Below are 142,419 nucleotides of genomic sequence, written 5' to 3'. Positions count from 1 at the left end.
AAATTTTGACAGCAGGAACCATTTTGTGTATCTTCAAAAATCTAAAAATCACTCCTTTGATTTGAGGCAGATTCAGGCCATAAACTAGAGGGTTATTGATCGGGGGAATGATCAGATACTCTAAAGATAAAACTGTGATGATTGGATTCATTTTATCAGCCTCAAGTCGAGTCAGTGACAGCTCACAGACGAGAGAGAACGAATAGGTTACAAATGTCACCATGTGGGGCAGGCAGGTTTGTAAGGCCTTTCCTCTGAATTCAGACGAGCTTCTCCTGCACACAAGCAGAATCCGTAGATAGGTGTACAGGATAAAGAAAAGAGGCATGAGGGTGTTTGTGATCATAACAAACGGACCGACTATGTTGTTCAGAGTTGTGTCCACACAGGAGAGCTGAACCACAGGCCAGTTAGAACAGAAAATCCTTTGCAGTTTATTTCCACACAAAGGCAATCGAACAGTAAGATAAAGACAGAAGCCAAGAGCAACTGCAGGGTAGAGCACGGCAAAAATCAAAAGATGCCTCACCATCCTAAACGTCATTTTGCTGTGATAGTGTAAAGGCTGGCAAATAGCAACAAATCTATCGTAGGCCATGATGCCGAGGATAGTCAGTTCGTATGATGCATAGCTGTAGATAACATATATCTGAATGAAACAAGATGCACGTGAGATCAAATGAGTGTCAGACAAAATGTCCATCAGGAACCTCGGGAAGAAGCCGGCTGAGCCGTACAGAGAGTTTAAAGACAGAAAGGAGATAAACATGTACATGGGTTGATGCAGAGTCTTCTCCAGGCAGACTGTCAGAATAATGAGAACATTTGCAGAGATTATAGTTATGTAGATGAACAGACACAGACAGAAGAACAGATATCTGAGGGGCCCAGAATCTCCAAATAGTGTGAACTGAAAGTATAAAGGATTCAGGCTGTTGTTGCTCTTCATGTCTGCACAGCAGCAGAGCTGGAAGAAGAGAAGTTAGAGTGATGGAGGGAGAGGAAAAGACAGATCAAAAGAGGACAAAAAGGAAAGTTACTAGGTATTAAATTTAATACCCGAGAAAGATTTCCTATTGAAGACTTATTTCAGCAAGACACATAACATAAGCCTGCATGCATTTACATTGCATAAATTGCACATTTCAACATTTTTCAGCATAACTAACAAATTTCAGGCACTTCAAAGAATACACATGGTTGAAAAAATGTCAGTGTCACATGCAAAATGCACAAGCAAACTAACATTTCGAACAAATGTTCAGTTCAATGAAAGAAGAAGATATATATCCAGGTTATCAAGGCTCACACATGACAGAGATTCAAAATGTCCTTTTTCAAAAGTGAAAACTTTACCATTATTCACTGACAGCAGTACAATTACAATCAACCATTGTGAAAAACCTTTGACAGTTTAAGGAATTTTTGTACTTTTATGTTCTATAATGGCTGTAAAAATATTCACATTTATCAGGCAACAAAATATATTGTATGTACTGTTTATATAAGTCCTGTTGTTTCGCCTATCCAGCTAATGAAGACATTTGGAAAACAATCTTTGTAACATTGCATGTAAGTTCAGATTTTGAAAAATACACAGCATCCTCCCCTTGACTGAGGCAGCTGCTGAACCTTTATCCTGTTCTGCTGTCACACTGAGAGCAGCCACGTGTGCAAACAGGGTCCAAAGGGAGGTTAAGTGTGTCACAGACTGACTACATGTGTGTGAGTGTTGTGTTGCCTCGGTACACCTTAGTGTTATGAGCATTTTGAGTTTTCCAGTATTTTGCGTTGCGCACCTTTCAGACCACAAGAGTGCAGGACACACTAAAATGAGATGTGGGTATCAAGTGGAAGTAAAGCAATATGCTTCATTATCCTCCCAAAATATAAAGCTGTAGGCTACATAAAGCTGTCTTTCAAGAAAGGTTTTACTTTATTTACTATGGTAGAAAAGGTCGTAGTCATCTGGACACTGTTTTCAGAATCAAGACGTTTTGGATTCAAGTAGTTCTCAATTGTGAAAATGGTCTGAGAACTCCAGAGAACACTCCTGGACGAATGAGGGACTACACCATTTTATTTACTATGATAATTGTGTTATTGCTACATGTTCATTTTTACAGTAACATTAGATAATCAAAAATCTATCAACTCGTATGTTGTATCATGACTAGCAGAAATAAGAAACGATGTGGAGACAGTATTTAAACCAAATGCAAAACAATTATTAACACAAACAGGCACTTAAAGTTGTCTAACTATCAACCAAACTGCAGCAGCGACTCTCAACAAACTCTGCAGGCAGCAGGAAAAGTATCCCCAGGCTAACAGGCCAACAAACAACTAGTCTACTGTGACTGTGGTACATGAACCAATTAGGTGAGCCGAAGCACTCAAGCGGTCTCTTCGGTATTCTTTGGTATATGGGCTGCAGTTTGGCATGTGCAGGAAATGTGGAGGGAAGTGAGTATGACGAGTTCCTTGGGCCACGGTTCATCTTTAATGACATCAGAAAGTCCACTATAAAAGGCATCGAAGAGAGAGGGAGCATTCCACTTACTTTTGGTGGCAACAGTTCTGACTTCGATGAAGTAATCAGCCACCCTTCTCCCTCATTGACTCAGGTTGAATGGGCCACCAGCTGCTTCTCTTCCTGGAGTCATGTGGTCGACACCTTCTTGAGTTCATAGTTGAGCAGGCCGGGGATTGTCTTTCCCATTTGGAGGTGGCCCATTCCCTGGCTCTGTCAATGAGCTGGGAGATGATGTAGGCCATGTGGGACCGCCCAGATGGTAAGGAGGAGTACTTTTGCTTGAAGATGAGGAAACGCCAACTTTCCACTGGATTCCCAGAATAGTGTTCGGGAGGGTAGAGCTGGGGCTTGGAAACAGGAGTGGGGAGAGCAGGAGTGCTGGGCGGAGGTGCCAAAGCTGTAGCTTGACCAGGACTTGAGAGCTGCTGGATCTGTCCACAGATGGATTCCAGAACCCACTCATGGCAGATGGAGATCTACTGGAAGCCCCGTCAATGGAGGTAAGCTGCTGCTCTTGGCGGTGGATGGCACTGGCCTGTGCCGCCTGTTCTTGACACACAGAATTTGAGTCAGCTATGTTCATTCCTGCCAGTTTGTACTGTAATGGCTCAGTAAATAATCAGGTGTGAACTTGGCTCAGAGACAAGCAGGTTTGGTAAATGTTCAGCTGTACTCGTGGTCAAAAACATGAAAAAGACAAAACCAGGCAGGCAGATCAAAATGGGCAAACTTATCCAAAAAGGGGCAGAAGTCCGATGATCAGGCAGGAGATCATGCAGGTAAAGTTAGGCAGGCAGAACATGGATGAAAATATGGGACGGTATATGTACTGCATGACTAATAAGGGAAAGTGGGAACAGGGGTGCAGGTAGGCGGGGTTGCCAGATGATGGGGAATGGCGGGAAAGGGAGTTACTGCAGGGCAGAATGGAGTAGCTGGATCTGAAATCACAGGAGAGTTAGTATGTGGCAGGGAAAACAGAGCAGATAAGAGAATGTGTGACTAGGAGTTGGCTAAAGTTGTGACAGTGAGGTGGTTGAGGTGGAGAGTGGGCATACAGAGTATAAAACTGTGAGCAGGGATCGTGGAGAGCAGGAGACCTCAGTGGACATCTAGGTGGCTCATGGCAGGCTGGCCAGAGGTTAGCGATCCCGAGGCCAGCTGACTGAGAGGTAGGCCGAAGGCTAATGATCCCAAAGCTTGCTGACTGAGAGGCAGGCCAGAGGCTAGCAATCCAAAGGTTAGCTGACTGAGAGGCAGGCCAGATCCCGAGGCTAGCTGACTGAGAGGCAGGCTGAATGCTAATGATGCCGAGGCTAGCTGACTGGGAGGAAGGACGGATGCAGGCTGGAGGCTAGCTGACTGGGATGCAGAGGATGCTGGAGTGATGGGCTCAGGTGAAACAGCATTTAGATCTGTGCTTGGACACCTTTCTCCAGGTGGAAGTTTTAATTATTAATTTATAAGGGTAACTGGTTCACAAGAGAATGTGTGACTCGGAGTTGGAGGTGGGCATACAGAGCACAGAACTGAGAGCAGGGACCGTTGCAGGGATCTGGCTGATCTGGCAGAGTGTCAGCAGGGATGGGCTGACTGGAGATCTGGAAGATCTGGCTCTGTGGTGCTGGGAAGTGGAGGCTGTGTGGAGCGGAGAAAGCCAACGGCATCAGAATTCTTCTGGGGTCTCCACCCCTTGAAAATGGCGAGGTGAGACCCAAGCAAAAATTGCAGCTGGACATCAGGGTGGCTCCTAAACTGGTCCATTGAAGGCTCATAGAGTGCAGGAAATACAGGATCAGGGCTGGCAGATGAGAGGTTAGCTGGCTCAGGGCATTATGTTGTGAAAAAATGTAATCCCAGCTGCAAATTAGTAGTATATAAACATAATTACTTGGAGACAGGAGGCTCTTCTCATTTATCTATTGTGTGCCACCTCGTCTCCTCTCTCCTCTGTCCTCTTGCCTGTGACCTGGAAATTTATCTCAGCACGTCAACTTGAAGGATTACTAAAATGCATCTCGAGGAGAGAGAAGGGAGGAGAGAGGAGGCTTGCTGGAGGAACTATGAGCGAGGATGCACAGGTGTATCCATTGCAGAAGTCTTTTCAGTGTTCCTTTTGTATTCATTAGTTTTAATTACTTAAGATGATCAAATACACAATCAAACTTTTTGCCCTTCATGGTTTGTGTAGCGCCTTGTAAGGTGCTGTTCCAACTGCATTCCTTAATGACATTTCACCATGATATCACTCATTCTTTCATCGTTGAATGTAGGCTACACCCAATTCAACTGCTTTAATTGTGACATGATGTTTACAAGTGCAAACAGCTGCTAACGTCAACTTATTATATCAACAAGAACATTCTCTTGCATTGAGCACTAATTTGCTGTTCACATAATCAATTTCCCATTATGTAATCTGCAAGTGTCATTCCAAATGTATAGTCCTGTGATGACAAATGTTACAACTAGCGCTGTATGCTACATTTGAGATCAGTTTTACTTTGTCATGTCTTACAGGGACTGATGATGAAACACTCACCCTTATTAGGCTGAGGGCTGAAAATGATTGCCCACAGCCAAAAAAAAGCCTGGAAGTGAGATTCTGAGTTTCTAATCTGTAACTGTTGTTGCTTTCAACATATGCTATGCTATATGCTATGCAAGGGAAAGGAAGAGAAAAAAGGAGAAAAAAATACTTTGTTTAGGTAGATAGATAAAAAAAGTTTGTGTCCGTCCATTCTTGTCACATTATGCCACGTTGTGAATTGAAGTAGTAAATTGAAAAGTAAATATATAAGTTGTTATGAACACTGTTATGATCATCTGACAGAGATCATAAAAGTCAACGGTAGGCTATAACAAAACAGTGGACAGATGATCTAACCCTAACCCTCTTCCTTGCCTCATCCGCTCGCATCTCAGGTGGGAAGGACTAAGATGCGAGGAGGCGAGGGAAGGAATGGAGGATGTACACAATGAGAAATCAGAAGAGGGGCCGGTTGATCCCAAGACACCTGCTTACTGGCTTCATCCTCTTTGTCCCCGGTGGGACGTAAGGCTGCAGTGAGCTTCCTCCATTGTTCCCTTTCCATTGCAACATGTCTCCCCCCTAGTAAAGTTCATCTTTTCATCTTGGCTAGCTCAACTGTCACAGTTCTGCTGGTCAGTTCTGTTGAAATACATCTTAGTTTTAAAAACTTTATTCCAGTATTACAGAACAACATACAAATGACTCAACAGTGACAGTACACAGTGATTAAGACTAAAAAAGCTACTTCGAACCAGACTCAAATATCTCAACAACTATTGAATGGATTGCAATGAATTTTTGTACAGACATTAATGGTCCCCAAAGAACATATAGTACTGACTTTAGTCTTCTGACTTTTCCCTTCTACCAGCAGGTTGACATTTTTGGCTTTTAGTGAGATGTCTCAACAACTTTTGGATGGATTGCCCTGAAATTTAGTAGCCTACATACATTTATGTCAGGATTAATTGTAATAACTCTGATGATCCTCTGACTTTTCACCTAGCGCCATCATCAGGTCAGAAATTTAATTTGTCCACTACAATAAAATGGTGAACATGATAAATATTGTACCTGGTAAACATATTAGCATGCTGATGTTGCATGACATGGTGACAGAGCATTGCTGTGCTGAAATACAGCCTCAAAGGGCAGGTAGCATGGCTGTACACTCTTAGTCTTGTTTTTTGATTATCATTACAGCTTAATGTTATTAGAATTACAAAGGGCAACTGATTCACAACAAAATTTAAAACAGAATAAGCGCAGAGTAACATACAAAGCTAAAAACAGAAAATACAACAAAGACACATCTAAGATCCAAATTCCCACCATACACACCTATGGAGCTGTCAGTTGAACCATACATTAACTTGTACAGTATCAGACGGTGTAGTCCCTCATTCGTCCAGGAGTGTTCTATCTTAGAAAATGTTTCAGTCGTAGTCATCTGGACACTGTTTTCAGAATCAAGACGTTTCGGCTCCTATCCGGAAGTCATTCTCAATTGTGAAAAATGGACCGGGAACTCAGAACTTTAAGCTACTCTGTGTTACTTAAGCCCTGCCCTCAGGAAGGAGTCTACCTGAGTGTTGATTACTCTACCTAGTTTCACCTGAAACTGACCTAATTGTTTCCATGATGGCCCAGTAATCAGGCCTATTGTTTTCTGGCTGCACCTCCTTCATCACTGTTAAGTACCTGATTAGCATATGATTGGCGTGACCAATGTGCTAATACACTGTGGTAAACTTTGGGCAGATTGAATCTCAGACCACCATTTCTGTTCAGAGAGGGGTTTTCTTTTTTCTTAAAAAATGGGTTCTTTGACTCCTCTTTCAAACCAACTCTTCTCTCTACTTAGAATCTTCACCTCACTGTCTTCAAATGTGTGGTTTGTAGCTTTTAGATGCAAATGCACGGCGCTCTGCAATCCTGAGTTAGTGTGTCATCTGTGCTGATAAAGTCTTTTGTGAAGTGGCTGTTTGTCTCACCTATGTACCGTTCTTTGCAGTTTTCCTGACTGCATTGAATTGAGTAAACTACATTGCTCTGTTTTTGTGTGGGCATCTTGTCCTTAGGATGAATGAGTTTCTGTCTTAAAGTGTTGCCTGGTTTAAAGAAAACAGGAACATCGTGCTGTTTAAAGATCCTTTGTAGTTTTTTCAGACAGTCCAGATGAATAAGGAATGGTGACACCGTTCCTTCTTGGTTCTGTTTCCCTTTTGTCCTGTTTTTTGGCTCTTTTAACTTTGTTGATAGCCCAAGTAGGATAACCACAGGCTGAGAGTACATTCTGGACATGCCTTTCCTCTTACCCTCTGAGCCGGTGGGCACTTCTTAGGCTCTATGTTGTACTGTCCCAACCCAACCGGCAACAGCATATGGCCTCCCACCCTGAATCTCCTTCTGCTTGAGGTTTCTGTCTCTTAAAAGGAAGTTTTGTTGTGAAGTGTCAAGCAGGGTAGCAAGGTAAAACAAGGGATTGGACCCAAAAGCAGACAATGGAGGCAGAGCAGGTGCAGGTCAACTAATTTAATGAACAAAATGAATATAACAAAAGGCTTACAGGTGTCAGGCAGGGCCAGGTCTAACCAGATACCCAGTCCACAGAAGGCAAACAAATCCGACACAGTGCAGTCCAAAATCCAAAATCCAGGAGAGGTTCAAGAGAAACAGAACAAATCCAAAAACCAGTGAGGGAACATAGGAAGGCCGGATCGCTTGACACAAAGACAAACTGCCAAAAGAAAAAACAAGGAAAGCACACAGACTATATACTCAGGTGAACAAGACACAGGTGAAACTAATCAGGGTGGGGCAGATAATCAAACCGGGAGGGAAAACCACACAAAGGCAGGAAGTAAAACTACAAGATACATGACGAGAGGAGAGTATTACAAAATAAAACAGGAAATGACTAAACTTAAGACCCAAAACCATGACAGTTTTTTCTTGCCACTGTCGCCAAGTGCTTGCTCATGGTGGGAATTGTCTCTGTAAATAATATTATAAAGAGTATGGTCTAGACCTGCTCTATAGGAGTGCAATGAGATAACTTCTGTTGTGAATTGGCACTATGTAAATAAATTCAACTATCTGTAACAGGAAAAATATTGTACAGTAATTGCTGAAATGACCGAACGTGGGCATACACTTTGGCCTTGAGTGTTACTGACCAGAGTTTTTATTGTATGAATTAAGGTGATTTAGACCTTTCAGCCTAGGCTGTTCGGCCTCCCAATGAGTCTACCAGATTTCAGCCTGAACTGTCCAACATTAGGAAATACATATAATCTGGCACCTTGATAATAGAGCAATATAGCACAAATGTACATATAGGATCATAATGTCATGCAGTACCAATGGAGTGGAGTCAGCGAGCGGAAATACGGACAGCACCACTCTGCCATTCAACCCACATTGTGGTTGGACGGTGTATTATCCTAAAATCCTGTCAACAGGATTCAAGTGCTCTGCTGCTACCTAGCGTCTACAGTTATCAAGTGCAGCCCACACTTTTCACTGACACAACATCACTGCAGTAACGTGGCAGGAAGTGCATCAATTGAAATGAGTGACATCTGAACATACAAGATAATGTAATAATTATTTAAAAGCAATAACTGTAGTTTTTTTTTTTTGTTTGTTTTGGTTCAGATGGCACAGACTCATAATCACCATCTGTTCAATAAGGGAACCAGGTCATTGTAAATAAGAAACCTTTTACTGGTATGAATTCCATACATCTCTAAATGAAAACACATCTGTGATCTGTGCAACACAGACATGTCCTCTTATATTCACCGCTGTTAAAACTTAAAAAATTGACCCATAACAGTAGAGCATTTTATAATGTTCACATTTTAAACATTTAAACTGTTCATTGTCAATTTATGAACATTATAAACTTAATCAATAAACCCAGAGACATCAGTATATGATATTAATATGAATGGCATTACTCGTGATAAGCTTCTGTTGTGCTGAAAGAGCCAATCTCAGTTTATGGACCATATCAATTTTTACAATGTCAGAAAACATTTTAGTTAATAATGTAGGTTTAGTTTACATATGAATTACACATTGTGCCTTTAAAAACAAAATGAAAAGGGAAACTTGATGACTTATTGGAAGAATGTGTTGGATTTATAAATAATGACATAGTTGAAATTGAAAATATTCTTTACTTTTCATTTGTCATAGAAAGAATAATTCAAAATACATTTAAAATATCATACATTCATAAATTACAAAATAAATGTCTGTACATTTATTTTTAGGTTTAATACATCAGATCATTTTGGCTGGACAGAACAACCTCCTGAGGTGTTTATAAATGTGTTTCATTTTCAGTCCATATATGACTGGATTAAAGAGTGGATGATACATTACTATTTGTAAAGACATTATTAAACGTACAGTTTTTGGAAAATCAGATTCCAGCTGAACTGTAATGACATCATATGCACACAAACAGGAGAAGTTGATTAAAACTATCAGATGGGGTAAACAAGTCTGTGCAGCTTTTTTCCTGACTTCTCTACAACTCCGATAAGATATTACAAGTATCCTTGTGTACGTAAAAAGTATGAAAAGCACAGGGAGAAGTGCAACATTTAGCAAAATTACCATATCATGTATAATTTGTGCTCTTGAGACCACACATTGAAGTTTATAAACTGTATTATTGCAAAAAAATCCTTTTAAAATAAAGCTACAGAGTTTTTTATTCACACTCAATCCAGCTGGCACTGCAACCTGAGAGGCAGGCAGAATCCAAGCAAAAACCAAGAAAATAGTGACAGTTGTTTTGTTCATGATAGTTGGATATTGCAGAGGTTTACATATAGACACATACCTGTCATAGGCCATGGCTGCCAACAGTAAGAATTCTGAACCACCTAAAGAGTAAAATATATGAAATTGAAAGAGACAGGCTGAATAAGATATGATCTGCTTTTCAGATAAGAAATCAATTAAAAGCTTTGGGTAGATAGCAGTGCTCAAAAGAACAGAGTTTAGTAACAAAGCAGCAATGAAAATGTACATAGGCTCATGAAGGCTTTGATGAATCCAAATAAGGTACACAATAGTAGAATTACTGCAGATTATTAGAATATAAACTGTGAACATAATCACAAAATAAACATATCTGTATTTGTCAACTTCCACATGTCCACCAAGAGTTACATATGTTACATTCAATTCATCATCCATTAAGGTTGTCAAAAAACTATGTCACTGAAGAAACATGTAACCTGTACAAGAGAGTCTTTTCCATTTACAGTTACCTGACCTTAACGTTTGAGTCGGAATGTTTTTTATCAGATTGCTTCACCCTCCATGGATCTCATTAAAACTCTTCACCAAGAACTACTAACTTGTAAACAACTTCATCAAACTCTAGAGACCTGAACTTGTAGGCAGTGTTGCTCAGTGGTTGGGAAAACCCTCTATGTTTCAGGAGACCCAAAGGCCAGGGCTGAAAAATGTAAAATTGGCCGAACGTTTGGCAGAGGAAATGTTTATGTTTTGGAAGTGTGCACAGAAATGACATGATACCATAGAGCAAGTGACACATTATTTTCTACGGTTATGTTTGGTACTAATTTCTGCTTTGACGTTCAAGCCCATTTGAAACTACTGTGTTACTGTGAAGTTTGAGTGCCTGTTAAGGCTCCTGGTTGTCAACAACCTGTTGATTCACTCTTCCCAAAAATGTGCTGCAGGAAGTATATCCTCTGTTGAGCTTTCTTGGTGATGTCTTGTGTGATGATGGTGCCCAGGAAGCGGAAGGTCTCCACAGTGTCGACTGGGGAGTGACACATGGTCATGGGGGCAGGTGGGGCTGGGTTCTTCCTCATATCCACAGCCATCTCCACTGTCTTTACTGTGTTGAGATCTAAGTTGTTCTATCTGCACCAGGTGACCAGATGGTTGATCTCCCACCTGTAGGCTGAGTCAGCCCCACCAGAGATGAGGCCAATAAGGAGCTTGACGGACTGATGACTGGAGGTGCAGCTGTTATTATAGAGGGAGAAGAGTAGTCGGGAAAGGACGCAGCCTTGAGGGGAATGAGTGCTTATGGTTCGGGAGTCAGAGATGTGTTTCCCCAGTTTCACGTGATGTCTCCCATCAGACAGGAAGTCAGTCTTTCACCTGCAGGTGGAGTCAGCTGGGACCAATGAGGATTGCGGCCGCTTCTGGAAAACAACCTTTAGCTTTGGTAAAAAGCTAGCTGATGAAACTGAAGGAAGATGGTGTTTTTACTGTGAGTATGTGCAAATGAAGGATGCAAACTCACAGGGGGAATAAAAGGGTTTACAGTTTATCAAAGAAAATTCCAGATCAGGAGAACAGTGCTGTAGAAATCACTGGTACATCATTACACCATCCATTGTTAATGTCTCCACCTTTTGATTTGCCTGAGAGTTCTGTGTTGCAATCCGCTCTGAAGAGTTGGAAGCCTGCCAGCCACAGAGTCCAGTACAGATCCACACAGCCATGTGTTCATGAAGCCTGGAAGACCTCAGGCGAATGACCCAGGGGCAGGACAGAAAAGGGGACCCTGCGGAGGCTGGCGGCGAATGGCAGAAACCTTCTGGAGGCCAGCGGCATTGCTGGAGATTAAGGCAGGAGGCTGGCGACATGGCAGCAGGACTGGAGGCCGACGACAGAGAGACTGGCAGAGGAGCCGGTGGGACCAGTGATGCCAGGGAACCAGGATGCCGCTCAGGTGGATCAGGAGATGGCTGCAGCTCAGGACAGGAGGTTGCGGCTCAACTGGAGCAGGGGATGGCTTCTGCGATCCAGCAGTGGCCGGAGTGTGCTGCAGCAGTCACATGATTCCCTGAGCTGCAGCACACTCCGGCCACTGCTGGATCGCAGAAGCCATCCCCTGCTCCAGTTGAGCCGCAACCTCCTGTCCTGAGCTGCAGCGAGTTCAGGGGGCTGTTGTGGCCAAACAGGGGGTTCAGGGGGTTGTTGCGGTGCAGGAACAGGTGTTGGCCAGGCTGCCGACTTGGGACCAGGCAGGACCAATGATGGCTCTGAGGAACTGGGCAGCTGAGCCTCTCGAGCGTTGGGCAGCGGGACCTCCATGGCGCTGAGTCAGCGTGCCAAGTGACCGGACGCCAGATGCAATGGCACCGTTTGTCCGGGAGCACCCAACGCCCTACAGGCGACAGCGTCTGCGACACTTGTCCTCAAAAGTTTTCTCTTGGCTCAAAAGCTGCCAGCCATATCAAAATGCTTGTTTCCACTGTGAGCGACACGAGGCTTTGCCGACAAAACTGTTGATATATAATATGGTGCCAATATAAACACAGTGAATCCTTTGAAATTACCTACATTTCTGCGTAATTCATCTATAAAATGTGGTCCGATCTTCAATAAGGTTTAAATAGTTACTAAAACCAAGGGTTCGCGATTTTTCCCCAACCTGACTTGAAAGTTCAAACAAATAATGCAACAAACATACACCAAAACATGCAAATAAAATTTTGCAGAAGTTCAATCAGGAAGACTGACTGTCTCGATGTTGTCATGATCACCCTTATTTACATTCTCTCTCACCCTCTTTTCCGACTTCCAACTCATCAGGTGACTCTTATTAGATAACCAAGATCTACACACCATAAATTCCAAAAATGAGTGTAGAACTTGTAATAATGAGTAAGAATGAAGTTGGTCAAAAGATGTCACACATCATCTGGTGATAATTTATGCTTGCTTTATGAACAGTTAAAAAAAGACCCAGCCAATTTTGGCCAAGAACACCATAATCAGCAGTACAGGATGATAGGAGCTAATTTAATAGGAAAACAACCTTGTAAACTACTGCTTACTGTTTCAAGGTTGTAAGTCCAATCGCCAAAATGAACATATCATCAGAACCAAAAAAGTCTGCTGAACGCGTTGATGTAGATTTTATGTTTGGGGTGTGGTGAAAACTACAGCTAGTTAGAAATGTAAGGAGAGAAGGCAAAAGGAGAAATTTTATGTTGTCGTGGGGAGTCTAAGGGGAGCTTGCTGTCACTCCTGTCAACTGGAAGCTCACTGTGCCAAAGGTGTAAAGGACCATTGGATTCCAAAAGTATATGTGAGGAACAAGGACAAATTTTCCTATGTCTAGATTATAAAATGATTTATGTAAAGTGAAAATTGCGGGAGATAGAGATATAACTTTTTTTAGAGGAGTTTGCAGCTGCTCTCCACTCTGGTGTAGACCAAAACTCGACACGGAAGCAGAAACATGCAGAATAAGCGCGCTAGTTTACTTTCATGGGTTGAGTATGGACATAACACACTTACCAGGTCTGCTACTAGCCTATCCCCTTTCCACTCTCATGGTTACATCCCCCGCCCCTTTCCTGAGCAATAGTGAGAGCCTGGCATCCCCTCTGTCCAGGACTTCATTCGCCACTGTCATCGCACTTGGGCCGCACTCCTTCCCACCTCTGACTGCTACCGTAAGAGCGCCAACCAGTGCCATTGCTGTGCTGTGCTACATTCCAGGACAGAGCGTTTTGCTGTCTATGCGGAATCTATCGGGAGCTCCCTGGTTCATGGACCCATTCCCCATTGCCAAGGCTATCAAACCAGCTTCAGTCCGCCTCCGACTGCCTCAGTCTATGTGGATCCACCTTGCCTTTCATGTCTCTCGGGTCAAGCCTGTCAGGGAAAGCACTTGCTGCAAGAGGGGAGAAAATACAGGCAGGCCAGGCAGAGTAGATACACAGGAGGGGTCGTCACACGCCTTAGCTTTCCAGCCTTTTGTACTAACTGCCTGACCTAGCCTGCATGACCCCCTGCCTGACCCTTGGACTTCTGCTTCTTTACCTGACCCCTTTTCGGGTAGGTTTGCCTGTTTTGATCTGCGTGTTTGGTTTTTCATTGAAATTATCCTCACTACGCCTGTAAAAGTTTCCTCCAAAATCACCGGCTCCCCTCTCCCATCAATTGAGGTTCAGGTAAGCCCTGAACCATCCCTTAGTTATGCTGCTATAGGCTTAGACTGCTGGGAGACATCCCATTTTCCAGGGCTGGATTTAGCCTGTCTGACCTGGGGTGCAGTAAAAGAATGTCAGGGGGTCATTCTGTTACAGTCAACACACACTATCGTTCCAGCACATCTTTATCATTGATGGCTCTAAATTTTCGACAAGCTAATGAATAACAGTCCCACAACAGTCACATTTCTGAGGATCTCTAAAAAGTTCAGCAGATTTAAACACATTTTTAGCCAAAAATACTGAGGACACGACCTTGGTATCTTAGTGGAAACTATGGCCCTGGTTGTGTTTGTATGGATGTGTGTGTGTGTGTGTGTGTGTAAGAGAGAGTAATATTGAAACAATTATTTGAGAGCAACAAATTCAGAATTAAACTTGTGACTTAACAGAATCAAAATGCCAAATTAGAAAATTTAATAACTTCATTCATTACATTGTTGAAGCTGATGTTACTCTTTAATGTAAGAATTTGTTTTTTATGACTGACACAGTATTATTACATCATTATTATCAGCGTTGATACATTAGTTCTTTTTGGCTGGGCAGAACAACCTCTTGAGGTGTTTATAAATTTCTTTCATTTTTAGCCCATACATGATTGGATTAAAGAGAGGATGATACAAAATTATTTGTAAAGTCATTATTAAATGCACGATCTTTGGAAAATCAGATTCCAGTCCAACTATAATGACATCATATGCACACAAACAGGAAAAGTTTATCAAAACTATCAGGTGGGGTAAACAGGTCTGTGCAGCTTTTCTCCTGACTTCTCTACTACTTCGATAGGATATTATGAATATCCTGGTGTATGTAAAAAGTATAAAAAGCACAGGGAGAAGTGCCACATTAAGCAGTATGATCATATCTCGTATAAGACGTGCCCTCGAGATCAAACATTGAAGTTTGTAAACTGTATTATTGCAAAAAACTCCTTTTAAAATAAAGCTACAGAGTTTTTCTGTGGCACTCAATGCAGTTGGCACTGCAAGCTGACAAGCAGGCACAAGCCAAGCTAAAACCAAGAAAATATTGACAGTTGTTTTGTTCATGATAGTTGCATATTGCAGAGGTTTACATATAGACACATACCTGTCATAAGCCATGACTGCCAACAGTAAGAATTCTGAACCACCTAAAGAGTAAAATATATGAAATTGAAAGAGACAGGCTGAATAAGAAATGATCTGCTTTTCGGATAAAAAGTCAATTAAAAGCTTTGGGTAGATAGCAGTGCTGAAAAGAACAGAGTTCAGTAACAAAGCAGCAATAAAAATGTACATAGGCTCATGAAGATTGTGGTGAATCCAGATAATATACACAATAGTAGAATTACTGCATAATATTAGAATATATACGGTAAACATAATCACAAAATAAACATATCTGTATTTGTCAACTTCCACATGCCCACCAAATGTTAAATATGTTACATTTAATTCATCATCCATTAAGGCTGGCAAAAAACTATGCGAATAAAAGAGGCAGATTGTATAAATGGCAAATGTGAGTAAAACTGTGAAAAGAACTGCCACTGAATAAACATGTAACCTGCACTAGAGAGTCTTTTTCATTTACAGTTACCTGACCTTAAAACACACTTAGTGTGTTCATCTCCAGAATTCACAAAGTGAACTGTTTGTCTGAGTCTATGTTTTTTATCAGATTGCTTCACCCTCCATGGATCTCATTAAAGTCTGTAGCCTACTAAGAACTAGTAACAAGGAAATAACTTCATCAAACTCTAGAGGCCTGAACATGTAGCCAGGGTTGCTCAGCAGTTGGGGAAAGTCTGTGTGTCAGGAGACCCAAAGGCCAGGGTTGGACAATGTAATCGCAAAGCCTTTCACTAATTGGTCAAATGTTTGGAGGAGAAAATGTTTATGCATTTCAGAAGATCCACAGCCAGGAAAGAGGCACATTTTTGGTACCGACTGACAAAGTTGATTCTATAACTATAATGGTGCAGTATCTGTGTGGGTGAGCACTAATGATAGTTCATGATATCACTCCAATTCCAACAGGCAGCTTTGAGCACACTCCGTAGGTGTAAACCAACTGGGGGGCCAAGGTTGTTACCATTTTGTAGTGTTCTCCTCTCCTGGTGTGTTTTGTGGTTTTACTTCCTGTCTTTATTTGCTTTCACTCCAGTTTAGGTTGTTGGCCCTGCCTTGATTAATTGCACCTGTGTCTCGTTGTCTCCCCTATCTAAGTGTATTTAGTCCGGGGTTTTTCCTTTGTTCATTGTCAGTTCTTATTTCATGGACACAACCCATTGCAGGTGTAGTTTCATAAAGCCCTTTGAAGGCACAACATGTAAATTGAAGCTGTTTGTATTTTTAGTGGAACTTGTGACCAAAATGAGTCACGTTGAGAGATTATTGTACAATATTTCTGACAGTCTAGGGCATTAGAGGCTTGGAGGATGGCCTGAAGTGCTTGGGTTATGGCTGAAAAGACCAACTCATTCTCATTCACAGATCATCAAATACTGAGGCATGCATAGGCTACTATTTACACAACCCTGGAGATTTTTGTATCTTTACGATTCTTGGTTTTTTTATGGCAGCATGGCATTCAGTCAGAATTTGTATTATTAGCCAAAGCAAGCATACAAAGAATGTGTCTTGGCATTTTCTCCCAGAAAACACAACACATAAAAGAATAATAATATACAAAAGTAAGGTAATCATAATTAAATAAACAAAGTAATATTAAAATTAAATTGACATTTTAGAATCTATTTACAGAATAGTAATAGTTTTGAAATGGGATATAAAACTTGAACTGAAATATTGACTTTAGAAAGTGTGACATGTGCATGAATAATTAAATTTTGTAACAGTGGAGGCTGAATACAATGCACAGTATAAAGTCCAGTTTGATGATATGTGAACGAGACAAGTGCAGGGATTAATTGAGGTAAAGTCCAGTTTGATAACCCCTTCTTAAGAAAGGTGATTTCATAATTAAATATCCGCAGCCACATATTCTTGGAAATATAAAATTAAATGAGCAACTTCACATTTTACAATCACAGGCTATAAAATGAGAGATAGTGGCGTCTGGATTCAGGTTAAGGCCGACCGGCAGAAATTTGAAATGGAATGAAGCCCACTGACGGCAGACAGCCCAAAACAGGAGTCGAACGCGCCAAGTCCACCCACAACATATGTGGGCGTAGCAGCATCCATAGCAACCACAATAGCAGTGATCTGAGACCTGAGAGAATCTTCGTAATAACTAACAAAACTAAAGATATAATAAAGCATAAACTCTGTCAACTCAAAACTATACAGAGAATATATTACCCACTAGAGACCATTTCTACAAATGTTTTGGTCCTACAGTGTGTTTCAACCTTTTTGGAGCTCTGTAATGTAATATAATATCTTTGTCTACTTGTCAAAAGCACGTCCAACCCTTAGGATAAGTTCAAAAAGATATATATAGATCCTACTCTTTGAACTTAAAATAAAATCGTTTGCACAAAACATCCTTAAGTCTTCTCCTTAAGGATGTTCACTTACAGTAAGTATTTAAGATTTGCGTCTTATCTTGGTCTTATATCCCTTAAAGTTAGTTAAACCATTGCACTAAAGACCTTAGCAACCAAAGTAAGGAAAAAAATTCTCTGACCTCTGACTCTATCTTAACCGCAACATGGCCGAGTTTATGGCGATACATGAAGAAAATGAACGCATCCTTAGAAGAGTGTTCTGCGTCCGGGAGAACCCAATGGACATGCTTAACGATGAGCAATTGATTTTACATTATAGATTTGACCGGCAGTCAATTCATGATTTGTCCGACTGTCTAGAGTTGGATCACTCTACTTTCCACAGCGGTGCTCTTCCAGCACCTTTGCCATTAATGATTGCTCTACAGTTTTATGCTACGGGTTCTTTCCAGTCAGTAATAGGTGAGGTATTTCATGGCCACAGGTCAACGGTGTGCCGCGCCATTCACAGACTTTCAAACGCCCTTATCCGTCTGCTGAACACCGTGGTGAAGTTCCCATCAAAACAAGAGGCGTATCAGATAGCGGCACACTTCTTTAATGTTGCCGGCTTCCCAAAAATGTGGGGGGTGATAGATGGGACCCACATCAGGATCAATGTCCAGTTAGTTTGCATTCATGAAAATAAAATAACCAACATTGTAGCACAATGGCCTGGCAGTACCCATGACGCTCGGATACTGGATGAGAGCATCTTCGCAAGGGAGTTTGAGGAAACAGTCTCCATTAAAAATTGTAGAATTTTACTGCTGTAAAATCTCTTTCGATGCAATAAGTGCCTCAACATTTTACCTCAACTAAGGAAACCTTTTCAAGGATTCTGTGCAACACCCTTAAGTTCCTCAGCTAAGGACAAATTAAGCCTTAAGTGTAATACTTGACACTATTATACCAAATTCTACTAATTATACTAATTTGAAACCAAATAGGAGATCATAATACACAATTAGACAAGATCATAGTCTAATTAAATCAAATACAATACCATATCAGATCCAAAATATGCTACAGTTAGACACTATTCTACCCTTACTACCAAATTATGCTATATTAAACACCACAGTTATTGCTGCCAACATTGATCTATGATAGCTTAATTAGACAACTCAGGCTGTAATTAGCTGAATTTAATTCCATATTATAATCGGACATAGCCTTTATAATAGACAAAACACAGAGTTCAGAAGACAATACATTTATTTTGGCCTTTATTTAACAAAGTTTCACTTACTTACAGGGTCATTTGTTGTTCATTAGAAGAAAGAAGTGGAAGATGCTCTGTGCATTAGTGTTTTAGAAACAAGCCTTTACATGTTCAGAGAAATCACATCTCTGCTTTATTATGACACAAAACAATGTCGGTACAACAGTTATCAGTGTTAATCCATCAGACCATTTTGCAGAACAATCTCTTGAGGTGTTTATAAATTTCTTTCATTTTTAGGCCATACATAATTGGATTAAAGAGAGGATGATACATTACTATTTGTAACGTCATAATTAAACGTACAGTTTGGGGGAAATCAGTTTCCAGTCGTAGTAGCAGTACATCATATGCAGTTAAACAGGAAAAGTTGATTAAAACTATCAGGTGGGGTAAACAGGTCTGTGCAGCTTTTATCCTGACTTCTCTACAACTTCGATAGGATATTATGAATATCCTGGTGTATGTGAAAAGTATGAAGAGCACAGGGAAAAGTGCAAGATTTACTAAAGAAATCAAGCCATATATATTTAGCACTCCTGAACTCACACAGTGAAGTTTGTAAACTGTGCTGTTGCAAATTATTCCTTTTAAAGTAAAGTTACAGAGTTTTTTATTAGCATTCAGTACAATTGGCACTGCAAGCTGACAAGCAGGCACAAGCCAAGCCAAAACCAAGAAAAGATTGACAGTTGTTTTTCTCATGATAGTTGGATATTGCAGAGGTTTACATATTGACACATACCTGTCATAAGCCATGGCTGCCAACAGTAAGAATTCTGAACCAACTAGAGAGTAAAATATAAACCACTGAAAGAGACAGGCTGAATATGATATGATCTGTTTTTCAGATAAAAAGTCAATCAGAAGCTTTGGGTAGATAGCAGTGCTGTAAAGAACAGAGTTGATTAACAGAGCTGCAATGAAAATGTACATAGGCTCATGGAGGGATTTGTGAATCATTATGATGAACACAATAGTAGAATTACTGCAAATAATTAGAATATATGCTGTAAACATGATCACAAAATAAACATATCTGTATTTTTCCACTTCCACATACCCACCAAGAGTGATAAATGTTACATTCAATGTATTATCCATTAAAGTTGTCTAAAACAAAATGTTATGAATAAAACAGGTACGCTACTTGAAGTCTCATGTAACCTGCATCAGATTGTCTTATTCAGTTGTACCTTGAAATGCATTTGTGTTGTCTGGCAAACACAGAAGTGGCAAAGTGATCTGTTTGTTTTTATCAGGCAGCTTCACCCTCCATGGATCTCACTGAACTCTCCAAAGAGAGAGCTACTAACATTAACAACTTCATTAAACTGTAGAGGCTGAACTCAGAGACTTTGTTGGCTGGGGTGTGCTGGGGTGCTGGGGTGTGTGTGGATTAGTGATAGAGAGAGACGCACGGTCTTGTTCCTGAACCTTAGTTATAATAACTTCATTATTGGGACATTTCAACAAACACAATACATCAATGTAACCATTTTATTCATACACTGCAATGAAAACACCATTTGACCAACTGGCTCTCTTGCATGACATAGGCTAAACTGGTGCTGCTGTATGGAGCAGACCAGCTTAGTATTTTACAAAGTGTTTTTTTATTTTATTTTTTTATTTGATGAACGTGGGCACTGATGAGCGAAAATGAACTAAAGGGTTTTATTTCTATAAAAAAAGCAAAATGACGGTGGGGGCAGTGGGCAAGTTATGTAATCTACCTAAACTAAATTATAACTCATTCGAACGCCTTGTTCTTAGTCTTTCACACTTGTAAGGAAATGGTGTTCCAACAACCTGGAAGAATCTTGTTTAGTTTGGCAAGATAGTCTTAAGACATATAAGAAGGCCCTCTGTAATGCCAGAGCAGCTTACTACTCATCATTAATAGAGGACAATAAAAACAACCCCAGGTTTCTTTTCAGCACTGTAGCCAGTCTGACAGAGAATCATAGCTCTATTGAGCCATGTATTCCTATAGCTCTCAGTAGTAACCATCAGAATCAGAATCAGAAATACTTCATTGATCCCCGAGGAGAAACTCTTTTGCTACAGCTGCTCACTGTCACGTCAGTGCACACAGGAATAGAAGTACTAAGCAAAAAAAATTCAATAATACACTATAATACAGGTCAGAAAATAAATTAAGTACCATGTGGGTATAAGTATGAATAAAATAAGTGTGAAGTACAAAGTGGGTTTACCGGTTTATGATATAATATGGTATAAAGTAATAGTGCATAAACTGCCAAGTTAAGTGTAGCTTATTTACAATGAGACGGAGGGTATTGCACAGCAGTAATAAAGGTTTGAATAAATATCAATATCAATAAATAACGACTTCATGAGCTTCTTTAATAATAAAATTTTAACTATCAGAAAAAATTCATCAAGTCCTGCCTTCCACCGGTACCGACTTATCTTCAAACACAGGAACCTTAGAAACAACTGTAGAACCTGACATATATTTTGACTGCTTTGCTCCCATCGACCTTCTTCAGCTAACTTCGACAATTAATTAATCTAAGCCATCAACCTGTCTCTTCCAACTAGGTTGCTTAAAGATGTTTTACCCTTAGTTAGAACCTATTTACTGGATATGATCAATCTGTCTTTATTAACAGGCTATGTACCACAGTCTTTTAAAGTAGCTGTAATTAAACAGCTTCTTAAAAAGCCAGAATGCAGGGTCGCTCCCAGGATGCAGGGTTACTTGTGGTTCCTAGAGTCTCCAAAAGTAGACCGGGAGCCAGAGCCTTCAGTTATCAAGCTCCTCTCCTGTGGAATCAGGTCCCAGTTTAGGTTCGGGAGGCAGACACCATCTCCACATGTAACGGTAGGCTTAATACTTTCCTCTTTGATAAAGCTTATAGTTAGGGCTGGCTTGGGTGATCCCTGAACCATCCCTTAGTTATGCTGCTATAGGCCTAGACTGCCAGGAGACTTCCCATGATGCACCTCTTTCCTCTCTCCTCCTCTCTATATGCATTTTTATCCCATTACTGCATGTTACTAACTCGACATCTTTTCTCTCTCTTTCTCGTTTCTCTCCTCTCTCCTTCTGTCGCTTTCAGCAGGTATTTCTGCCTCCGGAGCTGCAGAGTCTGGATCTGTGGTTGTGGGCCACCTGCTGCCCCCGTGTTCCTGCTCGACAATTGCTACTACAATTGTTATTGGCTCTGTTACTATTATTGTCATAATTATTTCTATAGCTGTCATTCCTATTATTATTAATTTATTAATATTAATGTTACCACTACCATTACATTATTACTATTTTCCAAACTCTAGGTGGTATTTGCATTGTGCCACCTCCCCCCAAAAAACCTCTCTCTCTCCTAAAAGCTGTCTCTCTGTCTCAAAACCTAACACGGCAGCAGGGGAAGGCCACCCACCATTGTGTCTGGTTCTGCTCGAGGTTTCTGCCTCTTAAAGGAAGTTTTTCCTTGCCACTGTCGCCAAGCGCTTGCTCATGGTGGGATTTGTTGGGTCTCTGTAAATAATATTATAAAGAGTACGTTCTAGACCTGCTCTATAGGAAAAGTGCAATGAGATAACTTCTGTTATGAATTGGCGCTATATAAAAAAAATTAAGTGAATTGAATTAATATAATACTGTAACACTGGTAACACAGACTTCCTAGTGTGTGTGTTTGTTTTGTGACGCCTCAAAAAGGAACAGAGGTCATAAGTTCATCAGAATATAGCCATACCCATAAACCCCATAGAAATGCATGGAAACTCATGATCATGCAGCAACATTTCTAATCATTTTTCCTTAAAAATGCATTTTAAAATTGTTTTCATAATTAATTCTTACTTTAGTCCATCTGGTCATTAAGTGTATAGATTTCTTTTAACATGTGACCATAGGAACCTGAATTTCAGAGTCTACTAAATACAGTACAATACAGAAATGGCTGTATTTTAAAAACTACAAGGAGTTATATAAAATGCTTGGTACCATTGGATTCAAAACAACTACAATTTCAATAATATCCAGTGTAAATCTGATATTTAGCATGTCAAATGAAGGAACTTATTTGAGATTTTTTGCATTTTTAAAAGACAATCAAAGACATGAGAAATATGTGAAATCAAACATTTTTATTTTTGTCATGTGTAACTGCATGTCTTGACAGTTTCCACAGCAAATTTTGTGTTTCCACTTCTAACAGAAGAAATTCTGAGGGCCTTTTCCTTAACATACTAAATATAGTTGTTAGTCATTAATGGGTTAACATGTATATTTTATGGCCATTATAAACTTTAACAATACACTCAGAGACCCAGTCACTCAGAGTTAATTAAAAACAAACTGGAAATACATAATTAAACTTGTGATTACCTGTTACACTAAAAATGTACCTTTAGGTTTTTGAAAAACTGCAGCAAAGTGTTTAGTACTTATCATTAAATCGCTGAAGTGGAAGATGCTCTGTGCATTAGTGTTTTAGAAACAAGCCTTTACATGTTCAGAGAAATCACATCTCTGCTTTATTATAACACAAAACAATGATCAACAACAGTTATCAGTGTTAATCCATCAGACCATTTTGCAGAACAATCTCTTGAGGTGTTTATAAATTTCTTTCATTTTTAGGCCATACATAATTGGATTAAAGAGAGGATGATACATTACTATTTGTAACGTCATAATTAAACGTACAGTTTGGGGGAAATCAGTTTCCAGTCGTAGTAGCAGTACATCATATGCAGTTAAACAGGAAAAGTTGATTAAAACTATCAGGTGGGGTAAACAGGTCTGTGCAGCTTTTCTCCTGACTTCTCTACAACTTCGATAGGATATTATGAATATCCTGGTGTATGTGAAAAGTATGAAGAGCACAGGGAGAAGTGCAAGATTTACAAAAACAATCAAGCCATATATATTTAGCACTCCTGAACTCACACAGTGAAGTTTGTAAACTGTGCTGTTGCAAATTATTCCTTTTAAAGTAAAGTTACAGAGTTTTTTATTAGCATTCAGTACAATTGGCACTGCAAGCTGACAATCAGGCACAAGCCAAGCCAAAACCAAGAAAAGATTGACAGTTGTTTTTCTCATGATAGTTGGATATTGCAGAGGTTTACATATTGACACATACCTGTCATAGGCCATGGCTGCCAACAGTAAGAATTCTGAACCAGCTAGAGAGTAATATATAAACCACTGAAAGAGACAGGCTGAATATGATATGATCTGTTTTTCAGATAAAAAGTCAATCAGAAGCTTTGGGTAGATAGCAGTGCTGAAAAGAACAGAGTTGATTAACAGAGCTGCAATGAAAATGTACATAGGCTCATGGAGGGATTTGTGAATCATTATGATGAACACAATAGTAGAATTACTGCAAATAATTAGAATATATGCTGTAAACATGATCACAAAATAAACATATCTGTATTTTTCCACTTCCACATACCCACCAAGAGTTATAAATGTTACATTCAATGTATTATCCATTAAAATTGTCTAAAACAAAATGTTAATGAATAAAACAGGTACGCTACTTGAAGTCTCATAACCTGCATCAGATTGTCTTATTCAGTCATCGGTACCTGTTTTTGTCAGGCAGCTTCACCCTCCATGGATCTCACTGAACTCTCCAAAGAGAGAGCTACTAACATTAACAACTTCATTAAACTGTAGAGGCTGAACTCAGAGACTTTGTTTGCTGGGGTGTGTCTCTGGCATATTTTTCTGTGCCCATTAAAAAAAAACACAAATAAAAAAACTGTATCGGCTTGTGCATTAGTAGTTTTTTTTGGAACACCTGTAGTGTTTGTGGTGAATTTTTCATCACCAAATGTGTTTTTCGGGGTTACCTCAACCCTGACCTTTTTTAATGACATAATTCAATTACCAGTGTAATCTCAACAGTGGCTTTTTGCAATTCATATTTGGAGTAGGCACACAAAAGTCAGCCAGGGCTTCTCAAGAAGAGTCAGGTGTGCTCCACTCTCTTTGCTTGGACTCAATCACAACCACAGATGCAGCTGCAGGCATACAATATCCCAGAAAGCAAGTGGCATCTGGCCCAGTTGTTGACCACATCTCCCAGTTTCTTCTAACTCACATACAGTGTGGAATGACAGTGATAACTTCACTGACTCAACATCGTGACCACTAGAACTCAGCCACAATAAAACCAAGTGAAAGCCACATCTCAGGAATGCCCATGTGGCCCATCTGGGCAAGATTGTCTCTTTGAAATCTCTTATTGCCCTTTCAATAGTGAAAGGAGCAAAGATTTGTTTTTTCTTGGGACAGATGGAAATAGCCACTAGAGCTGCTTGAAAATATTGGCTGACAAAGATTTGCCCCAAGATCGATCTACCACATGAGACAGGTTATGTGTGATTTGAAGACTTGCTTTTACTGCTCAAAATGTTTTTATTATCTGTCAGTTTTTTTATGCCCATGGGCTCCTACTGTTTGGTGAAAGCCCTCAAGGTATTTAGTACAAGTCAAGTGCAGTTTATTTGTACAGCGCTCTGTCTCAATGGGTTGTCTCAGTGTATTTTTTTCTTTGTTTATTTATCTTTCCACCAACACTCTTTAGCAACACTAATTAACACGTTGTATCTTGTTTGTTTAATCTGTGTAGTAACAGTAATGTAAAAATGGCAAGTTGTGGTTTAACAAGGAGTGACATTCTTTAAAGTTTCTTGTGGAGTTTTGACCTCTAGTAGTGCTATGGAGCATTTTTTCCATGAGTGGGTCACAGAACACCTTTAACTACGTCTTGGCAAACAGCAGCCAGGTGCAGCGTTCAGAAAAAAAAACATACAGTACTTAGTCCATTTCTCTAGCAGTGAGGATTGTAATACAGTGGCAATTCTGATTAACAGAGCACTGAGGTAAAAGGTCCAGTAAACAACACCTGTGGGTTCAGGCCTCTAGAGTTTGATGAAGTTTTTCAGATAATAGTAGCACTTGTTGGAGAACGAGATCCATGGAGGGTGATGCAGGCTAATAAAAAACAATTCACAGACTCAAGCAGTTCACTTTCTGAATTTTTGATATCAATAACAAAGACCATGCCAATGTGTGCTATAAAAGGTAGTTCATTTGGATTTGGTTGAGTTGAGGGATGAAAAGGGTCGAGGGGAGGGATGAAGGGGGTCGATTGCATGGGGATGAACAGGGGTCCACTCTTGATCCAGGGGTTTTAGCCAACTATAGACCTATATCTAAACTTCCCTTTCTCTCTAAGATCCTTGAGAAAGCAGTCACCAGTCAGTTGTGTGACTTTCTAAATAACAATAGTTTATTTGAGGATTTTCAGACAGGATTTAGAGTGCATCATAGCACAGAGACAGCAATAGTGAAAATTAGAAATTACCTTTTAATTGCATCAGACAACGGACTTGTCTCTGTACTTGTCTTGTTAGATCTTAGTGCTGCATTTGACACCATTGACCATCACATCCTATTACAGAGACTGGAACATTTAATTGGCATTACAGGAACCGCACTAAGCTGGTTTAAATCCTATATCAGATCGATCTCAGTTTGTACATGTTAACGGTGAGTCCTCCGTGCACGCCAAAGTTAGTTCCACAAGGTTCTATATGCTTCCTCTAGGCAATATTATTAGGAAACACTCCTTAAACTTTCATTGTTATGCGGATGATGCCCAGTTTTATCTATTGATCAAGCCAGATGAAACTAACCAGTTAGCTAAACTTCAAGCATGCCTTAAGGACAGAAAAACCTGGATGACCTGCAATTTTCTGATGTTAAACTCTGAAGTTATTGTACTTGGCCCCAAACAGCTCTGAGACACATTATCTAAAGATATAGTTGCTCTAGATGGCATTGCCCTGGCCTCCAGCACCACCATAAGGAACCTCGTAGTTATCTTTGATCAGGATTTATCCTTTAATGCCCACATGAAACAAACTTCAAGGACTGCCTTCTTTCACCTACGTAACATTGCAAAAATCAGGCACATCCTGTCTCAAAATTATGTCGAAAAACTAGTGCATACATTTGTTACTTCTAGGTTGGACTATTGCAATTCCTTATTATCAGGCTGCCCGAATAAGTCCCATAAGAGTCTCCAGTTGATCTAGAATGCTGCAGCATGTGTACTGAGAAGATCTAGGAAAAGAGATCGTATTTGTCCAATATTAGCTTCTCTGGACTGGCTCCCTGTAAAATCCAGAATAGAATTTAAAATCCTTCTCCTCACCCACAAAGCTCTTAATGGTCTGGCACCATCATATCTTAAAGATCTCATAATACCTTATTATCCGACTAGAACACTGCGCTCCCAGGATGCAGGGTTTCTTGTGGTTCCTAGAGTCTCCAAAAGTAGAATGGGAGCCAGAGCCTTCAGTTATCAAGCTCCTCTCCTGTGGAATCAGATCCCAGTTTGGGTTCGGGAGGCAGATACCATCTCCACATTTAAGAGTAGGCTTAAGACTTTCCTCTTTGATGAAGCTTATAGTTAGGGCTGGCTTGGGTGAGTCCTGAACCATCCCTTAGTTATGCTGCTAGGCCCCAGACTGCCGGGAGACTTCCCATGATGCACCTCTTTCCTCTCTACTTCTCTCCCTCTCCATCTATATGCATTTTTATCCCATTACTGCATGTTACTAACTTGACATCTTCTCTCTCCCGTAGTTTTGTGCTTTCTCGTTTCTCTCCTCTCTCCTTCTGTCGCTTTCAGCAGGTATTTCTGCCTCTGGAGCTGCAGAGTCTGGATCTTTGGTTGTGGGCCACCTGCTGCGCCCGTGTTACAAATTCCCCCCCCGCAAACCTCTGCCTCTCTCTCTCGCAACACGGCAGTGGTGGATGGCCACCCACCATTGAGTATGGTTCTGTCCAAGGTTTCTGCCTGTTAAAAGAAAGTTTTTTCTTGCCGCTGTCGCCAAGTGCTTGCTCATGGTGGGTTTTGTTGGGTCTCTGTAAATAATATTATAAAGAGTACGGTCTAGACCTGCTCTATAGGAAAAGTGCAATGAGAACTTCTGTTATGAATTGGCGCTATATAAATAAAATGAATTGAATTAATATAACACCGTGTAACCCCGGTAACACCGACTACCTTGGCAACCTGGTTGTGAGTGTATGTGTGTGTGTGTTTATTAGTGGTTGTGACGCCTCAAAAAGGAACAGAGGTCATAAGTTAATCAGAATACAGCCATACCCATAAACCCCATAGAAATGCAGGGAAACTCATGAAAAATTTATTTTTAAATTGATTAAATTAATTGCTGTAAAATTTATTTAACAGCCTACAAATAAAACAAAATACAATTTTTTTTCTCTCTTAAACCAGTCATCAATAGGTTATTCTGCAAAATGGTCTGATGTATTAACACTGATAACTATTAAACAGTCATTGTTTTGTGTCAAAATAATGCAGAGATGTGATTTCTCTGATTTTTGTAACACATTTAATGTGAGTATTTGTTTCCATAATACTAATGCACAGTAAAGAGCTTCAGCTTCAGCAGCGTAATGACTAATGACTAAGAAATTGGCTGTGGTTTTTCAAAAATGCTGAACTCCAGCAACACTAAATAAAGAACTTTATTGTGAGACCAACACTTCTGCTTGTAGCCTTTATCAGGGTTGTATTTGGCCAACACAACAGAAATGTTTTATTCTATTGTCACTCTGAATTTTCAAGTTTGTTTTTGTTTAACTCCAAGAAACAGAACTGTTACCAGTAATGTTTTCATATTGGCATCATTGTTTCTGGGTGTATTGTTGTTAAAGTTCATAATGGTCATAAAGTGAATATCTCAACATTTTAAACCAACAGCCTTGAAAGCAAGAGCATGTGCTCCAGACTGTAACTTGGTACGCTGAGAGGCAAAATGGATTAAAATTGTATTGGAAAAAAAGTAACTAACCATATTGTTGTCGCAGGAAAATAATAAGCATTGTAATGCTAATAATTTTAATTACCCCCACATATTGGGTACAATCTCTTGTGATTTAAAGAGGATGAGCTTACTTCACATCTCCCTCGTGGGTTCAAAGTACATCATTAAAATGTCTTATACCAAATTTCTATATTTATTTTATTTTGTCCACATTTAAAAAAAAAAAGAAAAAAGTCTTGTTTCTTCCTTCATCTGGAACAATACTTTTCCGGGGATTAGTTCTAAAGTACTTAAGCTTCCCTGAAGAACCAGTGGAGGTCTTCACCTAACCAATTTTAAATTCTATTTCCTGTCGTGTGGATGTCAGGCAAGGGAGCAGGGAACACAAGGAATAGGACCCGAATGCAGACTTAGAGGCAGAGCAGATGCAGTTCATTAGTTTATTACGGGGAAAGGCTTACAAGTATAGTCAGGCAGGCAGAGGACCAAACTGGGAGGGCAATCCAAGAAACAAATCCAAGAGACTCAGGAGAAGCACAGGAAACAAGGCTGGGACACCTGACGTGTAGACCACATACCACTGCTGATGCAAATGATCATGACAACAAACTGACACTGTACAGTAAAAAACCTAGACTAAATACACTTAGGTAGGGGAGACAACGAGACACAGATGCAATTAATCAAGATCGGGGTCAACAATATAAACTGGAGGGAAAGCAAACAAAGACAGGAAGTAAAACCACAAGACACACAAGGAGTGGAGAACACTACAAAATAAAACAGGAAACAGTACAAAACCCCAAAAATATGACACTTCCTCTCAGCACAGATAATAATATTAGTATTAATAATAATATTAAAAATAATAATCGGGTGTGCTTGATTGTATGTATAGATTGCTGAATTTATGTTTGCATGTATGTCTGTTTGTGGGGTGAGAGGAAAAGATGAGAGGGGAAGGGTTGTAGTATCTCCGCGGCCTCCCTATACTGAGGGTCTGCCACCACTGAAAAAGTGGCTGACCTCGACAGTTGGGGATGACTAAGAAACTGGTGGAACACCATCCAGCTAGCTTACAGCTAACGTCTATACAGTCTGTAATTTGGCTGTTTGGGTTGAATGAACACACATCGTCCAATGGCCAAATTCAGGTCTCTTTCCCACTTCTGTCTGGACTTATCTGTATTTCCCAGTAGTCCTACCAGCAAGTTTTTATATACCTTGGAGATACTGTTCATTAGCTTATTGTTGTTGTTCAGTATAGTTGTTTTGGGTTCTCGGAAATTCTTGCAGGAATAAGACGTCTGCCGATCGAAAATCCCTGAGGACAGCTGTCCGCTGGTACTTCTCAGTGACTTCAACATCCAGACAGAAGTTAACATCTGACTTATTATCTTTACTATCTTTTTTCACTATCTCACATGTAGACTTTGATAGATGACATACTCTCCTCATTTCCACCTATCCTATATCCACCTCTCCATCTCCTATTCTAACTTCCTTTTTTCTCACAATGAGGCACTAACCCTGGTTACCACCCAACCACCTCTTGACCCTGTCCCCTAAATAAATGTAATGTCTTGCAGAGAGCCTGCTGTTGACTGAACCATGTAGTAGGCTTAAAAAAAAATTTCCTGCACAGGTGTGAACATGAAATCGAACCACATATTTGTTATGGTAAACTGCAGAGCCATACACACATACTGACTATTATTATGATGAAAGATAATGATGATTATTACTGTTACTTGAATTATTAATTTCATTAATATGGATATTTTAGGTATCAGTGTTGAAACCAATTTTTAGTTTATGATTGGTTATAGTGATTTCTCATTTAATTTTGTTCTGATCATAACCTTCACTACTACATCCCTTCCCCTCATCTTTTTTCTCTTTTCTCTCAATCCACAAACAGACAAACATGCAAACATACACTCAACAATCTATACATACAGTCAAGCACACTTACCACACCCTATAATCTATGTCCATTTATTGTTATTATTATAAATAATATTATATCAGTGCTGAGAGGAAATAAAACTTTAAATTGAGTAGGTTAAGACCACCACAGGTACTTCAGGGAACTAATCCTTGGAAACGTCTTGTTCCAGATGAAGGGAGAAATAAGACTTTTTTTAATATGAGAAGTACAAAATAAAAGCAAAATAGACATTTTAATGATGTTAGTTCAACCCATGAGGGAGACGAGACATAAGCTCATCCTCTTTAATTCACTAGCATTAAAATCATTATTATTATTAAACAACATATTTATTGATTTTAATAAAATTTGTACCAAATTACAGTCTGGAGCACATGCTCTTGCTTTCAAGGCTGTTGGTTTAAAATGTTGAGATATTCACTTTATGACCATTATGAACTTTAACAACAATACACCCAGAAACAATGATGATAATATCAAAAACGTTACTGGTAACAGAGTAATGTTTCTTGCAGTTAATCAAAACAAACTGGAAAACTCACATGTGACACCAGAATAAAACATTTCTTTTGTGTTTGCAAAGTCACCCTGATAAAGGCTACAAGCAGAAAGCGTCTCACAGTAAAGTTCTTTATTTAGTGTTGCTGGAGTTCAGCATTTTTGAAAAACCACATCCAATTTCTTAGTCATTAGTCATTACGCTGCTGAAGCTGATGTTGCTCTTTACTGTGCATTAGTGTTATGGAAACAAATCCTTCCAAAAATCACAGAAATCACATATCTGCATGATTATTACAGAAGAAATGACTGCTCATCAGTAATCTTTGTCGATATATTAGTTCAGTTTGTCTTGACAAAACAACCTCTTGATTTGTTTAGAAATCTCTTTCATTTTTAGTCCATATATGACTGGATTCAAGAGAGGATGATACAAAACCACTTGTAAAGTCATTACAAAACGTGCAGTTTTTGGAAAATCAGATTCCAGTTTAACTATAATGACATCATATGTGACCAAACAAGAAAAGTTTACCAAAATCAACAGGTGAGGAAAACAGGTCTGTGCGGCTTTTATCCTGACTTCTCTACAACTTTGGTAGGTTATTATAAATATCCGTGTGTACGTAAACAGTATGAAAAGCGCAGGGAAAAGTGTGACATTTAACAAAACAATCACACCATACACAGATAGTGCTCTTGAACTCACACAGTGAAGTTTGTAAATTGAATTGTTGCAAAAAATTCCTTTCAAAGTAAAATTACAGAGTTTAGAATTAGCACTAGAGGCTACTGGTACTGCAATCTGACAAGCAGGCAGAAGCCAGGCAAAAATTAGGAGAATATTGACAGTGGTTTTTCTCATGATAGTTGCATATTGCAGAGGTTTACATATAGACACATACCTGTCATAGGCCATGGCTGCCAACAGTAAGAATTCTGAACCATTTAGAGTGTAATACAGAAAACATTGAAAGAGACAGGCTGAATAAGATATGATCTGTTTGTCTGATAAAAAGTCAATCAGAAGCTTTGGGTAGATAGTAGTGCTGTAAAGAACAGAGTTCAGTAACAAAGCTGCAATGAAAATGTACATAGGCTCATGGAGGTTTCGGTGAATCCAAATAAGGCATATGATGGTTAAATTGCTGCAGAGTATTAGAATATATACTATGAACATAATCACAAAATAAAGAAATCTGTATCTGTGCACCTCCACATGCCCACCAAGGGTTATAAATGTTGCATTTAATTCATCATCCATTCAGATTATTAAAAAATAAATGTTAGTGTATGAAACAGACTAATTATGTAACAGGCGTTCATCAATAAAATGGAAAAGAAAAAGTCACACCTTGACCATTACATACAACCTGTTTTGGATTGTTTGATTTATAATTGCCTGCTCTCGGTGTGTGTTGACCTCCAGAATTCAGAAAGTGAACTGTTCGGCTCTGTGGATTGTTTTTATCAGATTTCTTCACCCTCTATGGATCTCATTAAACTCTCCACCAAGAACTAACATGTAAACAACCTCATCAACAATGGGGGTATTTGATGTTTCTGGGGACCCAAAGCAGGATAGGCGCCTTTTGACATGCCAGGGATTATATATATGATATTATATATGATATTTCATGACCCCAAATGATCTGTTGCCATGGATACTGGTATATTTTTCTGTGCACCTTTCATGAACTGGACACCAACTTTGTGGACATTGTTCACTCAGGCCAGAGGATGAATCCTACTGACTTTGGTGATCTTCTGACTGTTCGTCTAGCGCCACCATGAGGTTTACAATAATAATTATTTATTGAAATATCTCAACAACTGTTGATGCTATGAAATTTGGTTCTGTCAATCATGTTCCACAGAGGATGAATCTCAAAAATTTGGATCCTCTAGACTTTCATCTAGCACTTGCCTGATATCAGACGGAATTGTCAACTTGTTCCATCTTCATCCATTTCCATCTTGAGTCTGACATTGTCTCCACTCTAACTGAAGTCCTTGGGGGCAGGGGGATTAGATTTGCCATCAGCCTCAGCTGTACTTTGAGTTAAGTGCTAATTTTGCTAAAATAAGAGTGTGAACATGGTAAACATTATACCTGTCGGGAGGCCGAACTGGGGACCCAAAAGCAGAACACACAGGCAGAGCAGATAAGGGCTCGAACAGTTTTATTGTTGTTTTAGTCAAGGAGATTGGCGTTGTTCGTTCTGGTTCTGTGGACTTGGCGGGACCGGGATGGAGACTGAGTGGCAGCACTTAGAGCGGAGGCGATGGGACTGGTTCTGGGCTGGCTGGTGAGGCAGCAGGTTGGGCTGAGCTGGCGATAGGTCCGGGGAGTCGGGGAACAGGAGCAGCGTGACCGCTGGCGTGGAGTAGAAGTTGCGGGGATCCGGGGACAGACTGGAGCGGAGATTACCGTTGAGGCGAAGATCTGTGACAGAGATTGATAAAGTTACCATCAAGGTAAGTATTAAGCACATAAACAGTTCCTTACTTGCGGAGGCAGTTTCGCGTGGTGCATACATGAGTATGAAGACGATCTGGTGCTGGAAGTGTGGATGAGCCGAGTAGATAAACTGTTGTAATGGATGATGATGGAGAACAGGTGTGCCGGTAATCAACCGCAGCCGGGAGATCGTGGAGCCAGCCTGAACACAGACACACACTTACATAGACAACAACAGACAGGGGACAGCCAAGAAACACAAGGGAGGGCAGATACAAAAGAGTACAAAAGGATCAGGGGGCAGAGTGGCTAACTATGACAATACCTGTTAAACATCAGCATGTTAGCATTGTTATTGTGAGCATGTTAGCATTTAGCTCGAAGCACCACTGTGCCTAAGCACAGCCTCACAGAGCTGCTAACATTGTTGTAGACTCTCACATAGGGAATTCATTTTGTTCTACCATGGGTCAGATAGGAAGAGAAATGGAGTAGGAGTTATCCTGAAAGAGGAGTTTGTGAGGAATGTTCTAGAGTAAAGAGAGTATCAGACAGGTTGATGAGTCTGAAGCTGGAAATTGAAGGGGTGATGTTCAATGTTGTGAGTGGTTATGCACCACAGGTAGGATGTGAATTAGAAGAGAAGGAGAAATTCTAGAGTGAGTTAGATGAAGTGATGCAGAGCATCCCCAGAGATGAGAGAGTGGTGATTGGTGCAGATTTCAATGGGCATGTAGGTGAAGGAAACAGAGGTGATGAGAATGTGATGGGCAGGTTTGGTCTTCTGGACAGGAACGCAGAAGGACAGATGGTGGTAGACTTTGCAAAGAGGATGGAAATGGCTGTAGTGAACACTTTCTTCCAGAAGAGGCAGGAACATAGGGTGACATATAAGAGCGGAGGTAGAAGCACTCAGGTGGACTGCATCTTGTGTAGACGTTGTAATCTGAAAGAGACCAGTGACTGTAAAGTAGTGGTAGGGGAGAGTGTAGCCAGACAACACAGGATGGTAGTGTGTAAAATGACTCTGGTGGTGAGGAAGATGAAGAGGACAAAGGCAGAGCAGAGGACGAAGTGGTGGAAGTTGAAAAAGGAAGAATGTCGTGTAGTTTTTTTAGGGAGGAGCTGAGACAGACTCTGGGTGGTCAGGAAGTGCTCCCAGATGACTGGACCACTACAGCTAATGTGATCAGGGAGACAGGTAGGAGGGTACTCAGTGTCTCATCTGGAAAGAGGAAAGTGGACAAGGAGACTTGGTGGTGGAACAAGGAAGTTCAGGAGTGTATACAGAGAAAGAGGTTAGCTAAGAAGAAGTGGGACACTGAGAGGACTGAAAAGAGTAGACAGGAGTACAGGGAGATGCAGCGTAAGGTGAAGGTAGAGGTGGCAAAGGCCAAACAAAGAGCATATGAGGACTTGTATGCTAGGCTGGACACTAAAGAGGGAGAGGTGGATTTGTACAGGTTGGCCAGACAAAGAGATAGAGATGGGAAGGATGTGCAGCAGGTTAGGGTGATTAAAGATAAGGATGGAAATGTATTGCCAGGAGTGTGATGGGAAGATGGATGGAGTACTTTGAAGAGTTGATGAATAAGGAAAATGAAAGGGAACAAAGAGTAGAAGAGGTGACTGGTGTGGAGCAGGAAGTAGCAAAGATTAGCAAGAGTGAAGTGAGGAGGACGTTGAAGAGGATGAAGAGTGGAAAGGCAGTTGGTCCTGATGACATACCTGTGGAGGTATGGAAGTGTCTAGGAGAGGTGGCAGTAGAGTTTCTGACTAGTTTGTTTAACAAGATCTTGGAGAGTGAGATGATGCCCGAGGAATGGAGGAGAAGTGTACTGGTGCCAATTTTTAAGAACAAGGGAGATGTGCAGAGCTGTGGCAACTACAGAGGAATAAAGCTGATGAGCCATACAATGAAGTTGTGGGAAAGAGTAGTGGAAGCTAGGCTAAGGGCAGAGGTGAGCATTTGTGAGCAGCAATATGGTTTCATGCCTAGAAAGAGTACAACAGATGCAGTATTTGCTTTGAGGATGCTGATGGAGAAGTACAGAGAAGGTCATAGGGAGTTGCATTGTGTCTTCGTAGATTTAGAGAAAACGTATGACAGGGTGCCGAGAAAGGAGCTGTGGTATTGTATGAGGAAATCTGGAGTGGCAGAGAAGTATGTTAGAGTGGTGCAGGAAATGTATGAGAGCTGTAAGACCGTGGTGAGGTGTGCTGTAGGTGCGACAGAGGAGTTCAAGGTGGAGGTGGGTCTGCATCAAGGATCGGCTCTGAGCCCCTTCTTGTTTGCTCTGGTGATGGACAGGCTGACAGATGAGGTTAGACAGGAATCTCCATGGACTATGATGTTTGCGGATGACATTGTGATTTGTAGTGAGAGCAGAGAGCAGGTGGAGGAAAATCTAGAGAGATAGAGGTCTGCTCTGGAAAACAGAGGAATGAAGCTTAGCCGCAGTAAGACAGACTACATGTGTGTCAATGAGAGGGACCCAGGTGGGACGGTGAGGTTACACGGAGCAGAGGTGAAGAAGGTGCAGGACTTTAAGTACTTAGGGTCAACGGTTCAGAGCAATGGAGACTGTGGAAAAGAGGTGAAGAGGCGAGTGCAAGCAGGTTGGAACGGGTGGAGAAAAGTGTCAGGTGCGTTGTGTGATAAAAGAGTATCAGCAAGAATGAAAGGAAAGGTGTTGAGACCAGCGATGTTGTACAGCTTAGGGACAGTGGCATTGAAGAAAAGACAAGAGGCAGAGGTGGAGGTAGCAGAGCTTAAGATGTTGAGGTTCTCTTTGGGAGTGACGAGGATGGACAGGATCAGGAATGAGTACATCAGAGGGACAGCTCATGTTAGATGTTTTGGAGATAAAGTCAGAGAGGCCAGATTGAGGTGGTTTGGACATGTTCAGAGGAGAGACTGTGAATATATTGGTAGAAGGATGCTGAGGTTGGAGTTGCCAGGCAGGAGGTCTAGAGGAAGCCCAAAGAGGAGATTTATGGATGTAGTGAGAGAGGACATGAAGTTAATTGGTGTGAGTGAAGAGGATGCAGAGGACAGGGTTAGATGGAGGCACATGATTCACTGTGGCGACCCCTGAAAGGGAACAGCCGAAAGGAAAAGAAGAAGAATGACAAATTTATATGATATTTCATGACCCTAAATGATCTGTTGCCATGGAGGCCAGAATTTATTCCGGTAGATTTTTCAGTGCACCTTTCATGAACAGAGCTTGAGTGTTCTTAGCCCAGTCCAGTTTATTGTCCTTGTGTACTCCCAGGTACTTGTAATCCTGTACAATGTCAACACTGACCCCTTCGATGGAAACCGGGGTCACTGGTGCCTTGGCCCTCCGTAGATCCACAACCAGCTCCTTAGACTTTGTCGCATTGAGCTACAGATGGTTCTGCCCACACCATGAGACAAAGTTACCTACCACAGCCCTGTAGTCAGACTCATCACCACCGCTGATACATCCCACCACAGCAGAGTCATCAGAAAAGATCTGAAGGTGGCAGGACTCTGTGTGGTAGATGAAGTCTGTGGTGTAGATGGTTAAGAGGAAGGGAGAGAGGACAGTCCTGTGAGGGACCGCAGTGTTGCTGACCACGCTGTCCGACACACAGTGCTGCAGTCGCACATGCTGTGGTAGTCCACAATCCAGGAGACCTGGGTGGCATCCACCTGCATAAGTACGACGAAGAGATGGAGCAGTGGTAACAGGCAGCATGCACGTTGGCAAATGCGCACTACTTTTTCAGAATGTTAGCATTGTTTTTATTATGTAAGAGGGTTATTATTATTATTATTTAAAGCGCTTTGAGTAGTCAGAATAACTAGAAAGGCGCTATATAAGTACAGTCCATTTACCATTTACCATTTATTTTGAGCATGTTAGCATTTAGCTCGAAGCACCACTGTGCCTAAGCACAGCCTCACAGAGCTGCTAACATGGTTGTAGACTCTCACATAGGGAATTCATTTTGTCTTAACGGCATTCAATGACTGTTTTTCAACGTGTAGTAAATTTAAATATAGTCACTGACATACTGCTAAAACATGTTAAGATAAGTGTTTAAGAAATTAAAATTGAGTAGGTTAAGACCACCACAGGTACTTCAGGGAACTAATCCTTGAAAACGTCTTGTTCCAGATGAAGGGAGAAATAAGACTTTTTTTAATATGAGAAGGACAAAATAAAAGCAAAATAGACATTTTAATGATGTTAGTTCAACCCATGAGGGAGACGAGACATAAGCTCAACCTCTTTAAAACACTAGCATTAAAATCATTATTATTATTAAACAACATTTATTGATTTTAATAAAATTTGTACCAAATTACAGTCTGGAGCACATGCTCTTGCTTTCAAGGCTGTTGGTTTAAAATGTTGAGATATTCACTTTATGACCATTATGAACTTTAACAACAATACACCCAGAAACAATGATAATAATATCAAAAACATTACTGGTAACAGAGTAATGTTTCTTGCAGTTAATCAAAACAAACTGGAAAACTCACATGTGACACCAGAATAAAACATTTCTTTTGTGTTTGCAAAGTCACCCTGATAAAGGCTACAAGCAGAAAGCGTCTCACAGTAAAGTTCTTTATTTAGTGTTGTTGGAGTTCAGTATTTTTGAAAGACCACAACCAATTTCTTAGTCATTAGTCATTACACTGCTGAAGCTGATGTTGCTCTTTACTGTGCATTAGTGTTATGGAAACAAATCCTTCCAAGAATCACAGAAATCACATATCTGCATGATTATTACAGAAGAAATGACTGCTCATCAGTAATCTTTGTCGATATATTAGTTCAGTTTGTCTTGACAAAACAACCTCTTGATTTGTTTAGAAATCTCTTTCATTTTTAGTCCATATATGACTGGATTCAAGAGAGGATGATACAAAACCACTTGTAAAGTCATTACAAAATGTGCAGTTTTGGAAAATCAGATTCCAGTTTAACTATAATGACATCATATGTAAACAGACAAGAAAATATTACCAAAACCAACAGGTGAGGAAAACAGGTCTCTGCGGCTTTTATCCTGACTTCTCTACAACTTTGGTAGGTTATTATAAATATCCGTGTGTGCGTAAAAGTATGAAAAGCGCAGGGAAAAATGTAACATTTAACAAAACAATCACACCATACACAGATAGTGCTTTTGAAGTCGCACAGTGAAGTTTGTAAATTGAATTGTTGCAAAGATTCCTTTCAAAGTAAAATTACAGAGTTTGATATTAATACCAACGGCTACTGGTACTGCAATCTGACAAGCAGGCAGAAGCCAGGCAAAAATTAGGAGAATATTGACAGTGGTTTTTCTCATGATAGTTGCATATTGCAGAGGTTTACATATAGACACATACCTGTCATAGGCCATGGCTGCCAACAGTAAGACTTCTGAACCATTTAGAGTGTAATACAGAAAACATTGAAAGACACAGGCTGAATAAGATATGATCTGTTTGTCTGATAAAAAGTCAATCAGAAGCTTTGGGTAGATAGTAGTGCTGTAAAGAACAGAGTTCAGTAACAAAGCTGCAATGAAAATGTACATAGGCTCATGGAGGTTTCGGTGAATCCAAATAAGGCATATGATGGTTAAATTGCTGCAGAGTATTAGAATATATACTATGAACATAATCACAAAATAAAGAAATCTGTATCTGTGCACCTCCACATGCCCACCAAGGGTTATAAATGTTGCATTTAATTCATCATCCATTCAGATTATTAAAAATAAATGTTAGTGTATGAAACAGACTAATTATGTAACAGGCGTTCATCAATAATATGGAAAAGAAAAAGTCGCACCTTGACCATTACATACAACCTGTTTTGGATTGTTTGATTTATAATTGCCTGCTCTCGGTGTGTGTTGACATCCAGAATTCAGAAAGTGAACTGTTCGGCTCTGTGGATCGTTTTTATCAGATTTCTTCACCCTCTATGGATCTCATTAAACTCTCCACCAAGAACTAACATGTAAACAACTTCATCAACAATGGGGATATTTGATGTTTCTGGGGACCCAAAGCAGGTTAGGTGCCCTTTGACATTCCAGGAATTATATAATAATAATAATAAAACTTTATTTATAGAGCACTTATCAAAACAAAGTACAAAGTGCTTCACAACAAGAAAAATAAAATAACAGTGAATGACGAAATATAAAGAAATAAAACACATGAAATACAGAAAAGCAATAAAATAAACAGTAAAATAAACAGCCAGTTCACGTAAAATCAGGATATGCTTTCAGATAAAAATGTGTTTTGAGACGAGATTTAAACGAAGACACTGACTCAGACAATCTAATTTCTTCGGGCAAGTTGTTCCAGAGCCTCGGGGCCCTGATAGCAAAAGCTCTGTCCCCTTAGTTTTCATCCTGGACTCAGGAACAGACAGGAGACCCTGCCCGAAGATCTCAAACTACGTGAAGGTTCATAAGGGATTACAAGGTCTAAAATATAATCTGGGGCCAGGCCATGAAGAGCCTTAAAAGTAATCAACAAGATCTTAAAATCAATCCTAAAACCAACAGGAGCCAGTGTAAAGAGGCTAAAACAGGTGTTATGTGGTCATACTTCTTGGTCCTGGTTAACAGCCTAGCAGCTGAGTTTTGTACAGTCTGCAGTCGTGTCAGAGCTTTTGATTAAGACAAGTGAACAGGCTGTTACAATAATCAAGGCGTGAGGAGATAAAAGCATGCACAACAGTTTCTGCATCACTAAGATTTAAAATAGATCGTATTTTTGCAATGTTTCTGAGGTGATAGAAGCATGATTGGACAAGCTTAGTGATATGTTGCTCAAAACATAAATTGCTATCAAACAGGACACCAAGATTTCGTGCAACAGGCTTGATATGTTGTGACAGGTTACCAGTGGATGGCAGTATTTGTTTAGTGATGTGTTGGGGCCCAATAACAAGGATTTCAGTTTTATTTGAGTTGAGCTGAAGAAAATGTATCGACATCCAATTTTTTATGTCAGACAGGCAGTCCTGCAGAGAACTCAGCGTACTAAGGTCAGTGGGCTTGACAGGGAGGTACAACTGTGTGTCATCCGCATAACAATGAAAAGAAATACCATGTCTGCGGATTACATCACCCAAGGGAAGCATGTATAAGGAGAACAATATTGGTCCCAGAATTTAACCTTGAGGCACACCATACTTGATATGGGAAAAGGATGACTTGAAGTTATTAATGCTAACACAGAATTTCCTATTGGACAGGTAAGATGCGAACCAGTCTAGTGCAGTTCCAGATATGCCCACCCAGTGCCTCAGTCTGTCTAAAAGAATGCCATGATCAATTGTATCAAAGGCAGCACTTATGTCCAACAGCACAAGAATTGAACACATGCCTGCGTCTGCATTCATTAAAAGGTCATTAGTGACTTTGAGAAGGGCTGTCTCAGTGCTGTGTCTTTATTTAGTGTTGTTGGAGTTCAGTATTTTGAAAGACCACAACCAATTTCTTAGTCATTAGTCATTACACTGCTGAAGCTGATGTTGCTCTTTACTGTGCATTAGTGTTATGGAAACAAATCCTTCCAAGAATCACAGAAATCACATATCTGCATGATTATTACAGAAGAAATGACTGCTCATCAGTAATCTTTGTCGATATATTAGTTCAGTTTGTCTTGACAAAACAACCTCTTGATTTGTTTAGAAATCTCTTTCATTTTTAGTCCATATATGACTGGATTCAAGAGAGGATGATACAAAACCACTTGTAAAGTCATTACAAAATGTGCAGTTTTTGGAAAATCAGATTCCAGTTTAACTATAATGACATCATATGTAAACAGACAAGAAAATATTACCAAAACCAACAGGTGAGGAAAACAGGTCTCTGCGGCTTTTATCCTGACTTCTCTACAACTTTGGTAGGTTATTATAAATATCCGTGTAATGCGTAAAAAGTATGAAAAGCGCAGGGAAAAATGTAACATTTAACAAAACAATCACACCATACACAGATAGTGCTTTTGAAGTCGCACAGTGAAGTTTGTAAATTGAATTGTTGCAAAAGATTCCTTTCAAAGTAAAATTACAGAGTTTGATATTAATACCAACGGCTACTGGTACTGCAATCTGACAAGCAGGCAGAAGCCAGGCAAAAATTAGGAGAATATTGACAGTGGTTTTTCTCATGATAGTTGCATATTGCAGAGGTTTACATATAGACACATACCTGTCATAGGCCATGGCTGCCAACAGTAAGACTTCTGAACCATTTAGAGTGTAATACAGAAAACATTGAAAGACACAGGCTGAATAAGATATGATCTGTTTGTCTGATAAAAAGTCAATCAGAAGCTTTGGGTAGATAGTAGTGCTGTAAAGAACAGAGTTCAGTAACAAAGCTGCAATGAAAATGTACATAGGCTCATGGAGGTTTCGGTGAATCCAAATAAGGCATATGATGGTTAAATTGCTGCAGAGTATTAGAATATATACTATGAACATAATCACAAAATAAAGAAATCTGTATCTGTGCACCTCCACATGCCCACCAAGGGTTATAAATGTTGCATTTAATTCATCATCCATTCAGATTATTAAAAAATAAATGTTAGTGTATGAAACAGACTAATTATGTAACAGGCGTTCATCAATAATATGGAAAAGAAAAAGTCGCACCTTGACCATTACATACAACCTGTTTTGGATTGTTTGATTTATAATTGCCTGCTCTCGGTGTGTGTTGACATCCAGAATTCAGAAAGTGAACTGTTCGGCTCTGTGGATCGTTTTTATCAGATTTCTTCACCCTCTATGGATCTCATTAAACTCTCCACCAAGAACTAACATGTAAACAACTTCATCAACAATGGGGATATTTGATGTTTCTGGGGACCCAAAGCAGGTTAGGTGCCCTTTGACATTCCAGGAATTATATAATAATAATAATAAAACTTTATTTATAGAGCACTTATCAAAACAAAGTACAAAGTGCTTCACAACAAGAAAAATAAAATAACAGTGAATGACGAAATATAAAGAAATAAAACACATGAAATACAGAAAAGCAATAAAATAAACAGTAAAATAAACAGCCAGTTCACGTAAAATCAGGATATGCTTTCAGATAAAAATGTGTTTTGAGACGAGATTTAAACGAAGACACTGACTCAGACAATCTAATTTCTTCGGGCAAGTTGTTCCAGAGCCTCGGGGCCCTGATAGCAAAAGCTCTGTCCCCCTTAGTTTTCATCCTGGACTCAGGAACAGACAGGAGACCCCTGCCCGAAGATCTCAAACTACGTGAAGGTTCATAAGGGATTACAAGGTCTAAAATATAATCTGGGGCCAGGCCATGAAGAGCCTTAAAAGTAATCAACAAGATCTTAAAATCAATCCTAAAACCAACAGGAGCCAGTGTAAAGAGGCTAAAACAGGTGTTATGTGGTCATACTTCTTGGTCCTGGTTAACAGCCTAGCAGCTGAGTTTTGTACAGTCTGCAGTCGTGTCAGAGCTTTTGATTAAGACAAGTGAACAGGCTGTTACAATAATCAAGGCGTGAGGAGATAAAAGCATGCACAACAGTTTCTGCATCACTAAGATTTAAAATAGATCGTATTTTTGCAATGTTTCTGAGGTGATAGAAGCATGATTGGACAAGCTTAGTGATATGTTGCTCAAAACATAAATTGCTATCAAACAGGACACCAAGATTTCGTGCAACAGGCTTGATATGTTGTGACAGGTTACCAGTGGATGGCAGTATTTGTTTAGTGATGTGTTGGGGCCCAATAACAAGGATTTCAGTTTTATTTGAGTTGAGCTGAAGAAAATGTATCGACATCCAATTTTTTATGTCAGACAGGCAGTCCTGCAGAGAACTCAGCGTACTAAGGTCAGTGGGCTTGACAGGGAGGTACAACTGTGTGTCATCCGCATAACAATGAAAAGAAATACCATGTCTGCGGATTACATCACCCAAGGGAAGCATGTATAAGGAGAACAATATTGGTCCCAGAATTTAACCTTGAGGCACACCATACTTGATATGGGAAAAGGATGACTTGAAGTTATTAATGCTAACACAGAATTTCCTATTGGACAGGTAAGATGCGAACCAGTCTAGTGCAGTTCCAGATATGCCCACCCAGTGCCTCAGTCTGTCTAAAAGAATGCCATGATCAATTGTATCAAAGGCAGCACTTATGTCCAACAGCACAAGAATTGAACACATGCCTGCGTCTGCATTCATTAAAAGGTCATTAGTGACTTTGAGAAGGGCTGTCTCAGTGCTGTGGTGTTGACGAAAAGCCAGATTGGAACTTTTCAAAGGTATTATTAGTTTTCCACAGCAGCAAGGAGCTGCTTAGATACAAGTTTTTCGAGAATCTTCGAAATAAAAGGCAATTTGGATATTGGGCGGTAGTTATCCAGGAGGGTGGGATCAAGCCCAGGTTTTTTTAAGACTGGCTGGACACAAGCTGTTTTAAAGAAATCAGGGACGCAGCCAGTAGACAGCGAGCTGTTAAAAATAATTTGTAAAAGGGGCGCAATACAATCCATAACTTCCAATAGAAACCTAGTTGGGATTTTGTCCAGAGGGCTGGAGGATACTCTCATAAGAGACATGATGTCTGCGAGTTCGGGCAGAGTAACAGCAGAAAAATTGCTCAAAGAATCCCTGAGCGGGTGATCCACATCTAAAAAGGCAGGATTGGGGTGATATCAGATCTTATTAACTCCACCTTACCAGCAAAGTGCAAAAGAAACTTTTCACAATCAGCATCACACTCAGCAGGGGCACAAGGAGAGGCAGGGTTAACTAACTGATCCACAGTCTTAAACAGGAATCTGGGGTTGTGCTGATGGGCAGAGATAAGTGCAGAGAAATGGCATGTTCTTGCATCCTTCACCATCCTATTATAAAGGCGTAATAACTCTTTCATGGCCACAAAGTGGACCTGGAGACGTGATTTCTTCCATCTGCGTTCTGCTCTTCTGCAATTCTTTTTACAGCTTCGAATACTGTCATTTAACCATGGCTGTTTTCTAGTCTTTGAGTTTTGTCTATTTTTAAGAGGAGCTATGAGATCTAAGGTTGAAGAACACTGGTAGTTAAAATAATCAACCAAATCGTTGGTGTTGGAGGAATCGGGAAACACACTGCCCGGAGGATTGAACCGTGTACAGAATTTTAAGGCACTATGCTCATTAAGGACGCGTGTGTACTTAGAGCGGGATAAGACAGAACTGGCAGCCTCTAATTCACAATTGAAAACAATGCATAGGTGATCAGATACAAACATGTCCCTGGTTTCCACAGATGGGGTTTTCAGGCCCAAAGTAAAGACTAGGTCTAAGGTGTGGCCACGGGAATGAGTTTGGCCAGACACATGTTGTTGTAAGTTGAAAGAGTTAGTGATATTTAAAAAATCAGCAGCAAGGGCATTAGAGGAGTCATCAACGTGAATATTAAAGTCACCACAAAGAACAATTCTATCATAATTTAACACAAGACTGGATAAAAACTCAGGGAGTTCCAACAAGAAGGAGCCAGCTGGTTTAGGGGGGCGATATATAATAGCAAATATGACTGGGAGGGGGCCACCAAGTTTAAACATGAGCACTTCAAAGGAGGAAAAATCATTGCAAGCTATGAGGTCACACTTAAAATGCTTCCTATAGACAGTAACAAGGCCCCCACCTCGACCACAGACCCTAGGGCAACTAAAGCAGTCATAATCAGGAGGGCACAATTCAGCCAGCTGACTGTGATCACCAGGATGTAGCCAGGATTCAATTAAAAACATAAAGTCTAACTCAGTGGAAGAGATAAAGTCATTTAAAATAAACGTTTTGTTAGAGAGGGATCTTACATTCAGGAGAGCCATCTTAAAAAGTCTGTGCTGGTTCAGATTTGATGTTGAGACTGGAGGTCGGGTTCTGGCCCGGATCTTTATTAAGTTATTATTGTCGCTGTGTCGGTTGTGTCTGTTTCGCACTAAGGACCTGTCCGAAATTACCACAGGAATGTTAAAGGTGGCACTAGAGGCAGCCGGGCTCCAGATAGCAGCACTATGATCAGTCCACAAGGGGGCGGTAGTGACAGCAGAGAGTACGTGGCTGTTTATTGTGGGCAGAGTAGAGGAAGAAGAAGAGCGAGGGGAAACAGGTGATGTAAATAGTCAACTACGTGAGGAGGACAGCACAGCGTGCTGCAGGTTAGCCGCTAGCATGCGACTACCTGACTTGTTTGGGTGGAGACCATCTCGTGCAAACAAGGAAGAACGATCCCAGAATAAGTTAAAGTTGTGAATAAAACCAACGTCATGGGTGCTGCAGACAGACTGGAGCCAGGTATGAAGGCTGAGGATCCTGCTAAAGCGGCCAATTCCCGACCCAGTGTAGGAATTGGACCCGAAATGAAAGCATGCTTTCGGTGCTGTTGAGCAGGTCAAAGAGGTGGATGAAGACTGCTTTCGTCAGCTCCGATTGCTGACGGGCGGTGTCATTTGTGCCGACATGGACTATGATTTTCGTGATAGTCATCGGGAGTGCAGCCAGAAGTCCGGGGAGCTTTTCGAGGATGTCGGGGGTCGTTGCTCCGGGAAAGCAGCGTGTGAGCGCATTAGCGAAGCGGATATTCCTCACTATGGAGTCTCCAACGATCAGCGTGGTTGGGGGGATGAGAGGAGGCAGAGTCGATGATCGTGGAGCCCGCCGAGTCCCATCAGCCGTCCCTGGGATAGTTGTGGCCGGGGACTGCTGCGGCGAGGGGGCGGCGTCCTCCTCAGCAGAGGTGTTCGCTGCCGTCTCAGGACGAATGAGACCCCCAGAGCTTCTCCTGATCACGGCCTCTTTCAGTAACTTGCGGCGAGAGGAGGAGGAAGACTTGGCTGCTGGAAGATGGGGGCGTCCCTCCAGTGGAGGAAAGTCCTGCGTGTCCAGGATGTCAAACCTGTTGGCCAGCGGGAGGTCCCGATGTGAAGGTGGAGGAGTTGGGCACTTTGCACCATGTCTGTCCTTACAGGCTACGGTCCAGTGCTCCGGTTGGCGTGGAGTCGAACTCACCGGAGCCTTCTCACCACCCCCGCCGGCGAGTGACCGTGCATCCACTGGGGCTCGGCACGGGGTAGAAATGGCCATGGCTTTGTGCTTCGCACCCATGAGGAGCCACGGGTCATCAGGCTTAGCTGAAGCGGCCTCATGCTCCGGGGCGCCAGTGATGATAGAGCCGAGCCACGGAAGAGTGGGATCATTGTCCAGTGCTGGGGTGGAGCAGTCCGGGGAGTGAGATGGGATGGTCGCATTCCGGCTTGCGCAGCCAGAGGAGCTGAGGACCGCCAGGTGTTTTGCCTGGGCCGAGGCGACGGTGGAGAACTCCAGGATGAGCTTGTCTTTTTCTCTGAGCTCGGCTTCCAGACAGGCGATACTTTTCCTCAGCTTTGAGATGGTAAGGTGACAAGATCCACACTCAGCCATCATTTAGTCCGTGAGAGTGCTTCAGAGCTTGAAGTCCACAGTAAAGTCAATAAAAGTGCTACAAGCTTAAAATCCTTGGTAAAACCGACCGGCTAGCCTAGCCGCCGGGCTAAAAACAAACCTAGCTAAGCTAGCAGCAGTGGAGGCAGTCCGGTAAACCACGTGGAGTTGCAGCCAGCTTAAAATTACTTAAGATCCACACGTCCGATGACTGAAAACTTTTTCCAAGTTAGAACATATAGGTAAAGCGGTGGCCAGGAAAGCAGTGTGGCCTAGAAAACCTGGCTTAAAAACTCGATAAAATATCAATTTATGATGGTTTAAGACGAAGTTTCTAGCGACGCTTCTGCCGGGTACACAAAAACGGCGACACGTTTTTTGATATTATATGATATTTCATGACCCCAAATGATCTGTTGCCATGGAGGCCAGAATTTATACCAGTAGATTTTTTTGTGAACAGGACACAAACTTTGTGGACGTTGTTTACTTCGGCCAGAGGATGAATCCTACTGACTTTTATGATCTTCTGACCGTTCCTCTAGTGCCACCATGAGGTTTACATTATTACACAATCATGCTCACTGGGTGGGTTCATATGGGATTCATTTTGTCTTTTAATTAAAACACAAAGAAATGTGAATCACCACCCATCCAGCAATAACTGCAACTCAAAATTACTATCATTTCAAAATATGACAAAGAGCTACAACGTCAAATGCAAAGAAATGTGATTTATGCGTTTTTATTTTTGGTTTCTTTAAATCTTTGAGTTGTTTAAATTTCCCCATTTTGTTTGTGTTTTTCTGGCTGTGTGAGGGTGTTGTATGGGTGTCACGCAGGGTAACAGGGAACACGAGCAAATAGGACCCAAACGCAGAGCAGATGCAGTTCAGTAATTTAATGAAAAGAAACATGAAAGGCTTACGCAGATGTCAGGCAGTCCTACATGGGTAAACCAATACAAATGACGAGCAGGCAAGCAGTCTAAAACAAAAAACAAGTCCAGTGGTGAGCAGGGAAATCAGGGTGGGTGAAAGGGGTCCGGAGGAGGGATTCAAGGGCCAAGCGGAAGATCTCAGGCGGACGGCCCGGGGGTGGACAGAAGAGCAGAGCAAGGTAGGGCTGATGGGCTGAGTAGGTCCAAGTGATGACCAGAAGTACGGAGCAGGTCATGTGGTCCGCAACAAAGGCGAAATCCCTCCGGAGGCCGGACTAAAGATTGGCGACAAAGACGGAAACCATCTGGAGGTATGACGGGATGCCCATGGTGAAGACCGGAAGGACGCCAGGGGTCTGGCGGAATGCCGGCGGCGAAGACAGAAGCTCCCTGGAGGCCAGCGGGGAAGACATAAGCTCTCTGGAGGCCGGCGGCAAAGATGGAACCCTTCCAGAGGCTGGCGGTGTGGCCGGAGAACAAGATCGGGGTCTGGCGACAGGGCAGCAGGACAGGAAGCTGGTGATGGAGAGACTAGCAGAGGAGCCGGCAGAACCAGTGATGCCAGGGAACCAGGAGGCTGCCACTAAGGTGGATCAGGAGATTGCTGCTGCGATCCAGCAGTGGCAGGATGTGTGCTGCAGCATAGAAGAGTAATGCAGTTCAGGGGATTGCTGCAGCATAGAAAGTTCAGGGAACTGCTGCAGCTCAGCAGGGAAAGAAGGGTGCTGCAGCTCAGGGGGATAATGTGACTGCTCCAGCACAGAGTGTTCAGGAGGTTGCGGACCAACCAGAGCAGGACGTGGCTGCTGCGATCCAGTAGCAGCACACATTTCTTTCTTTTTTGAGTATTTTTGGGGGTTCTTTTTGCCTTCATTGATACTCAACCAGCGACATTGCGGTTCATGGTTTGCGCCCTAAACCCTGGCCACTGGGCCACCCAACATCAGCTTCTTTCTTTAATTCTCTGGCCAACATAATCACAATTGTCAGAGTTGTTCAATTTGATTTGGATGAAAACAAAATGCCACTAACACACAGGTTCTGCCTGAGCACAGACAAGGCGGAAAAGATCACAAACAAGGCGGAAAAGTCCATCTAATACAAACTGAGAGCTGCCACTGAATTTAATGAATTATTTTGTAGATTTTCATTTAAAAGTGAACTCCTACATTACACATATTTCCAGTATGATTTATTTACTGTTCATTTAGGATTGTGAATAATGGTCTGTGCTCTTAATAACATGTAGACAGGCATTAGTCCAATATTTATACAATTTGAACTCCCACTTTGAACTGAAGCACCAGAAACTGTAACACTACCAAAGAAAAAGAAAAGCATTTTCTTGTTCATGGCTGGCATTTCAAATTAATTTAATCAACACACATACGGACAACAACGCTACTAATATAAATGCAGCAAGGTTTGTTTTTTAGTAAAAATGAAAAGTGTAATCACTAAACAGAATAAAAATGTTGTGTTGTATATTTAAATAACTGCCACAAATGTATCAGTATGTTAAAGCTGGTCCTCCTCTTTATTGTGCTTTAGTCATAGAAATGACTCCTTACATTATATACCTTCCAAAAATCTGACATCATCACCTCACATCTCTTCATTCATTATTATTACAATAGAAAGGACAGTAAATGAGTAAATTAGTGTTGACGCATTAGTTCACTTTGATCTGATTGAACAACGTTTTGAGGTGTTTAGAAATTTCTTTCATTTTCAGTCCATACATGATTGGATTAAAGAGAGGATTATACATTATCATTTGCAAAGTCATTGCAAAACGTACCGTTGGAAAGTCAGATTTCAGTCTAATTATTATAATATCATATGTAAGCAAAAGAGAAGAGTTGATTAAAACCATCAGGTGGGGTAAACAGGTCTGTGCAGCTTTTTTCCTGACTTCTCTACAACTTCGATAGGATATTATAGGTATCTTTGTGTACGTAAAAAGTATAAAGACCATAGGGAAAAGTGCAACATTAAATAGAACAACTACACCATATAGAGATAGTGCTGTTGAACTTACACAGTAAAGATGGTTAGTTGAATTGCTACAATAAATACCCTTCAAAATAAAGCTACAGAGTTTGTTTTTAACATTTAGCACAATTGGCACTGCAACGTGACAAGCAGGCAGAGAGAAATAAGACTTTTTTTAAAATGAGAAGGACAAAATAAAAGCAAAATAGACATTTTAATGATGTTAGTTTAACCCATGAGGGAGACGAGACATAAGCTCACCCTCTTTAAATCACTAGCATTAAAATAATTATTATTGTTTCACAGTAACAACATGTTTATTGATTTTAATAAAATTTGTACCAAATTACAGTCTGGAGCACATGCTCTTGCTTTCAAGGCTGTTGGTTTAAAATGTTAAGATATTCACTTTATGACCATTATGAACTTTAACAACAATACACCCAGAAACAATGATGATAATATCAAAAACATTACTGGTAACAGAGTAATGTTTCTTGCAGTTAATCAAAACAAACTGGAAAACTCACATGTGACACCAGAATAAAACATTTCTTTTGTGTTTGCAAAGTCACCCTGATAAAGGCTACAAGCAGAAAGCGTCTCACAGTAAAGTTCTTTATTTAGTGTTGCTGGAGTTCAGCATTTTTTGAAAAACCACAGCCAATTTCTTAGTCATTAGTCATTACGCTGCTGAAGCTGATGTTGCTCTTTACTGTGCATTAGTGTTATGGAAACAAATCCTGCCAAGAATCACAGAAATCACATATCTGCATGATTATTACAGAAGAAATGACTGCTCATCAGTAATCTTTGTCGATATATTAGTTCAGTTTGTCTTGACAAAACAACCTCTTGATTTGTTTAGAAATCTCTTTCATTTTTAGTCCATATATGACTGGATTCAAGAGAGGATGATACAAAACCACTTGTAAAGTCATTACAAAACGTGCAGTTTTGGAAAATCAGATTCCAGTTTAACTATAATGACATCATATGTAAACAAACAGGAAAATATTACCAAAATCAACAGGTGAGGAAAACAGGTCTGTGCAGCTTTTATCCTGACTTCTCTACAACTTTGGTAGGTTATTATAAATATCCGTGTGTATGTAAAAAGTATGAAAAGTGCAGGGAAAAGTGTGACATTTAACAAAACAATCACACCATACACAGATAGTGCTCTTGAACTCACACAGTGAAGTTTGTAAATTGAATTGTTGCAAAAGATTCCTTTCAAAATAAAGTTACAGAGTTTGGTATTAGCACTAGAGGCTACTGGTACTGCAATCTGACAAGCAGGCAGAAGCCAGGCAAAAATTAGGAGAATATTGACAGTGGTTTTTCTCATGATAGTTGCATATTGCAGAGGTTTACATATAGATACATACCTGTCATAGGCCATGGCTGCCAACAGTAAGACTTCTGAACCATTTATAGAGTAATACAGAAAAGATTGAAAGAGACAGGCTGAATAAGATATGATCTGTTTGTCTGATAAAAAGTCAATCAGAAGCTTTGGGTAGATAGTAGTGCTGTAAAGAACAGAGTTCAGTAACAAAGCTGCAATGAAAATGTACATAGGCTCATGGAGGTTTCGGTGAATCCAAATAAGGCATATGATGGTTAAATTGCTGCAGAGTATTAGAATATATACTATGAACATAATCACAAAATAAAGAAATCTGTATCTGTGCACCTCCACATGCCCACCAAGGGTTATAAATGTTGCATTTAATTCATCATCCATTCAGATTATTAAAAAATAAATGTTAGTGTATGAAACAGACTAATTATGTAACAGGCGTTCATCAATAAAATGGAAAAGAAAAAGTCACACCTTGACCATTACATACAACCTGTTTTGGATTGTTTGATTTATAATTGCCTGCTCTCAGTGTGTGTTGACCTCCAGAATTCAGAAAGTGAACTGTTCGGCTCTGTGGATTGTTTTTATCAGATTTCTTCACCCTCTATGGATCTCATTAAACTCTCCACCAAGAACTAACATGTAAACAACCTCATCAACAATGGGGGTATTTGATGTTTCTGGGGACCCAAAGCAGGATAGGCGCCCTTTGACATCCCAGGGATTATATATATGATATTATATATGATATTTCATGACCCTAAATGATCTGTTGCCATGGATACTGGTATATGTTTCTGTGCACCTTTCATGAACAGGACACTGGGTGGGTTCATATGGGATTCATTTTGTCTTTTAATTAAAGCACAAAGAAATGTGAATCGTAAACCATGCAGCAATAACTGCAACTCAAAATTACTATCGTTTCAAAATATGACAAAGAGCTACAACGTCAAATGCAAAGAAATGTGATTTGCGTTTCTTATTTTTGGTTTCCTTAAATCTTTGGATTGTTTAAATTTCCCCATTTACTTTGTGTTTTTCTGGCTGTGTGAGGGTGTTGTATGGGTGTCACGCAGGGTAACAGGGGACACGAGCGAATAGGACCCAAACGCAGACTTAGAGGCAGAGCAGATGCAGTTCAGTAATTTAATGAAAAGAAACATGAAAGGCTTACGCAGATGTCAGGCAGTCCAACAGAGGTAAACCAATACAAAGGACGAGCAGGCAAGCATTCAAAACCGAAAAAACAAGTCCAGTGGTGAGCAGGAAAATCAGGGTGGGTGAAAAGGGTCTGGAGGAGGGATTCAATGGCCAAGCGGAAGATCTCAGGCAGACGGCCCGGGGGTGGACAGAAGAGCAGAGCAAGGCAGGGCTGATGGGCTGAGTAGGTCCAGGTGATGACCAGACGTACGGAGCAGCTCATGAGGTCCGCAACAAAGGCGAAACCCCTCCGGAGGCCAGACTAAAGACTGGCGACAAAGACGGAAACCATCTGGAGGTTTGACGGGATGCCCATGGTGAAGACCGAAGGACGGCAGGGGTCTGGCGGAATGCCGGCGGGGAAGACATAAGCTCTCTGGAGGCCGGCGGCGAAAGCGGAACCCTTCCAGAGGCTGGCGGTGTGGCCGGAGAACAAGATCGGGGTCTGGCGACAGGGCAGCAGGACAGGAAGCCGGCAATGGGGAGACTGGCAGAGGAGCCAGCAGAACCAGTGATGCCAGGGAACCAGGAGGCTGCCACTCATCTGGATCAGGAGATTGCTACTGCGATCCAGCAGTGGCAGGATGTGTGCTGCAGCATAGGAGAGTAATGCAGTTCAGGGGATTGCTGCAGCACAGAAAGTTCAGGGAACTGCTGCAGCTCAGCAGGGAAAGAAGGGTGCTGAAGCTCAGGGGGATAATGTGACTGCTCCAGCAAGGAGAGTTCAGGAGGTAGCGGCCTAACCGGAGCAGGACGTGGCTGCTGCATTCCAGTCGCAGCACACATTCCTCTTTCTTTTTTGAGTATTTTTGGGGGTTCTTTTTGCCTTCATTGATACTCAACCAGCGACATTGCGGTTCATGGTTTGCGCCCTAAACCCTGGCCACTGGGCCAGACAACATTAGCGTCTTTATTTAATTCTCTGGTCAACATAATCACAATTGTCAGAGTTGTTCAATTTGATTTGGATGAAAACAAAATGCCACTAACACACAGGTTCTGCCTGAGCACAGACAAGGCGGAAAAGATCACAGACAAGGTGGAAAAGTCCATCTAATACAAACTGAGAGCAGCCACTCAATTTAATGAATTATTTTGTAGATTTTCATTTAAAAGTGAACTCATACAGTATTTCCAATATGATTTATTTAGTGTTCATTTAGGATTGTGAATAATGGTCTGTGCTCTTAATAACATGTAGACAGGCATTAGTCCAATATTTATACCATTTGAACTCCCCACTTTGAACTGAAGCACCAGAAACTGTAACACTACCAAAGAAAAACGAAAAGCATTTTCTTGTTCATGGCTGGCATTTCAAATTAATTTAATCAACACACATATGGACAACAACGGTACTAATATAAATGCAGCAAGGTTTGTTTTTTAGTAAAAATGAAAAGTGTAATCACTAAACAGAATAAAAATGTTGTGTTGTATATTTAAATAACTGCCACAAATGTATCAGTGTGTTAAAACTGGTCCTCCTCTTTATTGTGCTTTAGTCATAGAAATGACTCCTTACATTATATACCTTCCAAAAATCTGACATCATCACCTTACATCTCTTCATTCATTATTATTACAATAGAAAGGACAGTAAATGAGTAAATTAGTGTTGATGCATTAGTTCACTTTGATCTGATTGAACAGCCTTTTGAGGTGTTTAGAAATTTCTTTCATTTTCAGTCCATACATGATTGGATTAAAGAGAGGATTATATATTTTTATTTGCAAAGTCATTACAAAACGTACACTTGGATAGTCAGATTTCAGTCTAATAATTATAATATCATATGTAAGCAAAAGAAAGTTGATTAAAACCATCAGATGGGGTAAACAGTTCTGTGCAGCTTTTTTCCTGACTTCTCTACAACTTCGATAGGATATTATAGGTATCTTTGTGTACGTAAAAAGTATAAAGACCATAGGGAAAAGTGCAACATTAAATAGAACAACTACACCATATAGAGATAGTGCTGTTGAACTTACACAGTAAAGATGGTTAGTTGAATTGTAAAAATAAATACCCTTTAAAATAAAGCTACAGAGTTTGTTTTTAACATTTAGCACAATTGGCACTGCAATGTGACAAGCAGGCAGAAATCAATTCTAATATCTCTAGCAGTCTTTGCTGCAATATTGACCTTATGTGGATGTTGTTGTATTCCGTGCCTGCGTTCTTTGTCAACCCGTCTCATCACCACAGCAATTTCACCTATGGAGGACCGTTTAACCCAGATGTATCCACTCCTGCAACAAAACCGAGATAATGATGACAACACAGATGAAGAATCAGACCATTGGCCTGGTTTGTTCCCTGATCCAGGTGACTATGAGTCACCCCTGTAAGTAACCTAACACACACTCTGAGTGTAAACATTTTGCCAGACTCATAAAAATGATCTTGCAGTCGAAAATCTAGCGAAGAGACTGATTGAGTGATATGAGAATTTGAGAACAAAATGTGATAAACAGGAGGGAAATGTTAGAATAAAATGTACATAAGTTATCCCATTTATGTTTTGTTCTTAGTGACTTTACTTCTCTGAAGTACACAGCAATGCTGTGTGTGTATGTGTGTTATTAAACTTGTGTCTGTGAGAATAACAGGAATGCAACCTGCTATCCCATGACCGGCAGGGCAGGCTGATACCGTACCAGATGGTCTCGAGAGTAGTGGCTGCTTCAAGGCCGCTCTCGCAAGATAAACCTGATAACACCGCTTAGTTTTTTCTTATGTAGCAGTATACACTTCCCCCACTCCTTAGAAAACTATGTAACAGGAAAACTCCCTAAACTGAATAAAAGAGAGGAGGCTGCATAGATGCACTTCAGAGTGAGTAGGAGATGTAACTGAATGCATCTATGCTTACTCTCCTCGAGTAAAACTTAAGTTAATGCCTTTGTCTTTCTTTCCTTGTATATGATTTAAATGTTCTAGGTGTCTTGAACCTGACAGAACTAATCCTTGAAAACGTCTTGTTCCAGATGAAGGGAGAAATAAGACTTTTTTTAATATGAGAAGGACAAAATAAAAGCAAAATAGACATTTTAATGATGTTAGTTCAACCCATGAGGGAGACGAGACATAAGCTCAACCTCTTTAAAACACTAGCATTAAAATCATTATTATTATTAAACAACATTTATTGATTTTAATAAAATTTGTACCAAATTACAGTCTGGAGCACATGCTCTTGCTTTCAAGGCTGTTGGTTTAAAATGTTGAGATATTCACTTTATGACCATTATGAACTTTAACAACAATACACCCAGAAACAATGATAATAATATCAAAAACATTACTGGTAACAGAGTAATGTTTCTTGCAGTTAATCAAAACAAACTGGAAAACTCACATGTGACACCAGAATAAAACATTTCTTTTGTGTTTGCAAAGTCACCCTGATAAAGGCTACAAGCAGAAAGCGTCTCACAGTAAAGTTCTTTATTTAGTGTTTTTGGAGTTCAGTATTTTTGAAAGACCACAACCAATTTCTTAGTCATTAGTCATTACACTGCTGAAGCTGATGTTGGTCTTTACTGTGCATTAGTGTTATGGAAACAAATCCTTCCAAGAATCACAGAAATCACATATCTGCATGATTATTACAGAAGAAATGACTGCTCATCAGTAATCTTTGTCGATATATTAGTTCAGTTTGTCTTGACAAAACAACCTCTTGATTTGTTTAGAAATCTCTTTCATTTTTAGTCCATATATGACTGGATTCAAGAGAGGATGATACAAAACCACTTGTAAAGTCATTACAAAATGTGCAGTTTTTGGAAAATCAGATTCCAGTTTAACTATAATGACATCATATGTAAACAGACAAGAAAATATTACCAAAACCAACAGGTGAGGAAAACAGGTCTCTGCGGCTTTTATCCTGACTTCTCTACAACTTTGGTAGGTTATTATAAATATCCGTGTGTACGTAAAAAGTATGAAAAGCGCAGGGAAAAATGTAACATTTAACAAAACAATCACACCATACACAGATAGTGCTTTTGAAGTCGCACAGTGAAGTTTGTAAATTGAATTGTTGCAAAAGATTCCTTTCAAAGTAAAATTACAGAGTTTGATATTAATACCAACGGCTACTGGTACTGCAATCTGACAAGCAGGCAGAAGCCAGGCAAAAATTAGGAGAATATTGACAGTGGTTTTTCTCATGATAGTTGCATATTGCAGAGGTTTACATATAGACACATACCTGTCATAGGCCATGGCTGCCAACAGTAAGACTTCTGAACCATTTAGAGTGTAATACAGAAAACATTGAAAGACACAGGCTGAATAAGATATGATCTGTTTGTCTGATAAAAAGTCAATCAGAAGCTTTGGGTAGATAGTAGTGCTGTAAAGAACAGAGTTCAGTAACAAAGCTGCAATGAAAATGTACATAGGCTCATGGAGGTTTCGGTGAATCCAAATAAGGCATATGATGGTTAAATTGCTGCAGAGTATTAGAATATATACTATGAACATAATCACAAAATAAAGAAATCTGTATCTGTGCACCTCCACATGCCCACCAAAGGTTATAAATGTTGCATTTAATTCATCATCCATTCAGATTATTAAAAATAAATGTTAGTGTATGAAACAGACTAATTATGTAACAGGCGTTCATCAATAATATGGAAAAGAAAAAGTCGCACCTTGACCATTACATACAACCTGTTTTGGATTGTTTGATTTATAATTGCCTGCTCTCGGTGTGTGTTGACATCCAGAATTCAGAAAGTGAACTGTTCGGCTCTGTGGATCGTTTTTATCAGATTTCTTCACCCTCTATGGATCTCATTAAACTCTCCACCAAGAACTAACATGTAAACAACTTCATCAACAATGGGGATATTTGATGTTTCTGGGGACCCAAAGCAGGTTAGGTGCCCTTTGACATTCCAGGAATTATATAATAATAATAATAAAACTTTATTTATAGAGCACTTATCAAAACAAAGTACAAAGTGCTTCACAACAAGAAAAATAAAATAACAGTGAATGACGAAATATAAAGAAATAAAACACATGAAATACAGAAAAGCAATAAAATAAACAGTAAAATAAACAGCCAGTTCACGTAAAATCAGGATATGCTTTCAGATAAAAATGTGTTTTGAGACGAGATTTAAACGAAGACACTGACTCAGACAATCTAATTTCTTCGGGCAAGTTGTTCCAGAGCCTCGGGGCCCTGATAGCAAAAGCTCTGTCCCCCTTAGTTTTCATCCTGGACTCAGGAACAGACAGGAGACCCCTGCCCGAAGATCTCAAACTACGTGAAGGTTCATAAGGGATTACAAGGTCTAAAATATAATCTGGGGCCAGGCCATGAAGAGCCTTAAAAGTAATCAACAAGATCTTAAAATCAATCCTAAAACCAACAGGAGCCAGTGTAAAGAGGCTAAAACAGGTGTTATGTGGTCATACTTCTTGGTCCTGGTTAACAGCCTAGCAGCTGAGTTTTGTACAGTCTGCAGTCGTGTCAGAGCTTTTGATTAAGACAAGTGAACAGGCTGTTACAATAATCAAGGCGTGAGGAGATAAAAGCATGCACAACAGTTTCTGCATCACTAAGATTTAAAATAGATCGTATTTTTGCAATGTTTCTGAGGTGATAGAAGCATGATTGGACAAGCTTAGTGATATGTTGCTCAAAACATAAATTGCTATCAAACAGGACACCAAGATTTCGTGCAACAGGCTTGATATGTTGTGACAGGTTACCAGTGGATGGCAGTATTTGTTTAGTGATGTGTTGGGGCCCAATAACAAGGATTTCAGTTTTATTTGAGTTGAGCTGAAGAAAATGTATCGACATCCAATTTTTATGTCAGACAGGCAGTCCTGCAGAGAACTCAGCGTACTAAGGTCAGTGGGCTTGACAGGGAGGTACAACTGTGTGTCATCCGCATAACAATGAAAAGAAATACCATGTCTGCGGATTACATCACCCAAGGGAAGCATGTATAAGGAGAACAATATTGGTCCCAGAATTTAACCTTGAGGCACACCATACTTGATATGGGAAAAGGATGACTTGAAGTTATTAATGCTAACACAGAATTTCCTATTGGACAGGTAAGATGCGAACCAGTCTAGTGCAGTTCCAGATATGCCCACCCAGTGCCTCAGTCTGTCTAAAAGAATGCCATGATCAATTGTATCAAAGGCAGCACTTATGTCCAACAGCACAAGAATTGAACACATGCCTGCGTCTGCATTCATTAAAAGGTCATTAGTGACTTTGAGAAGGGCTGTCTCAGTGCTGTGGTGTTGACGAAAGCCAGATTGGAACTTTTCAAAGGTATTATTGTTTTCCACAGCAGCAAGGAGCTGCTTAGATACAAGTTTTTCGAGAATCTTGAAATAAAAGGCAATTTGGATATTGGGCGGTAGTTATCCAGGAGGGTGGGATCAAGCCCAGGTTTTTTAAGACTGGCTGGACACAAGCTGTTTTAAAGAAATCAGGGGCGCAGCCAGTAGACAGCGAGCTGTTAAAAATAATTTGTAAAAGGGGCGCAATACAATCCATAACTTCCAATAGAAACCTAGTTGGGATTTTGTCCAGAGGGCTGGAGGATACTCTCATAAGAGACATGATGTCTGCGAGTTTCGGGCAGAGTAACAGCAGAAAAATTGCTCAAAGAATCCCTGAGCGGGTGATCCACATCTAAAAAGGCAGGATTGGGGGTGATATCAGATCTTATTAACTCCACCTTACCAGCAAAGTGCAAAAGAAACTTTTCACAATCAGCATCACACTCAGCAGGGGCACAAGGAGAGGCAGGGTTAACTAACTGATCCACAGTCTTAAACAGGAATCTGGGGTTGTGCTGATGGGCAGAGATAAGTGCAGAGAAATGGCATGTTCTTGCATCCTTCACCATCCTATTATAAAGGCGTAATAACTCTTTCATGGCCACAAAGTGGACCTGGAGACGTGATTTCTTCCATCTGCGTTCTGCTCTTCTGCAATTCTTTTTACAGCTTCGAATACTGTCATTTAACCATGGCTGTTTTCTAGTCTTTGAGTTTTGTCTATTTTTAAGAGGAGCTATGAGATCTAAGGTTGAAGAACACTGGTAGTTAAAATAATCAACCAAATCGTTGGTGTTGGAGGAATCGGGAAACACACTGCCCGGAGGATTGAACCGTGTACAGAATTTTAAGGCACTATGCTCATTAAGGACGCGTGTGTACTTAGAGCGGGATAAGACAGAACTGGCAGCCTCTAATTCACAATTGAAAACAATGCATAGGTGATCAGATACAAACATGTCCCTGGTTTCCACAGATGGGGTTTTCAGGCCCAAAGTAAAGACTAGGTCTAAGGTGTGGCCACGGGAATGAGTTTGGCCAGACACATGTTGTTGTAAGTTGAAAGAGTTAGTGATATTTAAAAATCAGCAGCAAGGGCATTAGAGGAGTCATCAACGTGAATATTAAAGTCACCACAAAGAACAATTCTATCATAATTTAACACAAGACTGGATAAAAACTCAGGGAGTTCCAACAAGAAGGAGCCAGCTGGTTTAGGGGGGCGATATATAATAGCAAATATGACTGGGAGGGGGCCACCAAGTTTAAACATGAGCACTTCAAAGGAGGAAAAATCATTGCAAGCTATGAGGTCACACTTAAAATGCTTCCTATAGACAGTAACAAGGCCCCCACCTCGACCACAGACCCTAGGGCAACTAAAGCAGTCATAATCAGGAGGGCACAATTCAGCCAGCTGACTGTGATCACCAGGATGTAGCCAGGATTCAATTAAAAACATAAAGTCTAACTCAGTGGAAGAGATAAAGTCATTTAAAATAAACGTTTTGTTAGAGAGGATCTTACATTCAGGAGAGCCATCTTAAAAAGTCTGTGCTGGTTCAGATTTGATGTTGAGACTGGAGGTCGGGTTCTGGCCCGGATCTTTATTAAGTTATTATTGTCGCTGTGTCGGTTTGTGTCTGTTTCGCACTAAGGACCTGTCCGAAATTACCACAGGAATGTTAAAGGTGGCACTAGAGGCAGCCGGGCTCCAGATAGCAGCACTATGATCAGTCCACAAGGGGGCGGTAGTGACAGCAGAGAGTACGTGGCTGTTTATTGTGGGCAGAGTAGAGGAAGAAGAAGAGCGAGGGGAAACAGGTGATGTAAATAGTCAACTACGTGAGGAGGACAGCACAGCGTGCTGCAGGTTAGCCGCTAGCATGCGACTACCTGACTTGTTTGGGTGGAGACCATCTCGTGCAAACAAGGAAGAACGATCCCAGAATAAGTTAAAGTTGTGAATAAAACCAACGTCATGGGTGCTGCAGACAGACTGGAGCCAGGTATGAAGGCTGAGGATCCTGCTAAAACGGCCAATTCCCCGACCCAGTGTAGGAATTGGACCCGAAATGAAAGCATGCTTTCCGGTGCTGTTGAGCAGGTCAAAGAGGTGGATGAAGACTGCTTTCGTCAGCTCCGATTGCTGACGGGCGGTGTCATTTGTGCCGACATGGACTATGATTTTCGTGATAGTCATCGGGAGTGCAGCCAGAAGTCCGGGAGCTTTTCGAGGATGTCGGGGTCGTTGCTCGGGAAAGCAGCGTGTGAGCGCATTAGCGAAGCGGATATTCCTCACTATGGAGTCTCCAACGATCAGCGTGGTTGGGGATGATGAGAGGAGGCAGAGTCGATGATCGTGGAGCCCGCCGAGTCCCATCAGCCGTCCCTGGGATAGTTGTGGCCGGGGACTGCTGCGGCGGAGGGGCGCGTCCTCCTCAGCAGAGGTGTTCGCTGCCGTCTCAGGACGAATGAGACCCCAGAGCTTCTCCTGATCACGGCCTCTTTCAGTAACTTGCGGCGAGAGGAGGAGGAAGACTTGGCTGCTGGAAGATGGGGCGTCCCTCCAGTGGAGGAAAGTCCTGCGTGTCCAGGATGTCAAACCTGTTGGCCAGCGGGAGGTCCCGATGTGAAGGTGGAGGAGTTGGGCACTTTGCACCATGTCTGTCCTTACAGGCTACGGTCCAGTGCTCCGGTTGGCGTGGAGTCGAACTCACGGAGCCTTCTCACCACCCCGCCGGCGGCGAGTGACCGTGCATCCACTGGGGCTCGGCACGGGGTAGAAATGGCCATGGCTTTGTGCCGCACCCATGAGGAGCCACGGGTCATCAGGCTTAGCTGAAGCGGCCTCATGCTCCGGGCGCCAGTGATGATAGAGCCGAGCCACGGAAGAGTGGGATCATTGTCCAGTGCTGGGGTGGAGCAGTCCGGGAGTGAGATGGGATGGTCGCATTCCGGCTTGCGCAGCCAGAGGAGCTGAGGACCGCCAGGTGTTTTGCCTGGGCCGAGGCGACGGTGGAGAACTCCAGGATGAGCTTGTCTTTTCTCTGAGCTCGGCTTCCAGACAGGCGATACTTTTCCTCAGCTTTGAGATGGTAAGGTGACAAGATCCACACTCAGCCATCATTTAGTCCGTGAGAGTGCTTCAGAGCTTGAAGTCCACAGTAAAGTCAATAAAAGTGCTACAAGCTTAAAATCCTTGGTAAAACCGACCGGCTAGCCTAGCCGCCGGGCTAAAAACAAACCTAGCTAAGCTAGCAGCAGTGGAGGCAGTCCGGTAAACCACGTGGAGTTGCAGCCAGCTTAAAATTACTTAAGATCCACACGTCCGATGACTGAAAACTTTTTCCAAGTTAGAACATATAGGTAAAGCGGTGGCCAGGAAAGCAGTGTGGCCTAGAAAACCTGGCTTAAAAACTCGATAAAATATCAATTTATGATGGTTTAAGACGAAGTTTCTAGCGACGCTTCTGCGGGTACACAAAAAAACGGCGACACGTTTTTGATATTATATGATATTTCATGACCCCAAATGATCTGTTGCCATGGAGGCCAGAATTTATACCAGTAGATTTTTTTGTGAACAGGACACAAACTTTGTGGACGTTGTTTACTTCGGCCAGAGGATGAATCCTACTGACTTTTATGATCTTCTGACCGTTCCTCTAGTGCCACCATGAGGTTTACATTATTACACAATCATGCTCACTGGGTGGGTTCATATGGGATTCATTTTGTCTTTTAATTAAAACACAAAGAAATGTGAATCACCACCCATCCAGCAATAACTGCAACTCAAAATTACTATCATTTCAAAATATGACAAAGAGCTACAACGTCAAATGCAAAGAAATGTGATTTGCGTTTTTTATTTTTGGTTTCTTTAAATCTTTGAGTTGTTTAAATTTCCCCATTTTGTTTGTGTTTTTCTGGCTGTGTGAGGGTGTTGTATGGGTGTCACGCAGGGTAACAGGGAACACGAGCAAATAGGACCCAAACGCAGAGCAGATGCAGTTCAGTAATTTAATGAAAAGAAACATGAAAGGCTTACGCAGATGTCAGGCAGTCCTACATGGGTAAACCAATACAAATGACGAGCAGGCAAGCAGTCTAAAACAAAAAAACAAGTCCAGTGGTGAGCAGGGAAATCAGGGTGGGTGAAAGGGGTCCGGAGGAGGGATTCAAGGGCCAAGCGGAAGATCTCAGGCGGACGGCCCGGGGGTGGACAGAAGAGCAGAGCAAGGTAGGGCTGATGGGCTGAGTAGGTCCAAGTGATGACCAGAAGTACGGAGCAGGTCATGTGGTCCGCAACAAAGGCGAAATCCCTCCGGAGGCCGGACTAAAGATTGGCGACAAAGACGGAAACCATCTGGAGGTATGACGGGATGCCCATGGTGAAGACCGAAGGACGCCAGGGGTCTGGCGGAATGCCGGCGGCGAAGACAGAAGCTCCCTGGAGGCCAGCGGGGAAGACATAAGCTCTCTGGAGGCCGGCGGCAAAGATGGAACCCTTCCAGAGGCTGGCGGTGTGGCCGGAGAACAAGATCGGGGTCTGGCGACAGGGCAGCAGGACAGGAAGCTGGTGATGGAGAGACTAGCAGAGGAGCCGGCAGAACCAGTGATGCCAGGGAACCAGGAGGCTGCCACTAAGGTGGATCAGGAGATTGCTGCTGCGATCCAGCAGTGGCAGGATGTGTGCTGCAGCATAGAAGAGTAATGCAGTTCAGGGGATTGCTGCAGCATAGAAAGTTCAGGGAACTGCTGCAGCTCAGCAGGGAAAGAAGGGTGCTGCAGCTCAGGGGGATAATGTGACTGCTCCAGCACAGAGTGTTCAGGAGGTTGCGGCCCAACCAGAGCAGGACGTGGCTGCTGCGATCCAGTAGCAGCACACATTTCTTTCTTTTTTGAGTATTTTTGGGGGTTCTTTTTGCCTTCATTGATACTCAACCAGCGACATTGCGGTTCATGGTTTGCGCCTAAACCCTGGCCACTGGGCCACCCAACATCAGCTTCTTTCTTTAATTCTCTGGCCAACATAATCACAATTGTCAGAGTTGTTCAATTTGATTTGGATGAAAACAAAATGCCACTAACACACAGGTTCTGCCTGAGCACAGACAAGGCGGAAAAGATCACAAACAAGGCGGAAAAGTCCATCTAATACAAACTGAGAGCTGCCACTGAATTTAATGAATTATTTTGTAGATTTTCATTTAAAAGTGAACTCCTACATTACACATATTTCCAGTATGATTTATTTACTGTTCATTTAGGATTGTGAATAATGGTCTGTGCTCTTAATAACATGTAGACAGGCATTAGTCCAATATTTATACAATTTGAACTCCCCACTTTGAACTGAAGCACCAGAAACTGTAACACTACCAAAGAAAAAAGAAAAGCATTTTCTTGTTCATGGCTGGCATTTCAAATTAATTTAATCAACACACATACGGACAACAACGCTACTAATATAAATGCAGCAAGGTTTGTTTTTTAGTAAAAATGAAAAGTGTAATCACTAAACAGAATAAAAATGTTGTGTTGTATATTTAAATAACTGCCACAAATGTATCAGTATGTTAAAGCTGGTCCTCCTCTTTATTGTGCTTTAGTCATAGAAATGACTCCTTACATTATATACCTTCCAAAAATCTGACATCATCACCTCACATCTCTTCATTCATTATTATTACAATAGAAAGGACAGTAAATGAGTAAATTAGTGTTGACGCATTAGTTCACTTTGATCTGATTGAACAACGTTTTGAGGTGTTTAGAAATTTCTTTCATTTTCAGTCCATACATGATTGGATTAAAGAGAGGATTATACATTATCATTTGCAAAGTCATTGCAAAACGTACCGTTGGAAAGTCAGATTTCAGTCTAATTATTATAATATCATATGTAAGCAAAAGAGAAGAGTTGATTAAAACCATCAGGTGGGATAAACAGGTCTGTGCAGCTTTTTTCCTGACTTCTCTACAACTTCGATAGGATATTATAGGTATCTTTGTGTACGTAAAAAGTATAAAGACCGTAGGGAAAAGTGCAACATTAAATAGAACAACTACACCATATAGAGATAGTGCTGTTGAACTTACACAGTAAAGATGGTTAGTTGAATTGCTACAATTAATACCCTTCAAAATAAAGCTACAGAGTTTGTTTTTAACATTTAGCACAATTGGCACTGCAACGTGACAAGCAGGCAGAGAGAAATAAGACTTTTTTTAAAATGAGAAGGACAAAATAAAAGCAAAATAGACATTTTAATGATGTTAGTTTAACCCATGAGGGAGACGAGACATAAGCTCACCCTCTTTAAATCACTAGCATTAAAATAATTATTATTGTTTCACAGTAACAACATGTTTATTGATTTTAATAAAATTTGTACCAAATTACAGTCTGGAGCACATGCTCTTGCTTTCAAGGCTGTTGGTTTAAAATGTTGAGATATTCACTTTATGACCATTATGAACTTTAACAACAATACACCCAGAAACAATGATAATAATATCAAAAACATTACTGGTAACAGAGTAATGTTTCTTGCAGTTAATCAAAACAAACTGGAAAACTCACATGTGACACCAGAATAAAACATTTCTTTTGTGTTTGCAAAGTCACCCTGATAAAGGCTACAAGCAGAAAGCGTCTCACAGTAAAGTTCTTTATTTAGTGTTGCTGGAGTTCAGCATTTTTGAAAAACCACAGCCAATTTCTTAGTCATTAGTCATTACGCTGCTGAAGCTGATGTTGCTCTTTACTGTGCATTAGTGTTATGGAAACAAATCCTTCCAAGAATCACAGAAATCACATATCTGCATGATTATTACAGAAGAAATGACCGCTCATCAGTAATCTTTGTCGATATATTAGTTCAGTTTGTCTTGACAAAACAACCTCTTGATTTGTTTAGAAATCTCTTTCATTTTTAGTCCATATATGACTGGATTCAAGAGAGGATGATACAAAACCACTTGTAAAGTCATTACAAAACGTGCAGTTTTTGGAAAATCAGATTCCAGTTTAACTATAATGACATCATATGTAAACAAACAGGAAAATATTACCAAAATCAACAGGTGAGGAAAACAGGTCTGTGCAGCTTTTATCCTGACTTCTCTACAACTTTGGTAGGTTATTATAAATATCCGTGTGTATGTAAAAAGTATGAAAAGCGCAGGGAAAAGTGTGACATTTAACAAAACAATCACACCATACACAGATAGTGCTCTTGAACTCACACAGTGAAGTTTGTAAATTGAATTGTTGCAAAAGATTCCTTTCAAAGTAAAGTTACAGAGTTTGGTATTAGCACTAGAGGCTACTGGTACTGCAATCTGACAAGCAGGCAGAAGCCAGGCAAAAATTAGGAGAATATTGACAGTGGTTTTTCTCATGATAGTTGCATATTGCAGAGGTTTACATATAGATACATACCTGTCATAGGCCATGGCTGCCAACAGTAAGACTTCTGAACCATTTAGAGAGTAATACAGAAAAGATTGAAAGAGACAGGCTGAATAAGATATGATCTGTTTGTCTGATAAAAAGTCAATCAGAAGCTTTGGGTAGATAGTAGTGCTGTAAAGAACAGAGTTCAATAACAAAGCTGCAATGAAAATGTACATAGGCTCATGGAGGTTTCGGTGAATCCAAATAAGGCATATGATGGTTAAATTGCTGCAGAGTATTAGAATATATACTATGAACATAATCACAAAATAAAGAAATCTGTATCTGTGCACCTCCACATGCCCACCAAGGGTTATAAATGTTGCATTTAATTCATCATCCATTCAGATTATTAAAAAATAAATGTTAGTGTATGAAACAGACTAATTATGTAACAGGCATTCATCAATAAAATGGAAAAGAAAAAGTCGCACCTTGACCATTACATACAACCTGTTTTGGATTGTTTGATTTATAATTGCCTGCTCTCGGTGTGTGTTGACCTTCAGAATTCAGAAAGTGAACTGTTCGGCTCTGTGGATTGTTTTTATCAGATTTCTTCACCCTCTATGGATCTCATTAAACTCTCCACCAAGAACTAACATGTAAACAACCTCATCAACAATGGGGGTATTTGATGTTTCTGGGGACCCAAAGCTGGATAGGCGCCCTTTGACATGCCAGGGATTATATGATATTTCATGACCCTAAATGATCTGTTGCCATGGATACTGGTATATGTTTCTGTGCACCTTTCATGAACAGGACTCCAACTTTGTGGACATTGTTCACTCAGGCCAGAGGATGAATCCTACTGACTTTTATGATCTTCTGACCGTTCCTCTAGCACCACCATGAGGTTTGCATTATTACACAATCATGCTCACTGGGTGGGTTCATATGGGATTCATTTTGTCTTTTAATTAAAGCACAAAGAAATGTGAATCGTAAACCATCCAGCAATAACTGCAACTCAAAATTACTATCATTTCAAAATATGACAAAGAGCTACAACGTTAAATGCAAAGAAATGTGATTTGCGTTTCTTATTTTTGGTTTCTTTAAATCTTTGGATTGTTTAAATTTCCCCATTTACTTTGTGTTTTTCTGGCTGTGTTACGGTGTTGTATGGGTGTCACGCAGGGTAACAGGTAACACGTGCGAATAGGACCCAAACGCAGACTTAGAGGCAGAGCAGATGCAGTTTAGTAATTTAATGAAAAGAAACATGAAAGGCTTACGCAGATGTCAGGCAGTCCAACAGAGGTAAACCAATACAAAGGACGAGCAGGCAAGCATTCAAAACCGAAAAAACAAGTCCAGTGGTGAGCAGGAAAATCAGGGTGGGTGAAAAGGGTCTGGAGGAGGGATTCAAGGGCCAAGCGGAAGGTCTCAGGCAGACGGCCCGGGGGTGGACAGAAGAGCAGAGCAAGGCAGGGCTGATGGGCTGAGTAGGTTCAGGTGATGACCAGACGTATGGAGCAGCTCATGAGGTCCGCAACAAAGGCGAAACCCCTCCGGAGGCCGGACTAAAGACTGGCGACAAAGACGGAAACCATCTGGAGGTTTGACGGGATGCCCATGGTGAAGACCGAAGGACGGCAGGGGAAGACATAAGCTCTCTGGAGGCCGGCGGCAAAGGTGGAACCCTTCCAGAGGCTGGCGGTGTGGCCGGAGAACAAGATCGGGGTCTGGCGACAGGGCAGCAGGACGTGGCTGCTGCATTCCAGTCGCAGCACACATTCCTCTTTCTTTTTTGAGTATTTTTGGGGGTTCTTTTTGCCTTCATTGATACTCAACCAGCGACATTGCGGTTCATGGTTGGTGCCCTAAACCCTGGCCACTGGGCCAGACAACATTAGCGTCTTTATTTAATTCTCTGGTCAACATAATCACAATTGTCAGAGTTGTTCAATTTGATTTGGATGAAAACAAAATGCCACTAACACACAGGTTCTGCCTGAGCACAGACAAGGCGGAAAAGATCACAAACAAGGCGGAAAAGTCCATCTAATACAAACTGAGAGCTGCCACTGAATTTAATGAATTATTTTGTAGATTTTCATTTAAAAGTGAACTCATACATTACACATATTTCCAGTATGATTTATTTACTGTTCATTTAGGATTGTGAATAATGGTCTGTGCTCTTAATAACATGTAGACAGGCATTAGTCCAATATTTATACAATTTGAACTCCCCACTTTGAACTGAAGCACCAGAAACTGTAACACTACCAAAGAAAAAAGAAAAGCATTTTCTTGTTCATGGCTGGCATTTCAAATTAATTTAATCAACACACATACGGACAACAACGCTACTAATATAAATGCAGCAAGGTTTGTTTTTTAGTAAAAAATGAAAAGTGTAATCACTAAACAGAATAAAAATGTTGTGTTGTATATTTAAATAACTGCCGCAAATGTATCAGTGTGTTAAAGCTGGTCCTCCTCTTTATTGTGCTTTAGTCATAGAAATGACTCCTTACATTATATACCTTCCAAAAATCTGACATCATCACCTCACATCTCTTCATTCATTATTATTACAATAGAAAGGACAGTAAATGAGTAAATTTGTGTTCATGCATTAGTTCACTTTGATCTGATTGAACAACCTTTTGAGGTGTTTAGAAATTTCTTTCATTTTCAGTCCATACATGATTGGATTAAAGAGAGGATTATATATTATCATTTGCAAAGTCATTACAAAACGTACAGTTGGAAAGTCAGATTTCAGTCTAATTATTATAATATCATATGTAAGCAAAAGAGAAGTGTTGATTAAAACCATCAGATGGGGTAAACAGGTCTGTGCAGCTTTTTTCCTGACTTCTCTACAACTTCGATAGGATATTATAAGTATCTTTGTGTACGTAAAAAGTATAAAGACCATAGGGAAAAGTGCAACATTAAATAGAACAACTACACCATATACAGATAGTGCTGTTGAACTTACACAGTAAAGATGGTTAGTTGAATTGTTACAATAAATACCCTTTAAAATAAAGCTACAGAGTTTGTTTTTAACATTTAGCACAATTGGCACTGCAACGTGACAAGCAGGCAGAAGCCACGCTAAAACTATCAAAGTACTGACAGTTTTTTTTCTCATGATAGTTGCATATTGCAGAGGTTTACATATAGACACATATCTGTCATAGGCCATGGCTGCCAACAGTAAGAATTCTGAAACGCCTAAAGAGTAAAATATAAAAACCTGAAAGAGACAGGCTGAATAAGATATGATCTGTTTTTCAGATAAAAAGTCAATCAAAAGCTTTGGGTAGATAGCAGTGCTGAAAAGAAGAGAGTTCAGTAACAAAGCTGCAATGAAAATGTACATAGGCTCATGGAGGTTTCGATGAATCACGATGAGGCATACGATGGTGGAATTACAGCAGATTATCAGAATATATGCTGTAAACATGATCACAAAATAAACATATCTGTATTTCTGCACTTCCACATACCCACCAAGAGTTATATATGTAACATTTAATTCAGCATCCATTAAGATTGTCAAAAACTAGGTGTAACCAAATTAAACAGGTAAATGACAAAACAGGCAAACATGAACACAAATTGCGAAAGTAGGTCTCACTCATAAGATTGCTACAAATTATAATTTAAGATACAGTTACCTGACATCGAAATTCACTTGGTGTGCATTTGTCTTCAGAGTTCAGATATGGAACTGAGTCTGTGAAATGATTTTATCAGACTGTGTCACCCTCCATGGATCTCATTAAACTTCTCACCAAGAATTACTAACACGTCAACAGCGTCATCAAACTCTGGAGGCCCAAACCCACAGGAAGGAACTGTGAGAATAGGGGGGATAATTATGAATGTTTCAGAGGACCCAAGGCTGGAACCAGGCTCTTCAACATGCCAGGGATTCTAGCCGAGATGGTCCGTGTAACACTTATCAGTTAAATTTTCCGTATTAAAAAAATGAAAAAAAGAAAATTGGGGAAAATGTAATTCAATTTCCTAAAATTGCATTTTTCGTTTGTCAGATCAATGTATAATTAAGATTTTTGTGTCATTTTTCTAATTTTTTTAAAATTGAAAAATGGAAAATCTGAGGTTTTATTTCTATTGGTGTCCTGTGCTGCCTGAGAGGGCGGGGTCTAAGCACCCAACTCAACTCAACTTACGTCTCATTGGCTGGTGGGGGCCACTTGTCTTGTCACGCCTGCATTCAAGGATTACATCCGGTCATGGTCGCTGTCTTTTGTGCAAGCCCAGTTTCTTCAGAACTAAACTGGAGGGATGAGTGGGGTTGTCATGGTTTTGTGTTTGGTTATTTCCTGTTTAATTTTGAAATAGCCTCCTTCCCTCATGTCTTGTTTTACTTCCTGTCCTTGATTGCTTTCATTGTTTTCACCTGTGTCAATTGGTTCCACCTGTGTCTCGTTGTCTCCCCTACCTGAGTGTATTAAGTCTGTGTTCTTCCTTTGCTCTGTGTCAGATCGTCTTCGTTGTATCTCTGTCAAGCACCCTGGTTTCTTGTGCCATGCCTGACTGTGGATTTTGGATTTTGCCTGCTCACTGTTGGATTTGTTTTTGTCGCTGCCTGAAATCCGTGTAATCATCAATAAATAGTTATCTGCACCAGCTCTGTCTGCTAGTCTGCGTTTGGTTCCTGTTCCCTGGTATTCCCTGTTTCCCGGCTTGACACACCTCGCTGAACTTTACTGAAATGACAACCCACTTCAGTACCGCTAAATCTGTTCCAACATACCAGTGTTAAAGGATTAGATTGGAAAAAAATCTCCCAAGATTCAAACTAAATTTCTTGGCAGGCTCGCCTGACTCCTCCAGCTCTGTGGTTGTCTGACTCAATGCGTACTAACAGGACCAGGGCATGGTAGATCCAAGCGCTCTGAGGACCTCCTTGCCTATCAATCCCTTGGCAACCCCCCAAAACTCTTTTCTATCTTCTCTACCCTCCTTGATTCCCTTCCCTCACCTCCGTCCTGCCTTTTACATCGCATTACATTTATTTAGCTGATGCTTTTATCCAAAGTGACTTACAATAAGTTCATTTCAACCATGTGGATACAATCCATAAATTGCAAGAATCATGCAAGTACATCAACTTCATCAAATATGCTGTGCTTAATTTACAAAAAAGAGATAAGGGTTTTTTTGGTTTTTTTTCATTTTATGGGCCAAGGTGCAATGTGAACACACGAGTTTTTCAGTCTGCGATGAAAAATGTGTAGACTTTCTGCTGCAAACATGATTTTGTTGAGCAGTAGCTGGGCCCCCTCGTACTGACGGAGTAACAAGCCAATTGGCAATAGCAAAGCGTAGTGGACGGGCTGGGGTGTATGGTTCGACCATGTCCTGGATGAAGGATGGGCCTGAGCCATTCACAGCACAGTAGACAAGTACTAGTGTCTTGAATCAGATTGCGGAGGTTCTGTGTAGTGTGGGAGAACTTGAGTAGGTAGAAAAGACCAGCCGAGCTGCTGCATTCTGGATGACCTGTAGAGGTCAGATGGCACATGTAGACTTTGTTAATAACTTTGTAAAAAAGATAGATGACATACGCTCCTCATTTCCCCACCCACCTGGTGACACCACCTGTCCTATAGCCACCTCATTATCTTGGTCATGTCTAGAAAGTAACCCTAGATTTGCAAAACGCTCAAGTTTTGTGTTATGTGTTGTTTCTGCACGTGGGTGAAGTTTGCCTTCAGGGCTTTCTGCCAGAAAGCCACTGTTCATATTCGTGTCCCATGTGAAACCAAAAGTCAACGCTGACTTATAATTTTAACCCAAACCATGATCTTTTCCTAAACCTGACCAAGTAGGTTTGTTGCCTATACCTAACCTAACTGCGACTGAAAATTTAAAATAATAAAAAAACAACAACCTGAAAATAACACAGTCTGCCTCCTCTCGTCTTACCAGAGTCTTGTGTTCAGCCAGCGCAGAACACGCTCTGCTCGTCGAGTACGATAGCTTCATCCGGGATGTTGTGATGCACCTGACCTTTTAATTGCATCAGACAATGGGCTTGTCTCTGTACTTGTCTTGTTAGATCTTAGTGCTACATTCGACACCATTGACCATCACATCCTATTACAGAGACTGTTCTGTCTTTGTTGCTTCTGTCAGAGGCTGTGCATAATTTGTGATGGACATTTGCATGTATAAACATTATATTTTTATGATTGCTTAATATTCTTTATAAGTTTCATTTTATCTGCCGCTATTATGCAAGTTCCTATGTGAGGACTTTTATTTTGACGTGCTTCCACGAGCACCGCACATTGGGTAACAGGAAATAGCGAGCTTATGGCGCAGCAAACACTTAACATATGTTTTTGTTGCATCTGATTCGATCATCCTTCTAAACCCTGTCGAAAGCGATGGCTGTAAGTTTATTTGAATCATCCATCTGTTTAATATATGTTGCAAGAGTTTAACGTGACATAATCAAAGATGTTTATGTTTTTGGCGATCGGTGCTAACGTGATGTATTGATAATGCTTCTGTCCCGAGTTAGCGATGTATCTATGCACATATCACTTATTGCACTGTTAATAAGCATAATTTCATTTTGATTGTAATAATTTCTTCTTGTTCCTTTTATTTAATTTACAGTTTTTACTCGGTTCAGTGGCCGTTGAGTTTGCCTGTGTAAACCACACATTGGAATATTAAAGGAGCAAGGAGCTCATACCCTGGCTCTTGAACAGAGTTTGGCTTGCTGTTTATTTGTATTTCATGCTTGGAAAGCAAAACATATGAAGAGAACAGTAAAGAGACTGGAACATTTAATTGGTATTGAAGGAACTGCACTAAGTTGGTTTAAATCCTATCGATCTCAGTTTGTACATGTTAACGGTGAGTCCTCCGTGCACGCCAAAGTTAGTCACAGAGTTCTACAAGGTTCTGTGCTTGGACCAATTCTATTCACCTTATATATGCTTCCTCTAGGCATAATACCCTCCATAAACTTTCATTGTTATGCAGATGATGAAAGTAATCAGTTAGCTAAACTTCAAGCATGCCTTTAGGACATAAAGACCTGGATGACGTGAAATTTTCTGATGTTAAACTGAAATTATTGTACTTGGCCCCAAACACCTCCGAGGCACCGTAAGGAACATCGGAGTTATCTTTATATACTTATCTTTATCTTTAGAATTTATCTTTTAACTCCCACATAAAATAAACTTCAAGGGCTGCCTTCTTTCACCTACGTAACATTGCAAAAACCAGACACATCCTGTCTCAAAATGATGCTAAAAAACTAGTTCAAGCATTTGTTACTTCTAGGCTGGATTATTGCAATTCCTTATTATCAGGCTGCCCGAATAAGTCCCTTAAGGCCCTCCAGTTGATCCAGAAAGCTGCAGCATATGTACTGACAAGAACTAGGAAAAGAGATCATATTTCTCCAATATTAGCTTCTCTGCACTGGCTCCCTGTAAAATCCAGAATAAAATTTAAAATCCTTCTCCTCACCTACAAAGCTCTTAATGGTCAGACACCATCGTAACATCAAGAGTTCATAGCACCTTACAACCCCATTAAAACACTGCACTCCCAGAATGCACGGTTACTTGTGGTTCCTAGAGTCTCCAAAAGTAGAATGGGAGCCAGAGCCTTCAGTTATCAAGCTCCTCTCCTGTGGAATCAGGTCCCAGTTTGGGTTCGGGAGGCAGACACCATCTCCACACCATTCCCCCCAACAGCTGGCGTCAGGCTTTAATCTGTGTCTCCCACTACAGCATGTGTGAGTCATACTTCCCATTCATAATAAGAAAATAAGTACAGACAACAACATTATGATTTATTTTATGTTTATTTTGTTTTTAGTTTTCTCATTGGAAATTTAAAAAATGTTTTGTTGCAAACATATCTGCCATTTCAGTCTTGTCAAAAGGCCACTTCTGCCTTGATTTTCAAGTCAGATGTCAGAGCACCGACCGCCACACACTAAATACCCTCATGCACATACACAGTCTTTCTTTTCCTATTAGTCCAAGCACACGGGGGCTAAAGTCACAGCTTGAAATGAAAATTAAGGATTTTTTTTACTGAGTCCGCATGTACAGCAGTGGAAGACAAAGAATAGCTGGGAACAGCAAATATTGCGAAAAACTTTCTTTGAAATACACATGTTGGCAAATTACAATCTGTAAAGTGCAATAAAAGAGAATGAAACATTTCTGGAACACAGGCGTGTATACACACTTTCAGCATTGTTAAGACTTTAATACAATTTATATTGCTGAAATTAAATATTTAACGTTGTCAATACACCCAGAGCCCTGATCCCAATACATCAAATGATTTTGGCTGTACAGAACAACCTTTTAAGGTGTTTAGAAATTTCTTTCATTTTGAACCCGTATATGAGCGGATTAAACAATGGATGATACAAAATTACTTGTAACGTCATTACTAAGCGTGCAGTTTTTGGAAAATTAGATTCCACTCGAGCTATGCAGACATCATATGCGCACAAACAGGACAAACTGATTAAAACCAACAGATGGGTTAAACAGGTCTCTGCGGCTTTTTTCCTGACTTCTCTACAACTACGATAGGATATAATAAGTATCTTTGTGTACGTAAAAATTATGAAGAGCAAAGGGAGAATTGTGAGATCTACAAAAGCAACCACACCATAGATAGTAATTACACTTGATCTTACACATTGAAGACTGTAAATTGCATTGTTACAAAATATTCCTTTTAAAGTAAAGTTACAAAGTTTAGTTTCAGCACTCAGTATTGCTAGGACTGCAATATGACTAGCAGGCAGAAGCCACGCTAAGACCAGGAAGGTACTCACTGTGTTTTTTCTCATGATAGTTGGGTATTGCAGAGGTTTACATATAGACACATATCTGTCATAGGCCATGGTTGCCAGCAGTAAGAATTCTGAACCGCCTAAAGAGTAAAATATAAAAACCTGAAAGAGACAGGCTGAATAAGATATGATCTGTTTTTCAGATAAAAAGTCAATCAAAAGCTTTGGGTAGATAGCAGTGCTGAAAAGAACAGAGTTCAGTAACAAAGCTGCAATGAAAATGTACATAGGCTCATGGAGGTTTCGGTGAATCCAAATAAGACTCACAATGGTGGAATTACAGCAGATTATCAGAATGTATGCTGTAAACATGATGACAAAATAAACATATCTGTATTTCTGCACTTCCACATACCCACCAAGAGTTATGTATGTTACATTTAATTCAACATCCATTAAGATTGTCAAAAACTAGGTGTAACCAAATTAAACAGGTAAATGACAAAACAGGCAAACATGAACACAAATTGTGAAAGTAGGTCTCACTCATAAGATTTCTACACATAATTTAATCTACAGTTACCTGACATTGAAATTCACTTGGTGTGCATTTGTCTTCAGAGTTCAGATATGGAACTGAGTCTGTGAAATGATTTTATCAGATTGTGTCACCCTCCATGGATCTCATTAAACTTCTCACCAAGAACTACTAACACGTCAACAGCGTCATCAAACTCTGGAGGCCCAAACCCACAGGAAGGAACTGTGAGAATGGGGGGATAATTATGAATGTTCCAGAGGATCTGGAAGTCTGTGTTCTTCCTTTGTTCTGTGTCAGATCGTCTTCGTTGTGTCTCTGTCAAGCACCCTGGTTTCTTGACATCTGACATCTTCTCTCTCCCGTAGTTTTGTGCTTTCTCGTCTGTTTCAGCAAGTATTTCTACCTCCAGAGCTGCAGAGACTGGATCTTTGGTTGTGGGCCTCCTGCTGCCCCTGTATTCCTGCTCAACAACTACTACTACAATTGTTATTATTAGTCTTATTACCATTATTATCTTTATTATTCCTATCACAATCATTCCTATTATTATTACTTTATTAATATTAATATTACCACTACCATTACATTATTATTTTAAAATTCTAGGTGGAATTTACATTGAGCTTCTACCCCCCCCACACCTCTCTTAATAAACCTAATAAACAAAATGGTCATACAAATGTGAGAAACCTTGGGAGAGGCCATTCAAAGAGAGATCCCCCCTCCTTGGTCATGTAGGGGTCCCATGACTGGCAAAGCTCAGTCAACATTGGCCTTTGGAGCTCCAACAGCTGGCGTCAGGTTTTAATCTGTGTGTCCCACTACAGTAAGAGTGTTCTGCTGATGCAGATGAGTCATACTTCCCATTCATAATAAGAAAATATGTACAGTCAACAACATTATGATTTATTTTGTTTTTATTTTTCTCATTGTAAATTTAAAAAATGTTTTGTAGCAAACATACCTGCCATTTCAGTCTCATTGATTTTCAAGTCAGATGTCAGAGCACCGACCGCCACACACTAAAAACCCTCCTACACAATCTTTCTTTTCCTATTAGTCCAAGCACACAGGGGCTAAAGTCATAGCTTGAAATGAAAATTAAGGAGTCAGCTTGTGCAGCAGTGGAAGACAAAGAATAGCTGGGAACCGCAAATATTGTGAAAAACTTTCTTTGAAATACACATGTTGGCCAACTACAATCTGTAATGTGCAATAAAATGAGAATGAAACATTTCTGGAACACAGGTATGTACACACTTTCAGCGTTGTTAAGACATAGTGAATTTATATTGATGAATTTCAATTTTTAACTTTGTCAATACACCCAGAGCCCTGTTTGCTGTGGACACAGCAAAGCATGTGCACATTAAATACATTTCAAGCATTCACATCTATGTATGATTATTTCTGAAAGAATGACTGTACATTAGTAATCAGTGTCAATACATCAAATGATTTTGGCTGTACAGAACAACCTTTTAAGGTGTTTAGAAATTTCTTTCATTTTGAACCCGTATATGAGCGGATTGAACAATGGATGATACAAAACTATTTGTAACATCATTATTAAGCGTGCAGTTTTTGGAAAATTAGATTCCACTCGAGCTATGAAGATATCATATGCACTCAAACAGGAGAAACTGATTAAAACCAACAGGTGGGGTAAACAGGTCTCTGCAGCTTTTTTCCTGACTTTTCTACAACTACGATAGGATATAATAAGTATCTTTGTGTACGTAAAAATTATGAAGAGCACAGGGAGAATTGTGAGATCTACAAAAGCAACCACACCATAGATAGTAATTACACTTGATCTTACACATTGAAGACTGTAAATTGCATTGTTACAAAATATTCCTTTTAAAGTAAAGTTACAAAGTTTAGTTTCAGCACTCAGTATTGCTAGGACTGCAATATGACAAGCAGGCAGAAGCCACGCTAAAATCAGGAAGATACTCACTGTGGTTTTTCTCATGATAGTTGGATATTGCAGAGGTTTACATATAGACACATATCTGTCATAGGCCATGGCTGCCAACAGTAAGAATTCTGAACCGCCTAAAAAGTAAAATATAAAAAATTGAAAGAGACAGGCTGAATAAGATATGATCTGTTTTTCGGATAAAAAGTCAATCAAAAGCTTTGGGTAGATAGCAGTGCTGTAAAGAGCAGAGTTCAGTAACAAAGCTGCAATGAAAATGTACATAGGCTCATGAAGGTTTTTGTGTTTCCAGACAAGGTACACAATGGTAGAATTACAGCAGATTATTAGAATATATACTGTGAACATAATCAAAAAATAAACGTATCTGTGTGTGTAAACTTCCACATGCCCACCAAGAGTTATGTATGTAACATTTAATTTGTCCATTAATGTTGTGTAAAATAAATATTCAGTAATAAAACAGGCAGATTACATAACCAGTTTCCATGAATAATAATTCACTTTAACGATTACACAGACATCTAACCTGTACTGGTGTCTTATTCATTAAAAAGATACCTGATCTTGAAATGCATTTGGTGTGTGTTCACCTCCAAAATTCAGAGAGTGAGCTGTTGGAGTTTTTATTAGATTGCATCACCCTCCAAGGATCCCATTAAAAACTTTCTACCAACAATCAATACTAAGTTATAAAGAATTTCATCAAACTTTGGAGACCTGAAGTCCCAGTATTGCATGTGATAATCTTTCCAACTTCAACTATCGGCATATGGAGCATTTTTTCAAAGTGGTGGTAATATATTTACCCATGCCAGGTCAGATAAGAACATCCTTGCCCTTTGCTTGCTCCTTTCAATGCCCATGCGTCCGGTATGAATGTGCTCCAACATGCAGTTTTGAAAAGTGGATGGTACTATTTTTTCTCCTTGTAATAGTATTCCATCACACTGTGGTTTCATCTCAGACGTTCTGATGGTCTAGAATGGTGGAAGGGCATTTCCTCTTTTCTTCTGGCCATCCTGACTGGACTGTCTGCTTTAGCAGGGTGAGTTGCAGGTCCTCTACCTGCTCATCCATACCTTCTTTATTATCGACCAGTCTCTGACCATTATTTAAGTACTTGAAAGAGTTGTGTCTCAGAAAGGTTTGGCCCATATATTTAACAGTAATCTTAACCTGCACTTAGTACTGAATGATCTTCTGGTGATATCAACACTAACTGTGTGATTTCTTAAACACCCAAGGATCTTGGTGTTACATTTGATCCTACCCTCTCATTTGATCAGCACATTAACGAATTCACCAAGATGGCCTTTTTTCACTTACGCAACATATAGCTAAAATTAAGTCTTTTCTGTCCATGGCTGATGCAGAGACCCTAATTCAAGCCTTTGTTTTGTATACACTTGATGATTGTAACGTTTTGTTGCCAGGCCTGCAGCGTGCTAGTACTAAAAGTCTTCAAAAGCCTCAGAATGCTGCAGCTAGAATCTTAACTAACATTAGAACAATTGACCATAATACACCAATTTCAGTTTCCTTTTATTGGCTCACTATCCATGTCATGGTACAGCTGTACCATTCCTAGTCTCTCTGTGTGTTTTTCCCCAGTTGGTCCCCCTCCTGTGTTTGTCTGTATGTGTGTGTGCTGGCAGGGAGCGGCCTCCGGTGAACTTCCAGTCAGAGACTTATACACCTGCTACTCATCTGCTGCTGCTCATCTGCTCGCCATCCACCAATCATCACCTGGCAGTATATCTACCCGGCTCTTCTCACTAGTCTTCGCCAGATCGTCCATTTACCCAAGTGGTACTACGCCTTGGCCTCTGACTTACGTCATTGAAAGATTGTCTGCATATTTTCTGAACTCCTGACTAACTCTCTGACTCCCTGTGTCCAGGTTCATTCCTCTCACCTGCCTCCAAGTTACTCACTGGCTCTCCAGGAAGATCTCACCACGGATTCTCAAACGCTCCACCTCAGCCCGCTGTCCTTGCTCTGCCTGCCTGTTGTCATCAGTCACTCGCCAGCCAGCCGTCCTTGCCTAGTCCACCGGCTCCGGGCGTTTCCTTCTACACACCTGGTTTCTCTTCGCTTTTACAATAAACTGAAACTAATCTGTGTCAGTCATGCCTTTGGGTCCAGAATCTCTGTGTATTGTAACAATCCATGTCAGATCAGACTTCAAGGCGCTTCTGATGACTTAGAAAATTGTGAATGGGCACGGCTCTTCATATCTGTCTGATCTCCTTAAACCTTATATTCAACTCATTAGCCAGACTATAATGTTGGCATTTTACGTTTTAGCATCACGCATAAACCCAGGGACATCATGCAAGCCAAAGTTCTGGGGGAGCATTACAAATTTTTAAGGGGTATAAATTTACAAAAAGACTATATCCACAATGCAAATTAATTTAGAGAACATAGACTACAAAGCCACATATGAAAGGAACCTGCCGACATGGTAATAGCTGTATTTTCAAACACAATGCATAGGAAGCAGCATGAGTACAGATGAGATTGTGCCATCACCACGTAGCAGTGTCATAGTGTCATAGTGTCATACAACATACATAGTACATATAACCTGTAACCACACCTAACGTTACACATACTGATATAACTGGGGGGGGCAATAATCCCAGCCAAGAGTGGAATTTTCATGTCTATTAACGTCTGTCTGCAAGACTCCAAAAGGAATCCCTAACTTTCTCCAAGTTCACTTCCTAATTGCAACTAATATTCACACATTTGAAAAAGGGATTGATGCTCTACTAACCTTAGGGAAAGGGGGTGTGTGACTTTTTGAGGTATGATCTATGACATAATTAGAAGAGTACATTTGACTCATAATATAAAATGATCATAACTACATAAAAAAAAAAAATCGTAATTAAAAAAATATCCAGATATCAAAAATCTGGTGGGGCATGTAAGTAGTATATGACCCCCATGCACGCACATGCCTATGTGCACTGTCTAACCCTGGAATGTGTCTGGGCATGTCTGTAGGGGTTGCTTATGCCCATCCTAGGGGGTGGGTTTATCAGTGTGAATATATAAGTAATGGTCACTAGTGGGCATTTCTGCACCTTTTTTCTGAGCAGCAAAGGACACGTAGCAGTCATGGCATCCAACATATGTGTGATCTCCCCCAAACTGCTGATTTTGTAGGTATGTCTATCAGGGTCATCCTGGGCGATACAGATGTGAATTTAGCCCCAAAAAGAGATGTGAAGTGGGTGATCTTACAACTGCTGCGTTGTCTGAATTAAAAATAGAATTTGAGGGGATCAATGGGTACACTTTGTGTCGCAATGGGTCAGCACTACAGGTCCTGTTATATATCATGTTGAAGCATAGCCAGAGATCCACCTGTATATAGACTAAAGCATTGTGCTTGTGAAGCAGTGAAAGGCACATTTTATGAATCAGAGTTACAATTAGTGATTATCGATAAAAACAAAGTGTTCAAAATAGAAAAAATATTGGCCAGAAAAAGATCAGGACATAAAAAGCTGTTTCTTGTAAAATGGTTGGGCTGGCCTGAGAAACACATGGCTCCCTAAAAAAGACATTGTTGACGTGCAATAAAAAGTTGTACATTATCTGCTTACACGCTCACTTTTGAATCAAGGTGTATCCATGTCAGAACAATGGAAAATAATGCCTTTTTTGTTACATTGCTTAGTAATGCTTCAATACAGGTATATCCAAATAAGATATGGCGATACAGGACAAAATTAGCAAGCCAATCATTCTGAGCGAGCCATACGAGGTGGGGGTTATCGAGTTCCAATATCCCCAGGTCTGGGCTAGTTTTTCCACAGATGATGCCGACGTGACTTTCCATCATTCTAAAACACAGCAGACATTGACTATAACTCTGTCGGTTTAGACCTAGAATAGTAAAATAATTTAATTCAAAATGCATTCTTCATCAGGCAACATCTCGCATTAGTCTACATTAATGCTTTGTAAAAAAGATAGATGACATATGCTCTTCATTTCCCCACCCACCTGGTCACCACCTGTCCTATAGCCACCTCATCATCTTGGTCATGTCTAGAAGGTAACCCTAGATTTGCAAAACACTCACGAGATTTGTATGTGTTGTTTCTGCACGTGGGTGAAGTTTGCCTTCAGGGCTTTCTGCCAGAAAGCCACTGTTCATGTTCGTGTCCCGTGTGAAACCAAAAGTCAGATGTTGTCTTATAATTTTAACCCAAACCATGATCTTTCCCTAAACCTGACCAAGTAGTTTTGTTGCCTATACCTAACCTAACTGCAACTGAAAATTTAAAACAATTTTTAAAAAATCCCTGAAAATAACACAGTCTGCCTCCTCTCATCTTACCAAAGTCTTGTGTTCAGCCAGCTCGGAACACGCTCTGCTCGTCGAGTACAATAGCTTCATCTGGGATGTTGTGATGCACCTGACCTTTTAATTGCATCAGACAATGGCTTGTCTCTGTACTTGTCTTGTTAGATCTTAGTGCTACATTCGACACCATCGACCATCACATCCTATTACAGAGATTGGAACATTTAATTGGCATTGAAGGAACTGCACTAAGTTGGTTTAAATTCTATTGATCTCAGTGTGTACATGTTAATGGTGAGTCCTCCGTGCACGCCAAGGTTAGTCACAGAGTTCCGCAAGGTTCCGTGCTTGGACTGATTCTATTCACCTTACATATGCTTCCTTTGGGCAAAATTATTAGGAAACCCTCCATAAACTTTCATTGTTATGCAGATGATGAAAGTAATCAGTTAGCTAAACTTCAAGCATGCCTTGAGGACATAAAGACCTGGATGACCTGCAATTTTCTGATGTTAAACTCTGACAAAACTGAAGTTATTGTACTTGGCCCCAAACACCTCCGAGACACATTATCTAAAGATATAGATGGCATTGCCCTGGCCTCCAGCACCACCATAACAAACCTCAGAGTTATCTTTGATCAGGATTTATCTTTTAACCCCCACATAAAATAAACTTCACGTTTTGCCTTCTTTCACCTACGTAACATTGCAAAAATCAGGCACATCCTGTCTCAAAATGATGCCAAAAAATGAGTCTATGCATTTGTTACGTCTAGACTGGATTATTGCAATTCCTTATTATCAGGCTGTCCGAATAAGTCCCTTAAGACCCTCCAGTTGATCCAGAATGCTGCAGCACGTGTACTGATAAGAACTAGGAAAAGAGATCATATCTCTCCAATACTAGCTTCTCTGCACTGGCTCCCTGTAAAATCCAGAATAGAAGTTAAAATCCTTCTCCTCACCTACAAAGCTCTTAATAGTCAGACACTATCGTATCATAAAGAGCTCATAGCACCTTACAACCCCATTAAAACACTTGTGGTTACTTGTGGTTCCTAGAGTCCCCAAAAGTAGAATGGGAGCCAGAGCCTTCAGGTCCCATGACTGGCAAAGCTTCAGTCAACATTGACCTTTTGGAGATCCAACAGCTGGCGTCAGGTTTTAATCTGTGTGTCCCACTACGGTAAGAGTGTTCTGCTGATGCAGATGAGTCATACTTCCCATTCATAATATGAAAATAAGTACAGTCAACAACATTATGATTTATTTTGTTTATTTTGTTTTTATTTTTCTCATTGTAAATTTAAAAAAATGTTTTGTTGCAAACATATCTGCCATTTCAGTCTTGTCAAAAGGCCACTTCTGCCTTGATTTTCAAGTCAGATGTCAGAGCACCGACCGCCACACACTAAATACCCTCATGCACATACACAGTCTTTCTTTTCCTATTAGTCCAAGCACACAGGGTCTAAAGTCACAGATTGAAATGAAAATTAAGGATTTTTTTACTGAGTCAGCATGTGTGGAAGACAAAGAATAGCTGGGAACAGCAAATATTGTGAAAAACTTTCTTTGAAATACACATGTTGGCAAATTACAATCTGTAATGTGCAATAAAATGAGAATGAAACATTTCTGGAACACATGTATGTACACACTTTCAGCATTGTTAAGGCATTAATACAATTTATATTGCTGAAATTAAATATTTAACATTGTCAATACACCCAGAGCCCTGATCCCAATACATCAAATGATTTTGGCTGTACAGAACAACCTTTTAAGGCGTTTAGAAATTTCTTTCATTTTGAACCCGTATATGAGCGGATTAAACAATGGATGATACAAAATTATTTGTAACATCATTACTAAGCGTGCAGTTTTTGGAAAATTAGATTCCACTCGAGCTATGAAGATATCATATGCACTCAAACAGGACAAACTGATTAAAACCAACAGGTGGGGTAAACAGGTCTCTGCGGCTTTTTTCCTGACTTCTCTACAACTACGATAGGATATAATAAGTATCTTTGTGTACGTAAAAATTATGAAGAGCAAAGGGAGAATAGCGAGATCTACAAAAGCAACCACACCATAGATAGTAATTACACTTGATCTTACACATTGAAGACTGTAAATTGCATTGTTACAAAATATTCCTTTTAAAGTAAAGTTACAAAGTTTAGTTTTAGCACTCAGTATTGCTAGGACTGCAATATGACTAGCAGGCAGAAGCCACGCTAAAAACAGGAAGATACTCACTGTGGTTTTTCTCATGATAGTTGGGTATTGCAGAGGTTTACATATAGACACATATCTGTCATAGGCCATGGTTGCCAACAGTAAGAATTCTGAACCGCCTAAAAAGTAAAACATAAAAACCTGAAAGACACAGGCTGAATATGATATAATCTGTTTTTCTGACAAAAAGTCAATCAGAAGCTTTGGGTAGATAGCAGTGCTGTAAAGAACAGAGTTCAGTAACAAAGCTGCAATGAAAATGTACATAGGCTCATGGAGGTTTCGGTGAATCCAAATAAGGCTCACAATGGTGGAATTACAGCAGATTATCAGAATGTATGCTGTAAACATGATGACAAAATAAACATATCTGTATTTCTGCACTTCCACATACCCACCAAGAGTTATGTATGTTACATTTAATTCAGCATCCATTAAGATTGTCAAAAACTAGGTGTAACCAAATTAAACAGGTAAATGACAAAACAGGCAAACATGAACACAAATTGTGAAAGTAGGTCTCACTCATAAGATTTCTACACATAATTTAATCTACAGTTACCTGACATTGAAATTCACTTGGTGTGCATTTGTCTTCAGAGTTCAGATATGGAACTGAGTCTGTGAAATGATTTTATCAGATTGTGTCACCCTCCATGGATCTCATTAAACTTCTCACCAAGAACTACTAACACGTCAACAGCGTCATCAAACTCTGGAGGCCTGAACCCACAGGAAGGAACTGTGAGAATAGGGGGGATAATTATGACTGTTCCAGAGGATCTGGAAGTCTGTGTTCTTCCTTTGTTCTGTGTCAGATTGTCTTCGTTGTGTCTCTGTCAAGCACCCTGGTTTCTTGACATCTGACATCTTCTCTCTCCCGTAGTTTTGTGCTTTCTCGTCTGTTTCAGCAAGTATTTCTACCTCCAGAGCTGCAGAGACTGGATCTTTGGTTGTGGGCCTCCTGCTGCCCCTGTATTCCTGCTCAACAACTACTACTACAATTGTTATTATTAGTCTTATTACCATTGTTATCTTTAATATTCCTATCACAATCCTACCTATTATTATTACTATTAATAATATATTACTACTATTACTATTATTATTACTTAATTATTACTTTATTAATCTTAATATTACCACTACCATTACATTATTTTAAAATTCTAGGTGGAATTTACATTGAGCTTCTCCCCCCCCCCACACCTCTCTTAATAAACCTAATAAACAAAATGGTCATACAAATGTGAGAAACCTTGGGAGAGGCCATTCAAAGAGAGATCCCCCCTCCTTGGTCATGTAGGGGTCCCATGACTGGCAAAGCTTCAGTCAACATTGGCCTTTGGAGCTCCAACAGCTGGCGTCAGGTTTTAATCTGTGTGTCCCACTACAGTATGAGAGTTCTGCTGATGCAGATGAGCCATAGTTCCCATTCATAATAAGAAAATAAGTACAGACAACAACATTATGATTTATTTTATGTTTATTTTGTTTTTATTTTTCTCTCGTAAATTTAAAAAATGTTTTGTAGCAAACATATCTGCCATTTCAGTCTTGTCAAAAGGCCACTTCTGCCTTGATTTTCTAGTCAGATGTCAGAGCACCGACCGCCACACACTAAAAACCCTCATGCACGTACACAATCTTTCTTTTCCTATTAGTCCAAGTTCACAGGGTCTAAAGTCACAGCTTGAAATGAAAATTAAGGATTTTTTTTTTTTTTTACTGAGTCAGCATGTGCAGCAGTGGAATAGCTGGGAACTGCAAATATTGTGAAAAACGTTCTTTGAAATACACATGTTGGCAAATTACAATCCGTAAAGTGCAATAGAATGAGAATGACACATTTCTGGAACACATGTATGTACACACTTTCAGCGTTGTTAAGACATTAATACAATTTATATTAATGAATTTAAATATTTAAATTTTTCAATACACCCAGAGCCCTGTTTGCTGTGGACACAGCAAAGCATGTGCACATTAAATACATTTCAAGCATTCACATCTATGTATGATTATTTCTGAAAGAATGACTGTACATTAGTAATCAGTGTCAATACATCAAATGATTTTGGCTGTACAGAACAACCTTTTGAGGTGTTTAGAAATTTCTTTCATTTTGAACCCGTATATGAGTGGATTGAACAATGGATTATACAAAACCACTTGTAACATCATTACTAAGCGTGCAGTTTCTGGAAAATTATATTCCACTCGAGCTATGCAGATATCATATGCACACAAACAGGAGAAACTGATTAAAACCAACAGGTGGGGTAAACAGGTCTCTGCGGCTTTTTTCCTGACTTCTCTACAACTACGATAGGATATAATAAGTATCTTTGTGTACGTAAAAATTATGAAGAGCACAGGGAGAACTGTGAGATCTAATAAACCAACCCAACCATAGATAGTAATTACACTTGATCTTACACATTGAAGACTGTAAACTGCATTGTTACAAAATATTCCTTTTAAAGTAAAGTTACAAAGTTTAGTTTCAGCACTCAGTATTGCTGGGACTGCAATATGACTAGCAGGCAGAAGCCACGCTAAAACCAGGAAGATACTCACAGTGGTTTTTCTCATGATAGTTGCATATTGCAGAGGTTTACATATAGACACATACCTGTCATAGGCCATGGCTGCCAACAGTAAGAATTCTGAACCACCTATAGAGTAAAATATAAAAAATTGAAAGAGACAGGCTGAATAAGATATGATCTGTTTTTCGGATAAAAAGTCAATCAGAAGCTTTGGGTAGATAGCAGTGCTGTAAAGAACAGAATTCAGTAACAAAGCTGCAATGAAAATGTACATAGGCTCATGAAGGTTTTTGTGTTTCCAGACAAGGTACACAATGGTAGAATTACAGCAGATTATTAGAATATATACTGTGAACATAATCACAAAATAAACGTATCTGTGTGTGTTCACTTCCACATGCCCACCAAGAGTTATATATGTAACATTTAATTCATCCATTAATGTTTTCTAAAATAAATGGTCAAAAATAAAACAGGCAGATTACATAACCAGTTTCCATGAATAATAATTCAAAAAAGGAGTATCACTTTAACGATTACACAGACATCTAACCTGTACTGGTGTCTTATTCATTAAAAAGATACCTGACCTTGAAATGTATTTGGTGTGTGTTCACCTCCAAAATTCAGAGAGTGAGATGTTTGAGTTTTTATTAGATTGCGTCAGCCTCCAAGGAGCTCATTAAAAACTTTCCACCAACAATCGATACTAAGTTATAAAGAATTTCATCAAACTCTGGAGACCTGAAGTCCCAGTATTGTTTGACCTGTTTTATTTTAGCATGTGCCCCGTTACGTAATCTTTCCAACTCCAACTATCGGCTGAAATACTCCACAACAACTGAGAAGTCCTCTCTGTTCTATGTGAATAGTTGTGATAGTCTGCCATGGCCTGTTTGGTATCTGACGAGAGGTTAGATTTGGCATGTTGTTCTTGGCATATGGAGTATTTTTCCAAAGTGGTGGTGATATCTTTACCCATGCTGGGCCAGATAAGAAAATCCTTGCCCTTTGCTTGCGCCTTTCAATGCCCATGTGTTCGGTGTGAATGTGCTCCAACATGCAGTTTTGAAAAGTGGATGGTACTATTTTTTCTCCTTGTAATAGTATTCCATCACACTGTGGTTTCATCTCAGACGTTCTGATGGTCTAGAATGGTGGAAGGGCATTTCCTCTTTTCTTCTGGCCATCCTGACTGGACTGTCTGCTTTAGCAGGGTGAGTTGCAGGTCCTCTGCCTGCTCATCCATACCTTCTTTATTATCGACCAGTCTCTGACCATTATTTAAGTACTTGAAAGAGTTGTGTCTCAGAAAGGTTCGGCCCATATATTTAACAGTAATCTTAAACTGCACTTAGAGGTGAATGATCTTCTGGTGACATCAACACTAACTGTGTGATTTCTTAAACACCCAAGGATCTTGGTGTTACATTTGATCCTACCCTCTCATTTGATCAGCACATTAAAGAATTCACCAAGATGGCCTTTTTTCACTTACACAACATATAGCTAAAATTAAGTCTTTTCTGTCCATGGCTGATGCAGAGACCCTAATTCAAGCCTTTGTTTTGTATACACTTGATGATTGTAACGTTTTGTTGCCAGGCCTGCAGCGTGCTAGTACTAAAAGTCTTCAAAAGCCTCAGAATGCTGCAGCTAGAATCTTAACTAACATTAGAACAATTGACCATAATACACCAATTTCAGTTTCCTTTTATTGGCTCACTATCCATGTCATGGTACAGCCGTACCATTCCTAGTCTCTCTGTGTGTTTTTCCCCAGTTGGTCCCCCTCCTGTGTTTGTCTGTATGTGTGTGTGCTGGCAGGGAGCGGCCTCCGGTGAACTTCCAGTCAGAGATCGTAGAAAAGGTTTCAGTCGTAGTCATCTGGACACTGTTTTCAGAATCAAGACGTTTCGGCTCCCATCCGGAAGTCATTCTCAATTGTGAAAAAATTGGACGGGAACTGGAAATTTAAACTACTCTGAGTTACATAAGCCCTGCCCTCAGGAAGGAATCTGCCTGAGTATCTGTAAATAGCTAGTTTCACCTGAAACTGACCTAATAGTTTCAAGAAAAGGACCAGCACAACAGGAGATCAGGGACTGAACAAAGTGAGACATGTATTAACAGAAACAATTGGATCAAAAACTTATCAGACCGCATCCTGACACAGGCAGAAAAAGATGTGCTCTCCAAAGGGCTCAACTTTTCAGTTACATCCAACCACATCCCTACAGTGGACTACATCACAGCCACCGAAACAGCCATTAGGAAGAACAAGATGACTGAAGCAGAGGCTGCAGACCTGAGGCTACGTGTCACTGCAACATTAAAGAGTGCCAAACCACCTCCTTCCAACATTACATCCGAAGAGAGGAGGGCACTCTCAGCACTGCAGAAGGATCACAGCATAAACATTCTACCAGCAGACAAGGGTCGCTGCACTGTGATTCTGAACACAGCCGATTATGAAACCAAGGTCAACAACCTTCTTGAAGACACAACCACATATCAAAAACTTAAAAGAGATCCAACCAATGGCTACAAGAAGAAGGTTATAGACTGTCTACAGAAGCTTGAGAAGGAGGAGGTGATAGACAGGCCTCTGTACTACAGACTATACCCTGGGAAGCCATTCCATGCATCTATGGCCTTCCCAAAATTCACAAAGAGAATGTTCCACTCAGACCCATCGTGTGCAGCACAGATTCCATCACATACAACATAGCCAAACATTTGACTACAATCTTGGCTCCGTTGGTGGGGAACACAGTACATCATGTGGAAAACACACAGAAATTTGTGGACAAAGTGAAACATCTCCAGTTGGACCCAGATGACGTTATGGTTTCTTATGATGTAGTGTCCTTGTTCACTTGCATCCCAACCTCAGAAGCAGTGTCAGCGGTGATGAGAAGACTGCAGGAGGACTCCACCTTGCAGCAAAGGACCAAGCTTACACCTGAACACATATGTAAACTATTAGACATCTGTCTCAACACAACCTACTTCCAATTCCGGGGACACTTCTACAGACAGATTCACGGTTGTGCTATGGGCTCTCCGGTCTCTCCCATTGTGGCCAACCTGTACATGGAACAGTTTGAGAAGAAGGCATTATCCTCGTTCCCGGGCACACCACCAAGTCATTGGTACCGTTACATGGATGACACCTTTGTGAAAATCAAGAAACAAGACTTGGAAGCGTTCTCAGAGCATATTAATACGGTGGACCCCAACATCAAGTTCACGCGTGAGGATGCAAAAGAGAACCGCTTGGCCTTTCTTGATTGTTCTACTCTCAGAGGAGAGGACGGAAAGCTCCAGATAGAAGTGTACAGGAAACCAACACATACGGATCAATACCTGCTCTTTGACTCACACCATCCACTACAGCACAAGCTGGGTGTAATCCGGACATTACAGCACAGAGCCAAAGAAGTGCCCACAGGCTCAGAGGGTAAGAAGAAAGAGGAAAGGCATGTCCAGAATGCACTCTCAGCCTGTGGTTATCCTACTTGGGCTATCAACAAAGTTAAAAGAGCCAAAAACAGGACAAAAGTGTAACTGAACCAAGAAGGAACGGTGTCTCCATTCCTTATGTGTCTGGACTGTCTGAAAAACTACAAAGGATCTTTAGACAGCACGATGTTCCTGTCTTCTTTAAACCAGGCAACACTTTAAGACAGAAACTCGTTCACCCTAAGGACAGGTTACCCACACAGAAACAGAGCAATGTTGTCTACTCCATTCAGTGCAGTGAGGAAAACTGCAAAGAACGGTACATAGGCGAAACCAAACAGCCACTTCACAAAAGACTTTATCAGCACAGACGACACGCTAACTCAGGATTACAGAGCGCCGTGCATTTGCATTTAAAAGCTACAAACCACACATTTGAAGACAGCGAGGTGAAGATTCTTAGTAGAGAGAAGAGTTGGTTTGAACGGGGCGTCAAGGAAGCCATTTTTGTGAAGAAAGAGAACCCCTCTTTGAACAGAAATGGTGGTCTGAGATTTAATCTGCCCAAAGTCTATCAGAGTGTATCACCTTGGTCACGCCTATCACATGCTAATCAGGCACTTAGCAGTGATGAAGTAGATGCAGCCAGAGAACAATAGGCCTGATTACTGGGCCATCTTGAAACTATTAGGTCAGTTTCAGGTGAAACTAGCTATTTACAGATACTCAGGCAGATTCCTTCCTGAGGGCAGGGCTTATGTAACTCAGTAGTTTAAATTTCCAGTTCCCGTCCAATTTTTTCACAATTGAGAATGACTTCCGGATGGGAGCCGAAACGTCTTGATTCTGAAAACAGTGTCCAGATGACTACGACTGAAACCTTTTCTACGATAGAACACTCCTGGACGAATGAGGGACTACACCGTCTTCCAGTCAGAGACTTATACACCTGCTACTCATCTGCTCGCCATCCACCAATCATCACCTGGAAGTATATCTACCCGGCTCTTCTCACTAGTCTTCCCCAGATCGTCCATTTACCCAAGTGGTACTACGCCTCGGCCTCTGACTTACCTCATTGAAAGATTGTCTGCATATTTTCTGAACTCCTGACTAACTCTCTGACTCCCTGTGTCCAGGTTCGTTCCTCTCACCTGCCTCCAAGTTACTCACCTGCTCTCCAGGAAGATCTCACCATGGATTCTACTGCTCCACCTCAGCCCGCTGTCCTCGCTCTGCCTGCCTGTTCTCATCAGTCACTCGCCAGCCAGCCGTCCTTGCCTAGTCCACCGGCTCCGGGCGTTTCCTTCTACACACCTGGTTTCTCTTCGCTTTTACAATAAACTGAAACTAATCTGTGTCAGTCATGCCTTTGGGTCCAGAATCTCTGTGTATCGTAACAATCCATGTCAGCTCAGACTTCAAGGCGCTTCTGATGACTTACAAAATTGTGAATGGGCATGCCCCTTCAAATCTGTCTGATCTCCTTAAACCTTATATTCAACTCAATCGCCAGAATATAATGTTGGCATTTTATGTTTCTGCAAACAATGTTAAATCTCTGCATTTCAAACATTGTTGTTAAGATCTGGTTTAGACACAAAAAACACTTGGTTAACGTCTTAAAATTCACCTGCCCACCAGCGACCAGCTTAAGATAGTTCTAAGTGACTTAGCATCACGCATAAACCCAGGGACATCATGCAAGCCAAAGTTCTGGGGGAGCATTACAAATTTTTAAGGGGTATAAATTTACAAAAAGACTATATCCACAATGCAAATTAATTTAGAGAACATAGACTATAAAGCCACAGATGAAAGGAACCTGCCGACATGGTAATAGCTGTATTTTCAAACACAATGCATAGGAAGCAGCATGAGTACAGATGAGATTGTTCCCATCACCACATAGCAGTGTCATAGTGTCATACAACATACATAGTACATATAACCTGTAACCACACCTAACGTTACACATACTGATATAACTGGGGGGGCAATAATCCCAGCCAAGAGTGGGATTTTCATGTCTATTAACGTCTGTCTGCAAGACTCCAAAAGGAATCCCTAACTTTCTCCAAGTTCACTTCCTAATTGCAATTAATATTCACATGTTTGAAAAAGGGATTGATGCTCTACTAACCTTAGGGAAAGGGGGTGTGTGACTTTTTGAGTTATGATCTATGGCATAATTAGAAGAGTACATTTGACTCATAATATAAAATGATCATAACTACATAACAAAAAATAATGGTAATTAAAAAAAAATCCAGATATCAAAAATCTGGTGGGGCATGTGAGTAGTATATGACCCCCATGCACGCACACGCCTACGTGCACTGTCTAACCCTGGAATGTGTCTGGGCATGTCTGTAGGGGTTGCTTATGCCCATCCTAGGGGGTGGGTTTATCAGTGTGAATATATAAGTAATGGTCACTAGTGGGCATTTCTGCACCTTTTTTCTGAGCAGCAAAGGACACGTAGCAGTTATGGCATCCAACATATGTGTGATCTCCCCCAAACTGCTGATTTTGTAGGTATGTCTATCAGGGTCGTCCTGGGCGATACAGATGTGAATTTAGCCCCAAAAAGAGACGTGAAGTGGGTGATCTTACAACTGCTGCGTTGTCTGAATTAAAAATAGAATTTGAGGGGATCAATGGGTACAGTTTGTGTCGCAATGGGCCAGCACTACAGGTCCTGTTATATATCATGTTGAAGCATAGCCAGAGATCCACCTTTATATAGACTAAAGGATTGTGCTTGTGAAGCGTTGAAAGGCACATTTTATGAATCAGAGTTACAAATAGTGATTATCGATAAAAACAAAGTGTTCAAAATAGAAAAAATATTGGCCAGAAAAAGATCAGGACATAAAAAGCTGGTTCTTGTAAAATGGTTGGGCTGGCCTGAGAAAAATGCATTCTTCATCAGGCAACATCTCGCATTAGTCTACATTAATGCTTTGTAAAAAAAGATAGATGACATATGCTCTTCATTTCCCCACCCACCTGGTCACCACCTGTCCTATAGCCACCTCATCATCTTGGTCATGTCTAGAAGGTAACCCTAGATTTGCAAAACACTCACGAGATTTGTGTGTGTTGTTTCTGCACGTGGGTGAAGTTTGCCTTCAGGGCTTTCTGCCAGAAAGCCACTGTTCATGTTCGTGTCCCGTGTGAAACCAAAAGTCCGATGTTGTCTTATTATTTTAACCCAAACCATGATCTTTCCTAAACCTGACCAAGTAGTTTTGTTGCCTATACCTAACCTAACTGCAACTGAAAATTTAAAACAATTTTTTAAAAAACCCTGAAAATAACACAGTCTGCCTCATCTCATCTTACCAGAGTCTCGTGTTCAGCCAGCTTGGAACACGCTCTGCCCGTCGAGTACAATAGCTTCATCCGGGATGTTGTGATGCACCTGACCTTTTAATTGCATCAGACAATGGCTTGTCTCTGTACTTGTCTTGTTAGATCTTAGTGCTGCATTCGACACCATCGACCATCACATCCTATTACAGAGATTGGAACATTTAATTGGCATTGAAGGAACTGCACTAAGTTGGTTTAAATCCTATCGATCTCAGTTTGTACATGTTAATGGTGAGTCCTCCGTGCACGCCAAGGTTAGTCACAGGGTTCTGCAAGGTTCTGTGCTTGCACCGATTCTATTCACCTTACATATGCTTCCTTTGGGCAAAATTATTAGGAAACCCTCCATAAACTTTCATTGTTATGCAGATGATGAAAGTAATCAGTTAGCTAAACTTCAAGCATGCCTTAAGGACATAAAGACCTGGATGACCTGCAATTTTCTGATGTTAAACGCTGACAAAACTGAAGTTATTGTACTTGGCCCCAAACACCTCCGAGACACATTATCTAAAGATATAGATGGCATTGCCCTGGCATCCAGCACCACCATAACGAACCTCGGAGTTATCTTTTATCAGGATTTATCTTTTAACTCCCACATAAAATAAACTTCAAGGTTTGCCTTCTTTCACCTATGTAACATTGCAAAAATCAGGCACATCCTGTCTCAAAATGATGCCAAAAAACGAGTCTATGCATTTGTTACGTCTAGACTGGATTATTGCAATTCCTTATTATCAGGCTGTCCGAATAAGTCCCTTAAGACTCTCCAGTTGATCCAGAATGCTGCAGCACGTGTACTGATAAGAACTAGGAAAAGAGATCATATCTCTCCAATACTAGCTTCTCTGCACTGGCTCCCTGTAAAATCCAGAATAGAAGTTAAAATCCTTCTCCTCACCTACAAAGCTCTTAATAGTCAGACACCATCGTATCATAAAGAGCTCATAGCACCTTACAACCCCATTAAAACACTGCGCTCCCAGAATGCAGGGTTACTTGTGGTTCCTAGAGTCTCCAAAAGTAGAATGGGAGCCAGAGCCTTCAGGTCCCATGACTGGCAAAGCTTCAGTCAACATTGACCTTTTGGAGCATTTCAGTCTTGTCAAAAGGCCACTTCTGCCTTGATTTTCAAGTCAGATGTCAGAGCACCGACCGCCACACACTAAAAACCCTCATGCACGTACACAATCTTTCTTTTCCTATTAGTCCAAGTACACAGGGTCTAAAGTCACAGTTTGAAATGAAAATTAAGGATTTTTTTTTACTGAGTCAGCGTGTGCAGCAGTGGAATAGCTGGGAACTGCAAATATTGTGATAAACTTTCTTTGAAATACACATGTTGGCAAATTACAATCTGTAATGTGCAATAAAATGAGAATGAAACATTTCTGGAACACAGGTATGTACACACTTTCAGCGTTGTTAAGACATTAATACAATTTATATTAATGAATTTAAATATTAAAATTTTTCAATACACCCAGAGCCCTGTTTGCTGTGGACACAGCAAAGCATGTGCACATTAAATACATTTCAAGCATTCACATCTATGTATGATTATTTCTGAAAGAATGTACATTAGTAATCAGTGTCAATACATCAAATGATTTTGGATGTACAGAACAACCTTTTAAGGTGTTTAGAAATTTCTTTCATTTTGAACCCGTATATGAGCGGATTGAACAATGGATTATACAAAACCACTTGTAACATCATTACTAAGCGTGCAGTTTCTGGAAAATTATATTCCACTCGAGCTATGCAGATATCATATGCACACAAACAGGAGAAACTGATTAAAACCAACAGGTGGGGTAAACAGGTCTCTGCAGCTTTTTTCCTGACTTCTCTACAACTACGATAGGATATAATAAGTATCTTTGTGTACGTAAAAATTATGAAGAGCACAGGGAGAACTGTGAGATCTAATAAACCAACCCAACCATAGATAGTAATTACACTTGATCTTACACATTGAAGACTGTAAACTGCATTGTTACAAAATATTCCTTTTAAAGTAAAGTTACACAGTTTAGTTTCAGCACTCAGTATTGCTGGGACTGCAATATGACTAGCAGGCAGAAGCCACGCTAAAACCAGGAAGATACTCACTGTGGTTTTTCTCATGATAGTTGCATATTGCAGAGGTTTACATATAGACACATACCTGTCATAGGCCATGGCTGCCAACAGTAAGAATTCTGAACCACCTATAGAGTAAAATATAAAAAATTGAAAGAGACAGGCTGAATAAGATATGATCTGTTTTTCGGATAAAAAGTCAATCAGAAGCTTTGGGTAGATAGCAGTGCTGTAAAGAACAGAGTTCAGTAACAAAGCTGCAATGAAAATGTACATAGGCTCATGAAGGTTTTTGTGTTTCCAGACAAGGTACACAATGGTAGAATTACAGCAGATTATTAGAATATATACTGTGAACATAATCACAAAATAAACGTATCTGTGTGTGTTCACTTCCACATGCCCACCAAGAGTTATATATGTAACATTTAATTCATCCATTAATGTTTTCTAAAATAAATGGTCAAAAATAAAACAGGCAGATTACATAACCAGTTTCCATGAATAATAATTCAAAAAAGGAGTATCACTTTAACGATTACACAGACATCTAACCTGTACTGGTGTCTTATTCATTAAAAAGATACCTGACCTTGAAATGTATTTGGTGTGTGTTCACCTCCAAAATTCAGGGAGTGAACTGTTTGAGTTTTTATTAGATTGCGTCACCCTCCAAGGAGCTCATTAAAAACTTTCCACCAACAATCGATACTAAGTTATAAAGAATTTCATCAAACTCTGGAGACCTGAAGTTCCAGTATTGTTTGACCTCTTTTACTTTAGCATGTGCGCCATTACGTAATCTTTCCAACTCCAACTATCGGCTAAAATACTCCAACACAAATGAGAAGTCCTCACTGTTCTATGTGAATAGTTGTGATGGTCTGCCATGGCCTGTTTGGTATCTGACAAGAGGTTAGATTTGAGGCATGTTGTTCTTGGCATATGGAGTATTTTTCCAAAGGGGTGGTGATATCTTTACCCATGCTGGGCCAGATAAGGACATCCTTGCCCTTTGCTTGCGCCTTTCAATGCCCATGTGTTCGGTGTGAATGTGCTTCAACATGCAGTTTTGAAAAGTGGATGATACTATTTTTTCTCCTTGTAATAGTATTCCATCACACTGTGATTTCATCTCTGAAGTTCTGATGGTCTAGAATGGTGGAAGGGCATTTCCTCTATTCTTCTTGCCGTCCTGACTGGACTGTCTGCTTTAGCAGGGTGAGTTGCAGGTACTCACCGGCTCTCCAGGAAGATCTCACCACGGATTCTTCTCTGCTCCACCTCAGCCCGCTGTCCTCGCTCTGCCTGCTCACTCTCATCAGTCACTCGCCAGCCAGCCGTCCTCACCTAGTCCATCGGCTCCCGGCCTTTCCTTCTACACACCTGGTTTTGTCGTAGCAGGCTATTTTCAGGACCCAAATGCAGGAACTCATGGAAACAGAGCTGGATAAATAGGACGGTTTTTATTGTGCAGATTATTACAAGTGAGAATGAATGCTAGACCAGGACCAAGCAGTAGCCCTCGGTGAACGGTCCGGGGGCTGGACGTTTGGCGAACGGGGAACCTCGGGCAGACGGCCCGGGAGCTGGACGTGTGCCGAGCTGACCTCCTGAGGTCTGTGACAAAGAGGGACACCCTCCGGAGACCTGGCAGGATGCTGATGGCACAAGTGGATGGTTACCGGAGGCCGGCGAGGAGGATGGAGGGTCGCATGAGACCGGCGGCTAACACTGAAACCTCCTGGAGGCCAGCGGCGGACACTGAAACCTCCTGGAGGCCGGCGGCGAACACTGAACCCTCCTGGAGGCCGGAATCCTTCTGGAGGCCGGCGGCGAGGACGGAACCCTTCTGGAGGCCGGCGGCGGACGCTGAACCCTCCGGGAGGCCAGCGAAGACTGAGAGTCTCTGGAGGCCGGCAGCGGACGCTGAACCCTTCTGGAGGACGGAATCCTTCTGGAGGCCTGCCCATCAGCTCAGGGACCAACGACGTTACAGCAGGGCCGGGGACCGGCAACGAGACGTCAGGACGGGGAGCTGGTGACTGGACACCAGGGCATGGAGCCGGCGACGGTGGAACATCAAGGCATGGCGCCGAGGCGGCAGAACAGGGAGCCGGCGTCTGTGCAGCTGGACAGGGAGCCGACGACGAGGCCTCAGGACATGGAGCCGGCTTCCGAACAGCAAGACGGGGAGCCGGCGTCGGAGCATCAGAACTGGGAGCCGGTGTCGGGAGCTCCAGACATGGGGCCGTCTTCGGGCCCCAGAACCGGGCGTCGGGACTTCAGGGCTGGAAGCAAGGAGCTGCTGCGACTCGGCAGGGACCGGAGGAGGCTGCTGCAAGGCAGCAGGGCTGGGAGCCAGTGACAGAGCAGCAGAACTGGGAGCCAGCTTCGGAACTTCAGGGCTGGGAACAAGGAGCTGCTGCGACTCAGCAGGGACTGGAGCCGGCGACGGGGCTGCCGGGCTTGGAGCCGGCGAAGGGGCCACTGGGCTTGGAGCCGGCTTGGGAACTTCAGGGCAGGGAGCAAGGAGCTGCTGCGATCCAGCAGGGACTGGAGCAAGGGGCTGCTGTGATCCAGCAGGGAATGGAGGAGGCTGCTGCGATCCAGCAGGGACTGGAGCCAGCGTGGCGGCAGGACATGGGACCGGCAACTGGACAACAGAACTTGGTGTCAGGGAATCCTGACATGGCGCCGGAATGGCAGGACAGGGCGCAGGCGACTGTACATCAGAATCAGAATCAGAAATACTTTATTGATCCCCGTAGGGAAACTCTTTGTTACAGTAGCTTGTCTTGTCAGTGCACACAGGAGAAGTACTAGAAAACGATATGATACACTATAAACACTATAAAACAGGTCAGAAAATAAATTAAGTATTAGGTCGGTATAAGTGTAAGATAAACTAAGTGTCGAGTACCAAGTGGGTTTACTGGTTGATGAAGAAAGTACAGTATAAAATACAGTGTCACCAAATATGTAATAAGTAATAGTAATAAGCGGAGGTGCATGTACTGTCAAGAGTAATAGAGGTATATGATATCAATACAATAAATAAGAAAAACTAACATGGGAAAACTAATATTGCACGGGAGTAGTACACAGAATATTGCACAATTATTATTAATTTTGGCGGAGATGTAATGCTCAATGTCCAGTTTAGTGACCTAGGGTCAAGACCTAGGGTCAAACAGACTAACCCTTAGAGGGAGGAGTTAAATAGTTTGATGGCCACAGGCAGGAATGACTTCCTGTGGCGCTCTGTGGTGCTTTTTGGTGGGATAAGTCTTCCGCTGAAGGTGCTCCTTTGCTTGACCAACACGTCATGGAGCGGGTGGGAGACACTGTCCAAGATGGCGTGTAGTTTGGCCAGCATCCTCCTCTCTGACACCACCGCCAGAGAGTCCAGCTCCACCCCCACAATGTCACTGGCCTTACGGATCAGTTTATTGAGTCTGTTTGCGTCCGCTACCTTTAACCTGCTGCCCCAGCATGCAACAGCATACAGGATAGCACTGGCCACCACAGACTCATAAAACATCTTCAGCATTGTCCGGCAGATGTTGAAGGACCTCAGCCTCCTCAGAAAATAGAGGCGGCTCTGGCCCTTCCTGTAAACAGCTTGAGTGTTCTTGGTCCAGTCCAGTTTGTTATCTAAGTGTACTCCCAGGTACTTGTAGTCCTCCACAATGTCCACACTGACCCCCTGGATGGAAACCGGGGTCACTGGTGCCTTGGCCCTCCGTAGATCTACAACCAGCTCCTTTGACTTTGTCGCATTGAGCTGCAGATGGTTCTGCTCACACCATGAAACAAAGTTACCCACCACAGCCCTGTACTCAGACTCCTCACCACCGCTGATACATCCCACCCCAGCAGAGTCATCAGAAAACTTCTGAAGGTGGCAGGACTCTGTGTGGTAGCTGAAGTCTGTGGTGTAGATGGTGAAGAGGAAGGGAGAGAGAACAGTCCCCTGAGGGGCCCCAGTGTTGCTGACCACGCTGTCCGACACACAGTGCTGCAGGCGCACGTGCTGTGGTCTGCCAGTCAGGTAGTCCACAATCCAGGACACAAGGGGGGCATCCACCTGCAGCGCTGCCAGCTTCTCTCCCAGCAGGGCAGGTACATCAGAATGGCTTCGAAGCAGCTGGACTAGACGCCGTCGACTGGGCCTCCAGACATGGCGCCGTCTTCAGAACCTCAGGGCTGGGAGTAAGGAGCTGCTGCAATCCAGCAGGGACTGGAGGAGGCTGCTGCAATCCAGCAGGGACTCCCACGTTGATCCCATGTTGATCCAGCAGGGAGTCCAGGGAGCTGCTGAAGTCCTGCGGAGAGTCCAGGGAGCTGCTGAGGTCCAGCCGGGAAGAGAGTCAACTGCGATCTAGCAGGGAGTATGGGAGCGGGGAGCAGTTGCCACCAGGCAGGGGTTGCTGTTTGCTTCGATGACTGCTGTGTTCCAGTAGGGCGTGATGGTGGCGACTGAGGCGGCTGCGGTCCGGCACGGCGTGATGGTGGCGACTGAGGCTGCAGCGGTCCGGCAGAGGCATGAGAGCTGGCGGCTGCGATCCAGCGGCGGCGAGGACAGGCGTGCAGCTAGGCAGTGGGGCAGGCGAGCAGCTAGGCAGCGGGGCAGGCGAGCCACCCTTCCTCCTGGAGGGTTTCCCAGAGGGCGCTAGGACAGCAACATGCTGAGGAGCCTCCTGGCTAGTAGGCTGATGTGTTGACTGGAGACCAGCAGACCGGGGTGCAGGTTGACGACTGGTGGGTCGAGAGTCAAGCCGGGAGCCAGGAGCTGACACAAAAATCTTTGCCCACTCCGAAAGTGAGTCCCACAGCCAGGGTGTGCAGGAGACAGCAAAACGCGCCGTAGTTTTAGCTGCCAACCTGGCCTGCTCGCTGCTGGCTGTTCCCCACATTTCCACCAAGCTGGACAAGTCCAGCACCAGTTCCTTTAATTGATCCGATCTAAGTTAGGCTGGGTCCATGTTGGCCAGATCGTTCTGTCGTAGCAGGCTATTTTCAGGACCTAAATGCAGGAACTCACGGAAACAGAGCTGGATAAATAGAACAGTTTTTATTGTGCAGATTATTACAAGTGAGAATGAATGCTAGATCCGGCGTCACCCGTGGCCTCCCCGAGGATCCGACTGAGCAGAGTCAGAGGCGTGACTGACGGCACTCCAGACGGAGACAAGATGGCCTGGCTCTGGACTGGCGTGCGCAACGGGAAGGCCGAGCCAACCAGAGAATCACTGAAGCCGGGCGTGTGGTGTGGATAGCCGGCAGTGTCCGGAGGTGAAGATCGGCCGGATGGTGAGAGTGGCGTGGTAGTTGAGGTCCGGATGATCCGACGGGCAGACTGAGGCGGTGTTCACTGGCAGGGGGAGAGTCTGAAACAACGAGTCAAGACAAACAGAGTTATTACCGAGGTAAGAAACAAAACCGAAACTTCACTTCTCTTAAGTGCAGCGGGAGCCGTTACATGAGACTCGTACGTATGTACGGGGGACGATGTGGCGTCGGTGGTGTGGAGGTGCCTGGTATAAGAACCGTGCCGATCAGCGATGATTGAAGACAGGTGTGCCGGTAATCAGTCGCAGATGGGAGATCCGGAAGCCAGCCCAGAGCACAGACACACCCACATGCACACACCAGGACAGACAACAGACAGCTAGAAAACACGAGGGGAGACAGTTACACCGAAGCACACAAGGACCGGGGGGGCTCTGTGGCCCACCATGACAGATTTCTCTTTGCTTTTACAAGAAACTGAAACTAATCACTTCATCTCCATCTGTGTCAGTCATGCCTTTGGGTCCAGAATCTCTGTGTATCGTAACAATCCATGTCAGATCAGACTTCAAGGCGCTTCTGATGACTTACAAAATTGTGAATGGGCACGCCCCTTCATATCTGTCTGATTTCCTTAAACCTTATATTCAACCCAACACCACTGCTGTGTAAACATGCAGCAGAACCAAACTCTTGGATTGTACAGCAGCGCTGCAAAGGCCTGCTAGATCTCTGCAACAAAGTTTAGCGGCAATGGCTATTACACAAAGCCTGCCAGCTAAACTTTAAAAGTAGTAAAGGAAGTTAGCGCTGAGCTACCTGTAAGGGGGACAACAGACCGCATCCAACTGCATCAGACCGCAATTCTTTGCCCGTCTGGCCCGTACACAACCGATGGACCACTGGCTAATGGAGCAGCACGTCCAAACCAACCTCTTTTTCCCTCCCACAGACAGGTAACGTAACAACTTGGCATAGTATAGAGTAACAGTGTACGTAGCTAAGCAAAGGACTGTTTAACTTTTGTACATGTGACATAACTGATGTTGTCATGGTGGGCTACAGGGCACCCCCGGTCCTTGTATGCTTCGGTGTACCTGTCTCTCCTTGTGTTTTCTGGCTGTCCTCTGTCCTGGTGTGTGCGTGTGTGTCTGTGTTCTGGACCGGCTTCCTGATCTCCCGTCTGCGACTGATTACCGGCACACCTGTCTTCAATCATTGCTGATGGACATTCATAGACCAGGCACCTCCACACTACCGACACCAGATTGCCCCCGTACATACGTACAAGTCTCATGTAACAGCACCCGCTGCACTTGAGAGAAGTGAAGTTTCGGTTTTGTTTCTTGCCTATTGCCTCGGTGGTAACTCCGTTTGTCTTTGTTTCAGACTCTTGCTCTGCCGGTGATCACCGCCTCAGTCTGCCTGTCGGATCACCCGGACCTCAGCTACCACGCCACTCTCGCCATCCGGCTGATCTTTGTCTCCGGACACTGCCAGCTACCCACACCACACGCCCGGCTTCACGAATCCTCCGCCTGGTCGGCTCAGCCTTCCTGTTACGCTCGCCAGTCCAGAGCCAGCCCACCTTGTCTCCGTCCAGAGTGCCGTCAGTCACGCCTCTGACTCTGCTCAGTCGAATCCTCGGGGAGGCCACGGGTGACGCCGGATCCTGCATTCATTCGCACTTGCAATAATCTGCACAATAAAAACCGTCCAATTAACCCAGTTCTGTTTTTGGGCCCTGAAAATAGCTCTTATGACAGATGTGTTTTCATTGAGGTTTTATTGTTGTGATATTCTCCATGGTTAACTTAGTTAGAGTTAGTTCTCAGCCACCGCTAAGTTGATGTTAGTTTATGTTATGCTCCACACAGCTCCTTTGCTTTGTTTATCCTAAATAAATGCTTGTGTATAATTATGCTGGTTTCTTTAATGTTTCACAAGAGTGAGTAATTTGCCAACCTCTTCTATGTTGAACTCCAAATCATTCAACCTACAGTTTTAGTTATAGTTATTAATTGAATTATTAAACAGAGTTCCAAATTTATAGTTTAGTGCATTTTATGAGACTCAATCATTTCTCTTCTTTTAGAAGAGTGGTACTGTCACAGCCTATCATGTCCTCACCAGCCCATAATCACCCACACCTGCTCCTAATTACACTCCTGCCCTTAATCAGCCCCAATCACACCCAGGATAAATTCACTCCTTTCTCCACACTCAGTGTCCAACCTTGTTTGTGGATAGGACTCCATGCACCAGACTATTCCTGTGTCTCGCCAGTTCCCCGTGGTCTCTCCAGTTCCCCGAGTGTTCTCCAGTCCTCCGTGTCATCGCCAGTCCTTTGTGGTTTCTCCATTCCTCCTTGGTCTCTCCGGTCTCCTGTGGCTTCCCTCCGGTAAACTTCCCCAGATCCACTCTACCTATCTCTACACTCTCTATTGCTGGCTGTCATCTAAAATAAAGACATTTCCATCTATCTTGGTGTCCTCTGCCTGTTAGTCCGTGACAGGTACCCCTGAAGACTTTCTTCATGAAAGTTATTATTTATGAATATCCTTGATAATGTTGATAGCCAAATCTAATTGATTGCACCTACACAGTTTGGTGCCCCTTTAATCATTTGTAAATCCCAACAGAATCAGAATCCTCAACCACTGGTCATCAAAATCCTACCACAGTTATAGTCACAGCCATCTTGAAGACTGATTCTATTCACCTTATAAATGCTTCCTCTAGGCAATATTATTAGGAAACACTCCATAAACTTTCATTGTTATGCGGATGATAACCAATTATATCTATCGATCAAGCCAGATGAAACTAATCGGTTAACTAAACTTCAAGCATGCCTTAAGGACATAAAAACCTGGATGACCTGCAATTTTCTGATGTTAAACTCTGACAAAACTGAAGTTATTGTACTTGGCCCCAAACACCTCTGAGACACATTATCTAAAGATATAGTTACTCTAGATGGCATTGCCCTGGCCTCCAGCACCACCGTAAGGAACCTCGGAGTTATCTTTGATCAGGATTTATCCTTTAGCTCCCACATGAAACAAACTTCAAGGACTGCCTTCTTACACCTACGCAACATTGCAAAAAAATCAGGCACATCCTGTTTCAAAATGATGCCAAAAAACTAGTCCATGCATTTGTCACTTCTAGGCTGGATTATTGCAGTTCCTTATTATCAGGCTGTCCGAATAAGTCCCTTAAGACTTTCCATTTGATCCAGAATGCTGTGGCATGTGTACTGACAAGAACTAGGAAAAGAGATTATATTTCTCCAATATTAGCCTCTCTGCACTGGCTCCCTGTAAAATCCAGAATAGAATTTAAAATCCTTCTCCTCACCTATAAATCTCTTAATGGTCAGACACCATCGTATCATAAAGAGCTCATAGCACCTTACAACCCCATTAAAACGCTGCTCTCCCAGAATGCGGGGTTACTTGTGGTTCCTAGAGTTTCCATAAGTAGAATGCGAGCCAGAGCCTTCAGTTATCAAGCTCCTCTCCTGTGTAATCAGATCCCAGTTTGGGTTCAGGAGGCAGATACCATGTAACAGTAGGCTTCATACTTTCGTCTTTGATAAAGCTTATAGTTAGGGCTGGCTCAGGTGAGTCCTGAACCATCCCTTAGTTATGCTGCTACAGGCCTAGACTGCCGGGAGACTTCCCATGATGCACTGAGCTCCTCTCTGCTCCTCTCCCTCTCCATCTGTCTGCATTCTTATCCCATTAATGCATGTTACCAACTCAACATCTTCTCTCTCCCGTAGTTTTGTGCTTTCTCGTCTGTGGCCACCTACTTCCCTGTATTCCTGCTCGACAACTGCTACTACAATTATTATTATTAGTCTTTTTATTATTATCATTATTATTCCTATCACTATCATTCCTATTATTACCTTATTAATATTAATATTACCACTACCATTACATTATTATTGGTTCTGCTCAAGGTTTCTGCCTCTTAAAGGAAGTTTTTCCTTGCCACTGTCGCCAAGTGCTTGCTCATGATGGGATTTGTTGGGTCTCTGTAAATAATATTATAAAGAGAACGATCTAGACCTGCTCTATAGGAAAAGTGCAGCGAGATGAGATGTTATGAACTGGCGCTATATAAATAAAATTGAATAGAATTAGAAAAGCCCACTCACACCTCTGCATATGAAACACTGAGTCTCACTCCATGGGTTTCTTGCTACCACACTTCCCAGCATGTCATCACTCCCCATCCAACTCCCTGTTCATCCCTTTGTGCTTGACCCCATTTCATCCTGTGTTTAAACAACACAAGAGGCTGCATTGGTGGGGGGCATCTTGCTTCAGGTTCTGGTACAACTTTGAAATGTGATCCAGGTCCATGTCAGTTTGAGTAACAGATCTATGAGATAGAAAGCTTAAAAGGCTCTTAAACACTGCTGCACAGACAAGATTTTACAACTCTGGAAAGTTATCACGGCAGCAATTATTTCACCTTTTGTTCCTTTGTTTGCTGTGTAGACAGTAGAAATACTCGTTACAAAGTTCACGTTACAAAGTAATCTACCAGGAATGTGCATGCATTTGATTGGCCACCTTGCCGGATGACGTAATGTTGTGTTGTAGCAATATTTTCATTCAAATATACTAACTTGCTTTCTGAAATGGTGTGATCTTTGTTAGTGAAAATGCTCTCAATGGGCTTCATCTGCCCACATTAGCAACAATTTCTAACTCAGTCCAGCTCTTTAACAAGACAAGGAAACAAACCAATTCATTTCCTCTCTAGGAGCAACAGAGTAGTGCATAGATTTGCTGATATTTAGGATGTCACAGTTTTACACACATTTCAAGATATTAAAATTAACTTCAATCTTCTGGCTCCTAATTTTTCTTTTATCTCCAGTTGCAATCAGCTATGAACCTATACACCAAAATTCAATGTAGATCAGGTTCCAGAGGTCTGGTGGCATGACTTCATTCAGTTTTAATTAAGGCTTCCTATTTGACTTTGCTGGCAGTGTGGATTGCCCTTGGCCTCTGTAATCAATGCAGCTCTGTATATCCCTATTTATTATATTAAATTTAATAAACAAAATAGTCACACAAATGGGAGAAACTTTGCAAGACATGAAAGTGACATGCTCCCTCTTCAAATGGCTAGATTGCCCATGACTGAATAACAAAGCTGCAGTTGACATGGATAACTGCAGCATATTGAGTAGTCATTTCATTGTTCAAACTCTTTACTATTTCCATGATGAATAGCAAAGAGGATTATTTCAGCATGGAAACAAATACTTACATTAAATACCTTCCAAAGATCACAGCATTCACATCTCTGCATTATTATTATTATTATTATGGAAGAAATGACTGCACATTAGCATCACTAACATCACTATTATTGTAACATCACTTTTAATACATTAGATCACTTTGGTTTGACAGAACAACCTCTTCAGGTGTTTAGAGATTTCTTTCATTTTTAGTCCATATATAATGGGATTGAAGAGAGGATAATACAAAAACGCTTGCAAAGTCATTATTAAATGTAATTCAGATTCCAGATCCAATTGAATTATAATGACATCATATGCACACAAACAGGAAAAGCAGATTAAAACTATCAGGTGGGGTAAACAGGTCTGTGCAGCTTTTGTCCTGACTTCCCTACAACTTCGATAGGATATTATAAGTATTCTGGTGTATGTAAAAAATATGAAGAGCAAAGGGAGAAGTGCCAAGTTTACGAGAGCAAACACATCAAATATAGATCGTTCTCTTGAACTTACACAGTAGAGACTGTAAATTGAATTGTTACAAAAAATTGCATTTAAAGTTAATTTACAGAGTTTCATATTAGCACTCAGTATTATTGGGACTGCAATCTGACAAGCAGGCACAAGCCAAGCTAAACCCAGGATAATACTCACTATGGTTTTTCTCATGATAGTTGGATATTGTAGAGGTTTACATATAGACACATACCTGTCATAGGCCATGGCTGACAACAGTAAGAAATCTGAAGCACTTAAGAAGTAATATACAAAACATTGTAAGAGACAGGCTGAATATGATATGATCTGTTGTTCAGATAAAAAGTTGATTAACAACTTTGGGTACATAGCAGTGTTGTAAACAATAGAGTTCAGTAGCAAAGCTGCAATGAAAACATACATAGGCTCATGGAGGTTCTTGTGGATCCAAATAAGGCTCACAATGGTGAAATTAAAGCAGATGTTTAGAATATATACTGTAAACATAATAAAAACAAATAAATACCTGTATTTGCCCATTTCCGCATACCCAACAAGAGTTATATATGTTACATTTAATTTATCATCCATGAGGAATATCAGAAATTAAATAATTAATGAATAAGACAGGCAGATTGTATTACAAGCATAACTGAAAACACTGAGAAAAGAAGTCTTTCTATGAAGATTACATTAACATAGAACATGTATTTGATTGTCTTATTCATTTACAGATACCTGACCTTAAACTGCACACGGTGTGTGTTCATCTTCAGAGCTCTGATAGTGAACTCTTTGAGTCAGACGAAATATTTTATGACATTTCTTCACCCTCCATGGATCTCATTAACTCTTCCACCAAGAGCTGTTATCATGTGAACAACTTCATCAAACTCTGGAGGCCTGAACCCATAGGTGTTGAACTTTGTTTACATGGGTGTGTTTTCTCTTCAAGTAACCACAGTACAACACACATAGATACTCTAGGTCAAGTTCAACTTCAAGTTACACTGCATTATTTCATAAAAATGCAGTTTCTCCTACAACACACTGCTATGTTGTTCATCACAAGAGTAATGACCAAAATGAAAAATATGTTTTTTACTTGAAAACATTGTGTGGGCACTGTATGGCCCCTCCAACAGCTACTACTATGTGGCCAACATAATCAAACTCTGGAGGCCTGAACCACCAGGCATCGGTCAACATTCTTTACTTATGATAAGATTAGACTTTATTAATCCTCAGACGCGAAATTGACATGTTACCGCGGGACAGTGAATATATACAGTATGTACATTACAATGCTTAGGTCATAAACATGACATGACTTGTGCAATGTTTAGGAAGCTGTGCAAATATATATGTGCTGTGTAATGGCAAGAACAAACAGACTCTCTGATATAATAACATACAGATGCTATACATAATTGTTTGATGTCAATACTTGATCTGTGTATGAGTGTTTGGACTGCGTGATGAGAACAGTACATAATGATGAGAAGGAACTACAAAACATCCTAGTGACTGTTATGTCCAGACTTCAGGGACACTCTTCTCCCCAGGTTGAGGAGCCTGACCCTTAAGACTGGATAACTGATGCTCCTTTCCCTCTGTACTCATTCAGAGCAGATTATACTGATGCATGTTTTGCTGCTGTGAGTCCATCTGCAGACGCTTAAAGTAAACCTACAGAAAGACTTGTGGTTGCCTTGAGTGTTTCTTTAGTCCGCAGAAATTGCCACCACAATTTGCCATTGTCTGCGTTTTCACTCATGTGAGAGGACTTTGGCGCTCAGAGCTGCAGGTTAAGACCGTGCACAGTTGGAGTCTGGAACTCTGTACCTCAACCTCCCCGGCAAGAAGGGTGGAGATGAGGGGGCCTGCTGCCCTTAGTGTCCGAGGCTCGCTCACCGCTGTGATCCAGTGAACCTAGTGGCTGTGGCAGCACTCTCTTTCTGGTGAGTTTATTCAAGGGGGCCCGGGGTATACCAATTCTCGCTACTGTGAGGGGTGTGCGTGACAGATGTGTCAGCAGGGCAGGTCTGGGACCACTGAAACATTGCAGTATTTCGGACAACATTCTCACTGTCAGACAGGGGTATTTCTTACAGACCGGTTCTTTTCTACAATGCTTTTCTACACACACTTGCCTCACTCATTAGGTTCCCTCGTGGGTTGTTTAAAGATTCGTAGTTTGGAACTCATCTTTAAAAAAGGGGGAAGTGAATGCGTGAAGAAAAAAACAAACAAAACAATAATAAAATAAATAAATAAACTGAGTAAGTAAAAGGTGTGAATGCCAAACAGATGATCTGAGAAGGCAATAAAACAGCCCGCTCTTAGAGGCATTGAAGGGTTAATTTTTTTCGTTCTTAAGTGAGTCTGTAAACTATCTAACTGTCTTTCCCCTAGCAGCCAGCTTCAAGGTCCATTTTTTTCTCTCTTCGTAACAGTGGCAGAAGTGCTCCTAAGAATCCAGCCAAAATATTAAAAAGCAAAAAGAGGCCATTTAAAACATCAAACGAAATTATTGTAGTTGGGGAAATCGGGTTAAAGAATAAATATGGGTTCTAACAATAGCAAAGCTTCTGATAATGAAAAATCTAATCTGCTATCACCCACGTTGAAATCCCCTAATATAAACTACATGATTACCAATAATGGTAAGCACAGCATTGACCAGCTGGACATCTGGGTAAAATAATTTGGGTTTCCATCAACCGGCTGTCACAGATATGCCAGGCCTCACCAGCCAGTAATCACCCACACCTGCTCCCAGTCACACTCCTGCTCCCCATCAGTCCCAATCACAGCATGCTTAAAAGCACACCACTCACCTCAGTCAGCGTCCAACCTCGTTCATATCTAGGACTCCTCATACCAGTTGATGAAAGACCTCATTTCGATAGTTTCCAGTGTTTCCCCTGTATCCAGTGTTTCTCCGGTTTCCTGTGTCTCCTGTTGTTTCTCCAGTCTCCTGTGGCTCATCAGTGTTTAGCCAGTCTGTACCCAGTGATCTCCCTCATACAGACTCTCCGTATCCCCATACCCTCCATCGCTGATTATCATTCAATAAAGAACATTCCTGTCTACCTCGGTGTCCCCTGCCTGTCTGTAACCATAGCAGAAGACCGGACCCCTACAAGACGACAGCGTGAGTGCCACGGATCCGTTCCAGGAGTTGGTGGACATCCTGCGCCGTGGCCTCATCGCTCCACCACCAGTCGCCACATCACCCACCACTTCCGCTTCCGCTCCAGTCACACCACCCACTCCGACATGTGCCAGTCCCGAGGCCCAGCCGCCGCCGCCGCCGCCAGCCTCCAGTCCCGAGGCCCAGCCGCCGCCGCCAGCCTCCAGTCCAGAGGTCCAGCCGCCGCCATCCGCCCGAGGTGACCAGCTCCACCCGGGTCCAAGCTCCTGGTCGTCCGCCCGAGGTCCCAAGCTCCACGCCTGGCCAGCCCCTGGGCCGTCCGCCCAAGGTCCCCAGCTCCACACCTGCCCAGACTCCCCGGATCGGCTCGCTCCCTGTGGTGGAGAGGCCACCACGTGGGGAGCTGGCCGTGGAGGGGGGGTACTGTCACAGGTATGCCAGGCCTAACCAGCCAGTAATCACCCACACCTGCTCCCAGTCACACTCCTGCTCCCCATCAGTCCCAATCACAGCATGCTTAAAAGCACACCACTCACCTCAGTCAGTGTCCGACCTCGTTCATATCTAGGACTCCTCATACCAGTTGATGAAAGAACTAATTTCGATAGTTTCCGGTGTTTCCCCTGTATCCAGTGTTTCTCCGGTTTCCTGTGTCTCCTGTGGTTTCTCCAGTCTCCTGTGGCTCGTCAGTGTTTAGCCAGTCCGTACCCAGTGATCTCCCTGCTTGCCTCCAGTAACCTCCCTGCCTCCAGTGATCTCCCTCATACAGACTCTCCGTATCCCCATACCCTCCATCGCTGATTATCATTCAATAAAGAACATTCCTGTCTACCTCGGTGTCCCCCACCTACAGACAGGTGGGGACACCGTAACACCGGCAGCTTCTCTCTCAGACAGATAGAGATATTAAGAGACAAATTAGAAGAGAAAGAACAAGGCACTCAAAAGAAAAGAAATAAGCTATTTAAAGCAGTCTGGAAGGCTTATGCTTGTTGGCAACAAGAAGCACATATCAGGGATAAAAAAATAAATAAGGCAGGGACAGATCCACCAAACACCTCTGTGTCTCAGTGCCCATGTCCCACAGTGTGCCAAGCTGGATCTGGACCCGGACTTGGCCCCTGTCAGAGGAAGTCAGCCTCAACAACGAGCAGCAGCAGCTACAGCAGCAGCTACAGCAGCAGCACCAGCAGAGGCACAGCCTCAGCCACCAACTGTGGACTCAATATACCCAGATGAGGCAACGGGAGGACAAGGATCATTCATTCCCACATCTCTAACACACAAAGAGGCCTACAAATTACATTGGGGTGGCCCAATCACCCCCAATCGCCTTTCCAGCCCTCATTGCACTCGAAGTAACAAAGATTTCCGGCCCAGATCAAACTCCTGCACCTCCTTAAAAGTGATTGCACCGATGATGGAGGTGGCAGCAGGAGATGGGACCTCACAACTGATTTTCAGACCACTGACATAGAAAGAAGCTGCACAATTTCTCCCCTATGTTCGGGATGGGGGGAGGCATTTGCCACACAGTTACTGGCCTTCTGCCAACAGTTCAGACCCACCACCATCGAGCTGCAGAGCCTGTTAGGAACTCAGATGGGGACAACCTGGCCGAGAGTGGTGGGAGGGTTTCCTATAGCGGATATAAGGCTGAAACAGACAGAGTGGGACCATGCTGATAACACCATATAAGCAGGCCATCACTGACCTCTGTGACAAAATAAACACTCTCTTTCCCCTGAGAATGGATTTGGAAAAGATAACAGCCTGCAAACAAAAAGATGGTGAGACTGTAGTAGAGTATTTGGCCAGGCTCACAGAGATCCATAATACACACAGTGGACTGAAAAAGCATGAAGCTATGGGGGGTAATAACACAATCACCCCCTAGGAAGTACATTTATGTGACCGTTTCATCAACTGACTAGACGGGGTGTCGACACCAGGTCGGGAAGGGGCTGGCTTGGACACTGAACTGGAGACAACAGAGCATTCTTCACATCAGTTACGTAAGAGCACCCACACTGACACAAAAGTGTGGATGTGCTGTCCTCACTGCAGTGTAGCAACTGTAGCTATACAGCCAGCTAACTCTGATGCAAAAATGACGAAAAGTCGTAGTGAGCGATTTCTTGCTGTTTACTGTGGCTTTCAACATCATCTTACATGACAGAGTGAAAACTGTAACAAAGGAAAAAAGTTTGAATTTTTTAACAAATCTTGTCTAATGAAATATACCTGTATCTACATGTAAATAAACACTATAACTATGTTTGTTCTTTTCTTTTCAAACAGTATTGTAACATTAACTTATTAACATAATGAATTTTGTACTTACAACATTGCTTCTAGTGCTAACAACAGATGGATTACATGTGCACACATACTGTCAGCTTCCTTTCTTCCATACAGGAAATAACCTCTAACCCCGAACTCCAGGTCTACATCGTATCAAAATAAAAGTCCTTAACATTTTGCCTTAATGGCAACACAGTGGACATGTGAACACATGACACACAGACAACTGCCTGCATGAGACACAGCCACACACACAGACACTGATGAGTGAGGCTATCTCTTACCTTGAGCACACACAAGCCACTGATGACAAAGCCCCAGCAGAGATATACACCGAATATACACATGATGCATACAAACGCATGCCTGAACACACAATCAATGTTGCTGGAAAATATATTGTTTGTCTTGTGGATTTCGGTGCGACTGATTCTGTCATCAGAGAGTCAGAGTTTGCAGTCCTTCCAAAAGTGAGCAGCAGATTTGTGAGGACAGTAGGAGTTTCAGGAACACCCCTGGTGGAAAGGTATACCACCCCATTGTCATGCAGTGAAGAAATTGAGAAACACTTTAAACATTCATTCTTGTTATCTAAATGATGCCTGATCAATATTATCGGAAGAGATATGATGATAAGATTAGGAATTATCCTGATTTCCACTCCCGAAGGCATCGTTGTAGCCAGAATTTCTGACACTGCATCACAGTATGTGAAACACAGTAGCAGGGAGCTGATGTTACTGCTGGCTCTGTAAATAACACTCACCGAGGTCAAAGCTCTCTTTCCAGACAACTATACACGAATAGACAAGGAAACACAAGAGTTACACTGCACATCACATATACATCTTGGGGTTGATAAACATTTCGAGGACACATGGGTCAGACAAGACAAAGAGAGAAACACACTAAAGCTGACCTGGTTGTACTGGAATGATTAAAAAATGCAGTCTCAGTAGCTTTCAATGATACACTTTGTAAAGCTTTGTTTCAAGTCCCTAACACATATCCTCATGTCCCCCTGGTCAAAGCAAAGCAGGATACATGGGAATGCTTGGGCCCTTGGACCAGACGTTGTGAGGAAGCTGCTGGTTGGGTAAAGACATCAGACTAAGGTGTGGATTTTCACAACCAACTTCAGGTAGTCCGGAAAAGATTTTCAGCTATAGCAACAGGGGTAGGAAGCATTGAGCTCATTCCAGGTTCAGAGTTTTTAAAGGCCAGTTTGGTAACATCAGATGATGAAATAAGTCATGACAAAAACATTTTTGTGAAAGACGTCTCGGATATTCCTGGCTTAAATCAGACACCATCCTGCTTGTGGGCACAAAACAACTATGATGTAGGATTAATCAAAGATGCTGAACCTGTAGTAATCACACCAAAATCTTCATACAGGCCGTGTCAGAGTCAATATCCTTTGAAGAAGGAAGCTGTTGACAGTATTAAACCAGTATTTGATTCTCTTTTGAAAGCAGGAGTGATTATTCCATGTGCAAAATCTCCAGTCCGGACACCGCGCGTGGGTCTGGACAGGCAGACTGGTCCGTGAGGCAGGATGGAGGTGGTACCGTGTAGACCTGGCTGGCCGTGGGGTCGAGCTGGTTGTGGTGTGTGAAGACCAGTGGAACCAAGCTCACAGAGCAGGTAAGATGTAGAGGGTCTGTCTCCGTGGTGGAGTGGTAGGAGACAGGCAAAGTGGAACTGTCGGAGACAGGCAAGGTGAAGGTGGCTGGAGAGACAGGCAGGCAGGCTGACAGGAATCCAGGCATCGACAGGAACTGTGATCACCGGCACAGGACAAGCCTTTAGGCAGAGCAGAAAAAGGATCAAAAACACGAGGCAAAAAACACACTAGCAAAAGGTACTTAACTTAGTAAGACTGAGGAGCCTTGACGTAGTGGTCATTCAATGTACGGGGACGATCTGGTGTTGGTGTAGTGGGAGAGCCTGGTATTGAAGCTATGGAGACTGATGGATTAATAGAAGACCAGTGTGCCGTGATCAGCAGCAGGCGGGGAACCATGGAGCCAGACCAGGAGACATACACACATACACATATCTAAAGACGAGTCGGGGACACACAAGAAACACTAGGAGAGGAAAGCACCAAAAGACACACAGGTATGGGGAGGATAGAGTGGCTGACTATAACACACACTGGTTGCTGAACTCTTGGATGCTGTGCTGTTGCCTAAACAGATTGCCGTTTGTAAATGTGGAGCACACACTAACAACCTTGATCCTATCTCACAGGGGAATGCCAGAGCAGATAAGGCAGCAAAAGCTACTGGCAAACAAACACCGACCAATCAATGTGTTGCGTTAACTAAACCTCTGACACCTACAGCTGATCTGCAGGAACTGCAGACAAGAGCAGCGGCAGAGGAAAAAGCAGTGTGGCAAAAGGCAGGCTGCACTATCACAGACAAAGTGTGGTGTGGACCAAGTGGCAAACCATGCTTACCAAAGTATCTGTTCCATTATTTTGCTGTGTTGACCCATGGGCGAGATAAGCATGATGCTGGCGGTGAACAGATACTGGTTCACAAAGAGATTTAATAACTTCTCTCAAAAATTTTCCCACAAATGCATTGTTTGTGCAACAAATAATGTGGGGAGAAGTATTCAAATCCTACAGGTGGCCCATGTGCCTCCTGAGAAACCCTTTGAACATCAGCAGATGGATTTCATTGAGCTAACACCCAGTGAGGGAAACAAATATTGTTTGGTCATTGTTGACATGTTCTCTAAATGGGTAGAGGCCACCCCAACAGCCAAACAGGATTCAGCAGTAGTAGCAAAGAGTCTTATACGAGATATCGTCCCACGCTGGGGTATTCCAGATAAGATCTCCAGTGATAATGGTACACCTTTTATGAGCGCAGCAGTGAAGAGTGTAGGAGAGTATCTTGGTATTGATCTAAAACATCATTGTGCTTATCACCCAGCCAGTGCAGGAGCCGTGGAGAGGGAGAACAGTTCTCTGAAAAACAAGCTTGCTAAGTGTTCATTTGGGGTTGCCCTGGACAAAAGCACTGCCCATTTTTCTGATGTACATGAGGTCCAGAATAAGAAGCAGGGGGGGTCTCAGCCCTTTTTAAATCCTGTTTGGCAGACCATTAAACACTGGTATTGGGCCAGTGAAAAGACAACTTCCTGACACCAGCCAATGTGAGAATGAGATGCTACGCTATTGCGCAAACTTATCCTCTGTGCTTTCTGATGTTCACAAACAGGTGAAGGAAGCCATTCCAAGGACTGCAGAGAGGAAACTGCATAACTTGGAGCCTGGTGATTGGATTGTGGTGAAGGATTTCAGACGAAAGAGCTGGCGGGCTCGCAGGTGGAATGGTCCCTACCAGATATTGCTCACCACCAACAGCTGTAAAGGTGGCGGAGAGAGCTATGTGAATCCACGCCACCCAATGCAAATGAGTACCTGAGCCGGGGCCAGCTGCCAATCACCAGACAAGTGCAGATCGAGATCAGTGAGTGAACCGAGCCTTCCTCCCCTTGTGCATTCAGGGGGTATTGGAGGGAAGTGGCGGTCCTGGGGGGGAATTTCTCTGAGCACACCTAGAAATTCCACTGGCACCACTTAGAACTGTTACCCTCCCGAACCAACATCATGGGCACACTGATTAGGCGGTAGACAGAGGTGACACAACTGACAAGATGACACTTGGGACCAGGGAAAGATGGCAATGGAGGGGTGACGGACTGAGAGGCCACGGAGGCGGGGTGCTGCTCGCTGTCATCATCGTCCTGCCATCAGTCTCACTAATGGAAACATTTGAATCACAACTAACCCTAGAAGAAGGAGGGTCAAAAGGGAGGTGGCATCGATCTTCAGTTCAATTCAATTCAATTTTATTTATATAGCGCCAATTCATAACAGAAGTTATCTCATTGCACTTTTCCTATAGAGCAGGTCTAGACCGTACTCTTTATAATATTAATTACAGAGACCCCATCTTCCCCAACATCCCAGCTCAGCTGAAAGACAATGCATGGTGTGCAACTATACTGACTACTGCCAGCTCCCCCATGGGGTGGGGGACTCCATCCCAGTGAAACTCAGCCCATTAAATCTCTCAGAAACCCTAGGAGTCATGGTGGCATTCACCCAGGTGGTTACTCTGCAAGACAGAACAGTGAAAGACATGGGAGCTGCACTCAAGCTATGTAACATCAGCATCACCAACCACGATGGCTCCACAGCAAGTTTTGGAACATGAGCCAAATAACCCAGCAAGGGATTCATCGGCCCATCATGCTTACCAATCCAACATCCCATCCCATCCCATTGTTGGGTTCACCAGACGGTGCTATACATCTAGAGACCACTTCCTGGGGACTTCAGCATGCAAACAGACTGTCACTACAACATGCAGCACAGAGTGGAACAAGGGAGCCCAAAGCGAATGCAGGGGACCTCAGCCATACATGACTCAGCTGAATCTGGCTGACACCACCAGCTTACACCGCCCAGGAAGCGACAATCCCATCACCCTGATGCCTATGGTGGATGGATTTGGATCCCTAAGAGAGCATTTGTGGGTATGTGGACAACATGTTTATCAGTCCCTCAGACCAGGATGGTGTGGCACCTGTTACCTTCCTAAGCTGATAACATCTGTGAACATTCTGCTCACCATCACTCATTTCCACACCCACTATGCTCACTATTACTTACCACACAGAGCACGGTGATCCACTACAAGAGTGTCACCAGGGGAGAAAGGAATCAGTGGCATCCTCCCCTGGTGGGCGATTGTGAATAATGCACACAAGAAAGACCACCTGGCCATACAGTGGTGTGAAAAAGTGTTTGCCCCCTTCCTGATTTCTTATTTTTTTGCATGTTTGTCACACTTAAATGTTTCAGATCATCAAACAAATTTATACATTAGTCAAAGATAATACAAGTAAACACAAAATGCAGTTTTTAAATGAAGGTTGTTATTAAGGGAAAACAAAATCGCATTTGCGATAACTTGCAATGAGTCTTTTACAGCGCTGTGGAGGAATTTTGGCCCGCTCATCTTTGCAGAATTGTTGTAATTCAGCCACATTGGAGGGTTTTCAAGCATGAACTGCCTTTTTAAGGTCATGCCACAGCATCTCAATAGGATTCAGTTCAGGACTTTGACTAGGCCACTCCAAAGTCTTCATCTTGTTTTGCAAGTTATCACAAATGCTTGATTGCAGTTGTTGCTGCTAAGGGTGGCCCAACCAGTTATTAGGTTTAGGGGGCAATCACTATTTCACACAGGGCCATTCCCTTAATAATAACAACCTTCATTTAAAAACTGCATTTTGTGTTTACTTGTGTTATCTTTGACTAATATTTAAATTTGTTTGATGATCTGAAACATTTAAGTGTGACAAACATGCAAAAAAATAAGAAATCAGGAAGGGGCCAAACACATTCGTCCTGGACGAATGAGGGACTACACCGTCTTACTTCCTGTTTTATTTTGTAGTGTTCCTTCCCTGGTGTATCTTGTGGTTTTTACTTTGTTTTCCCTCCAGTTTTGATTGTTAGTCCTTCCTTGATTGTTTGCACCTGTGTCTCGTTGTTTCACCTCCCCTAGGGTATTTAGTCCGTGTCTCTGTCTTTGTTCAGTGTTGGGTCATTGTTGTTACACATGGTGTTGTTCCTGCAGAGTGATTCCTGCCTTGAGTTTTTGTTCCTGCCTTGAGTTTTTGTTCCTGCCTTGAGTTTTTGTTCCTGCCTTGAGTTTTTGTTCCTGTCTTGTGAGTGTTCGTTCCTGTCTTGTGAGTGTTCCTGACCTTTATGTGTGTCGCCGTTTGATTAATTTTTTGTTGCATCTAGTTCCAGTGCCCAATTCCCCGACAGTTTTACCGTGAATTCTGTTTTTTGGATTATTTGTCTCCCTTGGACCTTGGCTGGATCCTGTATTTCGTAACTTGCCTGCTCCCTATTTGAACTGATTTACCACCTTGGACTCACTTCCCTGCTTCCACCAATACCAGCCGGTAACCGATCTGACTTTTGACTGTTTGTTTACCTTACCAGTCTACCTGTACCTGCCTGTCAACCACATCACCCTCAATAAACACTGTAGCCATCCGGCTACTTCACCCCATTAAACTTCCTGATCATCTGCATTTGGGTCAATATACCACTACACACATCATATGATAATGTGGGGTTTTTCTTCCTCTGACACTTGAGGCTTTCCCCACTTGTCTGGTTGTTTGATTTTTCCTTTCCTACTTTTAACATTTGTTCTTAATTATTTTGATTAGCATTTTTAAAAATGATTTTTATGCAAAAAAGGGGGAATTGTAATGGCAAGAACAGACTCTTTGATATAATAATATACAGATGCTATACATAATTGTTTGATGTCAATACTTGATCTGTGTATGATTGTTTGGACTGCGTGATGAGAACAGTACATAATGATGAGATGGAACTACAAAACATCCTAGTGACTGTTATGTCCAGACTTCAGGGACACTCTTCTCCCTGGGCTGAGGAGCCTGACCCTGAAGACTGGATAAATAGCTGATGCTCCTTTCCCTCTGTACTCATTCAGAGCAAATTATACTGATGTATGTTTTGCTGCTGTGAGTCCATCTGCAGACGCTTGAAGTAAACCTTCAGAAAGACATGTGGTTGCCTTGAGTGTTTCTTTATTCCGCAGAAATTGCCACTACAGCTGATAACTAGTCCTCCAAATGAAACAACAAAATATGTTGTTGGTTAATGCACTCCAGAAAGCCACATAGAAGCATTTTGTGACCTGATGCCCCTATTGGTAGGGCGATATCATTTAGCTGTGGCTTCCAAAACTGCTACAATTCACTGCTGGAAAATATGTTTTATGACATTACACCGCTATGGTTAAAGTTAGGTTTAGGCATGAACACAACTTGGTTAGGTTCATGGTTTGGGTTTAAATTGATACTTTGTAATGGTTAGGGGACCTTTGTTGTCATGGTAACAATAACAACGTGATTATAGGTTAGGGGTCCTTCATTCGACCTTCACTTCACTGCCAAGGACCACACCACTACATTGTAATTGTAAAGATTTAATGATATGACAAAGTATAGGATGTTGAGGATGGATGAATGGTTGTGGGGAAGGGGATTAACGCGAAGGAGGAAGTTGTCAATTTAGGCTGGTCTGGGATGGGCCCCCGCAACCCTCTAAGGATAAGCAGTTATATATAATGGATGGAATGGATGTGTTGAAGACCTGGGAGGAGGAGACCTAGTGCGTGTGGGGTCTGTCTCTGGAGTGGAGTCACCCAAGCCAATTACAGGCCCCAGACAGTACCTGGAAAGGAGAGATAGGAGATGTATGCATGGGATTGAATATGAGGGGAAGAGGGTAGATGGCTGTGAATAGGGATGAACAGAGGGAGGCATGGGGACGGGAGGTAAATGGATGAGGGGGAGGGAGGGTCAAGAAAACTGAGAAAACAGGACAGGATGGGTTGACCAGTTAGGCTATAAGTGGGCTTGAAAGGTGATTAGAGGTGTGGTTGAGGGGTGGCCCTGTTCCCAAACCTAGCAACGAACAAGCTACAACATTGTGATTTTAAAGATTTAATGAAATGAGGAGTATAGGATGTTGAGAATGGATGTGAGGAAGGGGATGAACGTGAGGGAGGAAGTTGTCCATTTAGGCCAGTCTGGGATGGATGTATAGGAGGCTCGGAAGGGGGATACTCAGTGGGATCGGTCTCTGGAGTGGAGACACCCCAATTAATTACGGCCCCCCAAAAGAGTCAAATTTAAATGGAGCTGAGTTGAACGTGAGCTTGTGAAACCAGAATCGAGTGGCCATTGTCCCAGTTTCGATGAGAGAGTGGGTCTTGAGATGAGGCCTTGGTTGTCACAGTCTCTTTCTCTGTCCCTCCTCTCCAGCCACATTCCCTAGTCTCCAGGCCCCTTCATTGCCATTTTCCATCCGTCTGCCTGATTTGGAGTAATCACAGATAGTGTTAGTCTTACTTTTTAGATTTATACAACCTTGCGATTAAGCAGAAAGCGTGGTCTGTCATCAGCATAACAGGACAGGATGGGTTGACCAGATATCAGTGGGTTTGACAGGTGATTAGAGGTGTGGTTGAGGCGTGGCCCTGCTCCTGAACCTGAGTTAACTAGTCAGCTTCATTTGTTGCTTCATAATATCATCATCATCTGACTTCCTCCTTTGCTCCTGTCATTATTACTATGGCCGCTAGAGGGATTTGTTGCTTGAAGGTAAAGGTATCATTTTAGGGTACTTGCTAAAACGGCTGAGGCATTTGTTGTTGTTGGTTTTTGGTTTTGTGTTTGTTGTTTCACTTCCTGTCTTTGTTTGCTTTTCCCTCCAGTTTTGATTGTTTGCCCCGCCCTGATTAGTTGCACCTGTGTCTCATTATCTCCTCTCACCTGAGTGTATTTAAGTAATTAAATTCCAGTTCCTCCTGAACTGTCTGTGCTGCAGCAGTCACACAGTCCCCCTGATCGCAGCATCCATCTCCTGCTCCGGTTGGGCTGCAACCACCTGTCGTTGCGGAGCTGCAGCAATCCCCTGAACTGCGGCACACTCCTGCACTGCAGCACACTCTTGCCACTGCTAGATGGCAGCCATCTTCTGCTTTGGTTGGGCTGCAGCCATCTGATCCTGCTGAGCTGCAGCGGCCTCAGGATCAGCAGTAATCTCCTGATCCACCTGAGCAGCAGCCTCCTGGTTTCCTGGCATCACTGCCTCCAGCCCTGCTGCCCTGTCACCAGACCCCAATCTTGAGCTCCAGCCACGCCGCCGGCCCCCAGAAGGGTTCTGCCTTCGCCGCCGGCATCCCGTCAGACCTCCAGAGGCCTTCTATCCTCCCTGCCGGCCTTCGGAGGGGTTTCGCCTTCATCAACGACCTCCTGGGTTGCTCCTTGCATCTGGTCATCACCCGGCCCTTCTGTCCTGCTCTCAGTTCCTCCACCTGAGGTTTTCTGCCCCACACCTGTCCTGCCCCTGGGCCGTCCGCCTGAGGTCTTCCACCCACCCTGAGGGGAGCTCTCATGCACATGCAGGCAATGTATACATTTAATATTTTATATAATATATATGTAAGAAGAAAATGTATGCATGTAAGAGAGGAATGTATGCATGTGTGTGAGAGAGTATAGTGGAAACGGATGGCAGCTCATTTATCGCAATGTGATTGGCTGAGAAGCTCGAGGTTGGGTCTGAGGGGAAGGGGCAAGGAGAGCGTGATTTACATCTGCATACAGAACATCATTTTTCCTGAACCAGCCGTCCCCTCATCCACTCAGAAGTCTCTGGCATCACCGTAAACTAGACATACATACATTTTCTTCTTACATACATATACTCATTCATTATAAATGTGTACACTTCTTTGTTTAATCTGTCCATTAATGGAAAAAAACATATATTATTTATGGGTACAACATCAGCTTAGAGAATGATTTCTGCCAGTGGGAGCCGGCAAGTCTTGAATTAGCAGTTGCTAGAATGCATGGTGGTAATGTACCCAATATTAAATTAATACATCAGACAATTCAGAAAATACAAACTGTATTGTTGTGTAGCAGGACTAGCTGACTAGTTGGTGAGTTTCAGTCAAAAGGCCACAGGCAGATGCCAGAACACCGACCGCCACACACACACATGTATACCTTCATGCACAATTTTTCTTTTTCTTTTAGTCCAAGCACACAGGGTCTGAAGTCACAGCTTGTGAAAAAAAGTGAACAATAATGATTTTCTCCTGAGTCTGCATGTGCAGCAGTGGAAGACAAAGAACAGCTGGGAACAGCAAATATCATTGTTTCTCAAAAAGGCAGTTTTACCCACACATTTTGGCTGCGTGAAGTGCAGTAAAATGAGAATGAAACATTTGTGAAACAGATATGTGTTGTTAAGATTTAAAGCATCTGCATTAATACAATTTATATTGCTGAATTTCAATATTTAATTTTATTAGTACACCCAGAGCAAATTATACTAATATAAATGTCATTACCTGTAAACAGAGAAAATAGAGAAAAAGTCTGAATGAAAGTTGTGAAGATTTGATAATGTATAATAAAAGGATATTTTTTGAATAACTAATAACTGCAGCAAATTGATTAGCCATTACATTGTTCAAGCTCTTTGCTGTTTCCATAACAAACAGTAAAGAGTCTCTTTAGACAGTAAAGACTCTTTGTTGTGGACACAGCAAAGCGTGCGTACATTAAATACATTTCAAGAATTCTCTGCATGATCATTTCCGAAGGAATGACTTTACATCAGTAATCAGTGTCAATACATCAGATTATTTTGACTGGACAGAACAACCTTCTAAGGTGTTTAGAAATGTATTTCATTTGAGTGGATTAAAGAAAGGATTATACAAAACTATTTGTAACATCATTATTAAGCGTGCAGATTTTTATAAATTTGATTCCTCTCAAACTATACTTCTATCATATGCACACAAACAGGACAAACTGATTAAAACCAACAGGTGGGTTGAACAGGTCTCTGCGGCTTTTTTCCTGACTTCTCTACAACTATGATAGGATATAATAAGTATCTTTTTGTACGTAAAAATTATGAAGAGCATAGGGAGAATTGCAAGATCTGATAAAGCAACCACACCATATATAGTAGTTAAAGGTCCAGTATGTAACATTCAGGAGGAGCTATTGGCAGAAATGGAATATAATATTTATGTACGTTTTCATTAGTGTAAAATCACCTGAAAATAAGAATCGTTGTGTTTTCATTACCTTAGAGTAAGCTGTTTTTATCCACATAAGGAGCGTGTCCCCTCCACGGAGGCCGCCGAGGCGAGCGGTGTTCACAAATTGCAATCTGCAATTTCACCGCTAGATGCCACTAAATCCTATATACTGGAACTTAAAGGTAACACTTTAAATTAAGGTACGCATATTCACCGTTAACTAGTTGCTTATTAGCATGCATGTTAGTAGCATGTTGGCTCTTTATTAGTCATTATGAAGCACTTATTAATGCCTTATTCTGCATGTCCATGTTCCACAACTATTAGGCCATTAACTACAAGTTTTCCCTCAATAACCTCCTAATTACCGCTTATTGATAGTAAGTAAGGAAGTTGTTGTACATGAATTACGATCTTAAAATGCTTTGCTCATTATGGCCTAAGGTGGAAGTACCACAAGAATAGTCATTCTCCCTTAATAACACTTAATAAATATGGTCTATTCTTATATGACAAAACACAAAACTAGTGTTAATGTGTCCAAGTAACTCTAAATTAAGTCTTTCTAACTCAGAATATGTTCCTCATTCCTAACCAAGTGAGGTCTTGCTCATAACAAATTAAATAGTAGTTTGACATTTATTAACCCACACAGGTTCCCTATTCTAAAGTTCAAACTCAAGATACTCGTTATTATTTCTATGAGAAATAGTGAAAAGGATTTTCAAAGCATGGAAACAAATCTTTACATTAAATACCTTCCAAAGATCAGAGCATTCACATCTCTGCATTATTATTATTATTATTATGGAAATGACTGCACATTAGCATCACTAACATCACTATTATTGTAACATCACTTTTAATACATTAGATCAGTTTGGTTTGACAGAACAACCTCTTCAGGTGTTTAGAGATTTCTTTCATTTTTAGTCCATATATAATGGGATTGAAGAGAGGATGATACAAAACCGCTTGTAAAGTCATTATTAAACGTACAGTTTTTGGAAAATCTGATCCTAGTCGAACTATAATGACATCATATGCACATAAAAAGGAAAAGCTTATTAGAACCAACAGGTGAGGTAAACAGGTCTGTGCAGCTTTTGTCCTGACTTCTCTACAACTTCGATAGGATATTATAAGTATCCTGGTGTATGTAAAAATTATGAAGAGCACAGGGAGAAGCGCAATGTTTAGCAGAGCAACAACACCATATATAGAAAGTGCTCTTGAACTTACACAGTGGAGACTGTAAATTGAATTGTTACAAAAAATTGCATTTAAAGTTAATTTACAGAGTTTCATATTAGCACTCAGTATTGCTGGGACTGAAATCTGACAAGCAGGCACAAGCCACGCTAAAACCAGGAAGATACTCACTGTGGTTTTTCTCATGATATTTGGATATTGCAGAGGTTTACATATAGACACATACCTGTCATAGGCCATGGCTGCCAACAATAAGAATTCTGAACCACTTAGGGAGTAATATATAAAAAATTGAAAGAGACAGGCTGAATATGATATGATCTGTTTTTCGGATAAAAAGTCAATTAACAACTTTGGGTACATAGCAGTGCTGAAAACAGCAGAGTTCAGTAGCAAAGCTGCAATGAAAATATACATAGGCTCATGGAGGTTGTTGTGTATCCAAATAAGGCTCACAATGGTGAAATTAAAGCAGATTATTAGAATATATACTGTAAATATGATCAAAAAATAAAGATATTTGTATTTCTGCATTTCCACATGACCACCAAGACTTATATATGTAACATTTAGTTCATCACCCATTGATGTTTTCTAAAATAAATGCTCACTAATAAAACTTACATAACCAGCATACATGAATGAAATTTAAAAAGAACTTTCATTTTCATGATAAAACTAACATTCAACTTGTACTGGTGTCCCATTCACTCACAGATACCTGACCTTGAAATGCACTTGGTGTGTGTTCATCTCCAAAATTCAGAAAGTGAACTGTTTGAGTCGGTGGGTAAGTTTTTATTAGATTGCATCACCCTCCAAGGATCTCATTAAACTCTCCACTGAAATAGATACTAATATGTAAAGAACTCCATCAAACTCTGGAGGCCTGAAAGCACAGCATCGTTTGACCTATTTCATTTGGCCGTGTGCCCCGTTATACAACATTACGCTGCACAACATTAAAGTTCATCCCTATGGAAATGGGCTGAAATTTTCTGCACCAGCTATTTTTCTCCCATAGTTCTTTCATACTTTTTATTTTAGAAGATGTACTACTCTGGAAATAGTTACTTTGGCCACTTGAACCACAAGAAATGAACAACATTTCATAGTTTGTGCATACGCTTCCTCCTGGTGCATCTGTGCCTTTTTGGATGAAATTCAATATTGTGGTCCAGTGTTTCCACTCTCATCAGGGATAAAGGTGTATAAACATATATATTTGGGATGCACCAATCCAACTTTTTCTCTCCCTTTTTGATTCGGATACTCTAACTCAGAGTGTCTGCCGATATCGAGTACCAATCCGATATCAGTGCTCTCTTAATCACAAATTTCAAATCTGTATACCTCACTTGCGCAGACCTCATTGGGATCCTTTTTTTGTAAAGTAACATGAGGCCAGGGATTGCTATGGTGCTACAAACTAAGTTGGCAGCCTACGTTTCTCAATGATTGAAACTCATAGTGGAAACACTGAAGTTCATAATCTCGCTGACAAGGTTTATTGTACTGCACGATGCAAATACCACCTAGAATTTTTTAAATAGTAATGATGTCACTGTATTGGTAACATTAATATTAATAAATTAATAATAATAGGAATGACAGCTATAGGAATAATAATGACAATAATAGCAACAGAGCCAATAACAACTGTAGTAGCAGTTGCCAAGCAGGAACACGGGGGCAGCAGGTGGCCCACAACCACAGATCCAGACTCTGCAGCTCTGGAGGCAGAAATACCTGCTGAAAGCGACAGGAGAGAGGAGAGAAACGAGAAAGCACAGAACTACGGGAGAGAGAAGATGTCGAGTTAGTAACATGCAGTAATGGGATAAAAATGCATACAGATGGAGAGGGAGAGGAGGAGAGAGGAGAGAGGTCCATCATGGGAAGTCTACCGGCAGTCTAGGCCTATAGCAGCATAACTAAGGGATGGTTCAGGACTCACCTGAGCCAGCCCTAATTATAAGCTTTATCAAAGAGGAAAGTCTTAAGCCTACTCTTAAATGTGGAGACGGTGTCTGCCTCTCGAACCCAAACTGGGACCTGATTCCACAGGAGAGGAGCTTGATAACTGAAGGCTCTGGCTTCCATTGTACTTTTGGAGACTCTAGGAACCACAAGTAACTCTGCATTCTGGGAGCACAGTGTTTTAATGGGGTTGTAAGGTGCTTTGAGCTCTTTATGATACGATGGTGTCTGACCATTAAGAGCTTTGCAGGTGAGGAGAAGGATTTTAAATTATATTCTGGATTTTACTGGGAGTCAGTGCAGAGAAGCTAATATTGGAGAAATATGATCTCTTTTCCTAGTTCTTGTCAGTACACGTGCTGCAGCAGTCTGGATCAACTAAAGAGTCTTAGGGACTTATTCGGGCAGCCTGATAATAAGGAACTGCAATAGTCCAACCTAGAAGTAACAAATGCATGTACTAGTATTTTAGCATAATTTTGAGACAGGATGTGCCTGATTTTTGCAATGTTACATAGGTGAAAGAAGGCAGTCCTTGAAGTTTGTTTCATGTGGGAGTTAAAGGATAAATACTGATCAAAGATAACTCCGAGGTTCCTTACGGTGTTGCTGGAGGCCAGGGCAATGCCATCTAGAGTAACTATATCTTTAGATAATGTGTCTCGGAGGTGTTTGTGGCCAAGTACAAAAACTTCAGTTTTGTCAAAGTTTAACATCAGAAAATTGCAAGTCATCCAGGTTTTTATGTCCTTATGGCATGCTTAAAGTTTAGCTAACTGGTTAGTTTCATCTGGCTTGATTGATAGATTTAATTGGGTATCATCCGCATAACAATGAATGTTTTTGGAGTGTTTCCTAATAATATTGCCTAGAGGAAGCATATATAAGGTGAATAAAATCGGTCCAAATAGGCTTGACGGGTGATTAGAGGTGTGGTTGAGGGGTAGCCCTGCTCCTGAACCTGAGTTAATTAGTCAGCTTCATTTGTTGCTTTATAATATCATCACCTGACTTCCTCCTTTGCTCCTGTCATTACTACAGCCGTTAGAGGGCTTTGTTGCGTGAAGGTAAACGTATCATATTGGGGTACTTGCTAAAACAGCTGATGCTGTCGTTTTTCTTGGGAAAAACCATCTCATGCAGTGGTAATGAGTCTAGTAGTGCAACTCGGCAGGCCTTATTGAGGTATAATAATAGCTGGCTTTTGTTCTTTTCAAACCGTCTGATGGCAAACGAGCACCTGAAGTGCTCTGTCTTGCTCTTAGGTGGAATTAGTCTTTAAGTGAATGAGCTGCCCATCTGCTACAGTTCATTTGCCCCCACAATCCTACTATGAGGGGCCGTACAAGCCATAATACATTCTGGCCCTCTCACATACATACATACATTCTCCTTTTACATACGTATATTTCCATTTTAATATAAATTTATTTTCATTTTTAAACCCACACATTTTCACTCTCATATTTATATATTTTCACTCACACATTCATACATTTGCTCTCAAGCACATGCAGGCAATGTATACATTTAATATTTTATATAATATATATGTAAGAAGAAAATGTATGCATGTAAGAGAAGAATGTATGCATGTGTGTGAGAGAGTATAGTGGAAACGGATGGCAGCTCATTTATCGCAATGTGATTGGCTGAGAAGCTCGAGGTTGGGTCTGAGGGGAAGGGGCAAGGAGAGCGTGATTTACATCTGCATACAGAACATCATTTTTCCTGAACCAGCCGTCCCCTCATCCACTCTGAAGTCTCTGGCATCACCGTAAACCAGACATACATACATTTTCTTCTTACATACATATACTCATTCATCATAAATGTGTACACTTCTTTGTTTAATCTGTCCATTAATGGAAAAAAAACATATATTATTTATGGGTCCAACAGCAGCTTAGAGAATGATTTCTGCCAGTGGGAGCCGGCAAGTCTTGAATTAGCAGTTGCTAGAATGCATGGTGGTAATGTACCCAATATTAAATTAATACATCAGACAATTCAGAAAATACAAACTGTATTGTTGTGTAGCAGGACTAGCTGACTAGTTGGTGAGTTTGTTCTCAATTGTACTAGAGTTGGATTAAGTTTTACGTTTTGTTTTTTTTGGAGGGTCGGGGGAGGGGGCGGTTTATTGGTCGGGGATTTTATAGCTTGTCTATACTTATATTTTCCTTTCCTGTTATTTTGAGGTTTTAGGTCGTGACCTCTCTGGTAGTGATGCAATATGCTGCCCGTTTCTTTATTTCTAGTATTATTATTTATTCTCTTAATGGGATTGTTTTTATTGCTGGACCTTTAATCTCATATCTTATTGTTCGTGATTTGTTGGGTTTCCTTTGCTTGCATTGTGGATTTTCCACATTGGCCTGTGTAGTCAACACTCTATTTATTATATTAAACTTAATAAACTAAATGGCCATACAAATGGGAGAAACCTTGCGAAAGACCATTCAAAGAGAAATCTCCCCTTCTTGGAGAGCTAGGGGTGCTGATGACTGGCAAATAAGCATCAGCTGACATTGACCTGCTGGAGCTCCAACAGCCGGAGACAGGTTTTAATCTGTGTGTCCCACTACAGTACGAGTGTTCTGCAGATGCAGATGAGCCCATGCTCATCGTTGCGTTGACTACGCATGCATAATAAGGAAATAAGTACCTGGCAACAACAGAATGGTTTATTTTGTTGTTATTTTCCTCATCATAATTTTTAAAAATGTTTTGTTGCAAAAAAGCCTGCCATTTCAGTCAAAAGGCCACAGGCAGATGCCAGAACACCGACCGCCACACACACACGTATACCTTCATGCACAATTTTTCTTTTTCTTTTTGTCCAAGCACACAGGGTCTGAAGTCACAGCTTGTGAAAAAAAGTGAACAATAATGATTTTCTCCTGAGTCTGCATGTGCAGCAGTGGAAGACAAAGAACAGCTGGGAACAGCAAATATCATTGTTTCTCAAAAAGGCAGTTTTACCCACACATTTTGGCTGCGTGAAGTGCAGTAAAATGAGAATGAAACATTTGTGAAACAGATATGTACACACTTCCAGTGTTGTTAAGACTTAAAGCATCTGCATTAATACAATTTATATTGCTGAATTTCAATATTTAACTTTATTAGTACACCCAGAGCAAATTATACTAATATAAGTGTCATTACCTGTAAACAGGGTTCAATTTTGATAATTGAATTAATAATAGCAAAGTAAAACACAGTGAAAAAGTCTGAATGAAAGTTGTGAAGATTTGATAATGTATAATAAAAGGATATTTTTTGAATAACTAATAACTACAGCAAATTGATCAGCCATTACATTGTTCAAGCTCTTTGCTGTTTCCATAACAAACAGTAAAGAGTCTCTTTAGACAGTAAAGACTCTCGTTATTATTTCTATGATGAATAGTGAAAAGGATTTTCAAAGCATGGAAACAAATCTTTACATTAAATACCTTCCAAAGATCAGAGCATTCACATCTCTGCATTATTATTATTATTATGGAAATGACTGCACATTAGCATCACTAACATCACTATTATTGTAACATCACTTTTAATACATTAGATCAGTTTGGTTTGACAGAACAACCTCTTCAGGTGTTTAGAGATTTCTTTCATTTTTAGTCCATATATAATGGGATTGAAGAGAGGATGATACAAAACCGCTTGTAAAGTCATTATTAAACGTACAGTTTTTGGAAAATCTGATCCTAGTCGAACTATAATGACATCATATGCACATAAAAAGGAAAAGCTTATTAGAACCAACAGGTGGGGTAAACAGGTCTGTGCAGCTTTTGTCCTGACTTCTCTACAACTTCGATAGGATATTATAAGTATCCTGGTGTATGTAAAAATTATGAAGAGCACAGGGAGAAGCGCAATGTTTAGCAGAGCAACAACACCAAATATAGAAAGTGCTCTTGAACTTACACAGTGGAGACTGTAAATTGAATTGTTACAAAAAATTGCATTTAAAGTTAATTTACAAAGTTTAGTTTCAGCACTCAGTATTGCTGGGACTGCAATCTGACAAGCAGGCACAAGCCACGCTAAAACCAGGAAGATACTCACTGTGGTTTTTCTCATGATATTTGGATATTGCAGAGGTTTACATATAGACACATACCTGTCATAGGCCATGACTGACAACAGTAAGAATTCTGAACCACCTAGGGAGTAATATAGAAAAAATTGAAAGAGACAGGCTGAATATGATATGATCTGTTTTTCGGATAAAAAGTCAATTAACAACTTTGGGTACATAGCAGTGCTGAAAACAGCAGAGTTCAGTAGCAAAGCTGCAATGAAAATATACATGGGCTCATGGAGGTTGTTGTGTATCCAAATAAGGCTCACAATGGTGAAATTAAAGCAGATTATTAGAATATATACTGTAAATATGATCCAAAAATAAAGATATTTGTATTTCTGCACTTCCACATGACCACCAAGACTTATATATGTAACATTTAGTTCATCACCCATTGATGTTTTCTAAAATAAATGCTCACTAATAAAACTTACATAACCAGCATACATGAATGAAATTTAAAAAGAACTTTCATTTTCATGATAAAACTAACATTCAACTTGTACTGGTGTCCCATTCACTCACAGATACCTGACCTTGAAATGCACTTGGTGTGTGTTCATCTCCAAAATTCAGAAAGTGAACTGTTTGAGTCGGTGGGTAAGTTTTTATTAGATTGCATCACCCTCCGAGGATCTCATTAAACTCTCCACTGAAGTAGATACTAATATGTAAAGAACTCCATCAAACTCTGGAGGCCTGAAAGCACAGCATCGTTTGACCTATTTCATTTGGCCGTGTGCCCCGTTATACAACATTACGCTGCACAACATTAAAGTTCATCCCTATGGAAATGGGCTGAAATTTTCTGCACCAGCTATTTTTCTCCCATAGTTCTTTCATACTTTTTATTTTAGAAGATGTACTACTCTGGAAATAGTTACTTTGGCCACTTGAACCACAAGAAATGAACAACATTTCATAGTTTGTGCATACGCTTCCTCCTGGTGCATCTGTGCCTTTTTGGATGAAATTCAATATTGTGGTCCAGTGTTTCCACTCTCATCAGGGATAAAGGTGTATAAACATATATATTTGGGATGCACCAATCCAACTTTTTCTCTCCCTTTTTGATTCGGATACTCTAACTCAGAGTGTCTGCCGATATCGAGTACCAATCCGATATCAGTGCTCTCTTAATCACAAATTTCAAATCTGTATACCTCACTTGCGCAGACCTCATTGGGATCCTTTTTTTGTAAAGTAACATGAGGCCAGGGATTGCTATGGTGCTACAAACTAAGTTGGCAGCCTACGTTTCTCAATGATTGAAACTCATAGTGGAAACACTGAAGTTCATAATCTCGCTGACAAGGTTTATTGTATTTGCGGGATTGTAGATGCTGCTAATAAAACTGTAGATCAATGTGAGAATTAAAATGTTTTCTATTCAGTACATTTTGATAGGTTTGACAGGGGGGTTGTCAGATATTTATTTAAGAATGTATTTAGCATACATGCATGATGCCTGCTGTTTGTTGATGAGAGTGCCTGTCAACCTGTTGAATGCAACATTTAGCAGCTGTTAGTAGGTTGGTCTTGCATCCTTTACTGATTTATTGAAAGTCATTTAAAGGTCTTTTAAATAAAGATAGCGAACATGTGATGGGGTGTATTTCACACTTAAAAGAGCAAATATTGTCATTTATTCAAGGGAAGGATAAATCCAACAATTTGTTCAAAAGAGCAGATCTAGTTTTAATAGGGGCCACTTCATACAGTTCTGAAAGGCAGTGTAATATATAAATAAATAGGAGAGTTTGCCGATCATCATCACACCCACACCACAAAACGTGATGGCCTATCAGCGACACAAACACAGGCTCCATCATGCCAACTAAAGTTCTTCCATTTTGGACATAGTTTGAGAGGCCATCGTAGCTTTCAGAAATCTCATCACCTAGTCAATGACTGAGTCTCTTCTTCTTCTTTTTTTGCAGAGGTCTGCTGTGATAGCACTGAAAAAAAACATTTTCACTTTGGGTATGTCTGAGTTCTGTAGTCAGTTCCAGCAAGGTACAGAGCCCAAAGTCCCAAATGCCTGGAATGCCTGGAATATGTTCAAACAGGGGCATCAATGAGACAACCTGATCAGATGCTCAAACCATCTCTTAACTAGGGCTGTCCCTGAAAGCCATGAACATTGAGGGAATAATCTGGCTCAGATCCGCAGGTTCTCGGGAACAGCATGAAATGTCGAAGGACATGCATCTCTGCATCCATCTCCAGCAGACTGAAATAGCAGGGCCCATCAGCAGTGAATGCAGTGTCAGAACAGGGTTTTTTTCAATGGATCAGATGTTAGCTAACTGTTGGAAGGACTGGAAGGCAGTGATCCGCCTACAACCTTGATCTATTTCACAGGTCAAGAATGTCTCTGGGTTTGACAATATGACCTGATCTGGTGGTCAGCAAAGTGTTGTCACTGTTGTCAGTCCTGACAGTGTTCTCTGCTGTACTTGTTCCACAGGGCTCTCATTGAGTCTGGATAAGCCGATGAGTGCTATTTTCTGTTCCTGAGATGCCGCCATTTGCATCAGTAGGTTTGTCCTTCACTAGTATGAAAGAGACATGATCTGTTGGTGTCTGTAGTTGAGATGACTGCAGCAGATCTCCACAGTCTATCCACGTTGTCTATGGCAGTAGATGCTGTCTCCTTGCTACAGTGCTGACCATGGGTTTGTATTGTGGTTGTAATACAGTCTTTACTGGGCTACGCAACCTTCTTTTCAGTAGGAAATGTGCAGGTGACTTATATATGTTGACTGAAGTGGTGATATTTGCATTGTGTCAGGTGCATAAAACACCTTAAGTTTTCTCCTTAAGTATGACACTTAAGGCTTAATTTCTCCTTAACTGAGGGACTTATGTAAGGGTGTTGCACAGGATCCCTGAAAAGGTTTCCTTAGTTAAGGAAAAACATTGAGACATTTACTGCATTGAAAGAGATTTTACAGCAGAAGAATTCTAGTTTCCATGGAGATGTTTGTTTGGTACCTGTTATTGCCTCGCAAAAAAATTGCAGAAGAATTGTCTAATTGGTCAGAGGAGGAAAAGATTATACTTCTGAAGGAATACAATAAAAGAAAGCACATACAAAAAAGTAAATTTGACCTGCAAATAACAGCAAACAGAAAACAACGAATGTGGGAGGAAATTGCAACAAAAAATTAATTCAAGAAACCTGTTGGCCAAAAAAAAGAGATCACTAATTACAGGAAGGAATCCAACCAAACTGGTAAGAATAACTTAAATGTTTAACTTAAAGTTAACTTACAGATTACTTGAAGTAGCCTAACCGGTAAGGTTAGACTAACTGTTATATGGCTGACAGTGAAAGAAATCTCTGTACAGAAGTTGTTTGTAACAAAAATTAACTGAATTAGAATTATTAGACCGAATGTTAAGGGTTAAGAACTAGTAAACCCAGGAGCAGACACAGACAAGAGGTCAGGTAGCAGATTTAAAGTGTTTATTGGAAATAACTCAGCGGATGGTGATGCAGGGAGAGGGTAGAGCCGGGGTCTGGAGCCAAACAGAGCCAGAGAAATGCTAAGGGGTCAAAGGGGATTTTCCCGGGAGAAAGGCTAAGTGAGCACAAACCTTCCTTTACATCCAGTGGCAGCAGTACAGATAGTTCTGGATGGAGGTTGTTTTTGATCACAAGGGGAACGTTGACATAATACACCCCGGTGTTTGAAGCATCCACTTCCACAATGAACTGAAGCTACAGGTCTGGTTGAGTTAGGACCGGAGCGGAGGTGAAGCGGCGTTTCACTTTTTGGCAGGTAGGTGGGTGTTTTATGGTTAGAGGGGCATATATATATCTTGTGTATACTTATATTTTCCTATCCTTTTATTTTGCTTATTCCTGGACCTGTTCTCTTACATCTTATTGTTTCTGATTTATATACCTATTTTCTATATTAAAATTAATAAACAAAATGGTCGCACAAATGGGAGAAACTTTGGGAAAGGCAATTCGAGAGAGCCCCCCCCCCCGCCCCGTCTTGGACAGCTAGCTTCAGTTGACATTGACCTGACTAAGTCTGTTGGAGTCAGTTTCCCTCAGAGAAAGTTGACTATGCATGCATTATAAGGAAATAACTGACAACAACATTACGTTTTAGGTTTATTTTGTTTTTATTTTTCTAATCATAAAGTTTAAAAATGTTTTATTGCAAATAAACCTGTTTCATTGCAAATAAACATTGTGTCATTTCACACACATGTATACCCTCATGCACATACACAATCCACTTGGTACTTCACACTTATTTTATCTTATACTTATGCCCACCTGGTACTTAATTTATGTTCTGACCTGTTTTTATAGTGAATTGTATTATATTTTTTACTAATACTTTCTCCTGTGTGCACTGACGTAAAAGCGAGCTGCTGTAACAAAGAGTTTCCCTTCGGGGATCAATAAAGTGATTCTGATTCTGATTCTTCCCTGTTTATCAAAGCAAACAGGGTCTGAAGTCAGAGCTTGACGTGAAAAATAATGATTTTCTTCTGAGTCGGCATGTGCAGAAGTGGAAGACAAACAACAGCTGGGAACAGCAAATATCATTGTTTCACAAAAAAACGTTAAGTACACATGTTGGCAAAGTACAATCTTTAATGCACAACAAAATGCGAAAGAAATCTTGCCAGTGAAACTAATATGAATGTCATTACATGTAAACAGGGTTAAAATTTGCAAATTGACGACAGCAAAGTCAAATACAGTGAAAAGGTCTGAATCAAAGTTGTGGGTTAGGGTTACTTGAGGGTGACTTGATAATATTGAATAATAATGTTCAAGCCCAAGACACTCTTTGCTGTTTCCATAACAAATACTAAAGAGTCCCTTTACTCTTCGCTGTGGAAATGAATGCGTACATTAAATACCTTTCAAAAATTCACATCTCTGAATGATTATTTCATGAGAAATGACTGTACATCAGTGTTGATACATCAAATGATTTTGGATGTACAGAACAACCTTTTAAGGTGTTTCGAAATTTCTTTCATTTTGAACCCGTATATGAGCGGATTTAACAAAGGATGATACACAACTATTTGTAACATCATTACTAAGCGTGCAGTTTCTGGAAAATTAGATTCCACTCGAGCTATGAAGATATCATATGCACTCAAACAGGAGAAACTGATTAAAACCAACAGGTGGGGTAAACAGGTCTCTGCAGCTTTTTTTCTGAATTCTCTACAACTTCGATAGGATATAATAAGTATCTTTGTGTACGTAAAAATTATGAAGAGCAAAGGGAGAATTGCGAGATCTAATAAACCAACCACACCATAGATGGTAATTACACTTGATCTTACACATTGAAGACTGTAAATTGCATTGTTACAAAATATTCCTTTTAAAGTAAAGTTACACAGTTTAGTTTTAGCACTCAGTATTGCTGGGACTGCAATATGACAAGCAGGCAGAAGCCACGCTAAAAACAGGAAGATACTCACTGTGGTTTTTCTCATGATAGTTGCATATTGCAGAGGTTTACATATAGACACATACCTGTCATAGGCCATGGCTGCCAACAGTAAGAATTCTGAGCTGCCTATAGAGTAATATATAAAAAATTGAAAGAGACAGGCTGAATAAGATATGATCTGTTTTTCGGATAAAAAGTCAATTAACAACTTTGGGTACATAGCAGTGCAGACAACAACAGAATTCAGTAACAAAGCTGCAATGAAAATGTACATAGGCTCATGGAGGTTTTTGTGTTTCCAGACGAGGTACACAATAGTAGAATTACAGCAGATTATTAGAATATATACTGTGAACATAATCAAAAAATAAAGATATCTGTATGTGTTAACTTCCACATGCCCACCAAGAGTTATATATGTAACATTTAACTCATCATCCATTAATGTCTAAAATAAATACTCAATAATAAAACAGGCAGATTCCATAACCGGTTTACATGAATAATATATCTTTTTTAAAGTCTCACTACAACAATAACACCAACATCTAACCTGTACTGGAGTGTCTTATTCATTCAAAGATACCTGACCTTGAAATGCACATGGTGTGTGTTCAATTTAAAATTTAGAAAGTGAACTGTTTGAGTCGGTGGAAAGTTTTTATTAGATTGGTTCACCCTCCAAGGATCTCATTAAACTTTCCATCAAAATAGTTACTAATGATTAAATAACTTCATCAAACTCTGGAGGCCTGAAGTCATAGCGTTGTTTTGTTTGACCTCTTTTACTTCAGCAGGTGCCCCATTACGCAATTTTTCTAACTCAAACCATCAGCTGTAGTGGTCCACAACAACTAAATAGTCCTCTCTGTTCGATGTGAACAGTTACAATGATCTGCCATTGCCCCTAGCTCCTTTTTTCTTTGGTGGAGCCATGTCCTTGATTATTCTTTTGTGTGTGGTTGTTTGCTGTCTCAAGTAAGTTTGTGTCCGAAAAAGTTGATTCAGGCAAATGCCTTGTTTCCTGGTGCACTCAAACATGGTGCAAGGATTGGTGTAGTGCTCCTTTTTAGTTCTGCCTTAAACCAGTACATCGTCCACTATGGTTACTATGCCACTGAGTCCTTTGTATGTCTCTGTGATTTAAATTTTGAATATGTCTTCTGCTGATATTATCCCGAAGGGAGGGCAGAGGGAGTGGTATCTGCAAAACACTGCTTTTCAAAGTATCATGTTCCGGTTTTAGGTTAAAAGGTTCAAAAAATGTAGACTCCGCCTCTGGGGACCAATGGAATGGTGTGGTGGTGGAGGTAAGAGCAGTGAGATGGGCTGCCAGACGAATGTAGTTGCATATAAAGCGAAAGTTTGCAACGCCCGTGAAATGCCGTTGGAGAATTTGATGAACGTGCTGCTTGTGCACTTCAGGATCCTTGGAAAATATCAGAATGTCATCCAAATAGACAAAAACAAAATGTTCGATCATGTCTCTTAACACATCATTAACCAGGTTTTGAAAGACAGCAGGGGCATTAGTAAGGCATAACAAGATACCCAAACGACCCAGTGGAGTGTTGAACGTTGTCTTCCAGCCGTCCAGCGCACCTCCAACGACATCTCAGCACAAAACATCAATGAGAGTTTTTTAAGATAAAACTTTCTGGCTTCAGATCATCCAAAGAAACGATGCAAAAAGTCTCCACAACATCAGCCAAAGCACCATCTGAACTGGAAATCCTGCACCAGTGTCTGTACTAGCACAGCTGCGTCAATGACAGGCCACGTGAAAGGGCTCATGGCACGAATTTGAAATGAAAACCCTGATGTGCAGTGGACTCACTGTGTCATACACAGGGAAACACTGGCGTCCAGGAAAATGAGTCATGTGTTGCATGACCTTTTGAACAACAGCATCAAAGTAATAGACTTCATTAAGTCAAAGCCACTTAATGTGCGACTGTTTTGCCACCTTTGTGGGAGCTGAACACACACAAATGCTATTAAACACAGAAGTGCGCTGGCTGTCTCGAGGGAGAACAGGCCTGTTCAACAGGCTTTTGAAATTACAATTTGAAGTGCGCACCTTTCTGTCTGAGCACGGATATCCCCATGCCATGTTGTTTGAGGACACAGCACAGCTTTGCAAGCCTGTCTATCTGGCAGATATATTCAGAAAACTGAACCAACTGAATGTGTGTCTGAAGGCCGGGCAGCGGCATTCTGAACCTGTATGACAAGGTTGGTGGTTTGCTGAAGAAAGCAGAGCTGTGGAAAGGGGCATGTGCAGAGGGGAATTTCACCTCCTTTCCTCAGGTGGATGCTTTTCTCTCCAGCGAGGATGTGGAGAGAGCTCCAGTGAAGTCAATTGCAGAGGGACATTTTGACAACTTGACTGGTGGTTTTAATTCTTATTTCCCTGACATGCAGGAGAAATCTGCACAGCTCATCTGTGTCATCTGACCTTGGCCTACAGATGACGTTTGACAGTCGGCAACAATGGAGAAACCTGGAGGGGGCTGATTGGGAGGAATAGCCTGCCCAGTCTCAACTCTAGTGGTACTTAGAGTTTGAAGACTCAGGAGAAGCCTCACCTATATCCCTGGTAGAGGTCTCTGAGTAGTCCTCAGTGGCAAGGTGCAAGGTGTGGATGAGATTCACCCTGACATGCTTAAGGCTCTGGACATTGTTGGGCTGTCTTGACTGACACACGTCTTCAATGTCATGTGGATGTTGGTGACAGTGCCTGCGGAATGACAGACCGGGGTGGTGGTTCCCATTTTTAAAAAAGTGGAACAGAGGGTGTGCTCCACTTATCTGGGTATCACACTGCTCAGCCTTCTTAGGAAAGCTTATTCCAGGATACTGGAAAGGAGGCTCTGACTGATTGTTGAAATCAAGGGGGAGCAATGCAGATTCCGTTGACCGTGTCGTAAGCCTTCTCCCCGGGGAGCCTCGTCGGGGGTACTGCAGGAGTATGGGGTACTGGGGCCGATGCTATAAGCCATCTGCTCCTTATGTAACAGGAGTGAGAACTGTGTCCATAATCTCGGCAGGAAGTCAAACACGTTTCCCGTGGGTGTTGAGCTCCACCAGGGTTGTCTCTGGCCACTGATTCAAGGGACAACTCTGTTTGTGATTTTCATGGACAGGATCTCAAGGCACAGCTGGGGGAGAGTGTCCGGTTTGGGGACTTCAAAACTGCTTCTCTGTTCTTTCCAAATTATGTGGTTCTGTTGGCTTCATCAGACCATGACTTTCAGCACGCACTGGGGCAGTGTGCAGTCGAGTGTGAAGCAGTCGGGATGAGAGCCAGCACCTCCAAGTCTGAGGCCATGGTTCTCTGCCAGAAAACGGTGGATTGTTCCCTCCAGGTTGGAAGTGAGTTGCTGTCCAAAGTGAAGTAGTTGAAGTATCTTGGGGTCTTGTTCACCAGTGAAGTTAAATCAGAGCTCAAGATTGACAGGCAGATTGGTGCGGGATCAGCAGTAATGCGGGCGTTGCTCCGGACCGTTGTGGTGTAGAGAGAAATGAGCTGAAAGGCAAACCTTTTGATTTTCCAGTCGATCTGTGTTCCAGCCCTAACCTGTGGTTATGAGCTTTGGGTAGCGACTGAAAAAATGAGATAATAGCGGCAGAAATGAGTTTCCTCCAGAGGGTGGTTGGACTCACCGTATGGGCTGGGCTCACCTCCATATGGTAAGGACCTCAGACATCCGGAGGGAGCTCGGAGCAGAACCGCTGCTCCTTCGCATCGAAAGGAGCCAGTTGAGGTAGTTCCTCAGCACCTTCCTTTGGAGGTTTTCTGGGCATGTCCAAGTGGTAGGAGACCAGGGGTGGACCCAGAAAATGCTGGAGAGATTACAGGGCATTGTCCTGCCCAAACTATTACATGCTCACAGTCAGTTGTATTACTTCATAAAAAATGTTTGTTAAGTCTTTACATTAATGAAAAACGTGTATTATTTATAGGCACAACAGCAGCTTAGAGACTGTCTGCCAGTGGAAGCCAGGAAATCCTGAATTAGCACCTGCAAGAGTGCATGGTGGTTAAAAAACAAAAATAACAAACAATTTAGAGTACAAACTAAATTGAGGTGTAGCTGTACTAGCTGACTAGTTGAAAGGTTTGTTCTCAATTGTGCTGGAGTTGGATTAAGTTGATTTAAGTTAACTTTTTCACTTTTTGGCAGTTAGGTGGGTGTTTTATGGTTATAGGTGTATATATATATATATATATATATATATATATATGTGTGTGTGTATAAAAAACTTTGTCCTTCACCCTCTGCTGGTGGTCTCGAGCCCAGGTCCTGTTGCCTTCACCTTCCAGGCCTTCTCCAGCTCTTCTCTGAGCCCTTGGTATTTCTCTAGTTTCTCTTGTTCCTTTTTCCTGATGTTGCCATCACTTGGTATTGCCACGTCAACTACAACGGCTTTCCTCTGCTGTTTGTCCACCACCACGATGTCTGGTTGGTTCACCATTACCATTCTGTCAGTCTGAATCTGGAAGTCCCACAGGATCTTGGCTCGGTCATTCTCTACCACCTTTGGAGGTGTTTCCCACTTTGACCTCCATACTACTAACCATAGATGTTCCTGTACACTATGCCAGCCACTTGGTTATGGCGTTCCATGTATGCTTTCCCTGCCAGCATCTTACACCCTGCAGTTATGTGCTGGATTGTCTCAGGGGCTTCTTTGCACAGCCTACTCCTTGGGTCTTGTCTGGTGTGGTAGATCTGGGCCTCTATTGCTCTGGTGCTCAGGGCCTGCTCCTGTGCAGCCATGATGAGTGCCTCTGTGCTGTCCTTCAGTCCGGCCCGCTCTAGCCATTGGTAGGATTTCTTGATATCAGCCACTTCAGTTATGTTCCGGTGGTACATCACATGTAGGGGTTTGTCCTCCCATGATGGTCCCTCCTCCAGCACCTCTTCCTCTGTTCCCCATTGCCTGAGACATTCACTGAGCACGTCATCTGTTGGGGCCTTATCTTTGATGTACTTGTGGATCTTGGATGTTTCATCCTTGATAGTGGCTCTCACACTCACTAGTCCATGGCCGCCTTCCTTACGGCTAGCGTACAGTCTCAGGGTGATGGATTTGGGATGGAACCCTCCATGCATGGTGAGGAGCATTCGTGTCTTAACGTCTGTGGTCTGTATCTCTTCCTTTGGCCACCTTATTATTCCCGCAGAGTATCTGATCACTGGCAGGGCATAGCTGTTTATTGCCTGGGCCTTGTTCTTGCCATTGAGCTGACTTCTTAGGACTTGCCTTACTCGTTGGAGGTATTTGGCAGTTGCTGTTTTCCTTGTTACCTCTTCGAGGTTGCCATTTGCCTGTGGTATTCCAAGGTACTTGTAACCCTCCTCAATGTCTGCTATTGTTCCTTCTGGGAGAGAGACCCTTCTGTGTGGACTACCTTCCCTCTCTTGGTCACCATTCGACTACACTCTCAAGCCCGAATGACATCCCAATGTCAGAGCTGTAGATCCGGGGTGGTGTGGATCAGTGAGTCAATGTGCCCGCTCGCTCTTAGCATATAGCTTGATGTCATCCATGTAGAGGAGGTGACTGATGGTGGCCCCATTCCTGAGTCGGTAACCGTAGCCAGTCTTGTTGATTATTTGGGTGAGGGGGTTCAGACCTATGCAGAACAGCAGTGGGGACAGAGCATCTCCTTGGTATATGCCACATTTGATGGATACTTGTGCAAGTGGCTTGCCATTGGCCTCAAGGTTGGTTTTCCACAGCCTCATCGAGTTTGCAATGAAGTCTCTTAGAGTCCTGTTGATGTTGTACATCTCCAAGCATTCGGTGATCCGTGTGTGGCAATGAGTCATATGCCCTTCTGTGCTTTGCTCATGTATTGATCCATGTGCCCCCTTATCTTAGCTGCGATGATGCCTGACATGAGCTTCCATGTTGTGGGGAGACAGGTTATTGGCCGATAGTTGGATGGGACTGTACCCTTTGCGAGATCCTTCAGGATCAGGATTGTTTGCGAACAGCCGGTTTATTCTTCTGGCTTTGTTATCTCTCGTGTACCTCTTTAGGCGGCTGGCCAAGGCTTGGAGCCTTTGTTTGGCAGTTTCAAGTGCTTCGTTATGGGCATCTGGTTGTACCTCTTGGGTACTTGTTTTCTCATTGCACCTTTCTCGGCCTCTGTCAGTTGGCTCACTTCTTTCCGTGCCTCCTTGATTTTAGCCTCCAGCCTTCGTTTCCATGGTGGGTATCGTTTCTCATAGCTCCCATGGTTGCTCTTATAACCAAGCATGTCGAGGATCACTGCTGCTGAGGCGTATATCAGCTCATTGGTTTCAGTGATGGTTGTGGTAGGGATCGCACTTAATGCTGCATTCACATCTTCTAGGAGACTTTCTGATGGTACTTCACTTAGCCGTTGTGATTGGCGTCGGGGTTACCTTGCATTCATTCTCGCCATGATCTTATCTTTCAGGTCAGTCGCTGCCTCATTCAGCGTGATTCTTGTTGGGGCTTCGTACCCAATCTCCGGTTGGGGAGCCTATACTCTTACATCTTATTGTTTCTGATTTATATACCTGTTTTCTATATTAAACTTAATAAACAAAATGATCACACAAATGGGAGAAACCTTGGGAAAGGCAATTCGAAGAGAGAGGGCCCCCGCCCCCCGCCCCGTCTTGGACAGCTAGCTTCAGTTGACATTGACCTGACTAAGTCTGTTGGAGTCAGTTTCCCTCAGAGAAAGTTGACTATGCATGCATTATAAGG

General features: G+C 41.5%; 20 protein-coding genes, 1 long non-coding RNA gene and 2 pseudogenes across 21 annotated transcripts in view; 1 reads left to right on the top strand and 22 right to left on the bottom strand.

Moving 5' to 3' along the window:
- The window catches only part of LOC122885151 (olfactory receptor 6N1-like), a 1,696-nt gene extending 690 nt beyond the window's left edge, over positions 1–1,006 (bottom strand). The window contains exon 1 of the mRNA XM_044215869.1: positions 1–1,006. This exon is cut by the window's left edge and continues 690 nt beyond it. Within this exon, the coding sequence (XP_044071804.1) occupies positions 1–949 (949 nt within the window). The 5' untranslated portion in view covers positions 950–1,006.
- The window catches only part of LOC122885145 (olfactory receptor 6N1-like), a 16,200-nt gene extending 14,474 nt beyond the window's left edge, over positions 1–1,726 (bottom strand). The window contains exon 1 of the mRNA XM_044215863.1: positions 997–1,726. The gene's annotated coding sequence lies outside the window, so the exon portion shown is untranslated. The remainder of the gene's footprint in view (positions 1–996) is intronic.
- A 7,510-nt stretch (positions 1,727–9,236) lies between these two features.
- LOC122885161 (olfactory receptor 6N2-like) lies at positions 9,237–11,877 on the bottom strand. Its single transcript, XM_044215887.1, has one exon. The coding sequence runs from the start codon at positions 10,287–10,289 to the stop codon at positions 9,363–9,365; it is 927 nt and encodes a 308-aa protein (XP_044071822.1). The 5' UTR covers positions 10,290–11,877; the 3' UTR covers positions 9,237–9,362.
- Positions 11,878–14,264: 2,387 nt separating this feature from the next.
- Positions 14,265–15,705, bottom strand: LOC122885157 (olfactory receptor 11A1-like). Its single transcript, XM_044215882.1, has one exon. The coding sequence runs from the start codon at positions 15,535–15,537 to the stop codon at positions 14,611–14,613; it is 927 nt and encodes a 308-aa protein (XP_044071817.1). The 5' UTR covers positions 15,538–15,705; the 3' UTR covers positions 14,265–14,610.
- Positions 15,706–18,780: 3,075 nt separating this feature from the next.
- Positions 18,781–20,017, bottom strand: LOC122885176 (olfactory receptor 11A1-like). Its single transcript, XM_044215901.1, has one exon. It carries the CDS (start codon positions 19,912–19,914, stop codon positions 18,994–18,996), a length of 921 nt encoding a protein of 306 aa, XP_044071836.1. The 5' UTR covers positions 19,915–20,017; the 3' UTR covers positions 18,781–18,993.
- A 2,896-nt stretch (positions 20,018–22,913) lies between these two features.
- LOC122885175 (olfactory receptor 11A1-like) lies at positions 22,914–24,383 on the bottom strand. The gene has a single exon (XM_044215900.1). The coding sequence runs from the start codon at positions 24,290–24,292 to the stop codon at positions 23,372–23,374; it is 921 nt and encodes a 306-aa protein (XP_044071835.1). The 5' UTR covers positions 24,293–24,383; the 3' UTR covers positions 22,914–23,371.
- A 4,661-nt stretch (positions 24,384–29,044) lies between these two features.
- On the bottom strand, positions 29,045–32,552 carry LOC122885164 (olfactory receptor 2T27-like). The gene has a single exon (XM_044215890.1). It carries the CDS (start codon positions 32,382–32,384, stop codon positions 31,458–31,460), a length of 927 nt encoding a protein of 308 aa, XP_044071825.1. The 5' UTR covers positions 32,385–32,552; the 3' UTR covers positions 29,045–31,457.
- Positions 32,553–38,417: 5,865 nt separating this feature from the next.
- LOC122885178 lies at positions 38,418–39,329 on the bottom strand (annotated as a pseudogene).
- A 1,732-nt stretch (positions 39,330–41,061) lies between these two features.
- Positions 41,062–42,317, bottom strand: LOC122885166 (annotated as a pseudogene).
- Positions 42,318–50,828: 8,511 nt separating this feature from the next.
- On the bottom strand, positions 50,829–51,893 carry LOC122885177 (olfactory receptor 13C2-like). The gene has a single exon (XM_044215902.1). The coding sequence runs from the start codon at positions 51,737–51,739 to the stop codon at positions 50,930–50,932; it is 810 nt and encodes a 269-aa protein (XP_044071837.1). The 5' UTR covers positions 51,740–51,893; the 3' UTR covers positions 50,829–50,929.
- Positions 51,894–55,690: 3,797 nt separating this feature from the next.
- On the bottom strand, positions 55,691–57,155 carry LOC122885181 (olfactory receptor 13C2-like). Its single transcript, XM_044215905.1, has one exon. The coding sequence runs from the start codon at positions 57,141–57,143 to the stop codon at positions 56,217–56,219; it is 927 nt and encodes a 308-aa protein (XP_044071840.1). The 5' UTR covers positions 57,144–57,155; the 3' UTR covers positions 55,691–56,216.
- A 5,755-nt stretch (positions 57,156–62,910) lies between these two features.
- On the bottom strand, positions 62,911–67,471 carry LOC122885160 (olfactory receptor 13C2-like). The gene has a single exon (XM_044215886.1). The coding sequence runs from the start codon at positions 66,708–66,710 to the stop codon at positions 65,784–65,786; it is 927 nt and encodes a 308-aa protein (XP_044071821.1). The 5' UTR covers positions 66,711–67,471; the 3' UTR covers positions 62,911–65,783.
- A 94-nt stretch (positions 67,472–67,565) lies between these two features.
- LOC122885171 (olfactory receptor 142-like) lies at positions 67,566–70,057 on the bottom strand. Its single transcript, XM_044215896.1, has one exon. It carries the CDS (start codon positions 69,878–69,880, stop codon positions 68,957–68,959), a length of 924 nt encoding a protein of 307 aa, XP_044071831.1. The 5' UTR covers positions 69,881–70,057; the 3' UTR covers positions 67,566–68,956.
- A 4,121-nt stretch (positions 70,058–74,178) lies between these two features.
- LOC122885163 (olfactory receptor 6N2-like) lies at positions 74,179–76,092 on the bottom strand. The gene has a single exon (XM_044215889.1). The coding sequence runs from the start codon at positions 75,605–75,607 to the stop codon at positions 74,681–74,683; it is 927 nt and encodes a 308-aa protein (XP_044071824.1). The 5' UTR covers positions 75,608–76,092; the 3' UTR covers positions 74,179–74,680.
- Positions 76,093–76,280: 188 nt separating this feature from the next.
- On the bottom strand, positions 76,281–79,205 carry LOC122885170 (olfactory receptor 4N2-like). The gene has a single exon (XM_044215894.1). It carries the CDS (start codon positions 78,064–78,066, stop codon positions 77,143–77,145), a length of 924 nt encoding a protein of 307 aa, XP_044071829.1. The 5' UTR covers positions 78,067–79,205; the 3' UTR covers positions 76,281–77,142.
- A 4,023-nt stretch (positions 79,206–83,228) lies between these two features.
- Positions 83,229–85,145, bottom strand: LOC122885169 (olfactory receptor 6N2-like). Its single transcript, XM_044215893.1, has one exon. The coding sequence runs from the start codon at positions 84,646–84,648 to the stop codon at positions 83,722–83,724; it is 927 nt and encodes a 308-aa protein (XP_044071828.1). The 5' UTR covers positions 84,649–85,145; the 3' UTR covers positions 83,229–83,721.
- Positions 85,146–85,681: 536 nt separating this feature from the next.
- LOC122885172 (olfactory receptor 4D6-like) lies at positions 85,682–88,689 on the bottom strand. Its single transcript, XM_044215897.1, has one exon. It carries the CDS (start codon positions 87,202–87,204, stop codon positions 86,281–86,283), a length of 924 nt encoding a protein of 307 aa, XP_044071832.1. The 5' UTR covers positions 87,205–88,689; the 3' UTR covers positions 85,682–86,280.
- A 2,399-nt stretch (positions 88,690–91,088) lies between these two features.
- LOC122885183 lies at positions 91,089–92,802 on the top strand. The gene is made up of 2 exons (XR_006380060.1): positions 91,089–91,278; positions 91,370–92,802. It is a non-coding gene; the product is annotated as an uncharacterized LOC122885183 (long non-coding RNA).
- A 2,214-nt stretch (positions 92,803–95,016) lies between these two features.
- On the bottom strand, positions 95,017–97,427 carry LOC122885173 (olfactory receptor 4D6-like). Its single transcript, XM_044215898.1, has one exon. It carries the CDS (start codon positions 96,135–96,137, stop codon positions 95,214–95,216), a length of 924 nt encoding a protein of 307 aa, XP_044071833.1. The 5' UTR covers positions 96,138–97,427; the 3' UTR covers positions 95,017–95,213.
- An 8,902-nt stretch (positions 97,428–106,329) lies between these two features.
- LOC122885174 (olfactory receptor 6N2-like) lies at positions 106,330–107,528 on the bottom strand. Its single transcript, XM_044215899.1, has one exon. The coding sequence runs from the start codon at positions 107,335–107,337 to the stop codon at positions 106,417–106,419; it is 921 nt and encodes a 306-aa protein (XP_044071834.1). The 5' UTR covers positions 107,338–107,528; the 3' UTR covers positions 106,330–106,416.
- Positions 107,529–120,568: 13,040 nt separating this feature from the next.
- LOC122885159 (olfactory receptor 6K3-like) lies at positions 120,569–125,726 on the bottom strand. The gene has a single exon (XM_044215884.1). The coding sequence runs from the start codon at positions 124,720–124,722 to the stop codon at positions 123,796–123,798; it is 927 nt and encodes a 308-aa protein (XP_044071819.1). The 5' UTR covers positions 124,723–125,726; the 3' UTR covers positions 120,569–123,795.
- A 3,497-nt stretch (positions 125,727–129,223) lies between these two features.
- Positions 129,224–130,856, bottom strand: LOC122885158 (olfactory receptor 11H2-like). The gene has a single exon (XM_044215883.1). It carries the CDS (start codon positions 130,612–130,614, stop codon positions 129,688–129,690), a length of 927 nt encoding a protein of 308 aa, XP_044071818.1. The 5' UTR covers positions 130,615–130,856; the 3' UTR covers positions 129,224–129,687.
- A 3,967-nt stretch (positions 130,857–134,823) lies between these two features.
- LOC122885162 (olfactory receptor 1500-like) lies at positions 134,824–136,376 on the bottom strand. The gene has a single exon (XM_044215888.1). It carries the CDS (start codon positions 136,106–136,108, stop codon positions 135,182–135,184), a length of 927 nt encoding a protein of 308 aa, XP_044071823.1. The 5' UTR covers positions 136,109–136,376; the 3' UTR covers positions 134,824–135,181.
- Positions 136,377–142,419: the final 6,043 nt, after the last annotated feature.

The sequence above is a fragment of the Siniperca chuatsi genome, linkage group LG12 (genome assembly GCF_020085105.1).
Source record: "Siniperca chuatsi isolate FFG_IHB_CAS linkage group LG12, ASM2008510v1, whole genome shotgun sequence".
NCBI classification, from domain to species: domain Eukaryota; kingdom Metazoa; phylum Chordata; class Actinopteri; order Centrarchiformes; family Sinipercidae; genus Siniperca; species Siniperca chuatsi.
The sequence above is the reverse complement of the archived record's forward strand: the minus strand, read 5'-3'. Positions and strand labels throughout refer to the sequence as shown.

Coding starts and splice junctions, on each gene's coding strand:
- LOC122885161 (XM_044215887.1), bottom strand. CDS start 10,289: ATGGATGATGAATTGAATGTAACATATGTAACTCTTGGTGGACATGTG.
- LOC122885157 (XM_044215882.1), bottom strand. CDS start 15,537: ATGGATGATGAATTAAATGTAACATATTTAACATTTGGTGGGCATGTG.
- LOC122885176 (XM_044215901.1), bottom strand. CDS start 19,914: ATGGATAATACATTGAATGTAACATTTATCACTCTTGGTGGGTATGTG.
- LOC122885175 (XM_044215900.1), bottom strand. CDS start 24,292: ATGGATAATACATTGAATGTAACATTTATAACTCTTGGTGGGTATGTG.
- LOC122885164 (XM_044215890.1), bottom strand. CDS start 32,384: ATGGATGATGAATTAAATGCAACATTTATAACCCTTGGTGGGCATGTG.
- LOC122885177 (XM_044215902.1), bottom strand. CDS start 51,739: ATGGATGATGAATTAAATGCAACATTTATAACCCTTGGTGGGCATGTG.
- LOC122885181 (XM_044215905.1), bottom strand. CDS start 57,143: ATGGATGATGAATTAAATGCAACATTTATAACCTTTGGTGGGCATGTG.
- LOC122885160 (XM_044215886.1), bottom strand. CDS start 66,710: ATGGATGATGAATTAAATGCAACATTTATAACCCTTGGTGGGCATGTG.
- LOC122885171 (XM_044215896.1), bottom strand. CDS start 69,880: ATGGATGCTGAATTAAATGTTACATATATAACTCTTGGTGGGTATGTG.
- LOC122885163 (XM_044215889.1), bottom strand. CDS start 75,607: ATGGATGTTGAATTAAATGTAACATACATAACTCTTGGTGGGTATGTG.
- LOC122885170 (XM_044215894.1), bottom strand. CDS start 78,066: ATGGACAAATTAAATGTTACATACATAACTCTTGGTGGGCATGTGGAA.
- LOC122885169 (XM_044215893.1), bottom strand. CDS start 84,648: ATGGATGCTGAATTAAATGTAACATACATAACTCTTGGTGGGTATGTG.
- LOC122885172 (XM_044215897.1), bottom strand. CDS start 87,204: ATGGATGAATTAAATGTTACATATATAACTCTTGGTGGGCATGTGGAA.
- LOC122885173 (XM_044215898.1), bottom strand. CDS start 96,137: ATGGATGAATTAAATGTTACATATATAACTCTTGGTGGGCATGTGGAA.
- LOC122885174 (XM_044215899.1), bottom strand. CDS start 107,337: ATGGATGATAAATTAAATGTAACATATATAACTCTTGTTGGGTATGCG.
- LOC122885159 (XM_044215884.1), bottom strand. CDS start 124,722: ATGGGTGATGAACTAAATGTTACATATATAAGTCTTGGTGGTCATGTG.
- LOC122885158 (XM_044215883.1), bottom strand. CDS start 130,614: ATGGGTGATGAACTAAATGTTACATATATAAGTCTTGGTGGTCATGTG.
- LOC122885162 (XM_044215888.1), bottom strand. CDS start 136,108: ATGGATGATGAGTTAAATGTTACATATATAACTCTTGGTGGGCATGTG.